This window comes from Mya arenaria, chromosome 15 (assembly GCF_026914265.1).
Source record: "Mya arenaria isolate MELC-2E11 chromosome 15, ASM2691426v1".
NCBI classification, from domain to species: Eukaryota; Metazoa; Mollusca; class Bivalvia; order Myida; family Myidae; genus Mya; species Mya arenaria.
In genome coordinates, this window is record NC_069136.1 from 38938824 (window position 1) to 39042334 (window position 103511).

Here is a 103511-nt window from a genome sequence, read left to right on the forward strand (position 1 = left end):
GGACCTGGAAATTGCGCGCGACACATCCTTTTAATGTAGTGATGATTTGTATAAAGTTATTTGAAAATTGCTTTATTAGTTACCAAGTTATGGCCCGGACACGGAATTGCTAACGGACGGACAGACGGACGGACAGACAGACAGACGGACAGACGATGGAGGCCATAACATAATACGACCCTTCGGGCGTATAAAAATCTACAAATATGTTTTTTTGTATCTGGTTTTTGAGAGAGAATGATCGGAAGAAAACATCACACATTCACAATCATATTAAAAAATAATTTAGTTTTTTTTTTAAATTATATTCTATTTCAAAAACACTGCAAAAGACAAGACACTTACGTTTCAATTTCTTGATTTAATACATTGATGATTATCAATTCTTATGAAGCGAGATGGGTCTTACACTCTGACCAGTGCAACGTGCATGTTCTTAGTTGCTCAGTTATTACCTTTCTTAAAATTCTCCTCTTGATCTGAGCCACGCCAAAATGATGGGAGATGCTTTTGTTGTATTTTCCATCGGAATGTATAGCACCTCTGTGTTTCTGTTTGTCTCCTGAAATAGTAAAAGTTTATTAATAATAAGCACAATAATAATAATCAGTGACTTTTACTGAAATTATTTTCACCGATTGTGCCTTGCACATTGGGGAACAAAGTTGACTTCTGAGGAGAAGATTTTTCCATATAGACATATAACAAAAAGTAGCTCCGCACCCTGGAGCAATGATTTTTATGAATCAATATCCGGTGAAGAAAATTCATACAGGGTATTGAAACATTTTTTTGCTTCAAATGAAGACTTTTAAAAAAGATAACTTAACTAGCTCTTCATCATATTAAATAACAAGAGGCACATCAGTGCCTGTGCTCCACTGGCCAAAAGGTTCAAGCAAAGACCACCTAACGAACATTTTCGTCAAGTTTCATAGAAATACAATCATCAATTTTTGAGGAGAAGTTATTTTAATTTTTTTTTTACTTTAATAGCTCTGGCTGCCATGTTGTGCAGTGGACCGAAATGATTTGGGCAATTTGAGTAAAGGAGCACCAAACAAACATTTCTGTCAAGTTTTATCGAAAAAAGGTCATCGGTTTCGACGACAAGTCGTATAAAGTTCTTTTATTTTTTAACTCTCGCAGCCATGTTGTGCAGCGGACCGGAACCATTTGGGCAATTTTGGTTAAAGGGCATCCCGATGAACATTTATGTAAAGTTTCATCAAAATCTGATAATCGGTTTCTGAGAAGATGTAGTTTAACGTTTTTTTTCTATTCTTAGCTCTGGTGCCCATGTTGTGCAGCAGACCAGAACTGTTTGGGCTATTTTGGTTAAGGACTACCCAAGTAACATTTCTGTCAAGTTTCATTGCAATACGATCATCGGTTTCTGAGGAGAAGTCGTTTAAAGGTTTTTCTATTTTTACCTCTGGGGGCCATCTTGTGCAGTGGACCGAAACCATTGAAGCAAATTTGATAAAGGACCATCCAAGGAACATTTCTGTTAAGTTTCATCAAAATCTGATCATCGGTTTCTGAGAAGATGTTCTTTAAAGGTTTTTCTATTTTTTTGCCCTGGCAGCCATGTTGTTAGCGGACCGGAACCATTTGAGCAATTTTGGTTAAGGACCACCCAAGGAACAATTCTGTCAAGTTTCATCAAAATCTGCCTATCCGTTTCAGAGGAGATGTCGTTTAAAGATTTTGCTATTTTTAGCTGTGGCGGCCATATTGTGCAATGGACCAGAACCATTTGAGCAATTTTAATAAAGGACCACCCAAGGAACATTACTGTCAAGTTTCATCAAAATCTGCCGAACCGTTTCAGGGAGATGTCGTTTAAAGATTTTGCTATTTTTAGCTCTGGCGGCCATATTGTGCAATGGACCGGAACCATTTGAGCAATTTTGGTAAAGGACCACTAAAGGAACATTCCTGTGAAGTTTTGTCAAAATCCGCTCATCAGTTTCAGAGGAGATGTCGTTTAAAGTAAAAGTTTACGCACGTACGCACGCACGCACGCACCCACGCACGCACGCACGCACGCACGCACGCACTCACGACGGACAATCTGTGACGACATAAGCTCCATGGCCTTCGGCCAGTGGAGCTAATAAAAACAAATATACCTTATTAAACACTGTTTACTATCACATCTGTACCCCCCCCCTCCCCCCTTCTTACATACCTAAGCGGCTCTTACCAAAGTAAAGAATGAAAGGTCCACAAGGCCAATTATAAACCATGAACCATGAGAATCCTGTTAACTAATTTGATTTTAAATCACCCAAAAGACTTTCTACACATAATGGTTCCTTAATTTAAATCTAGCCTCCAAAGTTGTGATTTCATTGAAAGACTTGAGATACCGTATTTAAAAAAATGACGAAAGGAAAGCTTAAACGCAGAAGTCTGGACGGGTATACGAGCCTGGAAATAAATACACAAAAGCTCACCATGCTGCTAAGGATTCTTATATAATTTCCGGCCCAAGTTCAGCTGGAGATGTTGATTCCACACGGCTGGATAACCGGCCCAGTGCACCCAAGCTTGGCAGTATCTGCAAGAGGAGGGTGTATATCTGGGAAAACGCATTTATAATCAATTTGCGAAAGTTCTTATCCGCCATAAGTAGTGAACATGTATGTGGCTTATAGATTATCTGAAATGAAGTTTAATAAAGGAGACAAGGTTCGGTCTGGGATCTAAACCTGGATTTTGATGCTGAAATTGTAAGTTTTGTTCAAATGAAGTATAAACTTAAAGTGAGTACAGAGATATCTTGAAGCCCAGATTTATCACTTACCTGAAGTTTGTAGGGCTACAATTTGCTGTAAACTGCAGGAACTGTCCCCATGAGCCTTTTGTCTGTTAGGGGAATGGTGGCTTAGGTGATTGGTGGTACCACTCTGCATTTCTTATCCACACACAACACAGTGTATCTGAAAATGACAGAGAATGGCCATGCACTTATGAAAGCTATGCTAGAAATACGCCGTTATGAGTGTATCAGATGACATTTCCACACAGAAATTGTGAGGCCACCAATACAGCAGTACTGACATCAATGACGAAAACATATATATCTGTCATGGAGCTGTGCTGGTTCTGTGGCGTCAAAACCACTGCAACTTGGCAATTCACTAGAAACATCTTTTCAGAAAAAAGAAACAACCAATACTGGGTAGCCTTTGTCACCCAGTGAACACCCAGAGCATCTAGTTACTTTGAGCATCTATTTACTTAGAAGTACAATGTAGCGTCATTAAGATCTCAAATTAACAAAAAAGTGTATCCGAAAGCTTTAAATACTGAACGAAGTGTAACTTTGAGGCGGGCTGCGAGCAAATACTTTCAAGGGCAGAAATCTCCCAGAAGTTTGAAAAAGATTATGCAAAGCTCTAGCTTGATGATTTTGGCCGAATTTCAAATTGTTACTCAGTAACACGACGGCGTAAATTTAATCAAACATCAATATAGTTACACAGGAAAATAAGAAATAGCTTTAAACTCTCTCACATTCATGGCAGAGTGTCTGGTGACGGTTAAACATTCAGCCTGGTGGCTGGGGTAACATATCTAAATCCCTAAATGGATGATCTGATCCCAGCCAACAGATCAGCGAAACACGAATTGTATTGCGTGTCCAGGGGGGGGGGGGGGGGGGGGTCCCAAGGATATCTTGAATATTGTTTTATGATTGATAGTATATTTATAAAATATGAGATGTGAATATGTTTCTATCATGTATGAATTAGAACACTTTAGATTAGTACTTCACAACACATGCGACCTCTTCGCACTTGTAGTGTTTTTTCACGAATATCGGAAATTGTGTAGTGTTCCTCATTGTTCTAGCTAAAGTCGTATAATTTATTTCAAGAAACAATACACTTGTACAACACAAGTGTTTTCAACATTGGACCATTTTCAATCCAATATTCATTATTATTCTTTGTCGAACTGAATGATATTACTGGCCAAATAATTTAACGTGTAGTCCATTGAAAAAAATCACTTCTCCCTAGCACGAGTACGGTGGGTTTTTTTTTCGAACACCGTCACCGCTACATCAAGATTTTAAAAGTAAGGGCATGCTATTGAACTCTTTTGTCGAATAAAATGGTACGAAACCTTTACAAATGTAAATAATGTTTTGTTATCATGTAGGTTGCCCGACTTTTTCTGGCAAATATAACCATTTGACCTTAAAATCTAAATAATATCTTGTTCAACTAGTTCTTGCATGAATAACATTATATATTGTTGAAAATATCTAGACGAATTCGAAAGTAACAGGCATAATAATGTAAATTAATTTCTTCACAATCGTTGTACAATGAATTCATATTAATCTAAGTATATCATATATAGTCGGGTCATAATGCTAAAAATTATTGGAAATGGCCGCAATGTAAATTGCTCATGTGTTTTAATGTTTCTTAAATGAATATGTCGCATTCCTATTCCTCAAGGTCAAGTCAATGACATTTAAAGGTCATAGTACAAAAATGACATTTTCTCTAAAAGTTTGTAGTTGTAGTATTTGATGCTAATGCAAATTCATTTATATTCAATATGTGATGACATAATCATAAACGGAATATTTCTTTACAACATTTTTTTAATTGTTAAAGATGCACTCTTACTCCCAAGTCAGATTTAACACAATAAATTCAGTAGCCGCCTTGCGTTTTTGTTCACAAAGCCGGCACACACAGTTCATTCTCAGTTTGCATGTTGTGTACTGAAAAGTTCCAGCTTTCCATGACACTCGCAATAAACCTATCCATGAATTAAAACAAATTAACAAATAACTACCAGGTAATTATGGAAATATAAATGTCATTTTTAACTTAAATTATTGATAAATACAACTTATATTGCAGTCAAACTGGATAAAATATCAGGAAAATGTGTCCTGTTCCAAAAAGTGTGTTTTGAAGTTGCAGACAATAGTCCAAAGACCAAGAATTTAAGTGTTCAGACAGGGGCAGGCAAATCTTAAAAAAAAAATCAAAATTTTAAAACTTAAATAAAACTAAAATTATACAAACCTTATATAAATCATGTGTTAACTTGAAAATACATACAAGAATACAATGTACACATAATCAAATGCTACCTCAGAGAATCATTTTTTTCAAGAACTACTTAAAGGGGTACTGCAACCCGCAAGCCTTTCGTTGTGGGTCGACACCTTTAAACCTCTTTCCCGCACATTAATTAAACACGTCTTATGTTTTGTCAGTGCCGGTTTTGATGACCAGTATAAATCCAAAAGCAGTTTTTCTGCCAAAATTTACCCAAATGATTTGGATGAATGCTTAACAAGAAAGTGCAGTGTACACAATCAAATAAAGTATTTAGTGTTCCAGCAATAATGAGCAATCTGAAATCTGACCCATTACATTCCTTAAATATTCACAAAGTGTTAAGTTCTTGTGTTTGTTATCTTTTTATGATTCAAATGGTAAAAAAATGGTGCAAATGTGAGAAGCCCTGAAGAAGAAAACTGATATTTTAATAGAAATAGTGATGAAATCACTGACATTATGTTTACTTAGCAACTAAAGCAACAGATCAACCAGACCTACCAGTATGCTAATCTATATTTAACTGCTAAATTTTAAAAACCCAAAACATACAGATAAGATATGTGGCGCAGTTGTTTACATTGTGTGATTTAAATGCATATATTTTTGTTGGTGATTAGTTTAAATCCAACTGAAGCAATCTCTTATCAATATAAACCTTAGTTCATCCAACAAATTAAATATTTGAATGTTAGAAGATTTGTTTTCAGAAGATCAGCAATAATGTTTTTTCTTTAATTGTCTCAATGAAAAATGTAATGTTCAAGTTTAAAGGCGCTGTTTTCTCTGAGAATTTCCCTGGGTGTGAACCGCTTACTGTGTCCAAGTTATCCAAGCTGGATCTAAGACATTACTACAATATGGGCAATTTGCTCTGCCATTTTTATAGATAATACCCGGTAGTGTATTCCAAAGGTATTCTTTTGGTACATTGAACTCACAACAATATTTGAACTCCTGACGTCCAGCACCGCTGTCAGATTATCTAATCCAACCACTATGCCATTGCATGCTCTTTACTGAACAAAAGATAAATGAATACTCACAATTTTGAACAGTATTTTTTTTGGTCACAGATAGCAACCTTTTAATCCCACTTAAACCTGTCTTCCCTATTTGGCAAACAGAGAATTTTTAGAAAATTTGTTATCTGATGATCCTGTAAATTTTGTGTTGATTGACTAAATACTGTTCGAATTTAGCAAATCAAAACTAACATTTTGGGTTTATTCAGTGTAGACCCTAAAATATCAATTTTGATTTATAAGTATGTAGGTTTGTTTAAAAGCTCAGTACAGTTTACTTTACTTGTTAAGTTATCCAATTTCTGTAAAAAAATATTACTAAACTTGACTATAAAATACTGTAGGAGGGCGTGTCGTAAGGTTAAGAAAAAATCCAAATAATGCAACAGTCAATTGCAGCATGGGCCCCCAAGGTCCTGCTAATAGCGGGGACTTTGACTTTCGGTCCAGCCAATCCCAGGTAAAATTCCCGCTCTGCACAGACAAACAGCTGGTAAAAGCCCTGTCAAATGAATTATGATCATTTCGTAACCGCTCATTGTTATTTAATACCATTTGAATTTACAAAATAAGTTTACTGTAAGTATAAAACATAAAAATAACAACATAAACAAAGTTAAATCTAGTAGTTGTATTCCTTCTTTATTCCTAATAGTGTAGTGCGATTTGCCAATAAACTCTGAAACTATGACAAATAGAAACATTCACACTAGCTATTTTTTTATGTTGCGAAGGAAATATTATAATTAGGCTGAATATTAAATGTAATAATTTTTTAATTCATAGATGTTCTACCATTGAGAGGAATTGTGACCTTAAGCCAATATTTTTTAAATATATAGACCATATTACTTTAGAATTTCTTTTTTATTAAATTGCATAGAAGTATTGTAAAATGTAGTGAGTTTGCCGAATGAGATTATGCGCTTTTTATATGCTTATTGTATTAAAAATGTGCCGATATGTTTAATTTTGTATCTTGTTATTGGAAATTAATACCATAAGGCCAAATAAAAAATAGGTGTGTTTCAGGTAACACTGCTAAAAAAATAGGGTAGGTAGGTCGGAATATTTTTTTTTTTTTTTTTTTTTTTTGATATATTGATTTCAGTAACTGTTGACTCAGAAAGTAACAAAAATAAAAGTCATCAATTTTCAGGTTTATCAGTAGTTTTTAAACATGTTACATGCTTCAAAGGAAACATTCTTTATTTGTCTGGTTAAATACTTTTGACAATGGTGGTTGGATTTCAACTAAGTTATCGTACACCACTCTCCTATTATTTGAGACTTTCCAGGAACGGTTTTACTTTTCTTTATGCACCCGTTTGCTTTCAATCACCCTCTGTAGAATACTAACCTCCCTGAAACATAATTACATGAAGAGTGGGACAGCAAATTTACCATATAAGCCATTAGCCAAGGAAACCTCAATGCTGTCAAGAGGACCTGGGGGTTCAGGTTTGAAGAACAAGTAACATGCAGGTTTTATTGCCAAAATTGTACACTTAAGTCTGACATATCAATCCGAAAGTCAGCATCTGACACATTTGTATCTGACAAGAAAATATAGTTCAAGAATTGAAACATACCTGCCACACAAGCACAAACGTAATTCGCCTTAAGAGTTCGGACATTCTATAAATTCCGACATCCATTATTATTTTCAAAAATAATTTATTTTAGGTACCTAATTTTCGGACACCCAAAGGACATCGACTGAACTTTTACAGTTACTAAGTCTCACAGACAAAAATTATTGATCTTTATCGTTACAATGCCTGGCTAGATTACCTAACCGTATATATCACTGTGATAAGTTAGTTGGTTACTACCCATCCTAAACGATTTATTGCCTGGTGAAAAGGATGTGTGATATATTCAATGGAGGATTAAAGAAACAACAAGGGCAATGCAGAGATTAAAACACAGACATGACATGTTTGTAAAACGATCCGCCAATTAACTTTGAAACTTGTATCACACTTTTAATATAGACTTTATGAAGCAATAATCGTACAGTAATACTCATTGAAACATCAATCATGCCACGAAATACCAGCCAATTTTTCCACTTTTCATTTCTACACAAGAGCCAATTTCAGCTACACATTAACCCCTAATTGACCGAGAATCTGACCATGTGTTTAATCATGTTTTCATATCTAGGGAGTTGCTGTAGTTTGGGTCAAGATTTGGAAGAATGTATTTAATTTTGCCCAGAAAGACGTGAAGAAGTATCAAGTGTTAACTACAATTAATTAAAATTACAGAGTACTTAATTTAGTAAAACTTATTATTTACTTTTTCTTAAACAAAAATATGATGTTTTTAATGAGTAACATTATCGTTTTAGACATACATGTGTATGACAGATGTTAATGAAAATGGTATGCTTAACCAACCGTTTTATTTGTAATGAAAATGTAACCTATATTACATTATATATGAATCTGGCCGTCTTGTAGGTCGAATTATATTTAAGGCTATGCTTTACTAAGCGTATGGATATTGATTTTAAAATGTCAGATTTATTGGGTTCACATTTTTTAACAAAAACACGCACTCTTATTGTTCATTTTTAAAGCTTTGTTGTTTTTATTTCACTGTAAAAAATATTGAGTTCGTAAGTATACGTATACACCATGGAAAATGGGAAATACAAACGAAACTTGAAAAAATATATCACATTGGCAAAACTGAATCTCCGAATGTTAAATTTACTTCAATTTTGTTCATATTATCATGAACACATGAGGCGGTTAAAATGCATTTTCGTATAACTGATTGGGATTTGTTTTTGCAATGTTTCAATCTAAAAAATTGCTTAGTTTTGTGTTCATCTGGCATTGTCTTCATACCGTGACCTGTGAAAGAACATGTTTTGACCGACATAAACTCACAACAATGGTCGCTGTCCTTGAGTGACTCCTTTTCTGTAAAATATTGACCCACCCCCACCCCAAATAATAACATGACTCAGAACGTTACTGTAAATAGGTATTTAACCCCAACGAACAGAACCGACTATGTTGGTCATTTAATATGTGTGCTCTTAAGTCTTAGTAATACAGGTGGTAATGCTGCAGCTATTGTTGTTGTTGCTTCTGCTATTGCCAATGTCAACACCACCGTCAGCACCACCACAACCACCACCACCACCACCACCACCACCGATGATGATGATGATGATGATGATGATAATGATGATGATAATGATGATGATGATACCCCTAAACTACTGCCTCTCCTGCTGAATTGTTGTTGTTGTTGTTGCCACTTCTACAACAACAGCTACTACTATTCCTCCTACTAACTATCATATAACTTCTACTGATGCTGCTAATCTTGCGTTAATCAATTATATGTTGCTGTGAATGAAGGAACTAAGGTTTTTGTATCAATGCGAAGACCCTTCATTTATCTATTTATAATGAGCGCAAAATACAATGAACCCTTAAAGGGACTGTACACCAGATTCGCACCAAAAAAGTTTTCTTCTGTAACGAATCTCAGGACAATTATCTAATGGACTGTGTTACGCTTTATCATAATTGTAAAAAAAAAGTACCAAAATGTAAAAAAAAACTGTGTCGGAGACCGGGTTCTTCAGTTAGTAAGTTTCAATGCAGTGTACACATCGATGCCAAGTTTATGTCAGTTTTCGAAAATTTTCTCTTTTTTCCGCTATTTTATCATCGGAGTATAGCCCCTTTAAGCAGATTTTCGACATCCACAGATAAACAACTCCCCGGTATCATTTTATTAAATATACATGAGTCATAACATTTTGAGCCGGAAGTTGATAAGTTTGACTGGGGTTTGTGATTCTATTTGTTTCAAAAACTTCCTCACGCCGGCCAAATCCTAAGAGCCTCTTATAGAACAATACCGTACTCAAGTTGTTAAATTAAACGACTTGATTACGGTATTGTTCTATAAGAGGCTATTAGGATTTGGCCGGCGTGAGGAAAATATTTAGCTGTCGGGGAACTAAGAAATATAGTTAGTACATTTGTACTTGATGTTTTCAATCTTTAAACATAATTAAACATAATAACAAGAGTGTAGTTTAGATAGTTAAATATTGTTATCAAGGAGATTGTTCATAAACAATATCAAAGATGTAATGCTTAGCTTAGTTAATTAATAATTATACTTTTTATAGTTAAGAAAATCATGTCAATACTTAATAATAAACTATTATTGAATTTTTATTTTTATTTTTGACAAGTGTCGTAATCAACAAAATGAGATGAAGCGTTAAATCTAAGAACCATGCACTATAGAAAGATTTTTCCGAAAAATGACCAAAATTATTGCTCCCCTGAATTTCATGCTGGTCGTAATGGCCATTAAATGAAATGAATTAGCTGTAACAGCAGATAACTGATAAAAATTTCATGGAGAACCAAGTCAGTCCTTTAACCCTTAGCACAAAACCACTGAATGGAACATAATGCATATGCTGCTAAAATCCAGGTATATGCTGGCATACAGGGGTTTCCTTCTTAATTGAAAATTGGATAGGATTTCTTGGCATGAAAACAATAAAGTCAACACATTCAATGATACAGGTAACTATTAAATGTGATGAATTAAAGTTATAAATGCAATACTCAAGTTACAATAAAAAAACACCAGACACATTAATCCTGCATAACAATATCCATGCTCTCCATGAGATCCTCGTGGGTATAACTGAGTTATGTGACGTCACACAATGGGACTGTTTGATCTGAAGCCGATAAAAGGTGTTTATTCATTTCAATGCATGTATAAAATGGTGTTGAATGGGAATTTTAACCATCTTGATGAAGGAGCTACAGTGACTTATAGGCGTAATAACCATTGATAACTACGGATAAATTAATAAGTGGTAAAATGCAGACATGAAGAAAAAAGGCAGGTTTACCATACATGTAAATAAAATGTAAAAATGGTTATTTTCTATGAATTCGTAGAGCGAAAAATTAATTATTTTAAGGTGTCCGAACTCTAAGGTGAAGTACGGTAAATACATTCAAAAAAATCCAACTCTAATATTGTCAACTTTACGTACATACATTTCGTAACAAATGCTTTTCGTACCCAAATCACATTTTTTTTCAGGGAAAAATAGGTTAGGGTCGGCGGGAAAAATAGGGTCGGTCGGGTAACCTGAAACAGACCTATTTTTTTATTTGGCCTAACAAATAATTTAAGGTTGTTTTTTTGTCGGTTTCGGATATAAAGTATGCAGAATATGAATCAAGTGAGAAAAAAACAGAACAAAATTTTGTTCGTTTTAAACAATTCAAACAAATATAGTCAATGAAATAGGTCAAGAATGATCATTTATGTAAACGTAATTTTACTCAAAAATACATCGCGATCAGTCTTTAATTATTGTTTATAAGTAAGCAAAATGTAAGAAAATAATTAACATATTTTGGTAGTATAACAAATCATTTCTACTTTAGCATGATATATATATATCTAATAACTATTGAGTAACATAAATTATTGGCTTGTTACTAGTGAGAATTCGAGTAATGTCTCCCAATTGGTGTCTTGGTTGCTGTGCAATATACATCCAGGTTCGAACAATACACTTAACGAGGTGCTAAGTGTACTATTTATCACCTTGTTAAATGGTGGTTATTATATGAGCAATTGACCTTACGACAGGATTTGATTGACAGGTCCTATCAGCCAATCAGAATGTAGGGCTGATAAGCCGTGTTGCTATCCGCCATTTTGTCCGTCAAACTGACCAGAGTCCGTCATATACATGCGCTGGCAATTCCTCGCCTTTTTAAGTATTATGGTAAAAAGGTGTTGTCATGGCACTTGTAATTCGGATACAAGGTAGCCAGGCCGACTAAAGATGGCTTACAATTCGTTCTGTATTCGAAACCAGTGAGTAATTTAGAAAAATGCAAGTGCTGTATCAGACTCTGTGGAAGACCTCATCAACAGCTGAACTTGGAACTTTTGAAAGATCGTTCAAAGGCGAAACATCTATACGTCTGTACAAAAGTATTTTTTTGAACAAAACTACTTATTTCAATCCGCTCAAAATTTATTTAATACTGAAATTGTCCGTGCATGACCTAAATAAGTGTTACTATTTTTAAACTATAAACATCGTACATTTATGCTTTGGCTTGTGTTGTCAAATCGGCATTAATGGCCATTTAATATCAGGTTCAACATGGACACGATTGATTTCATTCAAGATAGAGGTATTTTTGTTGATACCGTTATGTAGTTTTTATAAACTGCTTTGCTTTCAAAGTAAATCAGGAAATATCGTACAACTAGATTTTTGTCCGAACCATCGCATGCTTCCGAATCTCATATACTCTTATGGTTCCTATGTAAACAATGGCTTTTGTAGCTGTCATTCCGACACATTTCATAGATTTCTTATTTTCATATCAGCACTTTGTCGACGGGAAATCCAATCAAGAAAACACTGACCCTCAAGCAGCTACTGTATTTGACCAGCTCACACCAGCTAGGCCTCCTCCAAAACTCAGATAAATATTTGAGCCACCAAAACAAAACGAGAACAGATCGGTCTGAATCGTTAAGGTTTTATTTTCTGTATAAAACAATTTATTTCACTGTACATTTAAATCAATTATTATGTTCATTAGAACTTGATTCTGCCAAACATGTGCTGTAAAGACATAGACTTATAATGAATAAAGAACAAGTCAAACATGCATGTATTTTCATTGTTATTCTTATATTTTGGGCCATTTACGTAAATCTACAATATTTAATGATAGTTCATCCAATGTTCAGAGTCCGGATCACATGCACACTCGATTAACAGTATTCTTAAAGTTGCACTCTCACAGAATTCTAGTTTGACACTTTTTGTCTCAGAATCGGCTTATTTTGGCATTCTTTAAATTAAGACCTAATATATAAATCACAAAGCAAACTTCTCCGAGCCAAAACATGATAAATGCAATCGAATCCTGTGTAAGTTGTCAAGTGATCAATCTGTGAAAGTGCAGCTTTAACAGTGAAAAATAACTTCTGCTAATGCTTTATATTTTAAAATATATTTGCCATTGCAATAAAGAGATATTCACCTACAATATCATACATAAACATCAACGAAATATCAAAGTTTAAGTAATGTTTGCAAAACAACAATGTATTTAATAAATCTGATATTAAATATGCAACAACTGGTGTTATACTCCAGAACTGAAGCTAACATCATAGAGGTACATCCCTCCAAGAATCCATCAAAACAACATGCTGAACATTCAAGAACTCTCTTCAAAAGACCACACTTTCCTGAAATAAATAATAAAAGATGCCAATATTAAAATAAATCAGTTACATGTATTGTTAAATATTTTAATACTAGCTGTAAATGCTACTGCCTTTGATGTTTGCTTTCTACATGTTTATCATAATGAAATATTGACAAGATACTAGCTAATGTTTTGTGGTTGTTGTTTTTCTCTGGACAAATAGTCCATTACTTTTGTACAGCAAAGTAAAAACTAAATGTTATAAAAAGCTTTAAAATAGGTCCTACCGTTTATTTGTAAAACTTGTCATCACTGGTTTTCTCTTGCGGTTGACATTGCCTGGACTGGCAAATATCATGTGTGTGTGTGGGGGGGGGGGTGGGGGGCGCGGTTTCCGGTCTTATGCTAGGTCCCCTGTGGCGGTAGGCTTGTTGAAGACAATAATAAGGGGACTTCCTTATCTCCATCAATCAGAATACTTTAATGGTGTCAACGGTAAATAGCAGGAGACCCTCCACCAGCCTTAACCGGTAAATGGGGGGAGGGTAGTGTGTGTGGGTTAGAACCAGCTGCCCAGTCAGCTTAGTTGGTTAGAGCGCCAGGCTAGTGTTCTGGTGGTTGTGAGTTCGAGCCCCACACCGGGGGCACTTTTCCTCCAAGGTCTACTTTTACAGCCAGAGTGTGTGAACATGTTCCACAGTTTCTGTAAGAACAAAAATCAAAGCATGTGAATGTTTGAGCAATGCAAAAGTTACAGATTGGTATCACCCACGATTGTCACTTGTCAACTATTACATTATTATTCATAAGGGGGAGTGTTCAATCGCTTAGAACTGAAACTTTTTATGCATAACCCCAATAAACCATTTCTGCTCATACTATAGAATACAAGGTTATATTGTATAGCTGGCAAGTAACTGTTATTTAATGTCACTTCCGGGTTCCCCATTCAGGCCATTTATGATTTACTCATATTGTGCGATGATTTAATCTTTGTTTCAACAATACTGTAATCAGTGCTCCAGCTAGCCCATTTTTCAATGGCGCAGCGCCCGTGCCCCTTTTCTGACCGCCATGCCCCTTTTTGAGTAGTGCCCTTTTCACAAATGCTCTATTAGCGCCAATTATCCCATTAGTGCCCTTTTTACTATTGAAATCATTGTAAAAGATTGGCAGCCCTTAATCCGCTGTCATAATTGAGACAAATTACGTCATCCTTATGACAATTCAGTGTTCCCGCTAGGTGTCACCATGCCCACATTGACTGCTTAAAATATGCCGCACTTCCCTTTCATCTTCTCATGTGCCTTGTCCAAGTCATATGACAGCTAATTGTGTATATGTGTAGTGAGCAGAGGACCCGTGTATTCATAATCGGTCATCTTTTAATCCAATAATTAAGAAGAGCCAAATAGGGAAACATCTGCAGGAGGCGGAGCTATTGAATGTCAGCCAATCAGAATATACATTGAGAATTCGTCCATTCAATGATGAAAGTTCGTAAAATGCGATAGAAAATGCGAAGGGATGGTGAAAAATGTTGTCAAGCACAATTGAATCTTTTAAAATAATTGTTAATTATATTGTACAGACGAGACTGCCATTTATACATTGTTGATTTGAAGCAGACGGTCACTGCCGAATTAAACATAACAAAGGTGGCGCTTACACAATCAAATACGTCACTTTTTCAGTAAATGTTTTGAAAGCTTATTTGTAAAATATTCATGATGAAAATTTCTTTGTTTCCTACATATATGTTGATGCGTTATGTAGCTTTTACCTATCATGGATACGATCATGTCAAAAATCGCCGAAACCGCCATTTTGTCAGAACGAATTTCGGAGTTAATTTATCAATGTTCTATGTTTTATAAGTGATTTTTTAAGCAAGGGCAGTGATTTTTATTGTCATTTTATTCTAAAACATTAGCATATTAAACATTATTTTACCAAAGACAATTAAATAACAGCCAGGCTGAATGTAACATTCGTACCCAATCCAGATCGTACCAAACTAAGATTCGTCCCCTACATAGTTACAGTGTAAGAAGGACCGGTGTTATTAAAAGTTAAACTTACCCTTGTTTGCATTTACAGTATGCGTCACACACACGCTTTTCCTTTGTATCGATGTCAATGTTGACAACATGGCGGCTATCCGATTTTCTCTGACTTGGATAGATTTCACCCCGTAAATGTTAGATATCGTCATTTTCTAAAGATATATCGAGCCTTCCGATGTAGCAGCCAGTTACAAATTCCTTTGACTTCTATTTTTTTCGCATTGTAATGTCACATTTATGATAATTTGTCAGGAATATCGGAAAGCGAAACGACGCGAGACGCCATTACTTCCTCGTTTGTTTGACGGACATAGACAGAGTTCGCTCCCTTGATATCAGGGGGCGTGGCTTAGAAGCCGCTGTCGAAAGGTCAATTGATTACTTGACGGTTACGAATTGACTAACAGAATGGTTACGAAATAACCAAGATCAGCAGTTACGAAATGGTAAGGTTACGAAATGACCAGATCCCCGTCAAATGCCCCTGGGGACATCCTAGGTTAGGCCCATTCCCTGTTATCAGCGCAAAAACAATAACACCGCATTCACTCAGCACTGCCGGTCCACCTGGAAGGTAAAAACATGGCCCATTTCCCCTGCTATCCCCGGTATAAACAAGACCTGGGCGCCATTGTTACAATTGACTGGTGCATAACTGTGGCAGAATAAGGGAAATATTTTATTGTTGCATTTATTATCAAATATGAGAATTTAAGACACATGCAAAAAGCCACAATACGAATTGGTGATAGTGTTCGTTCTGTTCTGCTATTCAAAGGTGATGAGACTGACTAATGACATGACATTGACAAACAAAATGTAAGGCATTTGTATCCTTTCGTCTTTTATTTATTAAAATCTGAGATGTTATGGGAGCAAATCATTTTTTAGATCGGAACATACCAAATAATAATAAGCGACGATGTACAGTAGTGGTAAACCAAGTTTGCTAGAAATCAATCGAGTTTCTCCAAAATACAAGCAAAAATTACACCGGATGTTGATACTAGTGATTTAGTTTCGGATGAACAAAATCCGGATAAATCATTTGCTTTTCATCCAAAGGGTGGACGATTTATACAACTGTACAAAAGTCATAAAAATAAACGAAAAAACGTTGAATATGTATTTTAAACACTTACCAAGTTACCATTCTCTTTCTGTAAGAGATGAACGCCATACTGCATAATTGCACGGAGATGGTACCACGGAGATACCCGAAAATTTCCGTTATATTCCGGAAAGTTAAATTTCTGTATACTTGAAAATTTGGATGCTGATGGTACACGAAATATCGAATTTCCTCATTTCTGTTTTTTATGGAATGAAACTTCGGGATAATATACAATAAGCTTTAAATAAAGTAAAACAAATAAAAAATGCTTAGTATATAGCTATTTTTGACCAAAATTATGATTTTTTCCCTGGTCGCCTTAATAGCTATTTTTATGGATACACAAATATACTAACACAAAGGTTTAAGAATATTTTTTTTAATATTAAAAGAGAATAATATTTAAAACAATGAAATGATCTCGTAAATAAACATTCAAGCTTATCAACTTACTGTCAATGGACATTTTTATTGACATTTGATACATCAAATCTGGACTGAAAATATTAAGGAGACCAATTTTTGTCGCCTTAATCCAACGGTCCCCATAATGCCTAGATTAATATATATATGGTCACCTTAATATCTGTAGTAGATATATATATATATATATATACAATGTAGTCGGTCAATAGCTATTCATAGCTAATGTTTTCTCTGTTATGTCATACCGACTGAAAATAAAATTTGATTTGATTTGATTTGATTTGATTTGAATTAATGCCGAGGCAAACCCGTTTTGTTCAGTATCATTACAATCATATTAGCGGTAACGGCTAAGGGATAGATCCTAGGCTAAAACCACGGACCTATAAACTTATAGCCATATAGGGTTTGCATAATTTAGAGGAGCTACTCAGAGTGTATTCACTCCTCACGAATGCATATTCCTATAAACATATAAAACATTTAAAAAACAACAACAACACTAAAATATGTGATATTCATTTAAAGCTGCACTCTCACCGATTGATCATTTTAACAACTTTTTTATTTTTGTCTTCGAAAGGGCAAATTTTTGCGTAAATATTGGCAAAGCAATGATATAAGTTGCTGACAAAAAATTAGATCGTAGAATTTCATATTTCCGTTTGAAAATTAATTTTTAATGGATTAAACCGTTACCAACAGTTTAAGAAAAGTGCATAAAATGTAATGTTTTTGACTTATATATAAAAATCTGCGATCTGATTTTTTTGTCAGCAGTCTTATTTAACTGGTTTCCATGGATTTTCGCAAAAATTGGGTATGACTAAAATACGAAAATAGCTTTTTTTGACTAAAATACGAAAAAATCTGAAAATAGAGTTAGTTTTGGCGAAAATAACATCTTTGACAAACATGTAGTTAGTTTATGGCTAAAATAAGGTATTTTCGCGAAAATAAGATTTTGGAAAAAATCTCGAAAGTTTTGGCGAAAATAACATTTTTTTGAAAATAATGTACTTAGTTTGGGCTAAAATAAAGTTATTTTCGCCAAAACTAACTCTATTTTCATATTTATATCAGAATCTTATTTTCGCGAAAATAACTTTATTTTTGCCAAAAAAAAATACTATATTTTGGTCAAAAATGTTATTTTTCGCCAAAACTAACTCTATTTTCATATTTCTTTCAAAATCTTATTTTCGCGAAAATAACTTTATTTTTGACCAAAACTTACTATATTTTGTTCAAAAATGTTATTTTCGCCAAAACTAACTCTATTTTCATATTTATATCAGAATCTTATTTTCGCGAAACTAACTTTATTTTTGCCCCCAAAAATACTATATTTTGGTCAAAAATGTTTTTTTCGCCAAAACTAACTCTATTTTCATATTTCTTTCAAAATCTTATTTTCGCGAAAATAACTTTATTTTTGACCAAAACTTACTATATTTTGATCAAAAATGTTATTTTCGCCAAAACTAACTCTATTTTCATATTTCTTTCAAAATCTTATTTTCGCGAAAATAACTTTATTTTCATCAAAAATAACCTTATTTTCGTATTTTATTAAAAAAAGCTAAATAGGTTCGCGAAAATAGGTTATTTTCGTATTTTAGTCATACCGCAAAAAATGGCTCGTTCCATGACAAAAAATAAAAAAAAGATGTCAAAACGTACAATCTGTGAGAGTGCATCTTTAATATTGATACAACACTTTAAAAGACTTGTATTTTGCCACTTTAAATTAAGCTTAAATTAAAATTAGTGAATGTTCTTAAAACAAGACAGACACATTACACAAACAGTTCAAAACATACATATTAGTTCTATAAACACAAACTGCAACATTATTAAGATGTAACATTTGGTTTTGAATATAAAAAAAATGTAACTTATATTTCATGTAAACATATAACACCTTTATCCTTACACAGTGACGATATACTGGTTGTTTTTCATGTTTGCATAATTATAGCAGTCCGTGAGTGAGATAATTAGTTCCAGTTTAACTGATTAAATACTTTAAATACTTTTACGAAACATGATTTGTCGAAAACAATTACTTTTGTAAGACAAGTAAAGTTCTGCCAACTTAGCTAGCTCTTTGAACTGACTGCGTTGTTGCCCCCCCCCCCACTCCACAAGACTGGAAACACTAAAATTGCAGCCCCAACTACCCAAACAAAGGCATACATGGCAATCAAGTGATAAAGTTAACACAGCAGCTAGCTCGACCCCATCTCACCACAACCACCACCACCGCCAACCAACAACTGCACAATGCAAGCAATCCTTTTACTGATCGAATAGTAATGTTAGGAAGGTTGAAAAATATCTGTATAAAAGGCCTAGTTGAATTTTTCTGTAAGTGCCCCCCCCCCCAAAAAAAAAAAAAACAACACAAAAAACAGCAACAACAAAAACAAAACAAAAAAACAAACAAACAAACAAACACCAAACAAGACAAAAACAAAAAAGCACACACACAAAAAAAAAAACGTGTATTATCGAAATGGACCCTAAATGGCCCTGAGCCAATAAACAGGAAATTGGCCCCTACTGTGACATCAGTGCAATGAGCAGGAGATGCACAACAGGGGATTGTCATGCCAAACATTCCTTAAACTAGGCATTTAAGCACATTCGGCTAAGAAATCTTTATTTAAATACCGGTGTGGGTCTGCAACCGTAGCTATTTCATTAAGTCTGACTTTATAAGAACAGGATTGGGTATATTTTATTCAGTATTGGCACACGGATCGATTTGATGTTTGATGCTTAATTATTCATTCTTAAATGTGTTATTAACGACTTATCAATAACTAATATTCCTTGTGACTCTCGAAAATGCTAATAAGTAAAGGGTATAGTTCGTGTACTAATAAATCGATCATTCGACCACTTTTTTATACGTTCTGTCACGTTCTGACGAATGAAGTGTAACATCACATGTACGTATTCTAAATTTTGTGACGTAAAACCGACTCAAAACAAAGAAACGAAAAATAAAACCAACAAATTTCCAGATGTGATTTTTACATTTATCTTGGCCAATGCAAACCATTCAAACACTGGTTAAAGGATAGTCAACAAATATGAAAAAAAAACATAACCATTGAAGTGATCACGGTTCATATACTTTGTCGTTTGTATAAGTACGTACATTGGTTCCGGAACCAGCTAGCGCACTTACAAAATAGTAACGAACAGCTATAATGCAAATTTAAGATAAAGGTAGCTAGTTAACTTTCTCTCAGCACCAAGCATATGACGAATAATCTCACGGATTTAAACCTTAAAGAAGGCGTATCCATAGTAAAATCACTAGCGGGGGGTGGGGGGGGGGCACGCCGAGTGGTGTCGTTGTTGTTTTTTGATCTACAAATGATGCAAAATACGTAAATGTTTGTATGACACATTCATAATACAGAGCAAAATGTACTTGGTTTAAATTGTTGGGAGGGGGGTTAACAATTTTTAGTCTGATGCTGCATTTTGGGAGTATATTACCTAGTATATATACCTTTTTCCTTCTATATTGCAAAAGAAAGTAAACTCAGACGATTTTACGGGGGGGGACACAGGTAATAGACTTAATCATTAAGAACTGCATCTTCCGCGCGTGTTTAACGATCTGCCTACTGCCAATCATCCGATACACACTCCCTGCGTCAGATTTTGCGTTGGCGATGTATCAGCCAATGAGGTTGTATTCAAAGTCAGTTATATAACATAAAGAGAATTCTTAATGATGAAGAAGGACTCGTTCGCTACGCTCAATATGCCCATTCTAAATCACTAAGAATGCACTTCATGTCTGTTACATGTTTACGACAATAACACTTATGTCTATCTGTCTGTCTGTCATAATATATAATCAAGAGCTTATAAAGTCTTTATATGGGAGTTAAGACAATGTTTGCATGATATTGCCAGTGATTTTTTTTTGTGCAATTTACTGCCTTCTAATGGCTATTTTCCCTGGCGAAAAACTGTCCTTTTCCCCATTTTTTTTATTTTTTCCCCAGTTTGATAAATGCAGAGTACAGATTAAAATGAATAAAAAAGCATATAAGTATCTTCCATGGCCGAGAGTGTAAGATAGGTTCATTCCGACCCGAGCGTAGGGTGTTGTGCGGAAACGAGGTTTACCGAGTTTCCGCAAAACACCCTGCGCGAGGGTCGGGATGAACCTATCTTACACGAGCGGCTATGGTAGATGCTTTTTCTCCCACCTCAGTTAAACAAAATTAAGTAAAAAGGTATATTTTTGCCGGAACTCTTTTGTGCTTAGTGAAAATAATTGCGTACTTATATGCAATAATTCGTGGTTGTCATGGATATTCGCGCAGTGATTCAGAGTATGTAAATGGTCTGATCGGTCTTTAAATAGTTCTAAGAAGAGTGAAGCATTATTTCTTGAAAGGTGCGTGAAAACTGTTTTCTGGTGACATTTGAAGCGAGAAATAATTAACTCGCGTTCTAAATATTGCCACCAGACAAGGTTTCCATGATGCGCTACAGGCGACAGTCTTCAACAAGGGAGGTAATTACAATGTGGTGACCATTAAAAGAAGTTCCATACGGGCATTTTATCTTCGACCGTGGGCAAGATAAAAATTTCTAGCATGGTTAAATTAATGGATCTACTTGTCTGAGGTGGGAGAAATGAATTTCTTGAAATATAGACAAAATCTTAACAAGACTTACTCTTTCACAGCATAATGTATACATAAAAATGTTAAAAAATGTATATTTGCCATTATATTAGCTGTTTTGGCCTCATTCAGTATTTTTCCCAACGTCAACTTTTTCTCCCAATTTGCAAGGTACAGGCGGTAAACATAATTCCAAAAATAAAATCTCTAGTTGCATGTGAAATATTTTAATATAATCTGTGACATCCACTCATATAGTTAACTGAAATACTTCCTCCTATGACATTTAGTCGTTCGCTCGTTGATGTGATGGCCCGTTAATGTGGTGCACATACAAACATCAACATTATAAAAAAAACCTTTAAACCACAAGGCTAATGAAATTAATCAGACTAATAACAATTATCGCTTTTATTTTTAAAAGTTCCTCGTATTTCTATAGACAAATAAACAACCAACGGTGATATATTTTTGGCAACTACATGAACAGAGTTGTCAAGTCTATACACCAATAAGATAGAAATGCAAAAAAATACACATAGAGCATGAAGACTTTGAAATAGAATAATTTATAATATAATAGAAGCATATGCACGAAAGATCTATGACGAATATTCTAATCTATATATAAATAAATTGTCTAAAAAAGGACGACATTCATGTACAACATACAACGGCTGTTTGATATCATTTTGATATATTGATTATATTATATTAAGTATATATGTTATAGCATTGTTTTCTTTCCATGCGTAGATAATACTGTCATGTGATTACAATCAGACAATCAACATAATAATCATTTCTTTAAATCGTCAATTCCCTGACATTCTACGATAATGGAGCAGAAATTCCGACCGATCGTCGTAATTATTCGACGTTTTCTTAAATGTCAGAAATGGCCCCACGCCGGCCGTAGCTGTAGTTAATAACGCTCTCGCTGCGCTCAAGACATCGGCTAAGAGCAGACCCCTTCATACGTTTCAAATTTCCATGCTCCATTTCAGTAACATTTTCCAAAACATCAGACACAGCGCCTCGACGCGTCCTCAGCACTCTAGCGACATCAAACTCGACACCAACATCACCCAAACACGTCATCAACCCACTCGACACCTCATCAGCAGGTTGACATATCTCACGCACTTCCTCTCCAGAAATTCCGTCAAAAATGTCCGGCATGGCGCACCGCCGCCGAGGAAGCGCACTGTGTATCTCCTCCACAAGTTGTTGCTCTAAGTACGACGACAACGCTTCGGCAAGTTCATTTTGCTCTACTCCATCGAAAATGTTTGCCATACCAAGACGCCTAGCCTCGCTTAGTCGGGTCATCGTTGTACAGTTCTCTGCACCCGAAATGTCTTCGTACGAATCCACGCAGCTCTGAATAATAATGCTGTCCGTGGTGACTAAGTGTTCAATGCCTTCACTTGTTACAGAAAATGGTTTCCGTACTTCTTTGAGAATAATTTTAGCAGCCTTTTGTTTGTTAATGTTGAACTTCTCCTCCGAGAAGACTTCTAAAATCACTACAATCTCTTCTCACTGTTTAAGCTTTTGAACACGCTTATTAATTCGTTTTTCGGTGCGATTGATGAAATGACATTACATGCACTTCACCGTTTAAATCATAGAGGATTTTCCTCATGTATCTATTTATACGTATTATGTTTCCGTTTCCACAATATAAATCGTTACGGTGTATGACTTAAGACTGTACGAGGCTAGTTATATTTATACCACGGCTTATATCGCAACTATCAGTTAAGTGACGTCAGTGGCGCATACATGATAAGCCTTTCCCTTGTGGTATTTATCATTAGGTAACGAAACGAGAGTTCAAATTCAATTCGTTTTAGATCAAGTTTTACCTTTAATTTTAACACTTGATACAATTTGTTTTATTTAATCCAGATTGCCTCTTCTTTTTGAATGCGACGAATGATAGAGCACATATATTTACCGTGTATGGTGCGTATATGTTCAAGTCGAAAGGTCACCTTATTTAAGTTATAGAAATAACTGTTGGTTTAATAGGTATGATCAAACACACAGGTGGATGGTTTTATTCTGAAATATTATAATTTTAAAAGTCATCTGTGAGTATATATTCTATGACGACGGTTTGATTACTTTTAGAATACGAATTCTAAACATTGTCAATGACCAGTATGCAAAGGAAGTTAGATAAATTATTTAGACAGCCATTTAATAATTATACTTTTGTATCAATAATCGTAACATTCAAACAGTTATTCCAAAACCACGTTACGGCCATCTTACACCGAAGCAAACAATTATCCTATATTCTAATGTAATTCGTCGTGTACTCTAATATATACACTTCATGAAATCATATGAACGTAAAGAATCATGGCTATATGCACGTTCAGTGCATCCTTTGGTAAATCATTTGGAAAATCAAATTATTACAACATAATATAAAGAGGAGGTAAGGGTTTTATTTGTATAAAAGTGCATATTATATTATACAATTATCGACAAGTAAGCCATTGAATATCAGATCTTATTCAAATGCTCACTAGTCAACAAGTGTTCCATTATAAAACAATTTAAAAAATGCCAACTTTCACCTCCTCGAGTTTTATACCATTTATATTCCTAGCTTTAGGTATGTGGGTTGCTAGCTTCATTATCATCTTATATCATTACATGCATATATTATTTACATTGAATGAAGAAATAATCTTAGCTCATTCAGTTGACAAGAACAATTAATTAATACCCCCCCCCATTAACTTTTTAATTGCAGACGAATAAGAATATGAAAAGAAAACCGAGAAAAGGACCATTGAATTTATTACAATAATAACATTATATATTTCGATCAGGAAAATGAGAAACCGCAGTGAATATGATATAGGTACCTTTCATCGAAGTCTGTTTATTCATATGTCATATCATAACTATCTGTTTGAAAAATTCAACGGTAACAAGCGGAACAAAATGTTAGTATTAATAATAAATTTGGCGCGGAAATTTAAAAAAATCCCACACAACTCATTGTCTTCAATGCACCGTTAAAAGTACGAAAAAGTAACCATGCGTATGTGTAGGTAATACTCAACTTGCTTTTTTGTGCAAATCATTGACTGAGATAATCAATACTTAAGTTTAACTTACCATAAAACAATAGGGCAGATGCTTTTCGCTCGTGTGCTGCGCTCATAAATAATTAGTCTGGTTCCCTGCTTATTGATATTTCATACAGTAGTCTGGTTCCCTGCTTACTGATATTTCATACAGTACCGATAACGATAGTGTTAGGGGCTGTCAGACTTTTCAACCCCAAGACTTTTCAACCCCTTTGTCGTTTTTGAAATCAAAGACTGTTCAACCCCTTTGTCATTTCAACCCCTAAAAGTGCTAAGACTTTTCAACCCCCCTTAAAACAAAGACTTTTCAACCCCTAATAAACAAAGACTTTTCAACCACTTAATACTCACCTATTATTTGATAATATGTACAACATTAAGCAATAGATTTTGAAATTTATTTTTAAAATCAAGAATATATTAAGAAAAAAAATATAACAAACACCAAATATACATTCTTGAAACACATGATAATACAATAATCCATAAAATATTTACATGAAAATAAATAAATAAAAATGTATGACTGTCCAATTGCTTAGAAATAAACCTCCCTGAGGAAATCCTCACACAATATTTTATGTGCATTGTACTGCTCCCACAATTAGTTGAAACAGAATATATTTTCTTTATGTTTGCAAAAAATACATAAAATAATTTAATAATTTAAGAAAAACAAAAGTATACATTGAGTTCAAAGTTGTTCAAAATGTAGTATACACTGAGTTTCAAATTACAAAAAAAAATAACATAGAATAATTATTATGTCAAGCCAGGATTAAACATTTTTATAGAGTGAATAAAGAACATTATGCTTGAATTATCAAAAATCTCCAGATGAGAATAAACGGTCTTTATCACTAAGTGCTAAATGCTTTTCAAATGTGTTGATAAAATGACATAACTCGTGTAACATAAGAGTTTATAAATGTTTTTTGTCTTAGGTTAAAAAACAATAACATTTTATTTTGAAGTGGTATTTAGGTTTATATGTAAAAAATGCTTTAAGCGTTATAATGTTTTATGCAATTAAAAAATGCAATGAAGATCCCACATCCTTTAATAAGCAAGACATGTGACATGGTCATAAATTCCTAAGGGATTAAGGGGCTTCATAACACCTTAAATTTAGGTTATAGTAACTTGACAGTGACAATCAACTAATATTGTAATACCCTGATGGCCATCATTTCAAACTATGAACAGCTTGATAAATTTTGTGTTTGATTTCCGGATTTAAAAAATAAGCTTTTAATTTTTTTTTTAACTTATTACCCTACCCCCAATTCTCATAATTATTAGATAATACATAATTGATTACACTTACAACAACAAAAATAGAACTGTACTGAAATGCAATATGGTACTAAAACAAAATGTTTTGACCGCTGACCTTTTTTAAAAGCAATGAAAGTTTGATAAATGTTAAATGGAAGTTTTTATCGGTGTTCTACAAGCAAACTATGGAGTTTGTTCTGTAAATCTGCAAAAGTATGGTCATAACTTTGTCCATTATATATGTAAATTCGTTCAAATATGTTATACACTTTAGAATAATACAACAATTCTTCGGGGTAACCAGGCATCAAAATCTGGCTTTTCTTTAACTTATTACACTAAGATAAATTATGTGTATGGTTTTCACTACAATACAAAATGTGTACGTTTTTGACGGGGGTTCATAACCCAACCCAGGAAATTAATCTTAACGTATTACACTACGAAAAATTATGTGTTTGGTTTTCTGAGTTTCATAAGTCAACCCAGGAAATAAAAATTACTATGATTAATTATTATTAAAATGACACCTTCTATGCAATTACTTTCTTTTGCAATTATACAATTATTTTGTTATCTAGACAACAAATGTTTGGTCAAAAACACATCTTTAATTATATTTCAATAACAATGTGTTAATTTGCTAAAATTGATGTGTGCTCTAGAAGCCTAAAATAACAAACAAATTTATTCCCAAATAATGTGTTAAGTTTTATGCAAAAACAAACAAAAACAAAAATCAAATAATAGGGGTTGAAAAGTCTTTGATTAAGGGGTTGAAAAGTCTTCAATATGGCTATTAAAATAATTCAACTACGGGTTGAAAAGTCTTTGATTTAGGGGTTGAAAAGTCCAAACAGGTAGGGGTTGAAAAGTCTTTGAAATAGGGGTTGAAAAGTCTAAGGGTTGAAAAGTCCTCGTTTTTAGAAGGGGTTGAAAAGTCTTGGGGTTGAAAAATCCTGCTCCCGTGTTAGGGGAAGGAACTCCAGACTAATAAATAATGTGCTTATTATATTAATCGAAGACGAGGTACAAGTATAGTGTGTGTATATACCGCGTGATAAATTACGTCATGAATGATACCTCGGAAGGCAATATTTTGCTTAAAATGAAGATTTTAAACAAAGATATCTTTACTATTTATTAATCATATTTAATGAAACATGGCGCAGTCTACGCCGCTTACATAGCCCTGCCTTCGGTCTTTTACTAGACTTGATTGAGAGTTTAGTTTCTTGAAACACTTTGATAAACCTTTCCACAAAAACCGCCGCCTGATGTAGCACTGTCGAAACATTATTGGGAAAGAGGTTTGTCGAAGTGTTTGTTGAAACTAATCACCTAATAAAACTCCGGTAATAAAACGAAGGCGGGGCTCTTTAAGCGGCATAGACTGTTCCAACGAAGCATTTGTGACGTAATTTATCACGTGGTATACACACACTGATGTATAACATTATCAAACAGGAAGAACCTGACACAATGTACACTTCAGATGTTAATGATAATATTACACGACATTTTAAAATATAATAACACAACATTGTAAAATAACGTCACATAGAAATCTTTAAAAAATGGCTAGTTTCACTGTCTCTTTTTCGTATTTAAAGTACGATTTTCTAAGAGGAAGGAACTTTGTCTATTTTAATAACATAATATCCAATAAACCTGTACATGTATAAACAAATATAGGAGTGTATGAGCGTCAGGCTTGGTATACATACCGAGTATATGTGTAAGTATTCTCGAGTGTGCCTGTCCTTTTGAATATACGTCTCATGTAAATAACTCTGAAATAATCGGAATATAAGGATGGCTCCTTCAAAAGCTAGTACCAATTGTTTCTAACTTGCAAAAACGCTAAAATAGGTCGATTTCTCATACTTAAATATGTCGGAAATAGCTCATTGAGTTTTTTTGTGATCATACACCCACTTGGTAGCCCTCAGCCATTTAATAAATTAAGCGTATAACGATATAAAATGTCTCTACTGAACGTCAACAGACTAATATAAAATCAAGTTTGAATTGATCAAGTTTGCGCTCCATATTCAATACCTCTGTTAACATTTAAACAAAAGAATGGAACAATATTCAACTGATTGTAGATAGTCTATTTCAATATTGATACAGGTAAAGAAATGCATTCAGTTTGTCGTCTTTATAATTTATTTAGTGGTTCATTGGAATAGTATGCCAATGGTAATTGGAATCTTTATCCACTTAATTCTTAAACGCTATTGTATCAAATAACTGCCCGCTTTGTTTCTAATGCACTTTGTAAAAGATATGAGCACGATTACAATCCAGGTAATCAATTTGACAGATTGATACTTAAACTATTACAATGTAGATTTATTTAACAATCCAAATGGGCGAAGAAATAAGTATGTATGCAATATATAAGTAACCAAATACTATTCCCTACAATAAGACAATCGATTGGCGGGCACGTTCCATCTTTACTCTTCTACGTTGTTTTTCATACATTGTTTATGAAAAGTTGATATCTGATCATTGGATGCTTTCTGGTACTTTATAAAATATTTTTAGTAAGATCTAGTTTTTAAACAGTGAAATAACATTATGAAATTCAAATCTTAAGATACTATTTTTAACGTAATTTTTATGACGTAAGTCTGAAGTATTAAATATTGAATTAAAATACTAAAGCTTTAACAAAGAAATAATAAAACAGTTCTAGATTGAACTTCGGTTGATGTGTTATCATTGTAACCAACAGTTTACATTTCGCACGAATGCGTTTTAGTTTATGTCTGAACCTATAAAAAGTGAACGAATCCCTTTATGAAGGAAAGTGTTGACGTCGGACGACGGACAATACTAAATACAATTGATCTTCATGAGTGCTTTGTTCAACGTATGTGCGCGCATGTGTGTGTGAGTGCGGGTGTGCGTGCGCGCGCATGCGTGCGTGTTTGTATGCGTGCATCAAATCGCTGGGGCGCATTCCCCCCCATCCCACTAGCGAACCGGTCCTTACATCAAATCTGGTCTAGCTTCGTCCCTGGTTATGTTTATTGCGATGTTTCACACTTGACGGCCTGTTAAATACTTTCAGATGTATTTTTTCTTGCTAGGATAATACAGACAAAGAGCACTGTTCTCATGTAAGATAAACACTAAACGAAAGGTTTAAATCATATTTTGACCTTTTCTTATCAGTTACATACTCTCGTATCAGATCGAATTTACATGAAATGGTACGCGCAAAAACAATGTAAATTTCTATTGTTTTATTCTGAATAGACAATACAATGTACTCATGCATAGATACATGGAAGCTATTATAACAAAAACGTCCACCGTTTGATTGTTTTCATTTGAAAAGTATGAAATACTTAAACAATTGTTTGAATGATATAAGAAATTAGTAACAAAAAACCGAGATATCAAGTTTCAAGATCCTAACGTTTTCCGCTATAAACTTATATTTGGTGCCTGAAATAATTCTATTATAATTTGAGTTAATACACTGCTGATATACCTTTTTATGTTTTGAAAATGCTTGAGATATAACGATATTACAATACACTTTATTGCAGCTATGACAACTATGTCACATAATATATACATCAGTATAGTTAAAACATATAAAAAATATACGAGCTAAATTAATATATTAAGCATATATATAGGGCTCCAGGTACCTAAGACTTCACATAAACAGTAACTGAAACTACCGGATTTATCTTTGCAAAGAAAGAAATGCAATACATATATTTTTTTAAAAGAGAGGCGGATCCATTATTTAACATTTTAGAAGGCGCAATTTCTGGCACAAAACCGGACATGTGTCACCTCCCGTGAACAAAAACAGAAAGAAGGGTTAACTGTGATGAGTTGTAATGTGGGGTGGTTCGAAGATCTCCTGAAAGTGTATGTAGCTTACATTTGATTAAAGGGGTACATGCTGGTACATTCAAGAAAGCATGCACGCCGCTAGTTTGCACGATTGCATTCAACCCATATATATTGAACATTGACATCAAGGCAGTACACTACTTGTGGGTTTTCGACACGCAACACCCTATATATGCGAACATTGATATGGTGTCCGTTTTTAAAATACATATATAACTTTACAAGTAACCTATAACAGATTAACTAAGATTTGTTTCATCCTGTACAATGTACTTAACAACACGACACTTGCTTACTATACGTATGATACGTAGATTTAAAGGGTCTGTTTCACTGAGTTCAGTTATTAGGGAAGTTAAACAACCATACGATTCACAATCAATACAGACTTCAAAGCGTAGAAAATCACTATTTTACTTTAATTATACTGAATATCAAGGTTTCACAAGTTAGTTTTATTCCATTGGTAAACTTGTACTTTCTTTTGTCTTGTTTAACTGTTCTACACGGCCAGCTTTTGACCGTCCTTTGACACAGTAACTGCTTTTGAACTGATAGTTCATGTCAATCTTATATGAACCAATCACTCGCCGAGTAGCAGGAGACAGCTACACGATATAGTTAGTGTCCATAGTACATACAAAAATACAGTCCCCGAGACCTACACAGAGACCTACAAAGAGACCCGAAGACTCTTGGATACTGGCATCTTCCACCACCTTGGTAACAAAGGTCTTTGGTCATTCCATTATGCAGTTTTGTTAAACGTGCGCCTTTGTTTTGGAATTGTATGAACTAAAACAATATGTTTTCATAAGCGACAACAACTGAAGTTTTTTTTTAAGTCCAATGATTTAACAACGATAGTTTTTAACTGTTCCGTATACATTACATAATATCGCTATCAATCAGACGAATGATACAAGTGAATTGAGGGCAAGTAACACCAATTCGGAATACCTTTTTTTGGTACATGCCTTATTGCTTTTAATTGATATTTTACATTTTCACCGCATTGTTTTTCACCTACACCGGATATTGTCACGGTATCGAATACACAGTGGTTCAACTAATTAATGTTAAGTACACGTAAGGCCAAATAAAAAATAGGTATGTTTCAGGTTACCCGACCGACTCTATATTTTCCCGCCGACCCTAACCTATTTTTCCCTGAAAAAATGTGATTTGGGTACGAAAAGCATTTGTTACGAAATGTGAGTTCGGACACCTTAAAATAATTATTTTTTCGCTCTCCGAATTCATAGAAAATAACCATTTTTACATTTTATCTACATGTATGGTAAACCTGCCTGTTTTCTTCATGTCTGCATTTTACCACTTATTAATTTATCCGTTGTTATCAATGGTTATTACGCCTATAAGTGTAACTCCTTCATCAAGTTAATTAAAATCCCATTCAACACCATTTTATACATGCATTGAAATGAATAAACACCTTTTATCGGCTTCAGATCAAACAGTCACATTGTGTGACGTCACATAACTCTCAGTTATACCCACATGGATCTCATGGAGAGCATGGACATTGCTATGCAGGATTAATGTGTCTGGGTGGTGTTTTCGATTGTAACTTAAGTATTGCATTTCTAACTTTAATTCATCACATTAAATAGTTACCTGTATCATTGAATGTGTTGACTTTTATTGTTCTATTGATGTTACAATGAGTATTACTGTACGATTATTGCTTAAAAAAAGTCTATATTAAAAGTGTGGTACAAGTTTCAAAGTTTATTGGCGGATCGTTTTACAAACATGACATGTCTGTGTTTTCTTAATCTCTTGATTGCCCTTGTTGTTTCTTTAATCCTCCATTAATTATATCACACATCCTTTCAACAGGCAATAAATCGTTTAGCATAGGTAGTAACTTACTAACTTGTCACAGTGATATGGTTAGGTAATCTAGCCAGGCATTGTAACGATAAAGATCAATATTTTTTGTCTGTGAGACTTATTAACTGTAAAAGTTACAATCGATGTCCTTTGGGTGTCCGAAAATTAGGTACCTAAAATAAATTATTTTTGAAAATAATAATGGATGTCCGAATTTTTAGATTGTCCGAACTGTAAGGTGAATTACGGGTAGTTTGTGCTTGTGTGCCAGGTATATTTCAATTCTTGAAATATATTCGTGTTCCTGGAAAGTCTTAAATAATAGCAGAGTGGTGTACGATAACTTAGTTGAAATCCAACCATCATTGTCAAAGTATTTAACCAGACAAATAAAGAATGTTTCCTTTGAAGCATGGCACATGTTTAAAAACTACTGATAAACCTGAAAATTGATGACTTTTATTTCTGTTACTTTCTGAGTCAACAGTTACTGAAATCAATATATAAAAAAAAATACAAAAAAAATATTCCGACTTACCTACCCTATTTTTTTGGCAGCGTTACCTGAAACGCACCTATTTTTTATTTGGCCTAAGGAACTTAATCCCGATTTACGGTGTTGGGGTCGTGAAGCACTAATAATGAGTGTTATTTCGCGTGAAAATTGGTCAATTGTATTGTATCAATATATAGGGAATTTATTTAGTAGTCCGGCTATTTAAGGGTCAAATTGGTGTAACACAAAACTACGGAAATATATGTTGTTTTACCATTTGTGTCTACCAATGATAGAAATGTGTCATTTAAAACCATTTTCAGAGTTTAAGTTTACAAAATATGTCGAAATAAAAAAATTCGATAAAAACTATAGAATGGCATGGGGGTCATTATGGACTAAGATTTTCTGCATTATTTAATGTAAAATCGTGATTGAAGACATTTTATTTTAATCCCAATTATTAAATGGTCGAATGCTGTTAAAACGGATAGGTTATGGTGATTTCGAGTCAAATTTGTGCAAAAAACAACATTTTTTACTCTTTTACGCCTGTGGCGGTGACTGTTTTGAAAGAGCATTACAATATTAAGTTTTTTTAAATAGTCTTCAAATAAAACTTTGTTTTTTCCTTTCCAATGATTAACATGTGTAAATAATGACTTGTATAAACAAGAAAATAAAAATGTTATCTTGAAAGAAAACGCAGGAGTCTAGTGACACCGATGGTTTTCGATGCTAAACATTTAGAAAACTGCTCAGTTTTAATGTCTGCAGACACAGAACGTGACTATGAAGTGTAATTGAGGAAAACTTGTGTGTTTTAATAGGTAGCTAGGTTTCGCGAACTGAGGTTGACAAAACAAAACACAAACAGTATGACCTTACCGCTGACGTCGAGGAAGGATACGTTGTCCCATATGTCACGTACAACTACAATTTGACGGCTTGGAATAAAACACTTTCAGATTACTACCATTTGTAGTGTTTATCAGGTAGTTTGGGTTCAAATTTTTCCTCTTGAAATGCTGAAAATGCGCATGATTGATAACTATCACCATATGAAAAAACACAAACCTTCGTCACATGTGATCGATATCGAACCCATGTTGAGTAAAAATGTCTTAGTTTGTAACTTCACTGTATTATTTCTGCCTTACGATCAACATAAGGTCTCAGAATAAACCGACATTCATGCCGCATAATCAAAAGAGTTGTGTCACTGATTGCGTCAGAATATTTCTGATATTTTGAATATGTTTTGCTAAAATCTTATCGCTAAGGTATCGGCACAGAAGTGTTAGCTGGTTGGACGGATACAATGTCTGGAAACAGGCAAAATATCAAAAGCCATTAAACATAATCCGTAATAAAATTGAAGAATTTTATTTAATATTGAGTTGTTCAATCGCGAATTGGAAAAAGCCCAATATCAACGTTTCCAAATGGAAGAAGCTGTCTTGCATGGCACGGGATGAACGAAATCCTGAATATGAACGTATGATAACATGCACAGAGCTGGTAGTTAAACACGTATTTGTATTTTGTTGACCGAGCAATAAGCGTGCGACGGTTTACAGCGGCATGAAACAAAGAGTTTAGCGCATTTTCTAATGCAGCACGGCTAACGTCGCCTAACGCCACTACAACGAGTACATTGGCGCTATTTGCATAATAGCCTTTCTTACTCCGGTGTACAACACTGTTACAAGTAACTTGCCGCTTCAGTGCACTGAGGTTTTGACGTATTATGGTTTTGATGCATTTCAACTCAGGCTTCATTCCAGAATATTTTAATACATATTTTAAAGTGGGACACAGGCCCCTTTGCCCCCGCTAGATCCGCCACTGAAACATGTTTATATTGATCTAGTGATTAAAAGTATAATCACATTTCTTACTTTTTACATGTTTTTGAATGTATCATACATACATTAACGTATTTTGCATCTTTTGTTTATCGAAAAGACAACAACACTTTTTAAACTTTCCGAAGGTATCTTCATGTTCTTTCAAATGAAAAGTGAGTGATTATAAAACGGTTACACTTATTTAGCTATCGTTTTAGCTTTTGCCAAACCCAAACTTGGTCACGAATGTCTTAAACGTTCGTTTTCACTGCTATTGACCTGTATAACATAAATGTTGAGACATACATACATTATAATCATTACGTGTGTGCAAGTTGACGAACCACGGGATTCTGAGATAAAAGCATGATGGCGACGATAGCTTTATTGAATCGATATTTCGAAGCAGTCAAAGTAGAGAAGAGACATGATCACAAACTCCCTTTTACGACAGTAACACTCATGTTTACCTGTCTGTCTGTCACAATATATAATCAAACGCTTATTAAGTCTTAGTTTTTAGTTAATTACGACTCTAATTCCCAAATAAGATTTACCACAATTAAAACAATTGTTTTAATATACCAAAAAGGATGAATACATGTCGAAATCAAAGGGTCTTATTAAGAATTCCTAGCTAATTCAAAAGAATTACCTGTTTTACTTTTACGTCACGGTGCAGGAACACGGTATTTCTACCATAAGAGACGATAAAGGAATACAGTAAATGTTTTAGCACTCACCAATCATTTAATATCTGTGCGTGTTCAGCTTTTGCAAACACACTTACAATCTTGTTATCAGTAATGAATATTTACCATCTATGCATTATTTAGTCAGTAGAAAAAGGTTTATCACATGCAATTCATGTTTGTTATACATGTGTAGGTTTGTGAAATAACTCAATATATAACTGAAATCCTTCCTCCTGCGACATTTAGTCGTTCGCTCGTTAATGTGGTGGCCCGTTGGTGCACATCCAAGTATCACAATTAAATACAAAACTTTTAATAACATTGCTAATACGTTTAAACAGACTAATAATAATAACAAATACCGTTCAAATTTCAAAAGTTTCTCGTAGATTTATAGTCAAATAAACAACCAACGATTTTATGTTTTGGCAACTACATGAACAGAGTTGTTAAGTGTATACACTGCATGTTTACCAACAAGATTGACATGAAATTAATACACATGGAGCATGAAGACATCGAAATAGAATGATTTATAATCTAATAGTACCATATGCACGAAGGATCTATGACGAATATTCTAATTCTATAAATAAATATATTGTCTAAAAAGGACGACATTCATGTACAAAATACAGCGGCTGTTTGAAATCATTTTTGATATATTGATTATATAATATTAAGTATATATGTGATAGCATTGTTTTTTGTAGATAATACTGTCATGTAATAACAATCAGACAATCAACATAATAAGCATTTAATGAAATATTCAATTCCCTGACATGCTACGATAATGGAGCAGAACTTCAGACTAATCGTCGTATTCGACGCTTTCTTAAATGACAGAAATGGCCCACGTCGGGCGTAGCTGTAGTTAATAACGCTCAAGACATCGGCTAAGAGCACACCCCTTCATACGTTTCAAATTTCCATGTTCCATTTCAGTAACGTTTTCCAAAACATCAGACACGGCGCCTCGACGCGTCCTCAGCACTCTAGCGACATCAAACTCGACACCAACATCACCCAAACACGTCATCACCCCACTCGACACCTCATCAGCAGGTTGACATATCTCAAGCACTTCCTCCCCAGACATTCCGTCAAAAATGTCCGGCATGGCGCACCGCCGCCGTGGAAGCGCTGTGTGTATCTTCTCCAAAATGTGTTGCTCTAAGTACCATGACATCGCTTTGGCAAGTTCGTTTTGCTCTACTCCATCGAAAATGTTTGCCATGCCAAAACGCCTAGCTTCGCTTAGTTGGGTCATCATGTCTTCGTACGAATCCACACAGCCGGCGCGTTTCTGACTTATAATGTTATCCGTGGTGATTAAGTGTTCAATGCGTTCACTTGTTACAGAAACGGTTTCTGACTGAGAATATGTTTGTCTTTTGTTTATTAATGTTGAGCTTCCCCTACCAGAATACTTCCAAAATTACTACTCGTCACACTGTTTATTTTTTTTTGTACATGTATACTATTAAATCGTTTTTCGGTGCGTTTGATGAAATGGAATTACATGCATTTCACCGTTAAAATCATGGAGGATTGTTCTCGTGTGTCTATTTATACGTATTATGTTTCCGTTTCCACAATATATATCGTTACTTAAGACTGTTCGAGGCTAGTTATATAAATCATGGCTTATATCGCAACTATCAGTTAAGTGACGTCAGTGGCGCATACATGATAAGCCTTTCCCTTGTCGTATTTATCATTAGGTAACGAAACGATAGTTCAAATTCAATTCGTTTTAGATTTAGTTTTACCTTTAATTTTAACACTTGATTCAATTTGTTTTAATTAATCCAGATTGCCTCTTCTTTTTGAATACGACGAATGATAAAGCACATATATTTACCGTGTATGGTGCGTATATGTTAAAGTCGAAAGGTCACCTTTATTTAAGTTATAGAAATAACTATTGGTTTAATAGGTATGATCAAACACACGGGTCGATGGTTTTATTCTGAAATATTATAATTTTAAAAGTCATCTGTGAGTATATATTCTATGACGACGGGTTGAATGATTACTTTTAGAATACGTATTCTAAACATTGACCAGTATGCAAAGGAAGTTAGATAAATTATTTAGACAGCCATTTAATAATTATACTATTGTATATATTAGTCATTCTAACATTTAAACAGTTATTCCAAAACAACGTTACGGCCATCTTATACTAAAGCAAACAATTATCCTATATTCAGATTTCAAATGGAATTCCTCTAATTCGTCGTGCACTTTGATATACACACTCCATTAAAATAATGTGAAATTAAAGAATCAAGACGTAATGCACGTTCAGTGCAACTTTTAATAAATTAATAGAATATAAGAGCATAACTTATAGACGAGGTAAGGGTTTTATTTGTCTAAAAATGCATATAATATGATACAATTATCGACTAGTAAGCCATTGAATATTCACTAGTCAACAAGTGCTCCATTATAGAACGATATATTTTTAAGATGCCAACTCCTTTACAGCCTCGTGTTTTATACCATTTATATACATATATATGTTGTGTGTTTGCTTTTTATCACATGCTTACCCTTGTTTTCCGTGTAATATACCCATTACGAATATTTTTATCTTACACATGTGTAAGATAACATATCAGACATTTCTATTGGCTAGACTAATCACGCAACCTAGATATCCCTCCGCATTGTTTGTAAACAAAATGGTTTAAATGCCAACAAATACTTACCTCAATAATGAAGCTGAAGGACTTCCGGGAGACAAATGACTAACGAATCATAGTGCCAGAAAGCATCTTGTACAAAAACTTTCTGATAACAATGTTCCGCCAACCAGATAATGAATATCATTAGTCACAGAAATATCCAGTCAGTCAACAAATACAGCCACATTAGTGACAAACACCACAAGAACATTTCAAACATTTCCATCTTGACCAACACAAGGAATATGCAACCAATGCCATTTGCTTGCCAGTTTAATCAGCTGTCGGTTACCGAAAACATAAATACGAATTCTGCAGCACAGACATCTCCTTACACAATCCATGGCGGCTAGAACATCATGTTCTCTGGAAACATTCTTGGTGGAACTTTTTCAACATCAACATCCATGCAGTACAGAGTAAGGCTTTGCCGTAATCATCTGCATGTTGTGAAACTCCATGTACACTAAGAAAACGCTGCAAAATCATCGTACACAGCAAATACCTTTTAAATCCGTGCACACAGTAAAACTTGACATACCGATGTAGGTCACATAAACCGCGTAAACGCATGTACTCTGAGTGTGACGTCATCAAATTGTGTACTTATTGGTTTTTTTTTGGTTAAAATTGTTCGTTATTCATGGTGTTGGATATTTTACTACACATTTTTATAGTTGTGACTTGTTAAGCGCTTTATCAGAATTAAAACTTAATAACTGCTAGATACTTTTGACATTTTAATTTGGAACTATTTATATGGCGCATCGTTGACATTCTTCTCTGAGTACTTTGGCTGTCAAACAATCGGTTCAGAAAGTGGAACTAAATTGGTAATAAAAACACCGTTTTAAGCATGTGATAAAAAAGATCTGACACTCGTTGTCATTTAATACAAGAATTTTATTAAACTCGTCCATGAAAGTTGTTAGTAAGCTCGCCAGAGGCTCGCTTACTAACAAATTTCATGAACGAGTTTAATAAAATCTTGTATTAAATGACAACGAGTGTCAGATCCTATATATCTTATATTATTACATGCATCTATTATTTACATTAATGATCTAAAGAAATAATCTAAGCTCATTCCGTTGACAAGAACATTTAGTTAATAAAAGAAAACAATAACTGCTTATTTGCATACCAATAAGAATATGAAAAGAAAACCGGGAAAATACCATTGGATATATCAATTTAATGACATTCTATATTTCGATCAGGAAAATGAGAAACCGCAGTGAATATGATATAGTGTCGCTTCATCGATGGCTGTCTGTATATTCATGGGACATATAATAAGTATCTGTTCGTAAACTTCAATGGTAAGAAGGGGAACTAAATGTTAGTTTTTATAATAAATTTGGCGCGGAAAATAAAAAAAAATCCACACAACTCATTGTCTCCAATGCAACGTTAAAAGTACGAAAAAGTAAACATGCGAATAAGCAGGTAATACGTATATTTGCTTTAATTTGCAACTTCAATGACTGAGATAATAGTTTCAGTACGTACGTTTTATTGCCATAGAACAATAGGGCAGATTTCTTTCGCTCGTGTGCTGCGCTCATGAGTAATGTGCTTATTATATGAAGCGAAGACGATGGACCGTATCAAACAGGACGAACCTGACAAAATATACACTTAAGATGTTAATGATTATATAATATAACATTTTACAATAGAGTAACACAACTCGTTACAGCGGTTGTAAAATAAAAATAACGTCACAAAGACATCTTGAAAATGTCGGCGGGTTTCACTGTCTCTTTCTTCGTATTTAAGTAACATTTTCTAAACCATTTACGAAACACCACGATAAACTATTAAATGACCGAATGCATGGTACTCATAGATGTACATGTATATACATATATAGGAATGTATGATCGCATGGCTTGGTGTAATTACAGAATTTATGTGTAAGTATTCTCGAGGGTGCTTTACACTTTGAAGTAACGTCTAATGTAAATTAATCTAAAATAATCACAGTATAAGGATGACCCAAATCCTAGTGAAAACTGTAGAATCGACAGTTTCCCGCAATTCGTAGTTAAGCCTCCTTCGTACGCCACTGTAACGAGTGCCTTCCCGATAATCGTATTGTAGCCCCGCTGTCTCCGGCGTACGCCACTGTAAAGAGTGCCTACAAGCTATTCATATTGTAGCCGCGCTTTCTCCGGCGTTCGCCAATAATAAGAGTGCCTATCCGTTATTCATATTGTAGCCTCGCTAACTCCGGCATGGCGTAGGCCACTGTAACGAGTGCTTTCCCGGTACTCGCATTGTAGCTCCGCTGACTCCGGCGTAAGCCACTGTTACGAGTGCCTTCCCGGTACTCGCATTGTAGCCCCGCCGACTCCGGCGTACGCCACTGTAACGAGTGCCTTCCCGGTACTTGCATTGTAGCCCCGCTGACTCCGGCGTACGCCGCTGTAACGAGTGCCTTCCCGGTATTCGCATTTAAAGCCCCGCCGACTCACGCGTACGCCTCTGTAACGAGTGTTTTCCCGGTACTCGCATTGTAGCTCCGCTGACTCCGGCGTAAGCCACTGTAACGAGTGCCTTCCCGGTACTCGCATTGAAGCCCCGCCGACTCCGGCGTACGCCACTGTAACGAGTGCCTTCCCGGTACTTGCATTGTAGCCCCGCCGACTCCGGCGTACGCCGCTGTAACGAGTGTCTTCCCGGTATTCGCATTTAAGCCCCGCCGAGTCCGGCGTACGCCTCTGTAACGAGTGCCTTCCCGGTGCTCGCATTTTAGCCCCGCCGACTCCGGCGTACGCCGCTGTAACGAGTGCCTTCCGGTATTCGCATTTTAGCCCCGCCGCTGACTAAGGCGTACGCCACTGTAACGATGCCTTTCCGGTATACGCATAGTAGCCCTGCTGACTAAGGCGTACGCCGCTGTAACGAGTGCCTTCCGGTATTCGCATTTTAGCCCCGCTGACTAAGGCGTAAGCCGCTGTAACGATGCCTTCCCGGTATACGCATAGTAGCCCTGCTGACTAAGGCGTACGCCGCTGTAACGATGCCTTCCCGGTATTCGCATTTTAGCCCCGCTGACTAAGGCGTACGCCGCTGTAACGATGCCTTCCCGGTATTCGCATTTTAGCCCCGCTGACTAAGGCGTACGCCGCTGTAACGATGCCTTCCCGGTATTCGCATTTTAGCCCCGCTGACTAAGGCGTACGCCGCTGTAACGAATGCCTCCCTGTTATTAGCATTGCTGTTCATCGAATTGTTGTCCGAACGTTTTTCACCATGTGATCATTAAAAAACAAAAAGGTATCTAAGGTGGGGGGGGGGGTGCCCGCCCCATACCCCAATGAATCAGTAAGTGGTTGTTAAGCCCTAAAAAATACAAACAGTCCCACTTATAATTTGGGATCAATATAATGTTCATAAGAATAACCGATTAAAGTCACACTTATATCTGTACCGACGTTGCAAAGGGTAAATATTCAAGCATGCATCGGTGGTTATTGCAAACTACTGTCATAATAAGGCATGGCTCATGTTCATACTTGATCCAAAATAAATGAACATTTTTTGGTTCATTAACATCGGGTAGAAATGTGGTCTCAATTGAATTATTTCAATGTATTTTGACCTGAGGCGTTGACCTATTAAACTATTTTAAACCAGACCAAGCCCATAGAATGTCCGGAACACATACCATTATTTCCAAATGTCGTAATCACGATTAATAATATCAAGTATTACTAAAGTGGCCGTGTAACAGAATTATTTTACCACTCATACACTAATCGAGTATTATCAAATGTTGTGCGGTTATAAAAACACCACATTATGTTGTTTATTTATTAGAAGGTAAAGCTATATATGTATGAGCAAAACATAATGTACATGTGGAAAAAACCTTCGAAATTGTAGATATTAAGGTGTAATAATAAAAAAAAACTTAATTTAAAGCTGCACGCTCACAGATTGCAAGTTTTGACAATTATTTTAGTTTTTGTATATGAACTAGCTAATACATGCAACAATGCATGTAAACCAGTCATATAAGACCGTTAGTAAGGGTTTTAGCCATAAATCATTAATTTTCGAACGGAAATATGAAAATCTGCGATCTGATCTTTTGTCAGCAGTCTTTTATCACTGATTGGCAGATACTTACGTAAATATTTGCTCATTCAAATACAAAACAAAAACTGTAAAACGGTTAATATGTGATAGGGCAGCTTTAAGATGCTTCATAAATATGAATATAATTACAGAATGTAATTGTAATAAATGTATATCGAACTACAGATACAATAGTGTATTGATAATAACGATTATAAGATATCCGATGGCTACTCCACGAATAACACATACAAAGCTATTCAACCATTTATCACGAACATATTAAGTACAGTCAATCGGTTTGGACTACCAACACCAACAGTTATTATAACAATTTAACAATATAGACAGTCAACGTGAAAAGGAAGCATGTATTGAAGCAACACATTCATTCAAGTAGTTAGATATTTGCTATTAAACAACAAGGTTTACATCTCATCTGTTATAAATATGTCTGGGATACTATATAGGATGTATACCTCAGAATAAGGAATTAAATTATTTCACTTCGTTAAATAAGAATATCACTGTACTGGGTAGTTTTATTGCAATTCATAAATCTGAAGTTTTGTGTTCCCTTTGACCTTGTTCGACACCACAAGCTTTGTACCGTCCTTGGACACAGCAACACAACGGGGCATGCTCATCTCCACTTTACAAGATCCAATCAATCTTCCAGTGGGAGACAATTGCACGATAGAGTTAGTGTTCTGACTACACACAAACACGCAGTCCCCGGGACCTACACAGACACCACGAGGTATCTGGATGCTGGCGTGTCTTCTTACTATGGTAATAACGGTGTTGCCGCTTACGTCGTGAAAATTAATAGAATTATCAGAAAAGTCAATGAGAACCACAATTTGACGGTTTTGAATGTATGTAGTGACGGCTTCATTATATTTCAACTGTTTCATTGGAAGATTGGGCTCAAACTCCTTCTCCCCTAAAGTGCCGGAAACCTTGCTCACAGGGTACTTGTGTCTGAATGTGGTGGCACAAAACCAATCTCCCGGCATGGTGGATATATTCTCGTAATCACGATTGCAGTGAAAAGAAGGTAATTCGATGATTGTGTTATCTGCGTTTATATTAAAATTTAAGATCTTACCGTCACTACAGGTGGTAATAGCAACTTTTTGATCACTAGTTGTGACAATGTCTTGTGGTGTTGAAGCAAGGAGATGTGTAGCCAGATTGTTTAGCTGCTGATCAGTCACTATAAGCCTGTGGTTCCAATTATCGACAGCTACAATTCTGCCGTCTGGAAGGAAGTCTAGACCGGATATGAGAGGTTCTCTATCACCATCTTCACCCTGCTTCAAAAAATTCCTAGACGCCAACAAACGTAACATAAAAGGACGTACAAACGACCCGGATGTTGCCTTGGTGAACGTCTTCTCGATGTGGAGTGAACCGATGTCATCCCCGCTTTGTATGAAAGAAAGCAGTGTCTTGTTGAATTCGAAAATGAAATCCAGAACATGTTTATCGGACTCTTGTTTTGAAATCGCATTTTTGTGTTGTCTTATCTTTTTGGTAAACAAACGAATTCTATTGAAATCGTCAATGTTTGTAGCTAATGTTGTATCAGTATCTTTAGTAATTGCCGTTCGAACTATTTTCTCTTCATCTATTTTCTTTGATTCAGTCTTGACTGCATCACGGGTACTATGAACAACGTTGCACTTGAAATCATCAAACAGTTTATCTATCTCATTTTTCATGATATCGATTTGTTCGGAAATGACTTTCACCTGGCTGCGGTAAGCTTGGATTCGTTTTTCATCACCTTTGTCAATATATTCACATCTGCCATGTAAATTTGCAAGCGATATTTTCATACCTGATTTGATATCAGTGACTTTAGTGCATTGCTTATGGTACATTACACCACAGAGTCCACAGCACATTTCATCGTGATCTACACAGTATATGTTTAAATCCTGCTTGTGTTTGGTGCATATTTTCCTTTGGTCATCTTCCTCCAAACCTTGTAGATCGTGTCCAACCATGATGTCATTCAAGGAGTGGTTCATTGAGCACTCCTCACACTGGTGTTGTTGGCAGGTTTTACACAACACCACCGCATAATTCCACCTCCCGTTGGTTCTACAGGGATCACAACGTTTCCCCTTCCGACCGGGAACGTTGTCGTCGGCACATGTTTGATACGCGTCTGGAGACCTTCCGCCGACTTGATCGTGTACAGTTGTTTGGAAGCCTTCAGCCATATCTTCACCATAAAGTGTGTTTGACAAGAAACATATTTAACGTATATATGGATGATGTGTACATCGCACTCCCGAACGCAATAATGATTAACAATATCAAATTCTTAAGTAATATTTGTCCTTCTTATCACAAATAAAAGGTTTTACGATACTAGTATGCGCAAATCAATATTGAGATAAGAAATTGGTTCACAGCCAGCAAACTTTTATGAAAGAGGTATGCATAACACGCTTGGTTGTCTACATTTTCGTATCACCTGTTATGCAAGCAATACATACAGACAATTTTTGCCTAAAGTGACGTTACAGTTATTATGACATTCAAAACGTAAATATGCTTGTCTTTTCATCAAAGACGCACAAAATCGCCCTATATGAACATAATCTCCCATATGTTATTCAAACTTTCTTGCCATTTTGAAACTTTATTCCAATATAATTTATACAATTATTGGTGTATTGTTTATCATTTTATTACATTTGTATTACATATTTACTCAGATCAACGTAGTATAAAAGCGCGTATGATTTTTTCCGTCATTGCAAAACAGGGATTAGTGTTGGTTCGGGGTCCGGAAGAATGTTGTATTTTACTAAATATTTATAGATTGTGTCATTTATTATATACTTGATTGAGCACTCCACACACTGGTGTTGTCGACATGTGTTACACAGCACCACCGCATCATTCCACCTCCCATTGGTTCTACAACGTTTCCCTTTTCGATCAGACAAAAGTTGCACGCTAATGGTGGATGAAACTTTGCTGATGTGCGTATTGACCTTACTGCTAGGGTGTATACCATTCAGGGGTCGGGGAAAATTCCCCCGTGGGTATTTCATGTGATAAAAATTGAATTGCAAACATTGAATCATATCCTATCAAAATGAAGTGCTAAAACTTTAAAAAACATTGCATTAAAGCTATCTTACTCCTTCTTTCAGCTGGTACATTTGACGGTATCATTTATACACATTATTGAATCTTTTGTTTTAAAATGAAACAACTCTGAACTAGTACAGTTATGAAGTAATGTTTTGTAACAGGCACAAACATTCCTTTATCATTTTTCCAAAACGAAAGTTTCATCAATGTGATTGTGTCAAATGTACTTCCTTTATACAAACTATTAATTGGCGTTCAATTAAAATCATTCATTCTTATTAATCGCCACTACATAAAGACGTTAAAAAAACCAGGGGTAATTTGCCAACACTGATATATTTGCAAAGCTGGGCATATAAATGCAACAATAGACAAAAGAAGTTACAATAGTTTATGCCCGCGACAATATTAACCGTCAGATATACATGTACATTTTTTGTTATGACTCAACAAATCTCGGAGGATTTCCTCACAACGTAGTATTGGACATAGGTAACAGTATCGGTCAGAAACACTTTTATATTAAAAATAAGAAAGGCTCCGAGATCGTTTTCACTTCATGCTCATTAGTCCTAAAGTATAAACGAAATCTATTAACAAATAATTGCAAGTAGTTTATTACATAAGATTATTGTTTTTAAACTCAATACAACACTATACGCATTATGTACATATGATTACAATGTTTCTTATCGCTCTTCTCTGATCGATACTTCCACCTATGGTCTAAGACAAACACCCTCTGTCGAAATAATTCCCACTGAGATAGCTATTAGTCGACAAACGGTTACAGGTATGATATTAGAGTATGCGATATCTCAAGCTATCTGACACACTTATTGATCAAAGATAGATTGACTATAGTTTTGAAAAGAAAAAAAATATGTCGTGCAAATGAACGATGATTGCAAAAATCACCCAAAATGCGATTGTGTTCTTTTCGGGCGAAAGGGTACGATGGTCTCATATGAGTAAATACTCAGTGGTTGCTTTAAACAAGCATTCTTTTTACATAGCCTATCAGATCACTAGGTAAGTTCTCTGTCCTGCAGTAAAACACTGTTTTATAGTTCTTATACGTCTACACAAGGGTATTTTTAGAGTGGCAACAGTACACGAACCTTTGCTTTACCTTTACTCTCAGGTGAAAGATGTACGTATATAAAATGTCCATACAGTTTGCTATTGCATTGTTTAGTACCTTTATATTTGAAAGACCTTCGTCTCGAAACGCATAAATGTTGGAACGCCAGTGCACTCTGAATTTATAGTTTCACATTTCACTAACATTTTTATGACCGAGAATAAATATTGAAACAAAATAATAAACACCGTTTGTCATGGTATCCAAGGTTAAGATGAAAGCAAGTAATTATAAGTGTGGCTAGTTACATATTTATTCTTTTATAAAATCAACCGTTGAATATTATCTCTTAAACATTGCAAAGTTTCATTGATTCTGCTTCCGTTTTATCTAAAAAAACAATCATAAAATATTTAATTCGTGTACCTCACAAACTCATGTTAGGCTAAAAAAAACGCATTAATTTATCATCTTATAGATATAACAAGTTTCAAGTTTTCAAGCACCTTAAATACATAGTTTAAGGAATGTTTGGTGTGATAATCCCCTGCTGTGCATCTTCTGCTAATTGCACTGGTGTAGGGGCCAATTTCCTGTATATTGGTTTACTGGCTTATGGCCATTCAGGGTCAAATATTATAATGAAACCTCCAAAACTTCACAGCAGGATACTCAGGCTGAAGATCTGATAGGAGGGATCAAGGCAAGTAGATTTAGGTCAATACACAGAGGTTGTGAACTATGTCCCGACGTGTACACGTCAACATAATATATGAGCCAATTCTCACGGGTACACGTCAACATAACATATGAACCACTTCTCAAATGTACAGGTCAACATAACATATGAGCCACTTCTCAAGTGAACACGTCAACATAACATATCAACCACTTCTCACGTGTACACGTCAACATAACATATGAGCCACATCTCACGTGTACACGTCAACATATCATATGAGCCACTTTTTACCTGTACACGTCAACATAACATATGATCCACTTCTCACCTGTACACGTCAACATATCATTTGAACCACTTCTCACGTGTACATGTCAACATATCATATGAGCCACTTCTCACGTGTACACGTCAACATATCATATGAGCCACTACTCACCTGTACACGTCAAGATATCATATCAGCCACTTCTCACCTGTACACCTCAACATATCATATGAACCACTTCTCACTTGTACACGTCCACATAACATATGAGCCACTTCTCACCTGTACACGTCCACATAACAAATGAGCCACATCTCACGTGTACACGTCAACATAACATACGAGTTACTTCTCACGTGTACACGTCAACATAACATATGAGCCACTTCTCACCTGTACACGTCCACATAACATATGAACCTTTTCTCAAGTGTACACGTCAACATAACAAATGAGCCACTCCTCACGTGTACACGTCAACATATCATATGAGCCACTTCTCACCTGTACACGTCAACATAACATATGAGCCACTTCTCACGTGTGCACGTCAACATAACATATGAGCCACTTCTCACGTGTGCCCGTCAACATAACATAAGAGCCACTACTCATGTGTACACGCCAACATAATATATGATAATTTCTCAAGTGTACACGCCAACATAAGATATAAACACCTTCTCACGTGTATACGTCAACATAACATATGAGCCACTTCTCACCTGTACACGTCAACATAACATATGAACCACTTCTCACGTGTACACGTCAAAATTACATATGAGCCACTTCTCACGTGTACACGTCCACATAACATATGAGCCACTTTTCACGTGTACACGTCAACAAAACATATGAGCCACTTCTCAAGTGTACACGTCAACATAACATATGAGCCACTTCTCACGTGTACACGTCAACATTACATATGAGCCACTTCTCACGTGTACACGCCAACATAATATATGAAAATTTCTCACGTGTACACGCCAACATAAGATATAAACCACTTCTTACGTGTGCACGTCAACATAACATATGAGCCACTTCTCACCTGTACACGTCCACATAACATACCAGCTACTTGTTACGTGTTCGCGTCAGAATAACATATGAGCCACTTCTAACGTGTACGCGCCAAAATAAGAAATGATCCACTTCTCACCTGTACACGTCCACATCACATATGAACCACTTCTCACGTGTACACGTCAACATTATATATGAGCCACCTTTAACGTGTACACGTCAACATAACATATGAGCCACTTCTCACGTGTACACGACAGCCTAGCATACGAGCTACTTCTCACGTGTACACGTCCATATAACATATGAGCCACTTCTCACGTGTACAAGTCCAAAAAACATATGAGCCACTCCTCACATGTACACGTCAGCATACTATACGAGCTACTTCTCACGTGTACACGTCAACATACCATATGAGCCACTCCTCACGTGTACACATCAACATAACATATGATCCACTTCTCACATGTACACGTCAACATAACATATGAACAGCTTCTCACGTGTACACATCAGCATACCATATGAGACACTTCTCATGTGTACACGTCAACATAACATATGAGCCACTCCTCACGTGTACACATCAACATAACATATGAGCCACTTCTCACATGTACACGTCAACATAACATATGAACCGCTTCTCACGTGTTCACATCAACATACCATATGAGACACTTCTCACGTGTACACGTCAACATAACATATGAGACACTTCTCACGTGTACACGTCAACATTATATGTGAGTCACTTCTAACGTGTACACATCAACATAACATATGAGACACTTCTCACCTGTACACGTCAACATAACATGTGAGTCACTTCTAACGTGTACACGTCAGCATAACATATGAGCCACTTCTCACCTGTACGCGTCAACATAACATATGAGCCACTTCTCACGTGTACACGTCAACATATTATTTGAGCCACTTCTCACCTGTACACGTTCACATAACAAATGAGCCACTCCTCACGTGTACACGCCAACATATCATATGAGCCACTTCTCATGTGTACACGTCAACATAACATATGAGCCACTTCTCACGTGTACACGTCAGCATATCATATGAGCCACTTCTCACGGGTACACGTAAACATAACATATGAGCCACTTCTCATGGGTACACGTCAACATAACATATGAGCCACTTCTCACCTGTACACGTCAACATAACATAAGAGCCACTCCTCACGTGTACACGTCAAAATAACATATGGGCCACTTCTCACATGTACACGTCAACATATAATATGAGCCACTTCTCACCTGTACACGTCCACATAACATATGAACCACTTCTCACGGGTACATGTCCACATAACAAATGAGTCCATCCTCAGGTGTTCACGTCAACATATCATATGAGCCACTTCTCACCTGTACACGTCAACATAACAAATGAGCCACTTCTCACGTGTACACGTTAACATAACATATGAGCCACTCCTCACCTGTACACGTCAACATATCATATGAGCCACTCCTCACCTGTACACGCCCACATAACAAATGAGTCACTTCTCACCTGTACACGTCAACATAACATATGAGCCACTTCTCACGTGTACACGTCAACATATCATATGAGCCACTTCTCACATGAACACGTCAACATAACATATGAGCCACTTCTCACGTGTACACGTCAGCATAACATATGAGCCACTCCTCACCTGTACACGTCAACATATCATATGTACCACTTCTTACCTGTACACGTCCACATAACTTATGAGCCACTTCTCGCGTGTACACGCCCACATAACAATTGAGGAACATCTCACGTGTACACGTCAACATAACATATGAGAGACTTCTCACGTGTATACGTCAACATAATATATGTGCCACTTCCTTACGTATAAACGTCAACATTACATATACGCCACTTCTTACGTATACACGTGAACATAATATATAAGCCACTTCTCACGTAGACATAAGATATGAGTCACTTCTCACGTGTACACGCCAACATAACATATGAGGCATTACTCGAGTGTAGACGCCAATATAACATTATTTATTTTAAAATCTAACCTAACGTCGAACAATCATATTAAGCTGTTACCAACACTTTAATATACAGATACATATGCAATATACAAACTTTAAATTGCCAAAACATACACATCTTTTAAAAAGTTAACATTGGTTGAACACATGAGCAGACAATTAGATGATAATAATATCATAAATTAGAAAATTAATCAACTGAAGTGATATTCCAGAGTGCGTCATGTTTCTATGTCTCTGAGAACGTCATTAAACAAACATAGTACGTAAGGACACAGATACATGTTTCTATGGCGCAATGAACACAAACATAATAGCACCCAAAACTATATTCATTATAATAAAAAGCTCTAGTGCTTTAATTGATGAAAGTAATTAAAACAGGAACTATACTCTTAACCGAAGTAAAAGGCTCAACGTACAGCACAACGTGTAATGAATATGTATATACATTTGACAGAGACAGTAAAACACACGCACATACATATGTATTTTATGTAAGGGGCAAAGAATAGCTTGATTGAAATCTGTTTCATCATGTTTTTTGATAAAGAGCTTATTAAATGCCGAACAAATACCAAAAACGATCACCTCTATACCTTGTTATAGCATGGGGTATATTTTTTTCAAATTGAATGAGCTCTTCTCAGAGGCTCATCTCTTTGTGGGGAGCCCCCTTACATTCCTTTCAATAGTACATAAAGAATGCGTAGTTGACTACAGATTGTTAGCATATCATATTACTTCCTCAATGAAATAGATCAGCTTTAAACTGAATCCGTGCTCCTGTCAAAAAGACCTGTCAATCTCTGCAAGATAGTGTGAGGTAATTTAAATCAGCATTGACGCTGAAATCGCGCCTTTGCACATGCAAACAGTAGGCGTAAATATATGTGCATGCGCATGCGCAGTTTTAGCAATTTACTTATTCATGAAGAGTTGTCTTCAGCAATAAGTAACGATTTTTCTGACACAAATAATAAACTGAACTTTTTAAAAATCTAGCGCCTCTGATTTGCTGACAATGTAGGGCAAATACCAATGTAAGTTATCGTATTTGACTAAATTGAAGGCACTGATGCCAAAATGAGCTGATTCTTAGACAAGAAAATAGGTCAAAACAGTTAATTTGTGATAGTGTATCTCTAAAACATGGTTTCTATTTTAAAAGGGTAAAACATTTTTTTCCATATCGACAAGACACTGAGTAAATATTTATAGCTCTTAGATACAGGGTTTGACAAGCTGATGATATTTCAATTGCCTTTATTTGCCTTTCAGTATTGCACGTAAGCCTTATTCAGTGGCATATCGAATGACATATCATTAAGGTTGTTTGTCTGATATTTTCTTCCACAATTCAACCTTATTTCACTTCCTTAATGGTATAGGGCACAGTATGAATACCTTTTCAATACCTTATTTACCTTTTAAGAAAAGCTAGTTCAATGGTAAACAATCTATAAGGAACATAATTACATTATCCTTGGTTTCATACAACAATATATTAAAATACAAACATATTTAAATACAAAGTGTATTTTACTATATGATATGTGCAAACGCTCAATAATTTACCACTTATCAACAAGAAAGAATCATGAAGGGTAGAAAAAAGGGTTACTGCAATGCCTGTATTGCATTTAAAGATTAAAATTGTTGCTAGACACAGCTGTTCACAAAAGATTCAACTTTATAGATGATATACATTATACTTCACATAATGTGAGATATTAAAATATGAAGCATAATGGTTTTAAACAGAATCAATATGCCTTTTATAAATTTTGTGTTTTGTTTCCGTTGAAAGAGCTCTATAAAACAACATGTTAAAGCCATAAAACATTCAAAACATGTCTAGACAATAATAAACTTTAACACCTGTAACAAACTTCAAGTGTCAACTTTCAACTTATAAACACAAATGTATTATCTTACACAATTTGTTATACATAACTATGGCTCTCAATAAGCATAAACATTCTCAAAATAAGCAGCACACGAATGAATTTCAGAACACTGTAATCATTGGTAAAAATATACTAGTATAGTATGAACACTCTTAATGCTTTTATACTTTCTCTAGCAAATTACATTACTTTCCTTAAATTTCTTGGTTATTGGAACCCGTATTTACATAAATGTTTGTATATATTTCTAACATTCTAACGATACAGCAACTTTAAGAAACTCAATCAAAGTAATGTTGATACATCATGTTTATCAGCATAGTTTTCAGGATTATGATGGAATCTCGGTTAGATGCAAGTAAAGCTATGTATTATCATTATAAATCACAATAACTCTAAAGTCACTTAAGTAGAGTACACTTAACGTGAATTCAAAACATTTTGATATATGAAACAAGACATGATACATAACTTGAGAACTAAAGCATATGTAGCAAGTATGGAACAAAACAATGAATCATAATTTGTACATGATTATACCTTTATAAAGAACACATAAACATATAACATAGTTATAAGTAAAAATAAACCTTAGTAATACTTAAAGTACAGCAAGAAATGAGCGTACACAAAACCAAGATATTGATGACGGATGCAGGAATATTTCAGACGGATCAACACTGCAGAGCTAACGCAAACACTCGTATATTGTTTTTCAATCAAACAGGGGCATAACTCAACAATTATTAAAACCAGAGTTATGGTCTTTGCTTTTATTTTACATATTATCTCAGGTAATATATGTACCAAGTTACATTTGGATATCTGGAATGTTTCGTACTCCAACACACTGTTGATGCTGCTGACAACGATCCAATGCTAGACAATTGCTTGACTTTCTTTAACTGATGACAAAAAAACATTCTATGTACACAACAAATGTAATGGTATGAGGCTCTATTTGGCTATAAGATGACCAAAATGGTTTATACGCTCGTCATACAAATTGCTCGTGATATATGAATAGGAAAAATATATAATGCATTATACACGTTGGTACCAAATAGACAAAACAAATATTTACAATGCTTTTTTTAATGTTTTATACTCGAGATAGGAGAGGTTTGGTAAATCGGAATAAATAAACTGCTATAAAAGCTCTTGTCCAATTTTTGATCATTATACATATGTTTCAGTAAGGCACTTAACCTGCAGGGTTTGAAAGTTAAAATTTGACATGACTTACAGGGACTTGACATGGTGTATTTAAGATTGCTATTAGTTGCATATGCTCGTATATATTTAAATTATCATTCAATTTACAAACCCTTTCTTTACAAGTAACTCTAGTTTGTGAATTATGCTTCATCTCTTGTAGTATCTTAAATACAACTAAAAAATTGACTATGCAGGGTTATGAAGATACAATTACATATGATTTTATGCACATTCATGATTAAATCACTGAATACCTCTGTTATGAATTGAACAGACCATCTGGATAATAATTGTTATTATTTTGTCCATCTGAAACTGTTTTTTAATGTAAAAAATCCATTTTTATATTCGCAACTTTCAAAATAGTCAGCTACATTTCTTTGACTTTTGTATTTAAGTATTTATTCAAGTCGGATTAAATAAGATTATCTCAATGAAATATGTTTTCAATTTTCAAGACTATTGTTGCAGCAGGTAAGAACCATGTCACTACGAACTAGTTTAGTCCCGTTTGTCACTTCCACAATCATTTCATTATCATCATTGCCCGTTGTCCTTTTTCATCTTCTTATTCCTTTTCTTCACCTCGGCATCTGCTCTTTTGTTGGCAATGGCTGTGCACTGAAACATGTGAACTGTTGTAATTCTAGCTTTCCAAATTAAGCAACAACTATGTATGATGTCTTATCCTCCAGCAACACTTACACATCATCATACAAGGTTTAAACTTCACTAATATAAACATAAAACAAATCAATATATAAAATCTACTTATATCATGTATATTTACAACTAAACTTTAATTGAGATTTAGTGGTTTCATTTTTAGCAGGTGAAGCGGCATAAATGAATAGTTAAGTGGAAGTTTGCACTATTCAATGTTGACCCTTATTACAATGTAAATAAGGGCTGGCCTTGTAAATGGAAAGTTTTCACTTTATTGGTAAAAACTAAAGCTTTTCAGTATGTTCTTACACAAACTATATGGTTATATACATGCGACTGTGTCATATCGACCCATTTATTCTAAAAAAGTACATTCTACCAATCTTTAACCATATTTATGCGAAAAGCTACAGAAACAAGCTCAGTAGCAAAAAGTTGAAACATAAACCCCGTTTAATGGTACTGGGTAAACGCCAAAGACATAAAACATAAAATCACAAACAAGAAACATGGAATTAATTAAAGCATAATACTAGTATATTTTGAACACGTTATGATTCTAACTGTCAACTCAAACACAGAACATTTTTTGATAGTTTGCTAATTATAGAACATTTATTTTATGAAAAAAAATACGAAGTTAGTCTAAACTTCAATGAAACGAACATGTACATAATATAGTGTTAGTTTAGAGGTTGTGTCAATGTCAAAGGGAAGAGTATACACCAGGGTATACCCCCAGTAAATTTACATGTTACTGGCTGTTCCAAGGCGGTCCCTTACAATCCTTGATAAGCAATCCTAGTTTTTTTATATGGATATATGTATAGTGTTTTTTGTGGAGTTTTTTGATGTGGTTCCATGTTTCGTGATAATTGGCCAGTTTGTCTCTAGTTGAGAATGATTTAAGTTTCGAGAACACCTTACCATTATGATATCTATTCATCTGTTTCTGCGCCAGACCGTTGACTTGGTTATCATATTGGTGAAGACATGGGTTTATATTTTATCATACAATATACACCTTTTTCCCCAATAAAGTTGGCTTGGATTTCGCCTGGGAGACTACTAGAACTTCACAGACTTCACATTTATGACACGTCCTTGCCTCGCTTCAGGATTAACGTTGTGAGGTTCTGCAGATGAGAGTTAAAGAAAAATTGTTTATATTAAAACAAAAATCATGTTCTTCTAAAAGGGAATACTTTATAATATATCCAGGTCGTATAACGCCATTCAATGCATATTGATGAAGCCCCTCATCAGTATCAAACGAAATACAGTACACAGTAACACAGTAACTCTTTAGGTTGTCAAATTTCGCACGTTGAAACTGTGCATGACGTCAACGTCATTGATATTTCATCCGGTTATACACGTTCTACAATATTTAAATACTACTACCGATAGTCGAGATAGTCGAGATATAAATTGATGTTTTTGTCGTTATAACATAACATGATCATGTGATTATAATTTTTGTACATGACGTTCACATCTAGTCGTTCAACACTTATTATCATTATAAAGACATTTGTTCTTTTACTTCCTTGACCATACATATAATCGTCAACATTTAAACCGATAACGTGATATGTCGTGCCGGATTATGCTAGGCTAACAAAATATCAACGCACCAAAAGTCAAGAATCAAACTTACAAATTCAAACTCGCTCAAAATTTTAAATAAAGAACAGTTTTAACGAAATATCAACATAAGTTAACCGATTAAATAGAACAGTACTTTGTTTTTTTCCGTATGCCTTTGAATTTCAAGTAAAGTCAAAATTGTAATGACATATCAGCATTCTTAGCGTTAATTTTACTTTTTATTCGTCTGACCTTGTCTTGAGAAAAAGTACAATATGTTCCAGATCAGTATTGACTAATAAATAATACATCAATAAGTTCTCTCTCTATTCTGGATTTATTCAATTTTAACCCCTTAAAGTATAATTCAATTCATTGCTTAAATCGGCTGCAAACGAATATTCGAATACTTGATTCAACGTTTGGAATTCGAATGTCAAAATCGATATTCGAATATTTGTTGTTCTTTGTTGAATCAACACAATGCTAAAACCTTTTGCCTACAACAGTGCTCTTGTGTATGAAGTTATTTTGTCTTGCTTTTTTTAAAAACGGGTGACCCTTTTTGCCAGAAACGTGCATGAACTTGATGACAATACACTATATACGCGCCTAGTCTCAATTAGGGACATATCGTCGGGTACTATAAAAACATTTCCCGTATGTTTACAATAACTGTTGCGGATCCGTGGTCTAGTGGTAACATACTTGTCTATCAAACCAGGGGTCGTATGTTCAATTCCCGGTCGCTCAACTAAAAATACAAATCGACTTTCGGGAGTGACGTTAAATGGGGGGGGGGGTCATGTGTGACAGTGCTATGCACTGGTGTACGTTAAAGAACCAGGGTAGCTCTAACCTGGGTTATATTCTGTCTGTGCGCTATGCTCCAACAACCTATAATGACTTACAATCTTATCGGATCACTCGCCGAATGGACAAGGCCCGAGTGCGAGTATGAATAATCTTACACACCCGCAATTACAATAAATGGATATTAGTCAAGTGACAAAACAAACAGTTTTTGCATGCTCTACTTATTTCATCATATATACCTAATGTATAAGACTGTATGAATAAAGTTATTAATAATTAGTTACAAAGCATTAGTATTTTTATTGTATTCATAAGCGATAAAACATTTCATGTAAATATATATTAATTTAAACAAATCTGAAATAGATGTAAATCAGAGCTATAATAAGCAATATTTTAGTTAGTATATGTCAATGTTCGTTTTATGCATAATAATGTCCGTAACTCCATTATTACGTTATATTTTATATCTCTCTATAAAGAGACCATCATGTTTTATGGGATGCGCTTCATGAGGAAACTTTAACTGCTGACTTTCAGGTATGCATAGTACCTGTATTTCTAAATTGATATGCCGGTGCTCATCGATCCATGTAATCAGTTTAATATTAAATATGTTTCGTGTTCAACTAGTAACGTACTACAAAGTGTATCAACGGGGCAATCTGCATCTCAAAGAAACCAAAACAAATGCAAAATATTTCTAGGAACGATATATATAAACATAGTATTTCACTTTATATTTAATAACCAAAAAATATTAAAATGCATCGTTTATTCAATTGTGGTGCTTCTTGTTTTATTTTTCGATATAATGAGTAAAAAGGTTCATACCTACGCGGTTATCTCTAGTATACCTCTATTGCGCGATATCAATCAAATACGTCACTATAACACTGTAACCATCATTACGTCTCTATAACACTCTATTCCTCAATCACGTCTCTATAACACTGTATCCCTTGATAGCGTCTCTTTAACACTGTAACCATCGATTACGTCTCTATAGCACTGTATTCTTCGATAACGTCGCTATAACACTGTTTTCCTCGATAACGTCTCTATAACACTGTAAACATCGATTACGTCTCTATAACACTGTATTCCTCGATTACGTCTCTATAACACTGCATCCCTCGATTACGTCTCTATAACACTATATCCCTCGATTAAGTCTATATAACACTGTATCCATCGATTACGTCTCTATAACACTCTATCCCTCTGTTGCGTCTCTTTAACGCTGTATCCCTGTATTGCATCTCTGTAACACTGTATCCCTCGATTGCCTCTCTATAACACTGTATCCCTCTGTTACGTCTCTATAACATCATAACCCTCTGTTACGTCTCCATAACAATGTATCCCTGTATTAAGTCTCTATAACACCGTATCCATCGATTACGCCTCTATTACACTTTATCCCTCGATTACGTCTTTATAACACTGTATCCCTTGATAGCGTCTCTTTAACACTGTAACCATCGATTACGTCTCTATAGCACTGTATTCTTCGATTACGTCGCTATAACACTGTTTTCCTCGATAACGTCTCTATAACACTGTAAACATCGATTACGTCACTATAACACTGTATTCCTCAAATACGTCTCTATAACACTGTATTCCTCGATAACGTCTCTATAACACTGCATCCCTCGATTACGTCTCTATAACACTATATCCCTCGATTAAGTCTCTATAACACTGTATCCATCGATTGCGTCTCTATAACACTCTATCCCTCTGTAACGTCTCTATAACACTGTATCCCTCTGTTGCGTCTCTTTAACGCTGTATCCCTGTATTGCATCTCTATAACACTGTATCCCTCGAATGCCTCTCTATAATACTGTATCCCTCTGTTACGTCTCTATAACATCATAACCCTCTGTTACGTCTCCATAACAATGTATCCCTGTATTAAGTCTCTATAACACCGTATCCATCGATTACGCCTCTATTACACTTTATCCCTCGATAACGTCTTTATAACACCGTATCCCTTGATTGCGCCTCATAACAATGTATCCCTTGATTATGTCTTCATACCAATGTATCCCTCGATTATGTCTCTATAACACTGTATCCATCGATTGCGTCTCTATAACACTGTATCCATCGATTGCGTCTCTATAACACTCTATCCCTGTATTGCGTCTCTGTAACACTGTATTCCTTGATTGCGCCTCTAGAACACTGTATCCTTATATTGCGTCTCTATAACACTGTATCCCTGTTTTGCGTCTCAATACCACTGTATCCTATTCATCGTCTCTATTACATTGTATCCCTCGATTGCGTCTCTTTAAGACTGTATCCCTCGATTAAGTCTCTATAACACTCTTTCACTGTAATGCGTCTCTATAACACTGTATCCCTTGATAACGTCTCTATAACACTGTATTTTTCGATTATGTCTCTATTACACTCCATCCCTTGATTACGTGTCTATAACCCTGTATCCATCGATTACGTCTCACTAACACCGCATCCCTCGATAACGTCTCTATAACACTGTATCCCGGTATTACGTCTCCATAACACTGTATCCATCGATAACGTCTCTATAACACTCTATTCCTGTAATGCGTCTCTATAACACTGTATCTATTGATTACGTCTCTATAACACTGTATCCCTGTATTACGTCTCCATAACACTGTATCCATCGATAACGTCTCTATAACACTCTATTCCTGTAATGCGTCTCTATAAGACTGTATCCAACAATTACGTCTCTATAACGCTGTATCCCTGTATTGCACTCCATAACACTGTATCCCTGTAATAAGTCTTTATAACACTGTATCCTCGATTACGTCTCTATAACACTATATCCCTCTGTTGCGTCTCTATAACACTGTATCCCTCTGTTGCGTCTATTTAACACTGTATACCTGTGTAACGGTTCTAAAAAACTGCATTCCTCGATTACGTCTCTATAACACTGTATCCATCGATTACATCTCTATAACACTGTATCCCTGGACTGCGTCCCTATAACACTGTATCCCTCGATTACGTCCCTACAACACCGTATCCATCGATTACGTCTCTATAACACTGAATTCCTCGATTTCCTATCACTTTATCCCTCGATTACTTCTTTTAACACTGTATCCCTCGATTACGTCAATATAACACTATATCCCTCGATTACGTCTCTATAACACTGTATCCCTCGATTACGTCTCTATAACACTGTATCCCTGTATTGCATCTCTTTAACACTGTATTCCTCGTTTACATCTTAATAACACTGTAACCATGTGTTAGGTTTAAATAACAGTGTATCCCTCGATTACGTCTCTATAACACTGTATCCATGTATTGCGTTTTTATAACACTTTATCCCTGTATTGGGTCTCTATAACACTTTATCCCTCTGTTAAGTCTTTATAACACTGTATCCCTGTATTACGTCTCTATAACTCTGTATCCCTCGATTGCGTCTCTAAAACACTGTATCCCTCGATTTCGTCCCTATAACACTGTATCCCTCGATTGCGTCTCTAAAACACTGTATCCTTCGATTGCGTTCCTATAACACTGTATCCCTTTATAGCGTCTCTATAACAGTGTATCCCTCGAGTTCGTCTCTATAACACTGTATCTATGCATTACGTCTCTAAAACACTATATCCCTCGATTGCGTCCCTATAACGCTGTATCCCTCGATTGCGTCTCTATAACACTGATCCCTCGATTACGTCTCTATAACACTGTATGCCTCGATTACGTCTCTATAACACTGTATCCCTCGATTGCGTCTCCATAACACTGTATCCTTGTATTGCGTCTCTATAACACTGTATCCCTCGATTGCGTCTCTAAAACAATGTATCCCTCGACTGCGTCCGTATAACACTGTATCCCTTTAATGCGTCTCTATAACACTGTATCCATCGATTACGTTTCTATAACACTGTATCTATGTATTATGTCTCTATAACACTGTATCCCTCGATTGCGTCCCTATAACGCTGTATCCCTCGATTGCGTCTCTATACTAACACTGTATCCGTCTATAACACAGTATCCCTCAATAACACGATATCCCTCTTGTACGTTGTATCCCTGTGTTACGCAGTATCCCTCTATTATACAGTATCCACCTATAGTACGCGATACTTCGTCATAGAGGGATGCCACGTAGAAGAGTGATACTACGTAATAGAGGGACAGCGTGTTAAAGAGGGTTTCCACGTTGTCCCTCTATACGTAGTATCCCTCTTCTACGTGGTATCCCTCTCTGACGAAGTCTCTCTGTTACTCGATATTCTTCTATTACGTAATAGCCCTTTATAATGCAGTATTCTTCCTAAACGCAGTTTTCCTCTGCTACGCCACTGGTTCTCTCTATTACGTGATATCACTCTATTTTTAATCCATATTCATCTATTACGCAGTATCCTCTTGTACGCAGTATCCTTCTTTAACGCGGTATATATTCAAATCCAACTATCTCTCAATAACGCAGAATACACATATTATGCAATATCCATCTATAACACGGTATCCCTCTAAAACGCGGTACACAGTATCCCTCTATTTTGCGGTTCCCCTCTATTTCAGTGTTCCTCTTTATGGCACGGGATCTCTATATCACGTGGTATCCCTCTTTAACGTGATTTCTCTCTATAATGTATCATCTCTCTGCATTAACTGGGTCCCTCCATATGATGGTATCCCTCTTTAACGTGTTTTCTCTCTATTACTTGACATCTCTCTACTACATGGCATCTCTCTATTACACGGTATCTCTCTTTTACATTGTATCCCTCTGTTACATAATATCCCTCTAACACGTGATATCCATCTATTGCGTAGTATCCCTCTGTTAGGTGGTTTCCCTCTATTACATATTATCTCTTTATTACGTGGTATCGCTCTATAGCGTGGTATCCCTCTATAACGTGGTATCCTTTCATTACGTAGTATCATAAGGGCTATTGCGTGCTGTCCCTCTATAACGTTGTACCCCTAAATTACGAGGTATCCCTATATAACGTGGTATTCCTCTATTACAAAGTATCCCTCTTTTACATTTTATCTCTCTATAACGTTGTATCCCTCTATTACGTGGTTTCCCTCTGTTAAAAATATCCCTGTTTTACGTGTATCCCTCTATTACGTGGTACCTCTCTATTACGTGGTTTTCATCTATTACGTGGTATCCCTATATTACGTGGTACTTGTCTATAACGTGATATCCCTCTATTACGTGGTACCTCTCTTTTACATGGTACCTATCTATGACATGATATCTCTCTATAACGTTGTATGCCTCTATTACGTGGGATCCCTCTATTATATTGTATCTCTCAATGACATGCTTTCCCTATATTACGTGGTATCCCTCTATCACGTGGTATTCCTTAATTACGTGGTTTCTCTCTATCACGTGGTATTCCTTTATTACGTGGTTTCTCTCTATTACAGGGTATCCCTCATTACGTGGTTTGACTTTATTACGTGGTTTCTCTCTATTACAGGGTATCCCTCATTACGTGGTTTGACTTTATTATGTGGTTTCTCTCTATTACAGGGTAGCCCTCATTACGTGGATTGACTCTATTACGTGGTATCTCTTTTTTACATGGTATCCCTCTATTGGGCTGTATCTCTCTATTGCGTGGTTTCTCTCTATTACACGGTATCCCTCTATTACGTGGTTTGTCTCTATTATGTGGTTTCTCTTTAATACATGGCATCCCACTATTACGTAGTATTTCTGTATTACACGGTATATCTCTATTACGTGGTATCTCTTTATTACATGGTGTCCCTCTATAACGTAGTATCCCTGAATAACATGGTATCTCTGTATGATGTGGTATCCGATTGTTACAGGATATCTGTATATTACGCAGTATACCTCTATAACGCGGAAGACAATATCCCTCTTTTATAAGGTATCTCTCTATTATATGTATATCTTGATTACGTGGTTTCTATCAATTACTTGATATTCACTTATTACGTGGTATTCCTCAATAACATGTAATCCGTCTGTTACATGATATCTCTCAATTACGTGGTATCCCTCTATAACATGTAATCCGTCTGTTACATTTTATCTCTCTATTACGTGGCATCCCTCTATTACATGTAATCCGTCTAGTACATGATATCTCTCTATTACTTGGTATCTCTGTATTACATGGTTTCTGTCTGTTACGTGGTATATCTCTATTTCATGATATCTACCGTTTACGTTACATCCCTCTTTAACATGGTATTTCTCTATCAGATGTCATCTCTCTATTTCTTGGTAATGTACGTTGTTAAGTGGTATCTTTATATTACATAGTATCCCTCTATAACGCCGCACGCGGTATCACTATTACGTGGTATCCCTCTACTACATAGTATCCGTTTATTACAGGATCTCTTTATTATACGTGGTATCCTTAATGAATGGTATCCCTCTATAACATTTAATCTCTCTCTTACGTGGTATACCTCTTTTACTTGGTAACCCTCTTTAACGATGTACCCCCTCTCAAATACGGTATCGCTCTATTACCCAATATCCCTCTATAACATGGTATCCCTCTTTGACGTGGTATCCATATAGTACGTGGAATCCTTATATTTCATGGTATCCTTATATAACGCGACATCCCTCTAAAACGCTGTATCATTCTTCTACGTGGTATCCCTCTGTGACGAAGTATCTCTCTGTTACTCGATATTCTTTTATAACCAAGTATTACTCTATAATTCAACTTTCTTCCTTAACGCAGTTCTTCTCTGCTACGCCACTGGTTCTCTATATTACGTGACATCACACTATTTCTACACGATATTCATAAATAACGCAGTATTCTCTTGTACGCCGTATCCTTCTTTAACGCTGTATGTATTCAAATCGAACTATCGCATTATGCATCTATAACGCAGAATCATCAATAAAATGATCCGTACCAGAGCATTGCAAATTCTGTTGTTTTAAAAATACGAAATAAAGTGAAGTACATAGTAAAGAAAATGTTGTTGACCGGAAAGGAAATATGCCTCTGTGAATGGCCTTTTTGATTGCCAGAATGTGATCAAATCACATCATGGTTGCCATATTTGGTCTATTTGACACTGAATATGCTGAACAAGAGCTGGGCATATGTTTGATATGTTTTTAAATGGATTTATTGGTGGCAAAACATTTTCTTTTGCCACTAAGTAGACTTAGTTAGAACTGCATAAGTTTCTGTTGTGCTCTAAAAGTTCTTCCCAAACTGTGTCACGTGGCATAAATGCTGCGCATGTGTTTTTTGGGTCTGAGTGGGCAATACGGTTGCCAAACTGTGGAACTTTTGTCACTGAGTAAGCTAAAATATAAACTGTTTTTACAAAGGAATAAAATGTTTGAAATACCATGTTTATGACTTAATTGAATATTTCTTTTTCTAGTTTAGCTATTAGATTTTTCTTTGAGACGCATATACTATTAAAATAGAATGCTAAAGGTTCGAAAAAAAATTATTGCACGCTATCGCTCTCCTATTTCAGCTGCAAATAAGCAGTTATTTTGTTGAAACACTATCTTGATTCTTATTCTTTCAGTATAAAACAAGCGTGAATACGTAGATGTTTTTTGACAGTATGCTATTCTTTTTTTGGTTCGAAAGATATTTATTTCATTACTTTCCCCAATGTCCTGCAACATTATACTGCTAAGACAGATATTGATAGCATAAGTTGAGAAATATTGTCTTTATCATTATATCTCATGTTCATTTCAGCACAGTCTATTTGCATTTTATTATAAATATTAAAAGTTCTCAGTTACCATATTACCATAAACGCGACCAAAACGATTGAAGGAACACATTTGATGATAAGATGATAACTGTTTTATAATGTTCTTCATACTGATATAAAATACTTAGCATTTCAAAAGCAGGGTCAAATTCATTTAAATATCGAAACGCAAATATTGACCAATTTTGACATTTACATTTTATTTAAAAAGAGCATGTGAGTTTCATGTAATTCCATCCAGCCGGATTTATTACTTTCAAGGTATTCAAGTGTTTTTACAACCTAATGTGTTAATATTCTAGTACCAATGTCTATCCAGGTATTTAGAAAGTCGAAACGTGTTTCTATGAGTCTACGTACTGCGCCGAACCCGATTAGAGCGAAACTCTGAATGTTCAATTGTTCAATTGTGGTCCCAAGCAGCCCTCTGTATCCTATTTTCGGTTACAGATAAGCTTACTTATCAAGCAAGTTCCAGGCGGTCTTTTTCATAGCCAAACCATCTCATATGCATCTCTAAATAAGCCTTATAGACCACATCATTTTGGCACCCATAAACCCCAGTCCGCAAAATAAGCCCCCGTAAACTTCTCATAATAGGCCTCTAGTGCCAACTATTACACATTTTAGAAACATATGACTAAATATGAAAATAGAGCTAATAATCTACGATGTCCGAAGATTCATTGAAGCTTATCTGTGATGAGGACCTTTATCGCACTAAATGAGCATTATCAGCATACACAAATCGAAAATGCTACTTCTGAGAAATGGGACTACTCAAGATTAAAGCAATTAAGACCTCAAACATATATATAAGAAACGTATCTAGTATTCCGCGTATATTTTTTGATATGATAGTGGAATTACACACATTAGATATTGTAGAACTTATGAGACAGTTTGTTGCCATATTTTAACAGTTCTCGTTACCGTTAGACATCATAACCCTCTCAGACACGTGTTTCCTTTTTGAGCCGCTCAATATCCATCTTTAGCCCATTTGGATGAGTTCCGAGATAATTGAAATTCAAGGGAAGTCGAATGAACAAGTCACTGGTATTGCTAGCAATTTACAAGTCGATTACCAGTTGTGTTTTCATATTAACAATATTTTAAATGATGTGCATAGGATCATACTCATGGCCCCAAACTAATTGTACAAATGTTTACATACATGTACCTGGTTTGCATGTTTTCGTTATCGCATGTGGACATTCAGACCACATAATAGTCCAGTCATATTGTGACAAAATTTTACCAAATTCTGCACTTTTGGTCGAAATTATGTAACTTTGCCTGATAAAACATACCATGTGTGTATAACACGTGATAAATATCGCATATATGCTACGCCGAAAGGCAACATCTTGCTTTAAATGAAGACTAAAAAAAGACAACTTTTCTTTTTCTACACTATTTTAAATGGAACAAAAGGCAGTCTATGCCGCTTTAAGTGCCTCGCCTCAGTTTTAGTACCGTAGTTTAATTAGGTGATTAGTTTCTCCATGCACTGCGATAAACCTGTTTCCAAAAGAACACTGTTTGACAGTGCTCCATCAACCAGCGGTTTTGCGAAAGTGTTTGTCAAATTGAACTCTCAATCAAACTCTTGTAGAGGGGTGCTTTGTAAGCGGCGTAGACTGCAATTTGTCTTATTGTAAATGGTGAAGAAATAGAAAAGTTATTTTCGTTTAAAGTCTCCATTCAAAGCAAAATATTGCTTTCCGACGTAGCATTATGACCTAATTTATCACGTGGTAAGAACACACTGACATATGCATGTTATGGTAAAGAACGCTCAGGGGCCATCTAAATTTCATACAAGATGGTCGCCAAAATCCAAGATGGCCACCATCACGATATATATATTTTGAAGAGGAATTGTCATTCATAAAATTGATTAATGAACACAATAAATAGGAATATTTCACTTAAACTGACACTGTTATTCAAATCAATACATTCACATGTATAACAAACATAAATTTCGACTGATAAACCTTTAACTACGTACTAAATAAGCGTTTTACTGATTACTGATAATACGACTTTAATCGTGTATTTAATAGCTGAAAACGCAAAAATATTAAATGATTGGTGACTGCTAAAAGATTTACGGTGATTTAATATCGTCTCATTAGGTGGAAATACCGTGTTTTATGCACATTTTCTTTCAAATAACTTGGTATCCTTCATATACACCATTGTTTTCAACATTTATTCATCAATTTTGGTATATTGAAACAATTGTATTAATTGAGGTAAAACCCTCATTTTGGGAGTAAGAGTGCATCTTTAAACGAAGTAAAAGGCTCAAAGTATAGCACAAACTGTGATAGATATGTATCGTACATTTGACAAAGACAGTTAAAACCCACACACATATACATTTTATATAATGTGCAATACATAGCAAAACGATCACCTCTATGAATCACTGAAAGAGTATTTAAACATTGAAATTTAGTTTTACATCCTGGCATAGCATCGGATATTAATTATTCAAATTGAATGAGCTCTTTTTTCATTGGCTCTTCTCATCGAGGGGAAACCCCCCTTACATTCCTTTCAATGAATGCGTAGTTTACTACAGAGTGTAAGCATATCAAATTACTTCCTCAATGAAATAGGGCAACTTAAGCAATTCTACTGATAAAAATGTCGTTCTTTCTTTTCAATGCATACATTGCGTTAGTAAATGTAACCTTATGATTAACAAAACAATAAGACATTATATTTGACTTTAGACATTGCACAACAGCACCAATATAGTTGGTTAATTATAAAACATGCATAATGCATATATAGCAGACATGATAACATTATTAAAATAGGGCGTTATATTGTTGTATATTTATTATCAATGAGTAAAACACTTCAGTTATAACTAAATATTGTTGAAAATTCCGAATCATATGATTTTTGGTTACCATACACTATTCCAATGTCTTTAGATCAGTATAATCAATTGTTTTGTCAAAAAGATAAATTTATAACATAGCCATATTTAAAGATGCACTCTCACAGATTGATTGTTTTGATTATTTTTATTGTCTTGGAATGAGACTTTTTTGCATAAATGTCTGGAAACCATTGATATAAGAATGCTGTCAAAAGAGCAGATCGCAGTTTTCATAGTTACGTTTGAAAAAATATGTTTTAGGTCTTAAAGCGTAACTAACGCTTTACAAAAAAAAATATGTCGGCAGTTTATCTAACAAATGAGATCTGCTCTATTGTGATTCTCTTTTGTGACTGAATTGAAGGCACTGATGCCAATATAATCTGATTCTTAGACAAAAATAGGTCAACACTGTCAATTTGTGATAGAGCATGTTTAAAACAAGTTTTTATTAAGAAGAATCAACCGTAAACATTATTCAGTGGCATATCGAAAGACGAATCATATAGGTTATTAGTCTGAAAAAGAGGGCACACATTTTCTTCAACAATTGACTTTAGTTTTACTTCCTTAATGATATATTTCCCATAATGAATACCACTTCAATACCTCAATTACATTTTAAGAACAAATAGTTCAATAGTAAACAATTTGTAAGGAACATAATTGCAAGCTATTATTAGTTTCATACAACAATATTGAAATAGCAAACAACAATAATTTAAATTAAAGGTGTGTTTTTAAAAAAAAAAATACATGCAAAATCTCAATATTTAATCAGTTATTAACAAGACTGAAATATGATGGGTAGAAAAAGGGTTACTTCAATATTTCTTTTGCATTTGAAGATTACTACTCATGCTTAACACAAATCACGCCACTAGACATAAACATTCTACAAAAGGACTCGACATTTAATGTTTTATACTCGAAATAGGAGAGCTTTTGTAAATCGGAATAAATTAACTGTCAAAAAGGCTCTTTCCCATTTTTCATTATTATGAATATTTTTCAGTAAGGCACTTAAAGGGGCTTACTCACAGATGAAAAAATAGCGAAAAAAAAAGATTGTCAAATAATGACATAAACTTGGCATCGATGTGTACAATGCATTGAAACTTACTTAAGTTATTGAAGTATTACATAGTTTACAATGAATTTAAGTTTAGCAGTTATTTCGTATTTTTCCATTTTTTTTAATGGGTATGTCTACCGGGTAGAATTCATTCCTTATGCGTGATTTGCTAGTCGGTGTTATCACGTGATATTACCGAGGTAGGTTTATAGCTTAATTATGTCACCCCTATATTGTTATCCCTGATAGCGCAGTAGGGAAGACATTGGATCTCAAATTTGGCGACGTGTGTTCGAACCCGGTCTCCGACACATCTTATTTTTAACATTTTGGTACTTTTTTTGCAATTTTGAGGTCAAGCGTAACACATTCTATTTGATAATTGTCCTGAGATAGGTTACAGAAAAAACTTTTTGGTGCAAATCTGTGAGACAGTCCCTTTAACCTGCAGGGTTGGAAAATTATAACATTTGAAATAACTTACATGGACCTCACCTGGTGTATTTAAGATTGCTATTATTTGCATATGTATTTATATTATTATTCATTTTGCACAATCTCTCTTTACAAATAACACTAGTTTGTGAATTATGCTTTATCCCTTGTAGTATCTTAAATACAAATTACAAATGCCTATGCATTGTCATGAGGATACATATTATGGTTTGCACGGTCATGAATTATCACTGAATACCTCTTTCATCCCGTTCGGATAATTACATTTGTTATTATGTCCATTTGAAACTCCTGTTTTAATGTTACAAGTCCATTTTTATATTCTCAACTTTCAAAATAGTCATCTACATTTCTTTGACTTTGGTATGTATGCAATTATTCAAGTCAGATAAAATAAGATTATTTCAATAAAATATGTTTTCAATTGTCAAGGCGTTTTATAACTATGAATAGAACCTTAAAATTAGATAAGCTAAAGCTACTTTATTTTTCTAATTTAATATGTATATGTAAATTGCATTTCCTTTAATATATGTATGTACGATGATTATCAGCAGAAAAAAGTTCAAACTATTGTTCCAGCAAGTAAACATCCTGTCAATACTTACTAGTTTAGTCCCTCCATGTGTGCTATATTCATTATCATCAATGCCTTTTATTGTCAATCTTTTTATGTCCCCGAAGGTGGGCATATTAAAATAACACCGTCCGTCCGTCCGTGTGACCAGCTCAATAACTCGTGTCCGGGCTGTAACTTTATCTTGTATGGACAGATTTGCCACATGTGTTTGACATACCAGAAGATGTGTCGCGTGCAAGACCCGTGTCCCTACCTCTAAGGTCAAGGTCACACTTAGTGGTATTCTCAATGGAATGCGGCATATAAGGACATAGAGTATAGTTTGTCGTGTCCGGGCTGTAACTTTCTGCTGTATAGACATATTTTAAAATAACTTGCCACATGTGTTCGACATACCAAAACGACGTGTCGCAGGCAAGACCGGTGCCAATACCTCTAAGGTCAAGGTCAAACTCAGGTGTTTATTCACAATGGCATGCTGCATATAAGGACATAGAGTATAGGTTGTTGTGTCCGGGCTGTAACTTTCTTTTGTATGGACATATTTTAAAATAACATGCCACATGTGTTTGACATATCAAGACGACGTGTCGCGTGCAAGACCCGTGTCCCACCCTCTAAGGTCAAGGTCACACTTAGGTGTTTATTCACAATAAAATGCTGGGTACATGGACATAGTGTATAGGTTGTCGTTTCCAGGCTGTAACTTTTTCTTGTAGTGACATATGATAAAATAACTTGCCACATGTGTTCGACATTTCAAGAGGACGTGTCGCGTGCAAGACCCGTGTCCCTACCTCTAAGGTCAAGGTCACACTTAGATGTTTATTTACAATGGAATGCTGAATATATTATTATGATATGTTATGTTTTTATGTTAAAATAACTTGACATATGTATTTGACACTTAAAGGAAAGATCAACTTTTCATGTACTGACCTTGTTCATAGGTCAATGTCACATTCGGGGACAATCGTCACATTCTGTGACAGCTCTTGTTCTTTCGATTCTTCATCACGGCATCTTCTCTCTTGTTGGCATTGATTGTGCTCTGAAATATATAAAGCATTTTAATTCCAGCTGACTTATGTAACAACAATGTATGATGTCTTATATACAACAAACACTTACACAATATCATACAGGATTTAAAACTAACATATATATACAAACACAAAACAAATCAAAATATACAACAAATGAAATAATATAGTACAAAACATTTAGTTATATTATGGTTATTTTCAACTAAACGTCAATATATTTAGTGGTTTCATTTCGTCCAATGTTTTTCCAATAAATTTCATTCAGTAAATCAGCAGCCAGCCATGATTGATTTTAATCAGGTGAAGCGGTATATATAAACAGTGAATGGCCGAGTTAAGTGGAAGTTTGCACTATTCAATGATGACCACTTACAATGTAAACAGGGGCTAGCCTTGAAAATGGAAAGTGTTCACTTTATTGGTAGACCACTTAAAACTTAAGGTTGTTAGTATGTTCTAACACATAAACTATGGTTATATAAATGCAACTGGGTCACATCGACCCATTTTATTCTAAAAAGGTACATTCTACCAATCTTTAACCATTACTTAAAGCATAATTCTGGTATATTTTGAACACGTTATATTTTTCACTATTTACTCAAACACAGAGTAAATGCCAAAACATTCGTTGATGGTTTGCTGTTTATAAAAAACACAAAATTAGTATAAAACTTCAATGAAACGACAATGTACATAATATAATGTTAGTTTAGAGGTTGAGACAATGTCAAAGGGAAGGGTATACATCAGAATACACCAGGGTATACCCCCAAGTAATTTTACAAATTACTGACCGTTACAATGCCTTGATAAGCACCGCTATTTTTTATAAAGAATAAATGTATAGTGTTATCTGCGGAGCCTTTTTCAATTGTTCCATGTTTCTGGTTTGTGATTGTTTGTTTTTGTGTCTTTGTCTTTGGCGTTTACTCTGTGTCATTAAACGGGGTTTATGTTTAAATTTCCGACTACTGGGCTTGTTTCTGTAGTTTTTCATATATATAAATCAAAATGGCAAAAATAAAATGTTCAGAATATTAATCAAATGAAACAAAAAACCACATTCCTGAAAATAAAATAATATTGATAAAAATTTGTAACAATTTTAATTTGCATTTCTGAGACCGTTTCTTAAACTAAGATTCATTAATGGACTCTCTATCGGTTTGCCATCAAACCTGTCCAGTATCATTAACACCTAGCATCAGTCCATATTGTGATATGGAACAACATAGCATACACTCAAAAACCTTATTATGGTTCTTATATTAAATGTTACTTACTAGACCTTCTTTACATGACATTGTTCATAGTCTGGAAATTTGGCTTCACAACTGTTGCAATATGCTTGCAAGGATAAAAGTAATTCTTTACATTTGGGTTCGCTCATTTTACAATTCCGACGATTTGCTTTTTAAAGGTGGGGAAAATAAAGATATTTTCATCTAAAAATGAACATTGACCTATTAGAGCGATATTATTTTAAAGTATCAGGACGCCTATTCGCTTCAGAAACCGAAATAAAAGGGAAATAAACAATTCATACACTGAGTATTGGCTTAGTTTGTTTGGTCCCCTGTCAGGTTTTAGCAGCATAGAGCGGATAACTAGATATATGAAGCTTTGACCTTGAAGTTTTGAGCAGACGAGCTTCGTTTTTAAAAAACAAACTCGCGTTTAATTTGTTCCCCTCCCGATAAATATAGTTACGATGAAAGGTATTTTACCCATATTTTGGATGTCTGATGACTTCAGGATATATTTATATGCAAAAAGTATGTTTGAACAAATATTACTAATATTCTTTGTTTCGAGCAAACAATATCCATTTTAACAATATCAATTTAGGGTTAGCAGTCATCAATTTGTAATAATGAGGTTTAAAACAATTAGAGGGCTAGTTTATTCATTTTTATATAATGTGATTTTGTGACGGTTTTCCACCTGTTGTGATTCAAGGTTACTCAACTGTTGAAAGTAAATGGAAAGCAAAATAATGTAGGTAATTACGTTCTTACACCGTCTCAATGATCGAGTGATATGCATGATATAAAAACACATTACATTTAAAACATACAACTATTATGCATAGCCGTTATATGTATGGTTATGTTTTAGTAACCCTTGATTCGTTTGCTAGTAATCCAATGGGCAATGTATTATAAACTCCAGATCACGTTTAAATGGATGGGAATACTGGTTTCTTTGAATAAATCAGCTCGAAACCATTTAAAGTATAATTCATTGTCATATCTGAATGCATTGAAACATTATACCATTGTGTAAGATCGTTCGGTATCTTTCCGTCGTCATACGTCAAAAGTTCCCTTGTCGAAGGGAACTGTTCATGTTTAAAATGCTCAACATAAATTTGCCTAAAAACGCGTTAGTAACGGTATTGAAAATGAATTGTTTTATGCGTGTGAATGCATTAGCGTGTGTTTGCCTTACCGTGTGTGTGCGTTATCGTGTGTGTGCCTTACCGTGTCTGTGCGTTAGCGTGTTAGTGCGTTAACGTATGTGTGCATTACCGTGTGTGTGCTTTCACGTGTGTGTGTGCCTTACCGTGTGTGTGCGTTATCGTGGGTGTGCCTTACCGTGTGTGTGCGTAAACGTGGGTGTGCCTTACCGTGTGTGTGTGCCTTACCGTGTGTGTGCCTTACCGTGTGTGTGCCTTACCGTGTGTGTGCGTTATCGTGGGTATGCCTTACCGTGTGTGTGCGTTATCGTGGGTGTGCCTTACCGTGTGTGTACTTTATCGTGTGTGTGCCTTACCGTGTGTGTGCGTTATCGTGGGTGTGCCTTACCGTGTGTGTGCCTTACCGTGTGTGTGCCTTACCGTGTGTGTACTTTATCGTGTGTGTGCCTTACCGTGTGTGTGCCTTACCGTGTGTGTGCGGTATCGTGGGTGTGCCTTACCGTGTGTGTGCGTTATCGTGGGTGTGCCTTACCGTGTGTGTGCGTTATCGTGGGTGTGCCTTACCGTGTGTGTGCGTTATCGTGGGTGTGCCTTACCATGTGTGTGCCTTACCATGTGTGTGCGTTATCGTGTGTGTGCCTTACCATGTGTGTGCGTTATCGTGGGTGTGCCTTACCGTGTGTGTGCGTTATCGTGGGTGTGCCTTACCATGTGTGTGCCTTACCGTGTGTGTGCGTTATCGTGGGTGTGCCTTACCATGTGTGTGCGTTATCGTGGGTGTGCCTTACCGTGTGTGTGCGTTATCGTGGGTGTGCCTTACCGTGTGTGTGCGTTATCGTGGGTGTGCCTTACCGTGTGTGTGCGTTATCGTGGGTGTGCCTTACCGTGTGTATGTCTTACCGTGTGTGTGCCTTACCGTGTGTGTGCCTTACCGTGTGTGTGCGTTATCGTGTGTGTGCCTTACCGTGTGTGTGCGTAAACGTGTGTGTGCCTTACCATGTGTGTGCGTTAGCGTGTGTGTACGTTAACATGTATGTGCATTACCGTGTGTGTGCGTTATGGTGTGTGTGCCTTACCGTGTGTGTGCGTTATCGTGTGTGTGCCTTACCGTGTGTGTGCGTAAACGTGTGTGTGCCTTACCATGTGTGTGCGTTAGCGTGTGTGTACGTTAACATGTATGTGCATTACCGTGTGTGTGCGTTATAGTGTGTGTGCCTTACCGTGTGTGTGCCTTACCGTGTGTGTACGTAACATGTATGTGCCTTACCGTGTGCGTGCGTTAATGTGTGTGTGCCTTACCGTGTGTGTATGTTAGCGTGTGTGTGCCTTATCGTGTGTGTGCCTTACAGTGTGTGTGCGATAGCGAGTGTGTGCCTTACCTTGTGTGGGGCTAACCTTGTGTGCGCCTTACCGTGTGTGCGCGATAGCGTATGTATGCCTTACCGTGTGTGTGCGTTACCGTGTGTGTGCCTTACCGTGTGTGTGCCTTACCGTATGTATGCCTTACCGTGTGTGTGCCTTACCGTGTGTGCGCGATAGCGTATGTATGCCTTACCGTGTGTGTGCGTTACCGTGTGTGTGCCTTACCGTGTGTGTGCGTTACCGTGTGTGTGCCTTACCGTGTGTGTGCGTTAACGTGTGAGTGTGTTAACGTGTGTATGCTTTATCATGCGTGTGCCTTACCGTGTGTGAGCCTTACAGTGTGTGTGCCTTACCGTGTGTGTGCCTTACTGTGTGTGTGCCTTACTGTGTGTGTGTGTGACTAACCGTGAGTGTGCTTTACAGTGTGTGCTTTACCGTATGTGTGCCTTACTGTGTGTGTGCCTTACCATGTGTGTGCCTTACTGTGTGTGGGCTTTACCGTATGTGTGTGTAAACGTGTGTGTGCCTTACCGTGTGAGTGCGTTAACTTGTGTGTGCCTTACCGTGTGTGTGCGATAGCGCGTGTGTGCCTAACAGTGTGTATGCCTTACCGTGTATGTGCCTTACCGTGTGTGTGCTTGATCGTGTGTGTGCCTTACTGTGTGTGTACCGTACTGTGTGTGTGTGACTTACCGTGAGTGTGTTTTACCGTGTGTGCTTTACCGTATGTGTGCCTTACCGTGTGTGTGCCTTACCGTGTGTGTGCCTTACTGTGTGTGTGCTTTACCGTATGTGTGTGTAAACGTGTGTGTGCCTTACCGTATGAGTGCGGTAACGTGTGTGTGCCTTACCGTGTGTGTGCGATAGCGCGTGTGTGCCTTACAGTGTGTATGCCTAACCGTTGATGTGCCTTACCGTGTGTGTGCTTTACCATGTGTGTGCTTTACCGTGTGTTCACTTTACTGTGTTTGTGCCTTACTGTGTTTGTGCCTTACTGTGTGTGTGCGTTAGCGTTTGTGTGCCTTACCGGGTGTGTGTCTTACCGTCTGTGTGCGTAAGCGTGTGTGTGCTTTACCGTGTGTGTGCGTTACCGTGTGTATGCGTTAGCGCGTGTGTATTTTACTGTGTGTTCGCGTTAGCGTGTGTGAGCCTTACCATGCGTGTGCCTTACCGTGCGTGTGCCTTACCGTGTGTGCGCGTTACCGTGTGTGCGCGTTAGCGTGTATGTGCCTTACCGTGTGTGTGCCTTACCGTGTGTGTGCCTTACCGTGTGTGCGCGTTAGCGTGTATGTGCCTTACCGTATGTGTGCCTTACCGTGCGTGTGCCTTACCGTGTGTGTGCCTTACCGTGTGTGTGCCTTACCGTGTGTGCGCGTTAGCGTGTATGTGCCTTACCGTGTGTGTGCCTTACCGTATGTGTGCCTTACCGTGTGTGCGCGTTAGCGTGTATGTGCCTTACCGTATGTGTGCCTTACCGTGTGTGTGCCTTACCATGCGTGTGCCTTACCGTATGTGTGCCTTACCGTGTGTGTGCCTTACCGTGTATGTGCCTTACCGTGTGTGCGCGTTAGCGTGTATGTGCCTTACCGTATATGTGCCTTACCGTGTGTGTGCCTTACCGTATATGTGCCTTACCGTGTATGTGCCTTACCGTATATGTGCCTTACCGTATGTGTGCCTTACCGTGTGTGCGCGTTAGCGTGTATGTGCCTTACCGTATATGTGCCTTACCGTGTATGTGCCTTACCGTGTATGTGCCTTACCGTGTGTGTGCCTTACCGTGTGTGTGCCTTACCGTGTGTGCGCGTTAGCGTGTATGTGCCTTACCGTATGTGTGCCTTACCGTGTGTGCGCGTTAGCGTGTATGTGCCTTACCGTGCGTGCGCCTTACCGTGTGTGTGCCTTACCGTGTGTGCGCGTTAGCGTGTATGTGCCTTACCGTATGTGTGCCTTACCGTGTGTGCGCGTTAGCGTGTGTGTGCCTTACCGTGCGTGCGCCTTACCGTGTGTGTGCCTTACCGTGTGTGCGCGTTAGCGTGTGTGTGCCTTACCGTGTGTGCGCGTTAGCGTGTGTGTGCCTTACCGTGTGTGTGCCTTAACGGGTGTGTGCCTTACCGTGTGTGTGCGTTAGCGTGTGTGTGCCTTACCGTGTGTGTGCCTTACCGTGTGTGTGCCTTACCGTGTGTGCGCGTTAGCGTGTATGTGCTTAACTGTGTGTGTGCCTTACCGTGTATGTGCGTTAGCGTGCGTGTGCTTTACCGTGTGTGTGCTTTACCGTGTGTGTGCCTTACCGTGTGTGTGTCTTACCGTGTGTGATCTTGATCGTGTGTGTGTGCCTTACTGTGTGTGTGCCTTACTGTGTGTGTGCTTGACCTTCTGTGTGCTTTACCGTGTGTGCGCTTTACCGTGAGTGTGCTTTACCGTTTGTGTGCGCTACCGTGTGTGTGCTTTACCGTGTGTGTGCCTTACCGTGTGTGTGTCTTACCGTGTGTGTTCTTGATCGTGTGTGTGTGCCTTACTGTGTGTGTGCCTTACTGTGTGTGTGCTTGACCTTGTGTGTGCTTTACCGTGTGTGCGCTTTACCGTGAGTGTGCTTTACCGTTTGTGTGCGCTACCGTGTGTGTGCTTTACCGTGTGTGTGTCTTACCGTATGTGTGCCTTACCGTGTGTGTGCCTTACCGTGTGTGTGCTTTACCTTGTTTGTGCCTTACCGTGTTTGTGCTTTACCGTATGTGTGCTTTACCGTGTGTGTGCTTTACCGTGTGTGTACTTAACCCTGTGTGGCCTTACCGTGTGTTTGCGTTAGCGTGTGGGTGTTTTACCGTATGTGTGCCTTACCGTGTGTGTGCCTTACCGTGTGTGTGCCTTACTGTGTGTGTGCTTGACCTTCTGTGTGCTTTACCGTGTGTGCGCTTTACCGTGAGTGTGCTTTACCGTTTGTGTGCGCTACCGTGTGTGTGCTTTACCGTGTGTGTGTCTTACCGTATGTGTGCCTTACCGTATGTGTGCCTTACCGTGTGTGTGCTTTACCTTGTTTGTGCCTTACCGTGTGTGTGCTTTACCGTATGTGTGCTTTACCGTGTGTGTGCTTTACCGTGTGTGTACTTAACCCTGTGTGGCCTTACCGTGTGTGCGCCTTACCGTGTGTGTGCCTTACCGTGTGTGTGCTTTACCGTGTGTGTGCGTTAGCGTCTGCGTGCGTTAGCGTTTGTGTGCTTTACCGTGTGTGTGCCTTACCGTGTGTGTGTTTTACCGTGTGTGTGCGTTATCGTGTGTGTGCGTTTGCGCTTATATCCTTTGGAGGTTAATCATATGAGTACACAGCAACCTTCCGAGGCACAATTTACTTCCGAGGTTAATTGTCCCGTTACCTCGGAAGTTTAAACCTCTGAACAGCGTTATAATGTTCACCAGACTCTCCTGGTTAAATATGAAGATTACCTCTAAATAACGTTGTATAGTGTGTCGTGTGTTTGAGTGTGCTTGCACACATTGACATACGAAAACAGGGCGTGGAAAAAGTTTAAAGTCGGGCATGCGCATTGGCTCTCCGTTTCGCTGCGCATGCCTTGTCCGCCCCCGCGGGCACCTGTTAAATTCGCGCATTGGGCATGCGCACTACCATCGACACCTCACGTGGTGTGGGAACAACATGGCGGCTTGCCGAGGTAAGTTGTGTATTATCGATTCTAATGATGGCGGACAGTTTTTCTGCTGTAGGATTTTTGCAAATTGGTTGGATTTTGAAGTGTGTACGTATCAATTCTATTGTAATACCTTTTTATGGAAAGTAATGGATGTCGGAGAACACTTCAACATCGTTCTGTACCATTGTTTTAAGACTGTTTCGTACCACAGCACATGGCATTAGTCATTTTAGAATGACTACACATGGCACATACCTGTACTGTATAATGATATATCATATACTGGGTGAGTACCTAAATCGGAACACTTTCGGCAATATTTGTGAAATATTTTTAGTTAGACTTGCACTACAAGTTCGTGTACAAGTACAAAAACTTTCATCAGCATACTAGGATTCAAGACCAATTGAATTGGTTGATATAAATGGCATTTTTCAAGATACTGCCAATCTGCATGAAAAGTACTTTATTAACCGCACAATCAAGGACTGCCATTTTCGTCCTCGGAGTACCTAAATATGGAACAGTTTTAATTTGTTATTCATTTTCATTTATTCTTTTAAAATTATTGCTCATTATTTTGTTTAAGTAAATTAATAATTTATGTTATTTACAGCTTGTCTTTTTTTGTCATTTTTGTCAGTAAAATTTGATGATTTCAGTAAAATACAGGCTGTACCAGTATGCTGTGATTATGGCAAGCATGAAGTCTTTCCCCCGCGTGCCATGTATTGACATTTGAACATGAAAAACTTTAAATGATCGCAGTTTTTGAAATACTGACCGGATAAATGTGTCCTTTGGAACATGTATCTGAAGCAAGCGTCTTTATTAATTAAAATCGTAAATAACCTGATCCCGATCGGAAAAACACTTTTATAATGGGTGTTCCATATTTAGGTACTGTTCCGATTTAGGTACTCGCCCAGTATATACACTTTATAGTAAGGTTATTAACGGTGTTTAGTACGTGCTTATGTGGTGGTTAAAGGAGATAATAGTGTGTGAAAACTGGCTCTCTCAATATCGAAAACATGCAACAGATGCGAGGTGCCTGATCATGCAGTTAGAACTCAAGAACTGACATTTTGTGGTTTACCAGTATGCAAGAATTAGCAGTCGTGAAAATTATACTTTTGAATTCTTATAGGTTTGCTTGGCATCAATTTTTTTAACAAGCACTGCTATTTAAAATTCAGAATTTGAGCAAGCCCGAAAGACATTTTACCAGTGCAGGGCTTCAGGGCTTGTGCTTATATTGACCACTATAATTATACATTGACAGATATATTTTACGATTTTTGATATGGCAAATCATTCACGCACAAGTTATTTTGTATCGAATGTGGGTAGTTATTCCGATTGCATCTATAAAATATCTTAAAAACAAGAAATATTACCAGATAATGTTACTTAAATAATAGTTCCGTACACAAAAAAAAGGCTGCGGTTCACAGTTTAACAACAATTGGAACACTTCAGCCATGGCCGAGTTGTAACGATTGTATATAAGAGGTCTTTCTCGAAGCTTGCCGAAGATGGTCAAGTTTTAAGCTTGGTACAATTGTTGTCTGTGTCGGTCAAGTTTCGTTTTGTTGGAAAGGTAAATCCTTTGTTTTAATGCATCTAATGCTTGTTTTGTGCAAAATATCTTTGCACTTGCACAGTAAAATATGAATATAAACCTTTATTATCTATTTCAAACCTAAAATGCTTCTCTAAATACAATTTCAATATTTTTCAAAACCCCCCTGTTTTTGCACAAACCCGTATACAAGTTATGGATCGGAAGAATCCCATATAACATGTCTATTATTTTAGACTAGGCAAGAATCTGCATGTGCAGCCACAATCGATGCAGTATGATTTGTATATATATACATTGACAACACGAACATCAACAGAATAAATGCCCCAGATTTGAGTAAAACAAAAATTAATATCAATTTATTTCCTAAATCATGGTCTTAAATGTGCGGCAACATGTGCATGTTGTTTAAGTCAGAAGTCATTTTTACAGTCATTGTTGGAGTACGATTTATTAAAGTTCTATTGCATATCTATCTGATCTGATTAAATTTATTGCCTTTCCTTTTAAAAAGGATGAATTCAGGTGTGAAATATAGAATATAAGTATATTATTATATTATTGCATAATACTAATACAGTTAAATGGAAACTATAAGCTTTCACCGATCTTTATCGTAATGTGAAAGAAAAAGTAAGATGTTAAAAGGCTGCCAAACCATGTTTTCAAATTTGTCTTTCTGTTAATCTTTGAAATTTAAATGGCTGTAACACAATTGTTTATTTTCAAAAAAAACGATCCTATTATTGATTGTAAAAAGACCCATCCATTTCAGAAGATGTCGAAATATCGGAAGAATAATAATAATAACAACTTTATTTAACGAAGGTTACATACTAAGTGTACAATGAGAGCATGTGTTTCTTTTTCATATTTTCCACAGCAGTGGTCGAAATTAGCACAAGCCCGCAAGCCCTGCACTGGTAAAATGTCTTCCAGGCTTGCTCAAATTCTGAATTTTATATAGCAGGGCTTGTTCAAAAACATGATTCCATGCAATAGTATAAGAATTCGGGCTTGTTCATCCGAAAGTCTAATTTCAATGACTGCCACAGTAATAGCAGATCGAGATAGGACTCAGTACACATCCATGTACTCCTCATTTCTTTTGGAACTTTCAGGCCTTATGATATATGGATTTTGTCCAAGTGGCCTTTGGTTAAAAATGCTATTTCACAGACTGACTTCAGAAAACATTCATTAGTAACTTTTGCCCGTTTTTTTTTTAAATGCATGCTGTTTTGACAACATCTAGTTAATATATTTATGGGGAAAGTAGATTCACGAAATTATTTAGACTACATTGATTCATTATGACTTACTTATTTGATAATGAGATAAGCTTGGGTCTAATTATGCAAACACATTGTCTGCTCATAAAGCACCAATCACACAGGGCAGTATTGGGAGCTATGCTAAAAAGCCTAGATGAAACACTTTGATACACAGCATTGATTAAGCATGTCATTTGTGTAAACCCAGATGGTCATGTCATTAACTGGCGCGAGAAGTAAGTGGATTGAATAGTGGCTGTTTACATCAGACTGTTGTTGATATGTTGTCATTGTTCCAGCCTCATTTTATTGCAATTGCAGATGTTTTTGGCCAGAATCAACGCCCTTGCAGAAAAAAAGCCACCAAAACTACCTTCAGACAAACACGGCTGAAATTGAGCTGAATTTGTGCTATATGCAGTATATCGATCAATACATAGGTATGATTTTGTCGTGATACATTAGCAGCATATTTGTGGTATATAAATATTGCCCTTTATTTGTTTTTTTTTGCTGTCAATTTTTTTTGCTGTCAATTTTTTTTTTGGAGGTAAACTATACATTGCAAAAAGGAGACTCTAGACAAGTACACTTTTGATAGGCCAAAAAAGAACACTTTTTTAACATTCCATCTAGAAAAAGCAATCAAAGTAAATGTGAATTTAAAATTTGGTGGCATGGCACAATATTTATCTCATATTTTACGATAAGTATCTCTTCTCCTTAAAGTCCCCCCACTTCTCCCTAATTTGACTGGTGGGAGAAGTGACTTCTCCCCAAAAATTCAGCCTTGTGAGAGCCCTGGTGATAACAACCCGAGATGGTAAAGAAAGTGTCTGAAGTGAAAATGAACAAGAAAGAAGAATTAAGAGCAATCGGTCGGGATATTACTACAATGTGTGCATGAACATGCATGTACTTTGATATCAATACAATGCATTGTTTTCCCATTTAAGAAAGCACCATGTTTTGGGCCCACCCTGCCCTTTTTAATTCCTGGCTAAAACACTATTTACTGGTTCCAGGTAATGGAGTGTTTGCTAGGCAAGAGCTCTTGAAGGGGCAGTTTATTCTCGAGTACAGAGGAGAACTATGTAAACAGCAGTCTGATGGTGATGAAATGTTCAAATACCATTTCAGACATAACAACAAGGAATACTGGTATGTATATATAGTTTTTGTGTAAGCTATAATTTTTGTAGTAATAAATTGCTATTTATTTTCTTTTATACACTACTTTTTTAGCTTGTCTTTTTGTCCATTGATAAAGTCTGGATAGTGTGATGGCCTTGTGGTCGTACCAAAACTCTCTCTCAGATTACATGGTTACAGTTAAGTTTTGTTTTGTAAAACTATGCATTGACATAATATCTTGTCGTGTCTGGGCGGTAATTTTGGGTTAAAATTCAGCGCTATTCCCAGTGCAAAAAACATACATTTTCCCCATGACTGGAAAATATGTGTGGTTTATATTAAGAAAACAATATTAAGCAATGTTGGGTGCATTCTCCAAACAAAAAAACATTATCAAAGTCAATAGTTTTCTTGGTTTCAATATTTTAAACTGAAGCATTGTTGTTCACAAAATAAAAAAAAATCTAATGACACCCAAAGTGGTGAAAAAAACACATAGGAACATTAAACACATAGGGACATTAAACACATAGGGACATTAAACACATAGGGACATTAAACACATAGGGACATTTGTCATAATACATTTCCTTTCTTTGTAGTAATGTTATGTTTCAATTGTTTTAATAGCATCGATGCCTCAAAAGACACGTGTCTGGCATGAATGGTCAACGACTTGGACCGATACACAAAGCCTAATTGCAAAATGGTTAAAGTTGTTGATGACAGACATCAACCAAGACTCTGTCTGTATGCAACTGAAATGATCAGCAAAGACACTGAATTGAGGTACGATTATGGTGTTGCTGATGTACCTTGGAGAAAGCGAAAGGTAAGAAATAAAATGTTTTAATTTTCTCTTCTTTTTAATTGAAGTCAAAATACTGAATGCATTGTACTCAAACTCTGTTGGATGTTAAATAAAGTCTGACGGGTATTGCTTCTCACTTGGGTAAAATTTGTATTATTGATTTCCCCTATTGATACCCCAATTTGGTGTGAGCTTTATGACATCACAAATTTTAATAATAGACCATCATACAACCTCAACCTCTAGTTTCGTTAAGTGTTGAATTATTTCTTTCATTGCTTGTTTTTATGAATTATTCCCTTTAAAACCTATAAAAACTTACGGATATACTACTATTTTGTCTTGATTGAAATGTATGTTATAATTTATTACATAGCCTATGGTGTAGATACAGACATGACTTAATCAATAATTGAATTCCTTGTAAATGAGATTGTTTTATTAGCAAGGTGCACACAATCAAAACTATTTCATTCAAATGGACTTAACTTGAATCCGGACAACTATCGGCAACTTTATGATAGTAAGTTGAATCATAATGTTGACATCAATGTCTCTGCATTTACAAACTTGTATACCATATTTTGCAGAAAAATGATGTCAAGCCTGTGGTTTTTGAACAATTCAGTAATATCGAGATGTTCCTTGTTAATTGTTTTTGTTATTTGCATGGTTTTTTTGAATATGCAAAAGTGAGAACTACATATTCAGTGTACATGAAAAGTCTTTTAGCGTTCAAAAATATTGATTATTAAAACAATTGGTACTTACTGTTTCTAAGAAGCGTGTACATGGGATTTAATGTTTAATAAAAAAAAAATCATATTGCCTTAAAAAAATTAAAGCAAACAATTCTTTTTGTATTATTAAATACAGAGAGACAATTTTTTTCTGTCGTAGTTCGAATTTACACATGACATATGATATATAAAAGCCTGGCAATGTCATGTTCTCTGACTCATTTCATGTACACTGTATTTGCCTTACATTATTTTGTTTTCCAACTTCATCTAAAAGTTATATGACTTAATTTTCCGCCCCACCATTTGAATATTCATAATTTTGTTCTCCATTTGAACAAGATTACGGAAAGCCCTGTCCTACTATTGCCGTAAAATCCACAAAGTAATAAAAAAAATCTCAATAGTTTTTTTACTTTTTCAGTCTGTGTCTTGTTTTTTTTGTTTGTTAGAATTTTGTGTTTAAAAGTTGTTCATCAGAACGTTTGTGGGAATCTTAAAACTGTTGAAATGAATAGTTTTTTCTAGGGATGCAAACGAATGGCAAAATTGATATTCGAATATTCGGTAATTCTTTTGATGGAATATTCGATCACAGGCAAGATTGTCTAAAAACTTCTATATTGCATCGATCATTTGCGTTCCAAATAATGACTTCCAGTATGACATTTGCCGAATAATTTTATTGATGTCGGATTGTATGACGTCGTCTGTAATACGTGTAGTGGCTTTATTGTGCAATTTCAAAATAACTTTGCATATGTTATCTAGAATTATACTAGTATGTCATATTGTTTCATTACAAAAACTACGTCGATATATCAAAAGTCAAGGTCATGGCCTCTTCACCGTTGCAAACGGTCTGGTTTCCGTCGACTTGTTATTATTTTGTACCCGTCTTTCGTTTGTTACTTGTTTTTGCACTAGGATGTTTTCCTTTCACATGATTCCATAGATTTGTGGTAGTTCCCAAGTACGTAAGACTAACACTGCACAACTTGCACGACACTGTTTTCTTGTCTACAGACCGTGTGAAATAATTCCAAACTTCAGATGAAGCAGGCATTTTGTCGATTATTTTGTTTACGTGTATTTGTTATATTTATTTCCGAACAGTTCGAGAGAGCTTATTCACAAGGAATGATGGACATCAAATTTTATGCGCATTATATTCAGTGCGATTTTAGCTACATTGCTCAGTTTAATTGACATACAAAAGAAATATTTTGTGTTATTGCTGACATGACGAACCCTTAATTGGCATCGTTTAAAATAGGTTCCAATCCCCTTTCAACTTTATTTATTTCATTGCCGCTAATTGGCAGGGGACGGCACACGTAAAATTATTTGTTTATTTCGCCATGATGATGGGCCTTAATTGACACTTGACGCGCCATTGTGTATTGTCTAGATGCTCGCGCCTCGATAATTGGTGACATGCGTGGGTGTATTGACGAAACGAGGGTAAATTAGAGCGTTTTAATCTTTAAATATAAATGTTAAATAAATGTTCAAGATGGAACAACATTTAGAAAAAAAGTAAAAAATAAACGAATATTCGAATACCGATTTTAATATTCGAATACCATTCTTTTGATCGAATATTCGAATATTCGTTTGCATCCCTAGTTTTTTCCATAATTAATTCATTATGTGATTGGCCTTTGTCAAGACCACACAATCATCTATACTGCAGTTCATCATTATGTAAAATTACCTCCAGCTCATTTATCCTAAGTGTGTTAGAATTGTACCTCAGAAGGTTTGTCATAATTTAAAATTGTAAAATGATTTTATGGCGCTTGATATACATGGTTGTGTGCTGAAGACAGATACTTTTATGATATCTCATAAATGATTATAAATCCCAATTGGGCTAATTAAAATCATCCGTGTGTCCTTTGTCCCTCCCAGTTGTGTCTGGACTGTTATGAAGTCATCTATGGACTGATTTTAAAATACTTTTGCAAATGTGTTATGCATACAAAGACGTCATGTTGTGTGCAAGGCCAATGTCCTTACCTCCAAGGTCAAAATTACACTATATAACCCGGACTGTATCCTCTTCATGTATAGACAGTTCTCAAAGTAATTTGCTGTTTTGCATACAAAGATGACATTCCACTTGCAGGACCCGTGTCCCTTCCTCAAAGGTCACACTTATGGTTTGATTTCTATGGAATGCTGCGTTTAATGACATAGAGTATATCTGTTCATGTCCGAACTGTATCTTCCACATGTATGGAAATTTTGAAATTATTTGGCACACATGTTTAGTATACTTTAGGCATGTGTTACGTGCAAGGTTTGTGTTCTTACCTCCAGGGTCAAAGTCACACTTTGTGTTTGATCATTATAGATTGTTCAATATACATACATTGAGTATAGGTGGTCATATCCAGGCTGTAACCTTTTGATGTTTGGACAGATTTTAAAATAACTTTGCACATCTGTAAACCACATAAAGACAGCCTTTAAGACCTGTTTCCCTTTGTAAAAGATCCAGGTCACACTTGTCTATGTTTTATTACCTCACAAAGTATGCCAAAAGTTTTTAAATAATGGTGTGTTGCTGTGTGATAAATGACTGTATATAACTTTTTAAAATTTTAAAATGACCTTGCAACTCCTGAAACCCTGTCTTTGAACATAAGACAAATACTTCTCATGGCATTGTGACATGGCAGATGTGCGCATGGTATAGAATTTTGATACATTTCAGATGCTGTTAAAGATGGTCATACAGCTGCAGATACTACAGAGGTCACAGAAACATCTGAAGATGCCCTCGGTGAATCAGCAGAAGTCTTGGAACATGCTTATCATGGTAAACTTGAGTGCTATTTAGTTCATACTAATTGATTTAAGCCTGATTGTGTAAAAGCTAACAGCTTATTTTAAACACACTCCAGTCGGTTTTCTTGGTCAAACTCACCAGTACTGAGTGTAAATATGAGAGGAAACTAGAACATTTTCCTCACTGGGGATCAAACCTAGCACCTCTTGGCTGCGAGGCGGACACTATAACTCTGAGCCATCCTTACATTAATTGTGTTTATGATCTGAAACAGGTACATACATGTTTCTGTTGCATCTAGACAAGCATCGACTCTAAAGTACCAATTGATGTATGCCTAAAGTTTGTAATGAATTGTGTGTGTGTTGGAGTCAAACCTCAGAAAGTTTGTTAAGCTTAATTCAGTAAAACTTATGCTTGTTCTCAATCAACAGATTTATTCAGTCTGGGTTATTTAATCACTAATTGGGTGTCACCTTGGGGGACATTGTTTCTCGGAATGACAAACACATGTTGATTTATACATCTAGATCTTGTATGTTCGTAATTTGGCGATGTAAGCATCTAGTTAGTTAATAATTGCTTGTGTTATTTTTGTACCTGAATACCAGTATATATGTGTGAAGCTTTTAGCTTTAATGAGTTTGTAACAGAATACAATCAACTCAACTGTGTGTTTCAGATGCTGTAGGGAACAGTTGGACAGTTGCCCCATCCACAGTTGTCTCTGAACATGCTGAAGGGCCGCCTCAAGGTAAATTGAATACAAAAACCAAGTTTCTTTACATAGTTATTTCTCACTGGTGACCACAATCTGTTGATGTTAATTACTTAAGACTATTTTTCTGTGATGAGGTACCTCATAAAGTAGACATAATGCTTGTAAAGATGAACATGGAATATGTGTGTGTGTGTGTGTGTGTGTGTGTGTGTGTGTGTGTGTGTGTGTGTGTGTTGCTTACAAATGTTAGATATCTTGTCATCTATTAAAATCAGGCTTATTATACTCTTTAACATGTATTTGGACAAAGTATGCGTAAAAATATTGGTGAAATGTGTGTGTTGAAATGAAGAACCTCTGTGTGAATTGGGTCATCTTGTGTCGGAAAACTTAATTGTTAGGTCACATAAGAAATAGCCTATTTATACCGTCTTAACCATTTTTTTTTACCTTTCTTAAACATGGTGAGATTGCTTCCCTGTACAAATTCTTGGACAACTCTTATACTTGTTTAACATAATTGAATTGATCATCAGATTGGCAGATGTTTAAACCATACAGATGTAATTCAATCATACTTCATTTGAAAGTTTTCAAAAGACATATTTCTATGTTTTATTACCTCACAGAATATGCCAACAGCTTTAAACTAATGGTGTGTTACTGTTTGTCAAAATTGTAGCTCTGAGTGCTTGTATGGTAACTTAAAAACTAAACTTACATCTCCTGAAACCTATGTTTGTGAACATAAGACAAATACTTTACTATCTCACAGCATTGTGACATGGCAGATGTGCGCGTGGTATAGAATTTTGATACATTTCAGATGCTGTTAAAGATGGTCATACAGCTGCAGATACTACAGAGGTCACAGAAACATCTGAAGATGCCCTCGGTGAATCAGCAGAAGTCTTGGAACATGCTTATCATGGTAAACTTGAGTGCTCATTAGTTTATACTACTTTATTTAAGCCTGATTGTGTAAAGCTAACAGCTTATTTTAAACACACTCCAGTCGGTTTTCTTAGTCAAATTCAGTACTAAGACAGTGTACATATGAGTGGAAACTAGAACATTTTCTGAGCGGGAATCAAACCTAGTGCTCACCTCTTGGTTGTGAGGAGGACACTCTACCTCTGAGCCATCCTGACATTAATTGAGCTTATGACTGAAACAGGTACATTCTTTTTTCTGTTGCACCTAGACCAGCACAGTCTTTAAAGTACCTCATGATGTATACTAAAAGTTTGTAATGAAATGTGTGTGTTGAAGTTAAACCTCAGAATGTTTTTTAAGCTTTATTTAGTAAAACTTATTCTTAAATTATTAGATTCATAGAGTCTGGGTTATTTTTTCACTTATTTGGTGTCACCTCAGGGACATTATTTCTCAGAACAACAAACAGTTGTTGATTTATACATCCAGATATTGTATGTTTGTTATTTAGTGATCATACACTGATGTAAGCATCTAGTTAGTTTATAATTGCATGTGTTATTTTCATCCCCCCCCCCCAGGTAGGCATATTAAATTGCACCGTCAGTCTGTCTGTCCGTCCGTCTCCGTAACTTTCCCTTGTATGGACAGATTTTAAAATAACTTGCCACATGTGTTCCACATACCAAGACGACGTGTGGCGTGCAAGACTCGTGTCCCTACCTCAAAGGTCAAGGTCACACTTAGTGTTTATTCACGATGGAGTGCTGCATATAAGGACATAGAGTATAGGTTGTCGTGTTCGGGCTGTAACTTTCTCTTGTATGGACAGATTTTAAAATCACTTGCCACATGTGTTCCACATACCAAGACGACGTGTCGCGTGCAAGACCCGTGTCCCTACCTTAAAGGTCAAGGTCACACTTAGTGTTTATTCACAATGGAGTGCTGCATATAAGGACATAGAGTATAGGTTGTCGTGTCAGGGCTGTTACTTTCCCTTGTATGGACAGATTTTAAAATCACTTGCTACATGTGTTCCACATACGAAGACGACGTGTCGTGTGCAAGACCCGTGTCCCTACCTCTAAGGTGAAAGATACACAAGTGTTTATTCACAAGGGAATTCTGAATATAAGGACATAACAGTGTAGGTTGTCAAGTATGGGTGGTATTTTTTTATGTTCAGAGGCAATTTAAAATAACTTGCCATATGTATTTGACACGTAAAGGCAAGATCAACTTTTCATGTACTGACCTTGTTCGTAGGTCAATGTCACATTCGGGGGCATTCGTCACATACTGTGACAGCTCTTGTTTATACCTGAATACCAGTATATTTTTGTGAAGTTTTAAGCTTTAATGAGTTTGTAACAGTTTACATTCAATTTAAATTTGTGTTTCAGATGCTGTAGAAATCAGAGGGATAGTTTACCATCCACAGTTGTCTCTGAACATGCTGAAGGGCCACCTCAAGGTAAATTGAATACGAAACCAACTTTCTTTGAGTAATTATTTGTCGCTGGTGATCACAGTCTGTTGATGCAGGGTTCGAATTTAGACTCGCATACTCGCAAAATGCGAGCGACATTTGGAAATTGCGAGTGACTTTTATTCAAGCTCGCAAAATTCTGCGAGTGGCTTTTTCTAGACCACAAAATGTTAAAAGGCAAGTAGAATAAACATGAACTTAATTCCGCTATGAAGTCGAGTGTAAACAGCCTATAAGTGACATGTTTACACTACCGGTATAAAGAAGACAGTACTGAGTCACGCTCTAGTAAGTTTTCAAAAATAGAACAAATACGGAAAAGGCCGAGTTTTATCTCGAATCTTTCCGGGATGCTCCGAGGCGTGCATAATACAAAGTAAATACGAATGACGTAACCACCTAGCTCAATCATTGGCTAAATTTAGCGATTTTGCGCACTATATGTAAACCCCATCATCCTTTGAATACATTTCCGCCCAACTGTCAAAATGAATAGACTTCGTTGATCGATATATTTCATGGTCCATGTATCCAAGCTCCATTTACTGTTGCTTTTTTATTTTAAATTTATTATTTTATTGTTTTTAATACTTATAGACTTAATGAAATCTGTAGCGTGCTTGTCGAATGGGTATTAAATTACCCGATGGCGAGAGTAAATATACAAAGTGAACAATGCGAGAGTAAATATACAAAGTGACCAATGTCAAATTATTGGACAGCTTTGTTATCAAAAAGCTGCCAGCATCAGACGAGTCTTTCCATACCCCCCAAATAGAATAAGCCATCAACAAGTTCTAGTAGTCGAATCACTCAAGATTGATACTTTTTAATATTCATAATATGTCTTAGGTGTTAATTTCTACTTTAATTAGACAATATTATAAGGAATAAAGCAAATAATAAAATTGCAAGTTGATTTGTCATTTTGCGAGTTGCTCCGAGAAGTTAAATTCGAACATCATTCATAACTTAAAGACTTTTTCTGTCAAAAGGTACCTCATAAAGTAGACACAATGCTTATTAAGATATACCTCGGAATGTGTGTGTTTGTTTGTGTGTGTGTGTGTTCCTTACAAAATGTTATAAATTTTAAAATACCATCAGTTATACTGCGGTTTGATTACCTCACAAAGTATGCTAAAAGCTTCTCAAGATTTGTGTATTGCTCACTTGTTGTGTGTTCAACTTGTACCTCAGAATGTTTGTATGTAACTTAAAATTGATTTTAGGACATCTGACATATGTTGGTGTACATACAATCCTATCAGTTTTAGCATGTCTGTTTTTCAAAGAAAATATCACCATGGTGCCTGGTCAGCGGGGGAGTGAAAAATCTTCAAATAAAGTCACAACTCTTTGGGCAATCATGGCCCTCTTGTTAAAATATTAGCATATTTTCTTGGTTGAAACATTGATAATCATTTCATAATGAACAAAGGGAATGAAAACCAGGCAATATCTGAAGAGAATGATGAAGTTGATTCTGTAAAAGTGAAATGACCATGGAGAAAAAATAATGGAATTCAAGATCGAGATTAAATGTATAAGGTAACCGGAAAGGTCTTGTTTCCTTCACCGGTCAAACCTGAATGTGTCTGTTTTAAAAGCTTGTCAGAAAGACATACATCATTACATGTATCCCTGATACAGAATGAACCCACAACTGTTTGTGTGAGATACCTGCACATAGACTAGATAATTAACCTTGCTCTCAAGGAATCTTGTTTTGTCATTTCATTTTATTGATTAAGGATGTGTTCAGTGCACATATTATGAATAATGTTAGTTTCTTTCATGTACTACTATAAACAATAAAAACATTGGTGACTGCTTCGCCAATGGAAAGGGCTACAACAGACACCTTTCCATGGAGTTGTGAAACACTTCTACATCAGCTATAGGTGACTTGTGCTAAACTTTACCTATCCGGTATATAAAACAATGTTATGTACCGTAAGCATACTTAGTAATCTTAAGCAATTGTTTGCAGGACATGTTTTTCTATTTTTGTACATGTTTTTTTGCAGCAATGTTCAAGATTTGACCCAGGAGCAGCTACAGTATTATGGTTGATCAGAGTGAGAGGCATCTGCGGAAAATATTTGGAGGATATATTCTCTGCGAGAGACATATTGCATTCAAGCAGGAAGGAAGAAGCAAAAGTAAGGCATTTATGAGCTCAAACAATTTCAGGAATAAATGCACTGTACTTTTATGGGTAATGTATGAACTTTAGGCCACACCAAATATTTGTTTATTTGTTCGATTGTGACCAAGAAAAGTTGAAGCAAGGAGCGGGAGCAACAAAATTCATATTTCCCATTTCTTTCACAACCAGGAGTTGACAAAGTTGATTTTTTTTAATTGTATAATGCCATAAATACATTCTTGAATTTTCCCTCCTAAATACAAGTTAAAATAAAGAAATAAAAAACAAACAACACAAAGTATGCACATTATTATTCCTTGTATTTTAATATCTTTTACACCCAAACACCAGTAGAGTAAAATAACTTTTTGCATTAAAACCTTGTCTTTTGAATGAGGAAACCAGAATTCTTATACTTCTGCTTGGCAATACAATTTTAAACAAGCCCTGCTGTATAAAACCCAGGATCTAAGCCAGCCCGGAACGTATTTTACGAGTGCGGCGCTTGTAGGCTTGTGCTAATTTCAACCACAAGTGAACAATATGCTTGGTCCAAAATGGTCAGCAAACAGTACCATTAACCCTACAGAATTATCAGGAGCTCTGCACTTGTAATTTAACTTTTTATGGTATTCTGCATCATAATGTTGTTTGGAAATATGGTTTTCATTATTCAACAATATTTATATATAGAGAGAGATTTCCAAAATTACTAGAAAACTGGCGCCAGTTTTTTAGAATGACTATTTAATGCTATTACAGTTCTGTTTGCCCATGACTTTAACCCAACCCTCTATAACACAGGTATATAATATAGACTGAACCGAGAATGTTGCAGTTTGAAACACTTTCAATGCATTTCAGATGCTGTTAAGACGATTATACAGTTGCAGAAACAACAGAGATCCCAGAAACATCTCAAGATGCTCTTGGTGCATCAACAGAAGATCAGAAGTGGACCATGCTTATCTTGGTAAACTGCAGGCTTAATTGAGCATTTTATCTGTAAATAGGTACATACTTTTTCCTGTTGCACCTAGACATGCATTGACTATAGTACCTCATGATGTATGCTAAAAGTGTGTAATGAATTGTGTGTGTTGAAGTTTAACCGCAGATGTTTGTTCACCTTGATTTATTGTTGCCCAAAATGACAACACTTCTTGATTAATACATTTAGATCTAATAATTTTTGTAACATTTATAATTTATGTATCCAGTAAGTTAATAATTGCATGTGTTAATTTTGTACCTGAATACCAGTAAGCTTTCATAATATTGTAGCAGTTAACATTCAACTTAACTGTGTGTTTCAGATGCTACAGGGAACAATGGTACAGTTGCCCCATCCACTGTCATCTCTGAACATGCTGAAGGGCTGCCTGAAGGTAAATTCATGTTTGTATGTTGCTTGCAGATGTAGACTTATCTTGTTTCTCATTAAAAGTGTTCGCTTAAAAATAAGAGTTTTATTTATGATCCAATAGATTTGCAGCAATGTTGCTGTCTGTTATATAGACAAAGTATGCTTCCAGTTACTGATGAAATGTGGGTGTTGAAATGAAGCACCTCAGTGTGCACTGGGTCATCTTTTGTCGAAAAACTAACTTGTTAGGTCACTTAAAAAAGCCCTGTTATACTCAATAGACCATTTTGGCACTGTCTTGATAAATCTGGTCATAATGTTTTCCTTGACAAAATCTTGGACAAATTTGATACTTGTTTTCCATAATTGTATTAATCCTGAGATTGACCATTGTTTAGACAACACAGCTCAAATGCAATCATATTTGTTTTAAAGGCTTTCTAAAGACAAGTCTCTATGAGTTTTTTTACCTCCTAAAGTATGCAAAAAGCTTTCTAAAATTGGTGTGTTGCTGTTTGTTAAAATTCTACCTCTGAATGCTTGTATACAACTTAAAGTTGTGTACATGAGGCAAATATTTTATATCTCACAAATGATGTTGCAATCATGAAATGTTATACATTTTTGCCGATTTTGTGATTTTTTAATCCACTTGTGGAATGGTGAGACCAACATTCACATGATCATTTAGAGTTTCAAGCTCTAGTTCTAATTTCCTCAAACCAGTTTGCACATATCTTCGAACTCTTCTGTTGCTCATAACATTGGTAGTTATATATATGATTTAAAGTGTAACGATATTCCTGGCTTGGTGATTTATTCATGTTATTTAACCTTTATCTTTTGTCCAGCTTAAATCCTCTCTTGCATTTCAGCCAGGAACTTTCAGCGTTTAACAGAGGAGCAAGGCCAACTCCTAAGAAAATGTCGAAGTGTTCAACATTACTATGAGACGGGAACTGAAGATGATAGACTGTATTAATTCAATCAAAAGCCACAAGTGTTTGAATTCTCTGAAGTGGAATTAAATAAAAAACACATTACACAGTTGGATAACGACAGATTGCACACTGAAACAATAATAAGTGTTCAAAGTGCTAGTACATCTTGTACATAGTGTCAAGGTGTCCAAGCATGTCTCTGTAAGCCAATGGTTCACTGCATATGAGGTTAATTTATATCTTACAGTGGATTGCAGCAAAAGGCCAGAGGAAAATATGTTTTGATACTCATCCGTATTTTGAAGAAGAAAAATGGGGCTGAATGGCATGTTTATTTTTTTATTTGACGGGCGGGCTGGGATGAGAATCTAAAATATTTTTTCTCTGGCTTAAGGCTTTATTCTTAGTATGTATCTATTATTTCATCATGATGAAGTCATCGTTACTATTCTACATTGTTAAAAATTAGATTCAATCATTTTTAGATTTCCGGAGGTTTTGAAGAGCATATTTTTAACAGCCAATGGGATCATAAGCACATTTCGAGTGTTACATGACCCAGCCTTTTTATCAAAAGTTGCTCAGAGTTCATTTTTGCGTGTCAGAGTAAAAGGCCTTGGAAACTTCAAAATGGCTGAAAAGGCTTGTCCAAGCACTTTATTTTCGCTTGCACTGTTTATCATCTAGGTTAATAAATATAATTTCAGTTGATTTGCAGAAAGTTTACCAGGATAAGAATTTGTCGATTGTTTCTATACAATACGGTAATAATTTCAATAAATTAACTTTATTTTCAAACAGTTTTGACACAATGACCACAATGAATTTATATTTTGTCACAACTAAAACTGGTACCAAGGTCTACTGCATTGTAAATGAAAAATAGAAGATATGTGTTGACATACGCTCGAACAACAATATAACAAAATGGGTATGTCATGTACAACACTGATACAATGTTCTCAGTAGTGGTGACATTATGTCATAATAATTTTTGTCACAAATAGATTTTTAGAGTTGCCGATTGTTTTATTCAAACAGTAATTTCTCATTTGAATTTTATGGAGAAGTGTATTTTAATTATACACATTCACAGTTAATGTGTAATTTCATGGTGTCAGTCATTTGTTTGCAGTTCATGTTACTTTGTAGTTTCTCACTTGTATTTTGTGACATATTCTTGACATGTAAAGATGGCAAATTTATGTGATGAATGTGAGAGATTAACATTGTTCATTGCACAATGTATTCACATATGTGCTTGTTAACCTCGTTCACTATTTTATTTCCCTCTGCATGTAACCAAAAATGACTTGTATATAAAATGTCAATGATTTATTTAAAATTCCATAATCATGGCAACTCGACTCAGTCTCTGCAATATTCAAGTGTAAATCAAGGGGCAATCCCCTGGCATTATTAATTATTAAAATATTTAATTTTACTCGTTTTAATCTTCGAAAAAAGGTGAGGGCTCGCTCCACGGCGCTTCTTGTTTGTTTGTTTTTAGATTATTTTTGCTCTGAAGCAAAATGATGACCCCCAATTCTTTTGCTTATATTTTTTAATGAAATGTATAAAATACATGTACTTAAGCGTGAAATAAATTTGCCTTAAAAGGATGCTTTGTTTTACACTGATGGTGAACAAAAAGTTCCTTCACGGAGTTCCACCTACAGAATGGAATGTATACAATGTATTGAGCGATCTATATAATGGACTTGAGGAACAAAATACTACGTCATTATCTTGATGAAACCCTGAAGTGGCTTTAAGGGGGACAGGGAACCCGCTGCTGGGAATTGGCTCTTTGTGCTCTAAATGGTAGCCAAAAAGTTATACTATAAGCCAGTGGCCAACACAGTTCGGGTAACCGTTTAATATTGTGGTCAGTTTGAAACGTTACGTGTGAAATAATGAAGATTTACATTAACAAGAGGACACATTTCAAAACCAAAATAAATTTAGACGTTTTTATGAAGTATATATATTTACTCTAGCACCGCTTATTAGCAGCCAACCTACAAGTCCGAGTTTCCGAATGACAAATATGTCAAATTCTCTTACTCAGTTATTTCCCTTGACAATTATATCATATTTCTTTTGCATCATCGCTTTTAGATTTGACAGCCAACAAATTATACGCAATGTGAATAATAAGATGAAAATAAGCTCCATGGTTACACATAGGTATAAATAAAGGAAGAAACATAAACTTAGGCAAAACTATGCAGGTATCATTTTTAGTTTTAATTTTATTTCCGTCGGCTGGGTTTGGTTAGAATAAGGCAAAGGCCGATCAAGGGTTAAGTACAAAGCTCGTCTTTTTTGTTAATTGTGATTAAGTTGATGAAAGAAACACCAGTGGAACACGTGTTACATGTCTATCCGGTCTCCGGACAGGTGAACAGTTGGTTAAATCGAAGTCTCGATGTCAAAGTAGTCTGATAGTCCGCCGATACAAAAGAGAAAACGATTTTAGACTCCTGGCGTCTATCATGTACCATTCCAAATGACATTAATGGTGCCGCTTGTTTTTACAATTTGGTTATGAGGTTGTGCGTACGCAAACTAATTAAACCCCAGTAAAATTACATTTTGCTGACGTTCCAAAGTTTTAACCCAACAATCCTTGATAAACAGTTCCCTAGTATTATACATTATATATGTTGGTATGTCGTTTGTGCATGTTTGTGTTGTTTTTCTGTGTTTCTGGCTTTAACCCTATGTCATTATGTTTTAACTTTCGACTACTGAACTTGTATCTGTACTTTCAAGTCAGTATTAAGATACATTAATGTAGAAATGTTTGCTATGCACCTTTTAAGTCTCAAAATGCGTTTGATATAAGAGCAATAATCAACGATATCACGGCATTGTTCCCAGGTTTGAAGTATTAGTTTAGTTTATTTACTTATTTTTTTTGCAACGATTGTGAAACAAAGTTGTTACGATTAATCACTCAAGTTGTTACGCGATAGTGTGGTGTTGTGTTGTGCGGGAAACCTGAGTGCCAAGAGAAATACCACTAGTCCAGCTTGGTGACCACAAACTAAACCAACATGCGCCCAGGCTGGGAACCAAACCCGAGAGTGCGTTAACCGAACAACCTTAAAGGCCTAGTTTAAGCCTTCTATAAGTGCCCACCCCCCCCAAGTACCCAACTTCTGTTAATTGATCTTAATCTTAATCCCTAATTGGCTTATCAGATCTCCAATCTGAGTATCCTGTTGCGCAGTTTTCATTGTTTTATTATAGAAATTGACCCTAAATGGCCCTGAGCCAATAAACCAATGCACATGATATTGGCCCCTACTGTGGAACCAGTGTGATAAGCAGGAGATGCACAGCATGGGATTATCATGCCAAAGATTCCTTAAACTAGGCCTTTAAGAGCTAAAGAAAGCGGATTCTGACTGGCGCGGTTACACCGCCTCATACGACAGTAACTGGAACAAATCATACACCATGATTGAATTTTGACAAGTTTCCGTGACAGGAAACAAAACAACGCAGTCTGTTTAAATTTCATGGTGTGCGCTCTACCCACCCTCCGGGGCAAAACACGGATAGGTGCAAATATTTTTAGAGTCATCAAACAATTCTGAAAATAATGAAGCGGGAAGAAAAAAGCCGTGTACAATAATGTGTCAAATGCAGCATAATACTTGTTCAAAGTCGTTAATGTCACACACAAAGTATACGAACGCAAAATGTTATGGTTAGATGACATGAAGTAAAATCTGTATGATAAGGAATGGGCGGAGCTTACGAATGCTAAATAAATAATAATAAGAAGAAGAAGAAGGAAACAAAAGGCCCAAGTGGGATAGATTGGGGTTTGCTCTGGAGGAAGAACACTTGAGGTAAAATCCTCCTAGGGGTTAAAACTTCATGATGAGTGCTAGTAAACTCGAGAATTAATGTATGATTTAACACAACGATATTTTACCTCGGTGAGTAAACACGTATTCACTGATCATCAACGTTATGAGTTAAAACAAGTATTCACTAATCATCAACATTATGAGGCAGTTGTGTGTAATATGCAAACGAGGAGATGACAGACACATGTCATACCATATATGGAGATGCCTCTAAATGATGTTGAAAAGTTGAAGAACAAACTATTGATGTTATTTGAATTCTCGACAGCAATTTACAATATATGCCCCATTTACGATATTAATTTGAAAGATGGTTGCTCTATCTTCAACAGAAAGGGCAGACCTCGGTACGTCGGTGTAGCTCTATATAACTCACAAGTATATATAAACGCGTATGTGTGCGTTAACGTGTGTGTACTTTACCGTGTGTGTGCGCCTTACCGTGTGTGTGCCTTACCGTGTGTGTGCTTTACCGTGTATGTGCGTTAGCTTGTGCGTGCGTTAGCGTGTGTGTGCTTTACCGTGTGTGTGTCTTACCGTGTGTGTGTTTTACCGTATGTGTGCGTTATCGTGTGTGTGCGTTAACGTGTCTGTTTGTTAGCACGTGTTTGCGTTAGCGTGTGTGTGCTTTACCGTGTGTGTGCCTTACCGTGCGTATGTGTTTTCGTGTGTGTGCGTTAAAGTGTGTGTGCGTTAACGTGAGTTTGTTAGCGTGTGTTTGCGTTAGCGCGTTTGTGCTTTACCGTGTGTGTGCCTTACCGTGCATGTGCGTTAACGTGTTTGTGCGTTAGCGTGTGTTTGCGTTAGCGTATGTTTACGTTAGCGTGTATGCAGTCCTGATGTAGCCAATGTCATGGTTATGATCAGAAGATATTCACGCTAGACGGACTGTTATATACTATCAGATGAAACGTTTTATCACTGTCCATGACTCAATATTTTAATAAGATAAGACTTAATTTTAAAAATGACGATGCTTTTTTGATACACTAGGATATAAGTGCGTGTGCCTTACCGTGTGTGTGCCTTACCGTGTGTGCGCGTTAGCGTGTATGTGCCTTACCGTATGTGTGCCTTACCGTGTGTGTGCCTTACCGTGTGTGTGCGTTAGCGTGTGTGTGCTTTACCGTGTGTGTGCGTTACCGTGTGTGTTCCTTAACGTGTGTGCGCCTTAGCGTATGTGTGCCTTACCGTAAGTGTGCCTTACCGTGTGTGTGCCTTACCGTATGTGTGAGTTAGTGTGTAAGTGCTTTAACCTTTGTGTGCCTTAACGTGTGTGTTTTAGCGTGTGTTTGCGTTAGCCTGTGTGTGCTTAACCGTGTGTGTGCCTTACCGTGTATGTGCGTTAGCGTGCGTGTGCTTTACCGTGTGTGTGCCTTACCGTGTGTGTGCTTTACCGTGTGTGTGCCTTACCGTGTGTGTGTCTTACCGTGTGTGTACTTGATCATGTGTGTGTGCCTTACTGTGTGTGTGCCTTTCTGTGTGTGTGCTTTTCCTTGTGTGTGCTTTACCGTGTGTGTGCTTTACCGTGTGTGCGCTTTACCGTGAGTGTGCTTTACCGTTTGTGTGCGCTACCGTGTGTGTGCTTTACCGTGTGTGTGCCTTACCGTGTGTGTGCTTTACCGTGTGCTTGCGTTAGCGTGTGGGTGTCTTACCGTGTGTGCGCGTTAGCGTGTGTGTGCCTTACCGTGTGTGTGCCTTACCGTGTGTGTGCTTTACCGTGTGTGTGCCTTACCGTGTGTGTGCCTTACCGTGTGTGCGCGTTAGCGTGTGTGTGCCTTACCGTGTGTGTGCCTTACCGTGTGTGTGCCTTACCGTGTGTGTGCCTTACCGTGTGTGTGCCTTACCGTGTGTGTGCGTTAGCGTGTGTGCGCGTTAGCGTGTGGGTGTCTTACCGTGTGTGTGCTTTACCGTGAGTGTGCTTTACCGTTTGTGTGCGCTACCGTGTGTGTGCTTTACCGTGTGTGTGCCTTACCGTGTGTGTGCTTTACCGTGTGTGTGCCTTACCGTGTGTGTGCCTTACCGTGTGTGCGCGTTAGCGTGTGTGTGCCTTACCGTGTGTGTGCGTTAGCGTGTGTGTGCCTTACCGTGTGTGTGCCTTACCGTGTGTGTGCCTTACCGTGTGTGTGCGTTAGCGTGTGTGTGCCTTACCGTGTGTGTGCCTTACCGTGTGTGTGCTTTACCGTGTGTGTGCGTTAGCGTGTGTGTGCCTTACCGTGTGTGTGCCTTACCGTTTGTGTGCGTTAGCGTGTGTGTGCCTTACCGTGTGTGTGCGTTAGCGTGTGTGTGCCTTACCGTGTGTGCGCGTTAGCGTGTGTGTGCCTTACCGTGTGTGTGCCTTACCGTGTGTGTGCCTTACCGTGTGTGCGCGTTAGCGTGTGTGTGCCTTACCGTGTGTGCGCGTTAGCGTGTGTGTGCCTTACCGTGTGTGTGCCTTACCGTGAGTGTGCTTTACCGTGTGTGTGCCTTACCGTGTGTGTGCTTTACCGTGTGTGTGCCTTACCGTGTGTGTGCTTTACCGTGTGTTTGCGTTAGCGTGTGGGTGTCTTACCGTATGTATGCCTTACCGTATGTGTGCCTTACCGTGTGTGTGCCTTACCGTGTGTGCGCGTTAGCGTGTGTGTGCCTTACCGTGTGTGTGCGTTAGCGTGTGTGTGCTTTACCGTGTGTGTGCCTTACCGTGTGTGTGCCTTACCGTGTGTGTGCCTTACCGTGTGTGTGCGATAGCGTGTGTGTGTGCCTTACCGTGTGTGTGCGTTAGCGTGTGTGTGTGCTTTACCGTGTGTGTGCCTTACCGTGTGTGTGCCTTACCGTGTGTGTGCGATAGCGTGTGTGTGTGCCTTACCGTGTGTGTGCGTTACCGTGTGTGTGTGCCTTACCGTGTGTGTGCGATAGCGTGTGTGTGCCTTACCGTGTGTGTGCGTTACCGTGTGTGTGTGCCTTACCGTGTGTGTGCGTTACCGTGTGTGTGCCTTACCGTGTGTGTGCGTTAGCGTGTGTGTGTGCGTTACCGTGTGTGTGTGCCTTACCGTGTGTGTGCGATAGCGTGTGTGTGCCTTACCGTGTGTGTGCGTTAGCGTTTGTGTTCCTTAACGTGTGTGCGCCTTAGCGTGTCTGTGCCTTACCGTGTGTGTGCTTTACCGTGTGTGTGCGTTAGCGTTTGTGTTCCTTAACGTGTGTGCGCCTTAGCGTGTCTGTGCCTTACCGTGTGTGTGCCTTACCGTGTGTGTGCCTTACCGTGTGTGTGCCTTACCGTGTGTGTGCGTTAGCGTGTGTGTTCCTTACCGTGTGTGTGTTATACCGTGTGTGTGCCTTACCGTGTGTGTGTTACCGTGTGTGTGCGTTAGCGTGTGTGTTCCTTAACGTGCGTGTGCCTTAGCGTGTGTGTGCCTTACCGTATGTGTGCCTTACCGTGTGTGTGCCTTACCGTGTGTGTGCCTTACCGTGTGTGTGCCTTACCGTGTGTGTGCCTTACCGTGTGTGTGCCTTACCGTGTGTGTGCCTTACCGTGTGTGTGCCTTACCGTGTGTGTGCCTTACCGTATGTGTGCCTTACCGTGTGTGTGCGTTAGCGTGTGTGTGCCTTACCGTATGTGTGCCTTACCGTGTGTGTGCCTTACCGTGTGTGTGCCTTACCGTGTGTGTGCCTTACCGTGTGTGTGCGTTACCGTATGTGTGCCTTACCGTGTGTGTGCGTTAGCGTGTGTCTGCGTTAGCGTTTGTGTTCCTTAACGTGTGTGCGCCTTAGCGTGTCTGTGCCTTACCGTATGTGTGCCTTACCGTGTGTGTGCCTTACCGTATGTGTGCGTTAGCGTGTGTGTGCTTTAACGTGTGTGTGCCTTATCGTGTGTGTGCTTTACCGGGTGTGTTTGTTCGCGTGTGTGTGCGTTAGCGTGTGTTCGTTAGCGTGTATGTCTTACCGTATGTGTGCGTTACCGTGTGTGTGCCTTACCGTGTGTGTGCCTTACCGTGTGTGTGCCTTACCGTGTGTGTGCTTTACCGTGTGTGTGCTTTACCGTGTGTGTGCTTTACCGTGTGTGTACTTTACCGTGTGTGTGCCTTACCGTGTGTGCGCCTTACCGTGTGTGTGCTTTACCGTGTGTGTACTTTACCGTGTGTGTGCCTTACCGTGTGTGCGCCTTACCGTGTGTGTGCTTTACCGTGTGTGTGCGTTAGCGTGTGCGTGCGTTAGCGTATGTGTGCCTTACCGTGTGTGTGCCTTACCGTGTGTGTGCCTTACCGTGTGTGTGCTTGACCGTGTGTGTGCTTTACCGTGTGTGTGCTTTACCGTGTGTGTACTTTACCGTGTGTGTGCCTTACCGTGTGTGCGCCTTACCGTGTGTGTGTTTTACCGTGTGTGTGCCTTACCGTGTGTGTGTTCTACCGTGTGTGTGCGTTATCGTGTGTGTGCGTTAACGTGTGTGTGCGTTAACGTGTGTGTACTTTACCGTGTGTGTGCCTTACCGTGTGTGTGCCTTACCGTGTGTGTGCTTTACCGTGTGTGTGCTTTACCGTGTGTGTGCTTTACCGTGTGTGTACTTTACCGTGTGTGTGCCTTACCGTGTGTGTGCCTTACCGTGTGTGTGCTTTACCGTGTGTGTTTGTTAGCTTGTGCGTGCGTTAGCGTGTGTGTGCTTTACCGTGTGTGTGCCTTACCGTGCGTGTGTGTTTTACCGTATGTGTGCGTTATCGTGTGTGTGCGTTAACGTGTCTGTTTGTTAGCGTGTGTTTGCGTTAGCGCGTGTGTGCGTTACCGTGTGTGTGCCTTACCGTGCATGTGCGTTATCGTGTGTGTGCGTTAAAGTGTGTGTGCGTTATTGTGTGTGTGCGTTAAAATGGCATGGTTATGATCAGAAGATATTTACGCTAGACGGACTGTTATATACTGTCAGATGAAACGTTTTATCACTGTCCATGACTCAATATTTTAATAAGATAAGACTTAATTTTAAAAATGACGATGCTTTTTGGATACACTAAGATATAAGTGTTTCGTTTTTTCTATCTCTTGACATTTATAGAAATCATTTAGTTTGATAATTTTTACAAATGGAACATAAGATTCCTGAACAACAGTAGCTAATTGAACTTTAAGTGACACTTGAAACATTTCTAAATTCGAAATAAAAAACGACCAATGTTCAGCACAATTATATTTAACCAACTCTTCCTTAATTAAATACTCCAACACTGACCAACTTCTTCACATAAAATGAGCAACACATTTGGTCTTATTTTAGCGATTACAACCACTTCCACACTTTCAATGAAGATTTATGAAATATTTGTCTCTCAAATGTTGCATGAGGTTGTAATACAACTAACATGACGCAAACGGAAACGATATATCCCACGTCACATGAGAGAGGTTGCTTATCAGAGGTGGTTAAAGTATTCAATTGGTTTGTGCGATCTTGTGCTATGGATTGACGAAAGATAGAAATTTAGAGCGAGTTTAGTTTCAAACCCGATAGTTGCGGGTGACGTAACTGATTTGTTCCATATTGTCAAGGACAACGTTCAATAAATAGCGAGCGTTGTAATTCATCAGCACAGAAGTTATAGAACGGTTTTGCCATTCCACTTGCTACCGTTCCGATATGGGAGTTAATGTGTTGTAAAAAAAACAATGACAATAATCTCAAACATGGTACAGTTATCATTATCGACTTAAACGCTCTTTTTTTTTTAAATATTATTAACATACGACGTAGATCCAATAAAAACAAACAAACTTGTTTGATCATGTATTTATATCAATTATCTAAAGTAACGCCAACGTGTTTGCTCATTTATTTATATTAACTAACGTTACTAAATTTGGTTTCGACACAATCCTAAACGTTAGATGGATTCGAAACCGCTACCGGTGAAATAAAAATCACTGTAGACCGAAACATAATATTTGCTTGATTGATCCTGGTCTTAATCAATTTTGGTTTGGTTATATTCAGGAATCTGGCCCGTTTGAAAATAAATATCGGGTTGGGGGGGGGGGGGGGGGTAGAGAAACACATATCCGACAAAACTACTGTTATCTATGGATGGAAGCAAGATAACAAGCAGATTGTTGGTCAGATACAGACCAAACGCTATGTTCTAATGCAATCTTAATACTTAATTAATGGTTTCAAACATAGTTTGACATACACTCGTTTCAAGTCGAAATTGATTAATCATAAATCTGAAAATGATACGCAAAAATAATGACTTTTTTTCTCATTCTGAATAGACACCACAATGAACTCGTACATAAATAACATGGAAGCAATTCCAACATCAGGTTTAAAAACCCCTTTATTTAATTATTTGAATTCGAAAATAGAACAAAGCACGTATAGATATATATATCTACTTAGGGCATTAA

At 36.6% G+C, this 103511-nt stretch overlaps 2 protein-coding genes and 5 long non-coding RNA genes across 11 annotated transcripts; 4 read left to right on the top strand and 3 right to left on the bottom strand.

Moving 5' to 3' along the window:
- Positions 1-2462: 2462 nt before the first annotated feature.
- Positions 2463-16871, bottom strand: LOC128218797 (uncharacterized). 3 transcript variants are annotated; one of them, XR_008258465.1, is made up of 3 exons: positions 16598-16871; positions 2813-2948; positions 2463-2566 (listed from the first exon to the last, which is right to left on the bottom strand). It is a non-coding gene; the product is annotated as an uncharacterized LOC128218797 (long non-coding RNA). The 3 variants fall into 3 exon arrangements; XR_008258466.1 differs by lacking the exon at positions 16598-16871 and adding an exon at positions 16359-16553; XR_008258467.1 differs by lacking the exon at positions 16598-16871 and adding an exon at positions 15861-16268.
- On the top strand, positions 12126-13361 carry LOC128218796 (uncharacterized). Its single transcript, XR_008258464.1, has 3 exons — positions 12126-12354; positions 12554-12706; positions 13335-13361. It is a non-coding gene; the product is annotated as an uncharacterized LOC128218796 (long non-coding RNA).
- Positions 16872-22544: 5673 nt separating the features above from the next.
- Positions 22545-56906, bottom strand: LOC128219362 (uncharacterized). Its single transcript, XM_052927169.1, has 2 exons — positions 56881-56906; positions 22545-23042 (listed from the first exon to the last, which is right to left on the bottom strand). The coding sequence occupies exon 2, from the start codon at positions 22989-22991 to the stop codon at positions 22545-22547; it is 447 nt and encodes a 148-aa protein (XP_052783129.1). The 5' UTR covers positions 22992-23042; positions 56881-56906.
- Positions 42170-43861, bottom strand: LOC128219363 (uncharacterized). The gene has a single exon (XM_052927170.1). The coding sequence runs from the start codon at positions 43859-43861 to the stop codon at positions 42170-42172; it is 1692 nt and encodes a 563-aa protein (XP_052783130.1).
- A 23624-nt stretch (positions 56907-80530) lies between the features above and the next one.
- Positions 80531-81963, top strand: LOC128218897 (uncharacterized). The gene is made up of 3 exons (XR_008258498.1): positions 80531-80608; positions 81194-81329; positions 81933-81963. It is a non-coding gene; the product is annotated as an uncharacterized LOC128218897 (long non-coding RNA).
- Positions 81962-91864, top strand: LOC128218896 (uncharacterized). Of its 3 annotated transcripts, none has more exons than XR_008258496.1 (5): positions 81962-82134; positions 85576-85680; positions 86333-86404; positions 90830-90964; positions 91816-91864. It is a non-coding gene; the product is annotated as an uncharacterized LOC128218896 (long non-coding RNA). The 3 variants fall into 3 exon arrangements; XR_008258497.1 differs by having other exon boundaries at positions 91756-91853; XR_008258495.1 differs by lacking the exons at positions 90830-90964; positions 91816-91864 and adding exons at positions 87198-87302; positions 88714-88776.
- Position 91865: 1 nt separating this feature from the next.
- Positions 91866-94008, top strand: LOC128218898 (uncharacterized). Its single transcript, XR_008258499.1, has 3 exons — positions 91866-91924; positions 92268-92339; positions 93193-94008. It is a non-coding gene; the product is annotated as an uncharacterized LOC128218898 (long non-coding RNA).
- The last annotated feature ends 9503 nt before the right edge of the window (positions 94009-103511 follow it).

Coding starts and splice junctions, on each gene's coding strand:
- LOC128219362 (XM_052927169.1), bottom strand. CDS start 22,991: ATGACCCGACTAAGCGAGGCTAGGCGTCTTGGTATGGCAAACATTTTC.
- LOC128219363 (XM_052927170.1), bottom strand. CDS start 43,861: ATGGCTGAAGGCTTCCAAACAACTGTACACGATCAAGTCGGCGGAAGG.